This window comes from Saccopteryx leptura, chromosome 1 (assembly GCF_036850995.1).
Source record: "Saccopteryx leptura isolate mSacLep1 chromosome 1, mSacLep1_pri_phased_curated, whole genome shotgun sequence".
Lineage (NCBI taxonomy): Eukaryota > Metazoa > Chordata > Mammalia > Chiroptera > Emballonuridae > Saccopteryx > Saccopteryx leptura.
Genome location: NC_089503.1, coordinates 291,118,067 through 291,244,324, shown reverse-complemented (window position 1 = coordinate 291,244,324; position 126,258 = coordinate 291,118,067). Strand labels below are relative to the sequence as shown.

At 38.7% G+C, this 126,258-nt stretch overlaps 3 protein-coding genes, 1 non-coding gene and 3 pseudogenes across 8 annotated transcripts; 4 read left to right on the top strand and 3 right to left on the bottom strand.

The window, feature by feature from the left end:
- Nucleotides 1–36,714: 36,714 nt before the first annotated feature.
- On the bottom strand, nt 36,715–37,569 carry LOC136388374 (growth/differentiation factor 3 pseudogene; annotated as a pseudogene).
- Nucleotides 37,570–38,340: 771 nt separating this feature from the next.
- On the bottom strand, nt 38,341–38,448 carry LOC136390249 (U6 spliceosomal RNA). Its single transcript, XR_010748678.1, has one exon. It is a non-coding gene; the product is annotated as a U6 spliceosomal RNA (small nuclear RNA).
- A 9,180-nt stretch (nt 38,449–47,628) lies between these two features.
- Nucleotides 47,629–59,492, bottom strand: LOC136388373 (transmembrane protein 52B-like; the record flags this gene model as incomplete). Its single annotated transcript, XM_066360261.1, has 6 exons — nt 47,629–48,000; nt 48,223–48,404; nt 53,741–53,877; nt 54,665–55,186; nt 56,133–56,299; nt 59,440–59,492. Coding segments are annotated over 3 exons (687 nt in total), but the record flags the coding sequence as incomplete, so codon positions are not given.
- Nucleotides 59,493–59,506: 14 nt separating this feature from the next.
- Nucleotides 59,507–66,877, top strand: LOC136388371 (U6 snRNA-associated Sm-like protein LSm7 pseudogene; annotated as a pseudogene).
- Nucleotides 59,638–90,072, top strand: OLR1 (oxidized low density lipoprotein receptor 1). Of its 2 annotated transcripts, none has more exons than XM_066355860.1 (6): nt 59,638–59,686; nt 82,342–82,443; nt 84,475–84,720; nt 88,652–88,791; nt 89,094–89,209; nt 89,461–90,072. In XM_066355860.1, exons 2-6 carry the CDS (start codon nt 82,428–82,430, stop codon nt 89,603–89,605), a joined length of 663 nt encoding a protein of 220 aa, XP_066211957.1. In that variant the 5' UTR covers nt 59,638–59,686; nt 82,342–82,427; the 3' UTR covers nt 89,606–90,072. The 2 variants fall into 2 exon arrangements, with proteins under 2 accessions (XP_066211957.1, XP_066211946.1); XM_066355849.1 differs by lacking the exon at nt 59,638–59,686 and adding an exon at nt 79,162–79,267.
- LOC136389397 (pumilio homolog 3 pseudogene) lies at nt 71,946–74,043 on the top strand (annotated as a pseudogene).
- Nucleotides 90,073–104,070: 13,998 nt separating the features above from the next.
- On the top strand, nt 104,071–119,605 carry LOC136385040 (C-type lectin domain family 7 member A-like). 4 transcript variants are annotated; one of them, XM_066355808.1, is made up of 6 exons: nt 104,071–104,250; nt 105,763–105,861; nt 107,909–108,046; nt 109,204–109,355; nt 111,218–111,336; nt 118,431–119,605. In XM_066355808.1, the coding sequence occupies exons 1-6, from the start codon at nt 104,148–104,150 to the stop codon at nt 118,561–118,563; spliced, it is 744 nt and encodes a 247-aa protein (XP_066211905.1). In that variant the 5' UTR covers nt 104,071–104,147; the 3' UTR covers nt 118,564–119,605. The 4 variants fall into 4 exon arrangements, with proteins under 4 accessions (XP_066211905.1, XP_066211914.1, XP_066211922.1 ...); XM_066355817.1 differs by lacking the exon at nt 107,909–108,046; XM_066355825.1 differs by lacking the exon at nt 111,218–111,336.
- The last annotated feature ends 6,653 nt before the right edge of the window (nt 119,606–126,258 follow it).

Here is a 126,258-nt window from a genome sequence, read left to right as displayed (position 1 = left end):
AGGAGCATGCGAGAGTCTATCTCTTTGCCTCCCTGCTTCCCACTTCAGAAAATTTAAAAAAAGAAAAAAAAAAAAAAGAATGGCCAAAGGGCCTGATGACCAGGCAGTGATGCAGTGGATAGAGCATCAGACTGGGACACGGAGGACCCAAGTTTGAAACCCCAAGGTCGCCAGCTTGAGTGTGTGTTCATCTGGTTTGAGCAAAGCTCACCAGCTTGAGCCCAAGGTTGCTGGCTTGAGCAAGGGGTCACTCAGTCTGCTGTAGCCTCCACCCCTCCCGCCATCAAAGCACATGAGAAAGCAATCAATGAGCAACTAAGGCACTACAATGAAGAACTGATGCTTCTCATCTCTCTCTCTTCCTGTCTGACTGTCCTTATCTGTCCCTCTCTGTCTCTGTCACAAAAAATAATGAAAAAAGAAAAGGATGGCCAAAGGACTTGAATAGACAGTTCTCCAAAGAAATTGACAGATGGCTAACAACCACATAAAAAGATACTCAAGATAGCTCAGTGAGCATCATCCTGAAGCACAGAGCTTGTTGGTTTGATCCCTGATCATGGCACATACAGAAATAGATAGATGTTTCTGTATCTTTCTCTCTCTAAAATAAAAAAAAAATGCTTAACATCTTTAGTCGTTAGGGAAATGCAAATCAAAATCACAATGAGATACCTCTCAAATCTACTAAGATGGTCATAAACAAACAAAAATCAGTAATAACAATTGTTGGTGAGGATGTAGAGAAGCTGGAACATTCTTATACTGACTGTTAGAAATGTAAAACTGTGTAGTCATTAAGAAAAACAAATTGTTGGTTCCTCAAAAGTTAAACATAGAGATACTGTAAAACCCAGCAATTCCACTCCTAGCTATATTTCCAAGAGAATTAAAAACATACGTTCAAACAATAACTTGTACATAAATAGTCATAGCAGTATTATTTGTAATAGCCAAAAAGTGAAACACCCAAATGTCCATCAATTGATGAATGGATAAACACACGCAGTAGTATTTAATTTAGTCATAGAAAGAAATGAAGTATTGATAGATCTACAACATGAATAAAACTTGATATCATTGTGCTAAGGGAAAGAAGCCAGAAACAATGCCACATATTATATGTATGATTCCATTTATATGAAATGTCCAAAATAGGTAAACCCAGAGGCAAAAAGATTAGTGGTTACCAGGTCCTAGAGGGAGAAGGAAATGAAGTAACTATATAATGGGTATAGCTTTTTTGGGAGGATGATGAAAATGGTCAGGAATTCAATAGTGGTAACTATACTAAAAATCACTGAATTGTCATTTTTATCATGAATTTTCATCTTTTCCCAAGCTAGTGATATGCTTTTTAGTACTCATCCCAGTCAGCCACACGATCACATGAGTAAACAACCGAGAATCTACCGTGTACAGTATTTTGTCAGCATTTAAAAAATAATTGTGTTCTGCCTGGCCGGTGGTGGCTCAGTGGATAGAGCGCTGACCTAGAATATTGAGATTGCTGGTTTAAAAACCCTGGGCTTGCCCGGTCAAGGCACAGATGACAAACAAACAATGAACAACCAAAGTGAAGCAACTATGTGTTGATACTTCTCACTCTTTAGGCCTGACCCGTGGAGGCACCGTGGATAAAGCATCGACCATGGAATACTGAAATTGCCAGTCTGAAATCCTAGGCTGGCCCAGTCAAGGCACATACAAAAAGCAACTACTAGAAGTTGATGTTTTCCGCTCTGTCCCCCCACCCTATCTCTCTCTTCTCTCTAATATATATATATATATTTTTTTATATACATATATATGTGTGTTTTGAGCACACATATATATGTAGGCTAGGCTAAGTTATGATGTATGGTAAGTTAGGTGTATTAAAAGTATTTTTGACTTACGATAGTAAGGAGCATCTGCATTTTTGGTATTAAATTGGAAAATAACACAAAATTGGTACTATCTTAGTGAATAGTATGGCCATCCTTTCTGTTTACAAGACAGAAACCTAAAAATTACCCCCTGACCTCACCTTTGCCCCGATATTCAGTCTTATAGATGTTGTGTGCAGGACATTGTCTTGATTTATTTGCTTTACTCTATATCCACTACTAGAACCTGAGGTGGGAAAATAAAGTAGCTCTTGATAGTCAAAAGCTGGTCTCACAATCATAATAAAGCCATATTATTTTCCTGTTATACATATACAATTTTATATAATACCAACCTCAGACAAGATTACTTTAAAGTCATGATAAAACGAGAAAGCAAAGCTACTTCCTAAATTGTCTGAGCCACCATAAAACACTAAACACCGCCCTTTCTTGGCTAGAATGAGTAATTACCACTTCTTAGATTTATTGACACACTCATTCATAAACTTTCCCCCACTCCCTCAGAAAGCAAACCCCCATTTACTTAGATCTTCCCCCAAATCAACAAATCAAAGCCCAAATCCTATCACTGAATTTATAGTTATGTGAAGTGTCTCAGTAAGAGAAACACCCTCTAACTAAGACACCTGGTTCCTCATGTGTTCTCCCTTACTGTAAGAATAATGCAACCAACTTGTTCAACTACAAATGTGTTCTTCCTGGTCTTTGGCTGAAGGTTATTGACACCCCTTAGTTGGGCTCTTAATATCTCTTGCTTAATCTACAGTAATAGATATGTTGTTCACCATGTCTTGTTATATTTTATAGAGAACTATTCTATGGTGGTGATAATAATAATTGCTTTCTAGCCTGACCAGGTGGTGGCGCAGTGGATAGAGCGTTGGACTGGGATGCCGAGGACCCAGGTTCGAGACCTTGAGGTCGCCAGCTTGAGCGTGGGCTCATCTAGTTTGAGCAAAAAGCTTACAAGCTTGGACCCAAGGTCGCTGGCTCCAGCAAGGGGTTACTCAGTCTGCTGAAGGCCCGTGGTCAAGGCACATATGAGAAAGCAATCAATGAACAACTAAGGTGTCACAATGCGCAATGAGAAACTGATGATTGACTGCTCCTCATTTTTCCGTTCCTGTCTATCTGTCCCTTTCTGTCCCTCTCTCTGACTCTCTCTCTGTCTCTGTTAAAAAAAAAATTGCTTTCTAAAATATTTTATAAGCAATAGATATCTCATCTGTTAACCATTAATTCATTTTCCCTAATATTTGGTAGGTGCGTAACATTGTGACCAACAAGTCTAGACTTTGTAGAGATGTATTTATTCTACTTAAGATAATAGAATTTAATATCTAACATGGACTGGGAATTTAGGACAGTAATGTAGTTGCTTATCCATCGGAGATTCCAGACCAGAACACAGACTCTGATTACTACATAGTTCCAGCTGTATTCTGTTAGAGTAAGAATGGGGCCCTGGCCGGTTGGCTCAGCGGTGGAGCGTCGGCCTGGCGTGCGGGGGACCCGGGTTCGATTCCCGGCCAGAGCACATAGGAGAAGCGCCCATTTGCTTCTCCACCCCCCCCTCCTTCCTCTCTGTCTCTCTCTTCCCCTCCCGCAGCCAGGGCTCCATTGGAGCAGGGATGTCCCAGGCGCTGGGGATGGCTCCTTGGCCTCTGCCCCAGGCGCTGGAGTGGCTCTGGTCTCGGCAGAGCGACGCCCCAGAGGGGCAGAGCATCGCCCCCTGGTGGGCAGAGCGTTGCCCCTGGTGGGTGTGCCGGGTGGATCCCGGTCGGGCGCATGCGGGAGTCTGTCTGACTGTCTCTCCCCGTTTCCAGCTTCAGAAAAATACAAAAAAAAAAAAAAAAAAAGAATGGACCCGCAAGCCCTTTTATAAGGTTAATTTTTAAGAAAAGATTCCCACAAATCCTCAACAACTAAATTTTAGTTAGCAGATTTGGATAAGATGAAGTCTGGCACCCTCTACTATTTTGCAGCTAACTTCTTGATTGGATTCAATTAATCGCCTCTCTGATATGACTGTAGATTCTTTCCATAGCCTTGACTACAATAGACATTTTAAAGTCTGTAAGTTGAATTACAATGCAATTACAATGTAATTTGAGAAATTGTTATATGGCTTAATGATAAATCAGTGTTAACAGTAATGTTTTGAATTTCTAGAAGAAATAAATTATTGAGGATTGAATAAATCATGAAAGGATTGATAGAGGATGTTGAAATTTACCTGGACCTTGGACAGAATTTTAAATAAGTATGTTAATATGTTTCTAAAAATTCCTGTGGATAGAGTGATAAATGGCTCAATCATGAACTTTATGAATTTGGTACAAGCATTTTTAAGATTGATGATACCACTGTGATTAAATAGTAATCCCTGATACTTTTGGTGGGAGAGTAAATTAATATAGTATTTTCAATATACATAGTCTTTAACCTAGCAATTAGGAATCTAATCTGAAGAAATATCTCCTATGTATGTACCCATATATATATATAAGGATATTCATCCCAACATTACAGTAGGGAGAAACTGAAAGTCATACTCACTTATGCAGCAACTTAAAAAAGAATGATGTAACATACACACACACACACACACACACACACACACACACACACACACACAGAGAGAGAGAGAGAGAAAAATATCCAGCCCTGGCTGGGTAGCCCAGTTGGTTAGAGCGTCAAGCGTCATCCCAAAACACCAAGGTGGTGGGTTCCATCCCTAGTCAGGGCACACACAGGAAGCAAGCCATGAAAGAGCAACTAAGTGGAACAACAAATGAATGCTTCGCCTCCACCCCCACCCCGTCCTCTAAAAGCAATAAAAAATATCCAAAATGTATTGCTAAGAGAATAAAATTGTTTTAAAACTTTGCATAGCTTGATCTCATTTATGATTTAATGTGTATGAATTTCTATAGAAACATGAACTTTTATGTACATAGATGCTTAGCAAAAGGGCCAAAGAGATAAAATAAATTACTAGCAGTTCTTATCTCCAGAGAGAAAAATTGGATAGGAGAAGAAAAGTAAGTAAGAGGGAACTTTCATTTTTTTACTTCATATACTTATGTAAAAAAAAAGTATAACTTGTAAATTTTTAATAACTAAAATTTTAAAAAATATTATTTAAAACTTAGACCTTACTAGGAATTCGTTATTTTACATACTCCAATGTCTACTTACTAACCTATAGAGAGTATCGCACAACTCTTAGTCGAGAATATGTTAGTAAAATAAGTCTAGCAGAGAGCATGGCATAGATCTTTCCTTGAGTGTCTAAAAAACTTTTTTCATATTACCAATAATTTACTTTTTTCCTTTTTCCTTTTATATCAATGATTTATGAAACACTGCGAGGGTTGGGCAATCTGCAGGAAAGAGAGTCCAGCAGTCAGGGTTCCCCCAGAGAAAGAAACACCAGTAAGAGGTAGATTTTAAGGAATGGCTTACTCTATTGCAGGAGGTATCAAGACAAGTCCGAATGCTGCAGCGAAGAGCAGGCTGGAGGTCTTGGGCAGGAGTGCTTTCAGGTGAAGCTCCTCTGTGGAGAACGACCTCGGTCCTGTTCTTAAATCTTTTTAACTGATTGAATCAGGCCCACCCACATTATGTCGAATACTTACAGTCAACTGGACCTTAGAACGACAAAAAACCCAGAGCAACATCTAGATTATTCGTTTGATTGAATAACTGGGTCCTCGCCAAGGTGACACAGAAAACACAAGCACGGATCACAGGAAGGTAACATTTTTGAGTGCAGACTGTATGCTTGTCACGTGCTATTTGCTTTACATACTCAACCTTGCCCAGTCTCTACAGTTTAACCGGAGGTGGATGTAAACTTCAGTACCTCTGAATCTGAAGTCTGTCATTGTCTTTCTGTAGCTCATTTAGTTGCAGATAACAGACCAACTCAACCCACTCACATAGAGATTTACTTTATAGCCACATGTAGATAGTAACTGGAAAATTGAGATGGTTTTACTAAGTGACTGAGATGTTTCTAGTGACTGGCTACTTTTTCTGTTTCTTTCTCAGGGAACACATGGCCTCTGTCTCTCTTAGTGTCTCCCTTTCTCCCTAAAAATTCCCTTTGTTCACTTCCCTATTAGCTGACTCCCTCTGCTCACTCAGCTTCTGCGCCATAATATCTTAACAACAACAGTAACAAAAAATACCACCATGGCTGGCAAACTTGGTTGGTTAGAGTGTTGTCCAAAGTTGTTGGTTTGATCCCGGGTCAGGTTACATATAGAAACAGATTGATGTTTCTGTTTGCATGTCTCGCTCCCTTCCTCTCTCTCTAAAGCCAATAAATAAAGTTTAAAAAAATAACTTGCATAGAATAATCCATTATGGATGCTCTTATTACCTCTAGTCTTGTTAATCCAAATTCGGATGGACCCGAATTATGGAAGACAGAAGCAAGGTCCGTCGTTTACACATTAAAGCTTTATTGTCTAGCTTGGCCAAGCGGCGGGAACTCCGACAGAAATCTGACGGAGAGCGCGCCGGCCCTTTGTTCTACTTAGTTTTTATAGTTTTGTAAGTGGGAAGTACAGAAGCAAAAATTGCAATTAGGAGCCCCTTACCGCTATTGGTTATAGTCATATGTCCTTTAACATGATAGGACCACGTTCAATTTGCAAACCATACATCATTTTGGAGAGAACAAAATTTACAAGTCAACACAATGGTAGAAAGATATCTCTTTACATATTAAAAGGCCTTCCTATATTTTCTAGTGTTCATCCACCATCTCTCTGTCCAGAGTCAGATGTATTAACCACATGCATTTACATAAGAGAGGTAGTTTCCGTGGGGACAAATGCCCGCAAATGGCTCATTGCTATAAGAAAAGGTTTATTTTGGCTTTTCCCTTCCTGCACCTGGCTAGCCATTCACTCCTTTCCCCACAGGTGTGGTGGAATGTCAGGGAATCTATGCTTCCTTCCCTTTTCATTTACAATACAATGGCAAGAGCCATCCTAGTTATGCTAATCACACAGCACAGAGACTATTCTCACAATTTCTCTTAACCCAAATTAATAAAATGTTCACCAAGCCTCCTAAAATATTAATATTAATTCTGTAGCCTTTGGTACTTTACAACACCTGTGGGTGAAATGGCTCAGTGGCTCCTCAGTCTTTACTTTTTAAAGATTTTATTTATTAATTTTTTTTTTAGAGAGAGGAGAGAGAAGGAGAAAGGGAGGGGGAAGAGGGATAAGCATCAACTCATAGTTGCTCCTCTTGACCAGGCAAGCCTGGGTTTTCAAACTGGTGACCTCAGTGATCCAGGTCAATGCTTTATCAACTGCGCCACCACAGGTCAGGCAGCCTATTTTTTATTCGTGATTCTTATGGCTAATTGGCAATTTTTTAAAATTTCCCAAATAATGACAATTTAATTGGCCTAACTAATCTTTTGGACCATTCCAAATATGTAAGACCACGGTAGTATCAATGGGAATCAGTAGAAATAAGAGGCATGAAACAGTTACAGAGGCTAATTTGATGAGGTAGATAACTACACTGTTCACAAAAATTAGGGGATATTTTATTGCTTCATATTCATTTTGAAATATCCTCTAATTTTTGTGAGCAGCATAGAGATGAAGGTTGCAAAGGGAGAGTGAATGAAAAACTGTGGGTTTCTCCACTGACTAGAGCTTTGCTCCTTGATAATAGTTGTAGTTGTAAGAAACATTGCATCTGAGGCCCCTAGCTCTTACCCAGTGGCCTCAGTCCCTTTCCTAACTGGCTGTGTCTCTCCTCTTCCTGGTCCCATAGCCCTGTGACTTATATACATGTACCTAACAGCACTTAAACTCTGAACTCGGAGCCAAACCCCAGCTTGTGTTTTTCACCATCACTGAAGGACCCCTTTGGCTTGTTTTTCTTATCTGCCTTCTGAAGCCTAGTCTCACTGAATTATCTCAATTCTAATCTCTTGTTCTAGGCTTTCAATCTATAAGTCTATCCCTGAAATTGGCCTCTTGGTTTGCCTCTACTCAGCCCTTCAGTTTCTGGTAAAGGTTGATTTTAGTAGGAACAGAACTCTGTGAAACTCTGTGGAATCGAATTCTATTTTCTTATGGCTATAATTGGTCAGGCTGCCCATATCTCCCTCAAACAGAGAACGAGGAGTCAGTTGTGTCTGTATCACATATCTTTTAAGCTCCTACTATTTTGTTGAACACTGTGATAAGTGCTGTTCCTACAAAAGTAATGAGAAACAGTCTTTCCCCTTAAAAAACTCCTAGAGGAGGAAGAGACCAACAATTCACGATTACATGCAATTTGACGCAAGTATGCAGACGCATGCATGGAAGATGTAATTTTAATTAGCTTGAAGATTCCAGAAAGCTTTCTAGAGCAGGATAGCCATGAGCTTAATTTTTAAAAAAGTTTTAAATAACTTTTTCATTAAACTATTATGTACCTAGAGGAAAGTGCGTGAATCATGTATTACAGTTTGATAGTTTCTGTAAATAACATGACAAACACAGATAAAAAAAACCAACCCCCAAAACACTTGTATTCCATAAGCTCCTCTTTTGCCTCCTCCCAGTCCTCTTGTTTAAATTCAAAGAAGCGAGTAGTGAAAGCTGGTAAGGATACACTTGGCAGAGAGAACAGCCTGTCTGAAGACTGGGAGAGATAAAGAATTGCAAAAGACTTTAGGAGCATATGAATGGCGGTCAGGAGACTGGCTGGAGATTCACTGATCTGTGCCAATAGGCATGTGATTGTGGAAAACCCTGTATTGAGCAGAGGAGCTTAATTTTTAAACTGAAGACTACAGAGAATAACAGAAAGGATTTTTTTTTAAGGGCGAATAACTTATCCAATTCGCCTTTTAGAAACTTTCTGGCCCCAGTGTGGAGGATGGATTAGACTGAGACTGGAATGTTTCTGATGCTATTGAAGTTAGGCCAGGATGAAAGGGACGGAGGCTTGGAGGCAGGACTGGAGTCATGAGTGGGGGAAGGAGCTGGTGATTACTAGGCAGGAGTGTCTACCTTTGGCTAATTAGTCATGGAAGAGATTGTAGTTCCTGATAACTTCTCAGTTTTCACTTTGAAGAATAACTTGATGGGAATCCCATTACCAAGAGAGAAAATAGAAGAAGGGAAAAGAAATAGGGCAATAAAGATAATGAGTTAATTTGGGGACATGTTAAAGCAGGTAAATGGCTGTATGGGGGGTGGGCAAAAGGAGGTTTATGGTTGTAATACTAATAAATGATATAATAAGACAAGAATAAACTCTGTGTTCCATGTACTCACAACTGTAAACTTACTTTTGCTTATCCCTGTATATAGAAGTCTGAGTTAGAAAAAGTAGACTTGATAGTCATCAGCTTTATTTAGTAAATGAATCCATACATGTCTGAGGTTCTGAAGGCAGAAAGTGTATTGAATGAAAATGACAAAGCTGAGAAGCACAGACACGTCCAGGTGCGGGGAGGGAAAGAATCTACCACAATGAGTCTCGTAAGACAGTGGTCCCCAACCCCTGGGCCACGGACTGGTACCGGTCCGTGGGCCACTTGGTACCGGTCTGCAGAGAAAGAATAAATAACTTACATTATTTCCATTTTATTTACATTTAAGTCTGAACGATGTTTTATCGTTTTAAAAAATGACCAGATTCCCTCTGTTACATCGTCTAAGACTCACTCTTGACGCTTGTCTCGGTCACATGATACATTTATCCATCCCACCCTAAAGGCTGGTCCATGAAAATATTTTCTGACATTAAACTGGTCCGTGGCCGAAAAAAGGTTGAAGACCACTGTCGTAAGAGACATCCAGAGAAAACAGAGAGGGAAAAAAGGGAAACCAAAGGAGTAGCATAAATCAAGACAAAGAAGTAAGGATTTTTAGAAAGAGGGAGTGGTTCAGGTAAGATAATAAGGGTGTGCCTATGAGATACCACCTCACATCTGTTCGATTAGCTATTATTAGCAAGACAGGTAATAGCAAATGTTGGAGAGGCTGTGGAGAAAAGGGAACCCTCATCCACTGTTGGTGGGAATGTAAAGTAGTACAATCATTATGGAAGAAAGTATGGTGGTTCCTCAAAAAACTGAAAATAGAACTACCTTATGACCCAGCAATCCCTCTACTGGGTATATACCCCAAAACCTCAGAAACATTGATACGTGAAGACACATGTAGCCCCATGTTCATTGCAGCACTGTTCACAGTGGCCAGGACATGGAAACAACCAAAAAGCCCGTCAATAGATGACTGGATAAAGAAGATGTGGCACATATACACTATGGAATACTACTCAGCCATAAGAAATGATGACATCGGAACATTTACAGCAAAATGGTGGGATCTTGATAACATGATACGAAGCGAAATAAGTAAATCAGAAAAAACCAGGAACTGCATTATTCCATACGTAGTTGGGACATAAAAGTGAAACTAAGAGACATTGATAAGAGTGTGGTGGTTACGGGGGGGGGGGGGGGGGGGGGGAGGGGGGAATGGGAGAGGGAAAGGGGGAGGGGGAGGGGCACAAAGAAAACAAGATAGAAAGTGACAGAGGACAATCTGACTTTGGGTGAAGGGTATGCAACATAATTGAACGACAAGATAACCTGGACTTGTTATCTTTGAATATATGTATCCTGATTTATTGATGTCACCCCATTAAAAAAATAAAATTATTAAAAAAAAAAAATGACAATAGCCAACATAAAAAAAATAAATAAATAAGGGTGTACCTGATCTGTGCTGGCACAGGGGATAGAAGCATCGACCTGGAGTGCTGAGGTTGAAGGTTTGAAACCCCGGGGTCTCCTGGTCAAGGCATATATGAGAAGCAACTGTCAGCATGATGTTTCCTACTCCTCCCCCGTCCTTTCTCTATCACTTTTTTCCAAAATCAAAAAATAAAATCTTTTTTTTCTTTTTAAAGAAAGGTAGTAAGGGCTTCGATGGAATGGAGGGTGCTCTGGGTTGAAGAACAAATGGGTAGTAAAAGATTGAGGATGGGTAGCGACAATCAGAAATTATTCTTTTGTGAAGTTTGATTGTGTATGAGAGAGACAAAATTTGTACTGCTTTGATTTTCCCATTATTATCTGAATGTAATTCCTTTTGCTTGCCTGGGAGGCCACAAATAGTAAATATCTGCTGATTGCATGGAGGGCAGGACAGCGGTGTCTGTTCTGTGGTAGATCAGGTCTGCTGATGCCAGGGAATGATGCAGTCCACTAGTCACGAGTAAATTTGTCTGGTCTTACTGAGTGGAGGTGGTAAGATACTCATCAAAAGGTAAGAGTTGCTTGCCCTGGCCAGATAGCTTTGTTAATTAGAGCATCGTCCGGATATGCAGAAGCTGCTGGTTTGGTCCCTGGTCAGGGCACATACAGAAACAGATTGGTTGATGTTTTTTTCCCTCTCTATCCCTTCCTCTTTCTCTAAAATCAATTAATAAATTAAAAAAAATTAAAAAGTTAGGGGTTATGACAACTCATCATTCTTAAAAAATGTGAAGGTAGGCCCTGGCTGATTGGCTCAGTGGTAGAGTGTCGGCCTGGCGTGCAGAAGTCCAGGGTTCGATTCCCGGCCAGGGCACACAGGAGAAGCGCCCATCTGCTTCTCCACCCCTCCTCCTCTCCTTCCTCTCTGTCTCTCTCTTCCCCTCCCACAGCCGAGGCTCCATTGGAGCAAAGATGGCCTGAGCGCTGGGGATGGCTCCTTGGCCTCTGCCCCAGGCGCTAGAGTGGCGCTGGTTGCAACAGAGTGACGCCCCGGAGGGGCAGAGCATCACCTCCTGGTGGGCGTGCCGGGTGGATCCCCGTCGGGTGGATCCCGGTCGGGCGCATGCGGGAGTCTGTCTGACTGTCTCTCCCCATTCCCAGCTTCAGAAAAAAAAAAAAAAAAAAAAATGTGAAGGTAGATTAAGGACTTTAGCCAATTTGACAGACTGAGCTGTCCTAGGGCTTATGAAGTTTTCAGGGTTCTAAAAACATATCCAAGATCTAATTGAACACCTCTAAAATACCCAACTTTCCATTGCTAAATTTCTGCAAAATCAAAGTAAATAAATGTTTAATTAAATGTCAACAACACATAACATGCCAATTATCCAGTTGTAATTCAATTCATATATACACTTAATTTTACATATAAATATAAGCGTAAAGTTATTTATTTTGCATATAAATATAAGCATCACATGTCAAGAGACAACACAAGCTAGAGGTATTGACTGGTTTGCTTCCTGATATGTCTTGCCTACCTCCAGCCCAAATTGGAAGAATGCCTCTTTTCTTTCTTTCTATTTTTAAAAAATTTTATTTATTGATTTCAGTGAGAAGGGTGGGTAGAGAGAAAGAGACAGGGACATCAAGCTGTTTCTGTATGTGCCTTGACCAGGGATCGAACTGGCAACCTCTGCGCTTTGGGATATTGCTCTAACCAACTAAGCTATCCAGCCAGGGGTGGCTTGCTTTTCTTTCTTCCTTCCTCCCTCCCTCCCTCCCTCCCTCCCTCCCTTCCTTCCTTCCTTCCTTCTTTCCTTCCTTCCTTCCTTCCTTCCTCCCTTCCTCTTTCTTTTTCTCCCTTTCTCCCTCTCTTCCTCTCTCCCTTCCCTTCCCTTCCCTTCCCTTCCCTTCCCTTCCCTTCCCTTCCCTTCCCTTCCCTTCCCTCCCTCCCTCCCTCCCTCCCTCCCTCCCTCCCTCCCTTCCTTCCTTCCTTCCTTCCTTCCTTCCTTCCTTCCTTCCTTCCTTCCTTCCTTCCTCCCTTCCTCTTTCTTTTTCTCCCTTTCTCCCTCTCTTCCTCTCTCCCTCCTTCCCTTCCCTTCCCTTCCCTTCCCTTCCCTTCCCTTCCCTTCCCTTCCCTTCCCTTCCTTCCTTCCCTCCTTCCTTTTTCTTTTTTCTTTTTATTCATTTTAGAGAGGAGAGAAAAAGGGAGAGAGAGACAGAGAGGGAGAGAGAGACAGAGAGAGAAGGTGGGAAGGAGCTGGAAGCATCGACTCCCATATGTGCCTTGACCAGGCAAGCCCAGGGTTTCGAACTGGTGACCTCAGCATTTCCAGGTCGACGCTTTATCCACTGCACCACCACAGGTCAGGCTCTTTTTCTTTTTTTTTTAAGCTACTTAAGGTGATAGAGTTAATACTATAAACCCTTTACATTTCCAACAACTCCTCTCTATTCAAATATACCTTTCCTGGATCTTCTAGATCACAAACTGGCATTCAGCCACAATAAAAATGTAAAAAAAACACACCCCAAAATGTTAATGCTCAAGGAAGTACTGGTCTTTCTCTGACTCCTTGGCCATATCTAAAACTTGGTGCAGTGGTAAGGGCATGTGACCCAGTGACAGGTTCTGGGTACTTGCACTCCATAGCTGGGTGCACAAGGGTTGTACCTAGTTTCCACTCCATGCAAGTGTCTAAGAGAAGGGTGTCTGCTTTATTCCTGGCTCTGTAGCCCAGAACAACCCACTAATACATACATACACATGTTGGTATGCAAAGACAATCAGCAAATATTGACAATGCCTCCAAAATCTGAGAAGAGCAAGAATGTATTTCCTATTCATCTCAAAAATATATTCAGAATCCTGGCAGGAACAGATGGACAATTTTTATTTTTTTAAATTTTTATTTATTTATTTTTTTACAGGGAGAGAGAGAGAGAGAGAGAGAGAGAGAGAGAGAGAGAGAGAGAGAGAGAGTCAGAGACAGACAGGAATGGAGAGAGATGAGAAGAATCAATCATCAGTTTTTCATTGCGACACCTTAGTTATTCATTGATTGCTTTCTCCTATGTGCCTTGACCATGGGCCTTTGGGCCTTCAGTAGACCGAGTAACCACTTGCTTGAGCCAGCAACCTTGGGTCCAAGCTGGTGAGCTTTTTGCTCAAGCTAGATGAGCCCGCACTCAAGCTGGAGACCTTGGGGTCTCGAACCTGGGTCCTCTGCATCCCAGTCTGATGCTCTATCCATTGCGCCACCGCCTGGTCAGGCCAGATGGCACAATTTTACTATACATAAGGGTTTAAAGAACCAAAAAGAGACAGTGACGTGTCCTGGGGCTAGTAACAGCTCAGAAGCTGTTCCATTTCTTGGCCAAGAGGCCAGGGCAGCTGTAGTTTTCAGGATCTGGGATAGTTTGGGACAGAACTTGTCTGATGCCATGCATCATTGAGAAGTTAGGCACCAAGACTGGTAGCCTGATGTATAACAAGCTGTTTTAATCTTTGAACCATGAAATCTGCTCAGCACAAAGAACCGCCTTCCAGTGTTAATCAAATAAAATCTGCCTTTAGGGTTTTAAAGCTGCCATGGTCCATAAAGTTTAGTTTCTTTTTCTTTCTAATTTACATCCAATGGGGGTTTCATGTACTCTTTTTCATAGGTAAGATCTAAATTCAAAAATTGAGCCAAGAAAGATAAGGTATATTAAAATCAGTGAACTATAGAAGTTTGCAAAGGCTTCATAAAAACTGGTGAAGTTGAACTAGAATCTTACAAACACAAAAGCGGTATGTGATAGAATGACAAGATGACAACGAACCTGTGGTGATTATCTACTTGGAATACAAATATCTAGAATTTTTTTATCCTAAGAGGTTTTCAATGGCTATTTATTCCTAATGAAATGTTTTCACATTGATTTACACAAAGATGAAATTCAAAAGTATATACTACAAAGTATACACAGTATATACAGAAATTTATATAGCAATGAAAATGAGCTCAGAATTCCATCCTGTGTCCCAGGATGGCTCAGTTGTCCTATAATTTTAATTCATTCAAGTTACTGTGGATCTCTTTCTGGCACAGTGCCTGTGCTTTCACTCAGGCTTCTCTCGACCTTGACCTCACTTATTAAAGTTATTCAAGACGATCCAACGTATTTTTACATGCAAGATTGTGATTGTCTCTGATAATTTAAGAACCTCCGTTTGATAAACACTGTGTTGGCCAGTTTCAGTGAAGAAAAGTGACTGTCATTAGCACTAGAAACACAAACAGCATCCTTCTTATTAGATTGTAGACAGATAAAAATTCATATCCAGGTCTGCAGACTGGTGGATACATGTGTGTGTTCACTTGCTCTGAGTTCTGAGACAAGGAGTCTGTTGACTCAAGTTTGTTCCTCTGTCTTCAACTTTGTCTCTGACTCCTCTGGTGCTTGTTTAATTTTTAGTAACAATTTCATTAGGCAATGAAGCAGGGCTGTCCAGCACATAGAAAGCGTTCTGTCTTAGAAAATTCATTTTATTTTGTTTTACTTTTTAAAGATTTTATTTATTGATTTTAGAGAGGGGGAGGCAGGAAGTGAGAAGCATTAACTCATAGTGGCTTTACTTTAGTTGTTCACTGATTGCTTGTTATATGTGTCTTGACCAGACAAGCCCCGGTTCCAATTGGTAACCTTTGTGTTACAAGTTGATGGTCTATTCACTGCACCACCACAGGTTAGGCTCATTTTAACTTAAAGTGAAAGATGTATTTTTCATGATGAAAGAGCAGACATTTAAAAATATTAGATCAGAGTTTACCTAGCCTGTGGTGGCACAGTGGGTAAAGTGTTGACCTGGAATGCTGAGGTCACTGGTTCAAAACCCTGGGCTTGCCTGGTCAAAGCACATCTGAACAACTAAAGTGAGGCAACTATACGTTTATACTTCTTGCTTCCCCTTCCTCTCTCTGCAAAAATCAAAAAATAAAATTTAAAAAAAATATTAGATCAGAAAATAAGTAGCCATTAAGGCACTGATTCCAAGTTCAATGAAAGGACATTTGCTACATTAAGTAGCAGAATGAGGGTCAACAGCTTGCTTCCTCCAGGGAACGGGAAAATATCCTAAAAAGCTAGAAATACCAATTCGAAAGAATATATGCACCTCTACGTTCATTGCAGCATTATTTGTAATACTCAAGGTATTAACCTAACATAATGTCCTCAAGGTTCATTCAAGTTGTAACATATGATAAGATTTCCTTCCTTTTTTTTTTTTTTTCATTTTTCTGAAGCTGGAAACAGGGAGAGACAGTCAGACAGACTCCCGCATGCGCCCAACCGGGATCCACCCGGCACGCCCACCATGGGGCGACGCTCTGCCCACCAGGGGGTGATGCTCTGCCCATCCTGGGCGTCGCCATGTTGCGACCAGAGCCACTCTAGCGCCTGGGGCAGAGGCCGAGGAGCCATCCCCAGCGCCCGGGCCATCTTTGCTCCAGTGGAGCCTTGGCTGCAGGAGGGGAAGAGAGAGACAGAGAGGAAAGCGCAGCGGAGGGGTGGAGAAGCAAATGGGCGCTTCTCCTGTGTGCCCTGGCCGGGAATTGAACCCGGGTCCTCCGCATGCTAGGCTGACGCTCTACCGCTGAGCCAACCGGCCAGGGCAGATATCCTTCCTTTTTAAGGCTGAATAACATTCCATTGTATATATGAAAAGATGCTCAACTTTTCTAATCATTAAGGAAATATAAGTCAAAACCACAATGACCACTAAGATAGTTATAATAAAAAAAAAGACAATGAGGATATGGAACTATCATATATTGCTGGTACTAATATAAAATGGTGCAGTAACTCTATAAAATAGACAGTTCCTTAAAACATTAAACAGAGTTGACCATATGATTTGGAGATTCTAAGAGAACTGAAAACATATATTCACCCCAAAAGTTGTACATGAATATTTATAATAGCATTATTCTTAATAGCCAAAGGTGGCAACAATGCAAATGTTCATTAACTGCTGAATGGGTAAACAAGTTATCAAATATTCACACAAAAGAATATTATTCACTTATAAAAAATGTATGAAGTACTGATGCTTACCACAATGCAGATAAAACTTGAAAAAATTATCTTCAGTGAAACAGCCCAGCCATAAAAAGCCACATATTGTATGGTTTCATTTGTATGAAATTTCCAGAATAGGCAAATCCTTCTTTAATTTATTATTATTATTATTAAACTCAAGTTTTATTCATCATAAAATTCATACAACTCCTCATCACTATCAAAATTCCCATCCATTAACTTGTCCTCATCAGTGTCTGATGATGAATTGTTTTCAACAATGAGTGTGAGAACAAGCACAAAAAAAATGGGAAATGCACGTAAAAAAACTATAACCACTGTATAAGATGCACCCAGTTTTTAGACCCCAAATTTTTTGAAAAAGAGTGCCTTTTCTTTTTAAAATTTAATTTATTGTATGTTTACATAGATTCTAGTGTCGCCCCGATTGCATCCCCCCCTCCCCTGTATTCCCCTCAACATCTCCCTTGCCCCTCCTCCCAACAGCTCCCTGCCCCCTTCCCTTCAGGTTTAATTCAGTTCCTCAGTTCACATTATTCCTTGGATTCCTCAAGTGAGTGAAGTCATATGATATTTTTCTTTCTCTGCCTGGCTTATTTCACTTAACATAACTTCCAGGTCCATCCATGTTGTTGCAAAAGGTAATATTTCCTTCTTTTTCATGGCCCCATAGTATTCCATTGTATATATGTACCACTGTTTTTAATCCCCTCGTCCACTGATGGCACTTGGGCTGTTTTCAGATCTTGGCTATTGTGAACAATGCTGCCATAAACATGAGGGTGCTTTTCTTTTTTTCAATCAGTGATGTGGTGTTTTTGGGATATATTCCTAAAAGTGGGATGGCTGAGTCAAAAGGTGGTTTGATTTTTAATTTTTTGAGGAATCTCCATACTGTTTTCCACAGTGGCTGCACCAGTCTGCATTCCCACCAGCAGTGCAGGAGGGTTCCCTTTTCTCCACATCCTCACCAGTACTTATTCGGTGTTGTTTTCTTGATGAGCGCCATTCTGACTGGTGTGAGGTGATATCTCAATTGCGGTTTTAATTTGCATTTCTCTAATGATTAGTAATGTTGAACACTTTTTCATCTGTCTATTGGCCATCTGTATGTCCTCTTTGGAGAAGTGTCTATTCATTTCTTTTGCCCATTTTTTTTATTGGATTGTTTGTCTTCCTGGTGTTGAGTTTTACAAGTTCTTTATAAATTTTGGTTATTAACCCCTTATCAGACATTTGTTGAATATGTTCTCCCATTGTGTGGTTTGTCTTTTTATTCTGTTCTTATTGTCTTTAGCTGTGCAAAAGCTTTTAGTCTGATATAGTCCCATTTGTTTATCCTGTCTTATATTTCACTTGCTTGTGGAGATAAATCAGCAAATATATTGCTACGAGAGATGTTGGAGAGCTTACTGTCTATGTTTTCTTCTAAGATGCTTATGGTTTCATGACTTACATTTAAGTCTTTTATTCATTTTGAGTTTATTTTTGTGACTGGTGTAAGTTGGTCATCCAGTTTCATGTTTTTTCAGGTAGCTGTCCAATTTTCCCAACACTATTTGTTAAAGAGATTATTTTTACTCTATTGTATGCTCTTACTTCCTTTGTCAAATATCAATTGTCCATAAAGGTGTGGGTTTGTTTCTGGGTTCTCTGTTCTGTTCCATTGATTTTTTTTCTTTTTTTTTTTAATTTTATTTTATTTATTCATTTTTAGAGAGGAGAGAGAGGGAGAGAGAGAGACAGAGAGAGAAAAGGGGGAGGATCTGGAAGCATCAACTCCCATATGTGCCTTGACCAGGCAAGCCCAGGGTTTCGAACCAGCGACCTCAGCATTTTCAGGTCAATGCTTTATCCACTGTGCCACCACAGGTCAGTGTTCCATTGATTTTTATGCTTGTTCTTATGCTAGTACCAAGCTGTTTTGAGTGCAATGGTCTTGTAGTATAACTTGATATCAGGAAGTGTGATACCTGCCACTTTATTCTTCTTTTTCAAGATCACTGAGGCTATTCGTGTTATTATTTGGTTCCATATAAATTTTTGGCATATTTTTTTTTAACTTTTTTATTTTTTTTTATTATTTATTTATTTATTTATTTTTTAATAAATTTTTATTAATGTTAATGGGATGACATTAATAAATCAGGGTACATATATTCAAAGAAAACATGTCTAGGTTATCTTGTCATTAAATTATGTTGCATATCCCTCGCCCATAGTCAGATTGTCCTCCGTCACCCTCTATCTAGTTCTCTGTGCCCCTCCCCCTCCCCCTAACTCTCTCCCTCCCTCTCTCCTATGTCCTCCCTCCCCCCACCCCTGGTAACCACCACACTCTTGTCCATGTCTCTTAGTCTCGTTTTTATGTTCCACTAATGTATGGAATCATGTAGTTCTTGTTTTTTTCTGATTTACTTATTTCACTCCGTATAATGTTATCAAGATCCCACCATTTTGCTGTAAATGATCTGATGTCATCATTTCTTATGGCTGAGTAGTATTCCATAGTGTATATGTGCCACATCTTCTTTATCCAGTCTTCTATTGAAGGGCTTTTTGGTTGTTTCCATGTCTTGGCCACTGTGAACAGTGCTGCAATGAACATGGGGCTACATGTGTCTTCACGTATCAATGTTTCTGAGGTTTTGGGGTATATACCCAGTAGAGGGATTGCTGGGTCATAAGGTAGTTCTATTTGCAGTTTTTTGAGGAACCACCATACTTTCCTCCATAATGGTTGTACTACTTTACATTCCCACCAACAGTGGATGAGAGTTCCCTTTTCTCCACAGCCTCTCCAACATTTGCTATTACCCGTCTTGTTGATAATAGCTAATCTAACAGGGGTGAGGTGGTATCTCATTGTAGTTTTGATTTGCATTTCTCTAATAACTAATGAAGCTGAGCATCTTTTCATATATCTGTTGGCCATTTGTATTTCTTCCTGGGAGAAATGTCTGTTCATGTCCTCTTCCCATTTTTTTATTGGATTGTTTGTTTGTTTGTTGTTGAGTTTTATGAGTTCTTTGTAAATTTTGGATATTAGGCCCTTATCTGAGCTGTTGTTTGAAAATATCATTTCCCATTTAGTTGGCTGTCTGTTTATTTTGATATCAGTTTCTCTTGCTGAGCAAAAACTTTTTATTCTGATGTAGTCCCATTCATTTATCTTTGCCTTCACTTCTCTTGCCATTGGAGTCAAGTTCATAAAATGTTCTTTAAAACCCAGGTCCATTAGTTTAGTACCTATGTCTTCTTCTATGTACTTTATTGTTTCAGGTCTTATATTTAGGTCTTTGATCCATTTTGAATTAATTTTAGTACACGGGGACAGGCTGTAGTCGAGTTTCATTCTTTTGCATGTGGCTTTCCAGTTTTCCCAACACCATTTGTTGAAGAGGCTTTCTTTTCTCCATTGTGTGTTGTTGGCCCCTTTATCAAAGATTATTTGACCATATATATGTGGTTTTATTTCTGGGCTTTCTATTCTGTTCCATTGGTCTGAGTGTCTATTTTTCTGCCAATACCACGCTGTTTTGATTATCGTGGCTCTATAATATAGTTTAAAGTCAGGTATTGTAATGCCCCCAGCTTCATTCTTTTTCCTTAGGATTGCTTTGGCTATTCGGGGTTCTTTATAGTTCCATATAAATCTGATGATTTTTTGTTCCATTTCTTTAAAAAATGTCATAAGAATTTTGATGGGAATTGCATTAAATTTATATATTGCTTTGGGTAATATGGCCATTTTAATTATATTTATTCTTCCTATCCAAGAACAAGGAATATTTTTCCATCTCATTGTGTCTTTTTCTATTTCTCTTAATAATGCCTTGTAGTTTTCATTATATAGGTCCTTTACATTCTTTGTTATGTTTATTCCTAGGTATTTTATTTTTTTTGTTGCAATCGTGAAGGGGATTATTTTTTTGAGTTTGTTTTCTAATATTTCATTGTTGGCATATAGAAAGGCTATGGACTTTTGTATGTTAATTTTGTATCCTGCGACCTTACTGTATTGGTTTATTGTTTCTAATAATCTTTTTGTGGAGTCCTTCGGGTTTTCGATGTATAGGATCATATCATCAGCAAAAAGTGATACCTTTACTTCTTCTTTTCCGATATGGATGCCTTTTATTTCTTTGTCTTGTCTGATTGCTCTGGCCAGAACTTCTAGCACCACGTTAAATAAGAGTGGAGAGAGTGGACAACCCTGTCTTGTTCCTGATTTAAGGTGGAAAGTCCTCAGTTTTATGTCATTTAATATGATGTTGGCTGATGGTTTATCATATATGGCCTTTATCATGTTGAGATATTTTCCTTCTATACCCATTTTGTTGAGAGTCTTAAACATAAAATTGTGTTGTATTTTATCAAAAGCCTTTTCTGCATCTATTGATAAGATCATGTGGTTTTTGTTCTTTGTTTTGTTGATATGGTGTATTACGTTAACCGTTTTACGTATGTTGAACCATCCTTGAGATTCTGGGATGAATCCCACTTGATCATGATGTATTATTATTATTTTTTAATTTTATTTATTTATTTATTTATTTATTTATTTATTTATTTATTACAGAGACAGAGAGTGAGTCAGAGAGAGAGAGATAGACAGGGACAGACAGACAGGAACAGAGAGAGATGAGAAGCATCAATCATTAGTTTTTCATTGCGTGTTGCAACACCTTAGTTGTTCATTGATTGCTCTCTCACATGTGCCTTGACCACGGGCCTTCAGCAGACCGAGTAACCCCTTGCTGGAACCAGCGACCTTGGGTTCAAGCTGGTGAGCCTTGCCCAAACCAGAGGAGCCTGCACTCAAGCTGGTGACCTCAGGGTCTTGAACCCAGGTCCTTCCGTATCCCAGTCCAACGCTCTATCCACTGCGCCACTGCCTGGTCAGGCTGTATTATTTTTTTAATATGTTGTTGTATTCGGTTTGCCAGTATTTTGTTTAGTATTTTAGCATCTGTATTCATTAGAGATATTGGTCTGTAGTTTTCTTTCTTTGTGCCATCCTTGCCAGGTTTTGGTATGAGGGTTATGTTGGCCTCATAAAATGTGTTTGGAAGTATTGCTTCTTCTTCAATTTTTTGGAAGACTTTGAGTAGAATAGGAACCAATTCTTCTTTGAATTTTTGATAGAATTCATTAGTATAACCGTCTGGGCCTGGACTTTTATTTTTGGGGAGGTTTTTAATAGTTTTTTCTATTTCCTCCCTGCTGATTGGTCTGTTTAGGCTTTCTGCTTCTTCATGACTCAGTCTAGGAAGGTTGTATTGTTCTAGGAATTTATCCATTTCTTCTAGATTGTTGTATTTGGTGGCATATAGTTTTTCATAGTATTCTACAATAATTCTTTGTATATCTATGATGTCTGTGGTGATCTCTCCTCTTTCATTTTGGATTTTATTTATTTGAGTCCTGTGCCTTTTTTCCTTGGTGAGTCTTGCCAAGGGTTTGTCAATTTTGTTGATCTTTTCAAAGAACCAGCTCCTTGTTTTATTGATTTTTTCTATAGTTTTTCTGTTCTCTATTTCATTTATTTCTGCTCTGATTTTTATTATCTCCTTTCTTCGGCTGGTTTTGGGTTGTCTTTGTTCTTCTTTTTCTAGTTCCTTAAGGTGTGAAGTTAAGTGGTTTACTTGGGCTCTCTCTTGTTTGTTCATATAGGCCTGAAGTGATATGAACTTTCCTCTTATTACTGCTTTTGCTGCATCTCAGAGATTCTGATATGTCGTATTTTCATTTTCATTTGTCTGTATATATCTTTTGATCTCTGCACTTATTTCTTCTTTGACCCATTCATTTTTTAGAAGTATGTTGTTTAGTTTCCACATTTTTGTGGGTTTTTCCCCCTCTTTTTTGCAGTTGAATTCTAGTTTCAAGGCTTTATGATCAGAGAATATGCTTGGTACAATTTCAATTTTTCTAAATTTGCTGATATTGTCTTTGTGGCCCAACATATGGTCAATTCTTGAGAATGTTCCATGTACACTAGAGAAAAATGTATACTCTGTTGCTTTGGGATGAAGTGTCCTGTAGATGTCTATCATATCCAGGTGTTCTAGTATTTCGTTTAAGGCCACTATATCTTTATTGATTCTCTGTTTGGATGACCGATCTAGAGCCGTCAGCGGTGTATTGAGGTCTCCAAGTATGATTGTATTTTTGTTAGTTTTTGTTTTAAGGTCAATAAGTAGCTGTCTTATATATTTTGGTGCTCCTTGGTTTGGTGCATATATATTAAGGATTGTTATGTCTTCTTGATTCAACTTCCCCTTAATCATTATGAAATGACCATTTTTGTCTCTGAGTACTTTTTCTGTCTTGTAGTCAGCATTATTAGATATGAGTATTGCTACACCTGCTTTTTTTTGGGTGTTGTTTGCTTGGAGTATTGTTTTCCAGCCTTTCACTTTGAATTTGTTTTTATCCTTGTTGCTTAGATGTGTTTCTTGTAGGCAGCATATAGTTGGATTTTCTTTTTTAATCCATTCTGCTACTCTGTGTCTTTTTATTGGTAAGTTTAATCCACTTACATTTATAGTAATTATTGACACTTGTGGGTTCCCTATTGCCATTTTATAAATTGCTTTCTGTTAGTTTTGTATCTTGTTTGATTCTTCTCTTTTGTTTTTCTATCATTTGTTTTTGTTTGTTTGTATTCCATTCTTCTTTCCTCTGTTGCTACCTTTTTTAAGTCAAGTGTTTTTGTGGTGTTTTTTTCAAGGGTGGTTACCATTAAGTAATGAAAAGGGTACCTACCATATTCATTGTAGTACCCTATCTTATGAGTATTTCTGCGCTTCATCGTCCTTTGCTAATGTTAATCTCCATCCTCTCCCCCCTTTTTTTTCTTTTGTTGTCACAGTTTAAGTTTGGTTTTATTGTGTTCTTGGTGGAGCTGTTACTTGTGGTTTTGTTTTCTTTTGTTCTTTGAATCTGGTTGGAAAACCCCCTTTAGTATTTCCTGGAGTGGGGGCTTTCTGCTGATAAATTCTCTCATCTTTTCTGTATTTGTGAATGTTTTTATATCTCCTTCATACTTGAAGGATAGCTTTGATGGGTATAGTATTCTTGGCTGAAAGTTCCTCTCTTTCAGGGCTTTAAATATTGGGGTCCACTCTCTTCTAGCTTGTAGAGTTTCTGCTGAGAAATCTGATGATAATCTAATAGGCCTTCCTTTATATTCTTTTCCCTGGCTGCCTTGAGAATTTTTTCTTTGTCATTGGTTTGTGTCATCTTCATTATGATGTGCCTTGGAATAGGTTTGTTGGGGTTAAGAAAACTCGGTGTTCTGTTTGCTTCTTGAATTTGAGGCTTTAGTTCTTTCCACAGGCTTGGGAAGTTCTCGTCTATTATTTGTTTGAGTATATTCTCCATTCCATTTTCTTTCTCTTCTCCCTCTGATATACCTATTATTCTTATGTTATTTTTTCTGATGGAGTCAGACAATTCCTGTAGGGCTTTCTCATTTTTTATTATTTTTGAGTCTCTTTCTTCTTCTCTCTGTTGTGCCTCAAGTTGTTTGTCTTCTATTTCACTAATCCTATCTTCTATCTGGGCTGTTCTGTTAGCTAAGCTTGTTACCTTGTTTTTCAGCTCGTGAATTGAGTTTTTCATTTCTGTTTGATTTGTTTTTATAGTTTCAATTTCCTTGGTAATATATTCTTTGTGTTCGTTGAGTTCTTTTCTGATCTCCCTAAATTGCCTTTCTGTGTTTTCTTGTATATCTCTGAGTATTTTTAAGATTTCTATTTTAAATTCTCTGTCATTTAGCTCCAAGGCTTCCAATATGTTAAATCTTTTCTCCATAGATTTTTCCACATGTATTTGTGTTACCTCTCTATCTTTTGTATCCATAATATTCGATTTCCTCTTTCTTATTGGAATCTGAGGGTGGTCTTGTTGATAGCACTAATTAGAATTAATAAAGAGTAAAAAGTAAAAAAAAAAAAAAGGTAAAACACCCCACAAAAAAACCCAGTAATAATTTATTATTTCCCCCTTTTTTCTTTCTTCTCTTCCCCTCCTCTCCCCTCCTCAGGGAAATATCGTGATGACCTGTGAATTATATTATGCTAAATGGAAGAAAAACTGCCTATAACGGAGGGCCTGATTTGGGGTGAAGAGTTCAAGGGGCAAAAAAAGGGAGTAGGGACCTACTAAATGCAAAAAAAAAAAGGAGAAAATCTTAGACAAGCATAAGATGATTTGCTTGTAAGTGATGGTCGACTAAGAGATATAATGAGAAGGATAAGAGGGAACCAGAAAAAAGGGGAAAAAAAAGAATAATAAAGAAGAAAAAAAATAAAAATAAAAAGTAAAAATCTGTTGTAATAAGTGGAGTGAAGACTAAATATAATGGAGACCTTGGGTTGGGAGGAATGCTAGTGAGTTAAAAAGCAACGTAAAAAGTACCCAAAATGCCACAAAAATAAACAAACAAAAAAACCCCCAAAAACAAAAGCGAAAAAAAAACAAAAAACAAAAAAATCTTGAGTCCCAAATTAAATAATTTGTTCGTGATTGAGGATTAAATGGGAGGAAACGTAAAAGGAGAAAAGAAGAAACGAATAGAAAGGAAAAAATAGGAAAAAGAGAAAAATGAAGGAAGAAAAAGAAGAGAAAAAACAAAATAAAGCAAAACAAAAAAAACAAAAGGGGAGAGAGTGAGAGTTAAGTGTTTTGGAGTCTAACCTTAAAGGGGAGTGAGGATGAAGAAAAGAAATAAAATGTACCACTCATGGGTAGTGTAGTTCAAGAAAAGGGAAGCATAAGATGGGCAGAGAATAAACGGACCGAGGTGGAGGAAATAGAAATAATAATAATAAAGGCAATAAGATAGAAGAAACAAACAACAACAATGAAAAATTAGTGGAACAAGTTATAAAGTCTGTGGATTTTTCTTGATTTTGAGAGGTTAACTTCTTCCTTTTTCTTTTCTCTCCCTCGTCTTGGTCGGTGACTCTGTGCCCCAGGCTCTGTCCCTGTGTCACACTTAGGTAGGGATTTGCAGTTGATGGGATTCTATGGCAATGTCACATAATTGGCTTTAGTCTTGCTGGTAGTCAAGGCTTGTTAGCGTTTGCAGGGTCCAACAATGAGAGAGTTTGCTTTCCTGGAGTCTCTCTCCTAGTCTCCCCTTCCTGAATTAGCAGCCTGGTGATCCAGCTATAAGGCTGCTACAGCTTTTGCCTGGGGAGTAAGAGGCTCAAAGAGCTAGGAAATCCCCACTCTATCCCCACTCAGCGCAAGGCTTTGGGAAAGGCTCTGGCAGTCAGAGCCTCCAGCATAATCAGGCGGGGCTGGGAGTCAATTGTTGTCAAGGTGACTGTTCAGCGCCTAGCATTCAGTTGGACCACTCAACCCAGGCTTTCCACACTTTGTAGCCTGTTTTGGCTGGGAAGAAGAGGCACTAGTCTCTGCTTGCGACTAGTGTAGTATAGATCTTATTATCTGCCAAGTCCCTCTTGTTAGTGTTTATTCCTGAATATGGAGGCTCTGTCAATCAGAAGTTGCCCCCGCCCCTTTAGCGAGAGGCACTAAAAAATATCACGCCTCTTGTCTTGGATCGCTGAACTGAGAGAGATCTTATCAATTAGAGCCCCGTGGGTGCGCAAATTTCGTGGGTTAAGCTAATTTCAGTGATTGGATCCGCAGCTGTGCTCCAGAAAGTATTTCAGGCTGCCCGCGTGCCCCTCCCCCAACGCTTGATTGTTAGCTTGAATGGCTGGGTGAGGTGCCCCACCCACGCAGAGAATCTCCCAAGTAGGAAGACAGCCCCTCCGCTGGCGGCTGGGGTGCACCAGGTGTGCGGGATAATGGGGCACCCTGGGTGTGCGGGCCAGTGGGGCGCTCTGGGCTCGTGGGACACCCAGGGCACATGCGCGAATGGGGTGCTCCGGGCACCGGTGGCTGGGGACTCTCACTCATAGTGCACGGGCCGCTGGGGCCGCTGGCAGTGCTCACTCTGCGACCGGACCGCGGCACCCGGCGCGCGCCGGCAGCTGCTCGCCGCTCCCGAGTGTGGGCCGACTCACCACAGGCGCACTCCCTCCGCGGCTTGAATGAACGTCCCTGCGGTAGTTAGCTTCCTCTACACCCTCGTCTTTCAGATTCAGGTGATAACGGTCCTTTCACTTTCAGTTTGTGTGGAACTCCAGAATGCTCCGAGGATAAATTTTTCTGTTTCTAGTTGATAAATTTGTTGAGATTTTGGGGAGATTTGTCGGACGCACTGCTCACGGCGCCATTTCCGTGACATCACTCCCGGCATATTTTTTCTATATCTTTGAAGTATGCCATTGGTATTTTAATTGGTATTGCTTTGAATTTATAAATTGCTTTGGGTAGTATAGACATTTTAATGATGTTTATTCTTCGTATCCATGAACATGCTATATGCTTCCACTTGTTTGTATCTTCCTTGATTTCTTTTATCAATGTTTTGTAATTTTCCGAGTATAAGTCTTTAACCTCCTTGGTTAAATTTACTCGTAGGTACTTTATTTGTTTGTTGTTGCAATAGTGAAGAGAATTGTTTCCTTAATTTTTCTTTTTGACAGTTCATTGTTGGTATATAAAAATGTCTCTGATTTCTGTGTATTAATTTTATACCCTGCCACCTTGCTGTATTCATTTGTCAGGTCCAGTAGTTCTTTGACTGAGACTTTAGGGTTTTCTATATACAGTATCATATTATCTGCAAATAATGATAGTTTTATTTCTTCTTTTCCAATTTGGGTGCCTTTTATTTCTTCTTCTTGTCTGATTGCTGTGGCTAGGACTTCCAGTATTATGTTGAATAAGAATGGCGAAAGGGGGCACCTCTGTGTTGTTCCTGATCTTAGGAAGATTGCTTTTAATTTTTGCCCATTAATTATGATATTGGCTGTGGGTTTTTCATAGATGGCCTTTATCATGTTGAGATATGTTCCCTGTGTTCCCACTTTGCTGAGAGTTTTGATCATGAAAGGTTGCTGGATTTTATCAAATGCTTTTTCTGCATCTATTGAAATTATCATGTGGTTTTCTCCTTCCTTTTGTTTATGTGATGAATCACATTGATTGATTTACAAATATTGTACCATCCTTGCCTCCCCAGAATAAATTCCACTTGATCATGATGTATGATTTTTTTCATGTATTGCTGGATCCAGTTTGCAAATATTTTGTTGAGGATTTTAGCATCTAAATTCACCAGGGATATTGGCCTATAATTTTCTTTCTTTGTGTTGTCTTTGCCAGGTTTTGGAATCAGAATATGCTCGTCTCATAAAAGGAGCTTGGAAGTCTTCCTTCCTCTTGAAGTTTTTGGAAGAGCTTGAGAAGGATAGGAGTTAGTTTTTCTTTGCATCTTTGGTAGAATTTGCCAGTGAAGCCATCTGACTCAGGGCTTTTGTTTGTTGGGAGTTTTTTTGTTGTTGTTTTTTTTTAGAGAGAGAGAGTCAGAGAGAGGGATAGATAGGGACAGACAGACAGGAACGAAGAGAGATGAGAAGCATCAATCATTAGTTTTTTTGTTGTGACACCTTAGTTGTTCATTGACTGCTTTCTCATATGTGCCTTGACTGTGGGGCTACAGCAGATCGAGTAACCCCTTGCTCGAGCCAGCAACACTGGGTCCAAGCTGGTGAGCTTTGCTCAAACCAGATCAGCCCGCGCTCAAACTGGTGACCTCGGGGTCTTGAACCTGGGTCCTCCGCATCCCAGTCTGACACTCTATCCTCTGCGCCACTGCCTGGTCAAGCTGTTGGGAGTTTTTTTTTATTTTTATTTTTTATTAAATTTAATGCAGTGACATTGATAAATCAGGGTACATATGTTGAGAGAAAATATCTCTAGATTGTTTTGACATTTGATTGTGCTGTATACCCCTCCCCCAAAGTTAAATTGTCTTCTGTCACCTTCTATCTGGTTTTCTTTGTGCCCCTCCCCTCCCCTAACCCCTCTCTCCTTCTTCACCCCATCCCCCCTCCCCCAACCCCCTGCCCCTGTTGCCATCACATTCTTGTTCATGTCTCTGAGTCTCATTTTTATGTCCCTTCTATGTATGGATTCATCTTAGTTTTTTTTCTGATTTACTTATTTCACTCCGTATAATGTTGTCAAGGTCCATCCATGTTATTGTAAATGATCCGATGTCATCATTTCTTATGGCTGAGTAGTATTCCATAGTATATATGTACCAAAGCTTTTTAATCCACTCGTCCTTTGACGGACACTTGGGTTGTTTCCAGATCTTTGCTATTGTGAACAATGCTGCCACAAACATGCGGGTGCATTTCTCCTTTTCGAGCCGTTCTATGGTGTCCTTGGGGTATATTCCTAAAAGTGGGATAGCTGGGTCAAAAGGCAGTTCGATTTTCAGTTTTTTGAGGAATCTCCATACTGTTTTCCACAGTGGCTGCACCAGTCTGCATTCCCACCAGCAGTGCAGGAGGGTTCCCTTTTCTCCACATCCTCGCCAGCACTTATTCTGTGTTGTTTTGTTGATAAGCGCCATTCTGACTGGTGTGAGGTGTTGGGAGTTTTTTGATAACTGTTTTGATCTCATTTTTGGTAATTGGTCTGTTTAGGTTTTCTGATTCTTCCAGATTGATTTTTAAAAGATTATATGTTTCAAGGAATTTATCCGTTTCACCTAGGTTGTGCAATTTTTTGGCATACATTTCTTCATAGTATTTTTCTTACAATCCTTTGTATTTCTGTTGTGTCAGTTGTTATTTCGCCAACTCTCATTTCTAATTTTATTTATTTGAGTTCTCTCTCTTTTTTTCTTGATGAGTCTGGTTAAAGGTTCATTGATCTTGTTCACTCTTTCAGAGAACCAGCTCTTGGTTTCATTGATCCGCTATATCAGTGATTTTCAACCTTTTTTGAGTCACGGCACATTTTTTACATTTACAAAATCCTGGGGCACACCCCTACCAAAATGATACAAAATGACACTCTAACACAGTACATATTATACATATAGTTAATAATATAGTTTCTAAATGTATTTATACTCACTTAGTGTGAAACCTGGGCCTGTTTCGATAAACATAAAAAGGATATCCTGGCAGGAATGGCAGAAAGACACACATGAAGTTCTTCCTCAACCATTCTCAGTCTCTCTCTGTTTTTAGTTTTTATCACAGTCAAGCTTGAGAAGCTCAGCTCACATAGATATGTGGTTGAAAATGGGAGCAATGTCAAAATAGCTTTGTTGGCCAGAATGGGGAACTCCTTGGCAACAGATAACCAAAAACTGTCCAAAGGAAGATCAGCAAACTTTAGCTTTAAAGTTAGATAACATTCTGATGCATTGTGATGCATTGTAGATCACCCTCTGCGGGGGCCTCTTTTAAAAAGAAAAAGGTCAAATATCTATATGCACCATCAGGATAGATATAACCAGCTGAGGCTGAGGCTTCATCTAGTGGTGGCAACATTTACCTCCAGTCCTGACCAGGATTAGAAATTGGGACCATGGGGAGGAGTAGCAGCTTCAACTACTCGCTGCGGCCACACAATGACAAGTGTGCGGCAGCCCGAATGAGGACCTTTCTGGGTGTGGATGAGAGGCAGCCTACTATTGGTTCATCACTAGTGGTCGGGATGAATCCTAGAAGGTGATTGGTCAGTAAGTGTTCCCTGTGCCTCCACTCTTCCTGTTGCTGATAGCTGGAGGGATTTTGAGGGGAATGTTTATGTCCAGATAAATAGCCTCTGAGGGCCGTATCCAGCATGTGGGCCATAGTTTGGGGACCCATGTTTAATTTCTCCATGGCACACCTGACCATGTCTCATGGCACACTAATGTGCCGCGGCACATTGGTTGAAAAACACTGCTCTATATTGTTTCTTTAGCCTCTATGTCATTTATTTCCTCTCTGATCTTTTATTATTTCCTTCCTTCTACTACCTCTGGGCTTTACTCGCTGTTCTTTTTCTAGTTCTTTTAGATGCAGAGTTAGGTTGTTTATTCGAGCTTTTTCTAGCTTTTTAAGGTATGCCTGTAGTGCTATGAACTTCCCTCTCAGCACTGCTTTTGCTGTGTCCCATAAATTTTGAGTTGTATGCTTGTTATCATTCATTTCTAGAAAATTTTAAATTTCTTCTTTGATCTCATTGTTAACCCATTTGTTACTTAATATCATGCTATTTAGTTTCCATATGTTTGAGTATTTTTTAGTTTTTCTGTTGTGGTTGATTTCTAGTTTCATGCCACTGTGATCAGAAAAAATGCTTGATATGATTTCAATCTTTTTAAATTTGTTGAAACCACTTTTGTGCCCTAACATGTGGTCTATCCTAGAGAATGTAGAATGAGCACTTGAAAAGATTGTATATTCTGCTGCTTTAGGGTAAAAGGTTCTGAAGATATCTATTAAATCCAATTGATCTAGTGTGTCCTTTAAGTCTGCTGTTTCTTTGTTAATTATCTTTCTTGAGAATATATCTAGTGATGTTATTGGGGTATTGAAATCCCCTACTATTATAGTATTGCTATTGATCTTGCCCTTTATATCCATCAAAGTCTGCTTTATATATTTAGGTGGTCCTATATTATCGATAGGTGCATAGATATTTATAACGGTTATATTTTTCTGTTGGATTGCTCCCTTTATATTAAGTAGTGACCTTCTTTATCTCTTACTATAGCCTTTGTTTTAAAGTCCATTTTGTCTGATATAAGTATTGCTACTCCAGCTTTTTTTTTCATTTCTATTTTCATAAAATATTTTTTCCATCCTTTTACCTTTAGTCTATGTGTATCTTTTGTTTTGAGATGTTTCTTGAAGACAGCATATGTATGGGTCCTGTTTTTTATCCATGCAGCTACCTTATGTCTTATGATTAGATCATTTAATCCATTTACATTTAAGGTTATTATTGATATGTAGTTGTTTATTGCTATTTATTCTTTAAAACTATCTTCCTCTTTTACTATATTCTTTTCCCCCTTGGTTCTGTTTACAACAGGCCCCTTAACATTTCTTGCAGCATTAGTTTGGTTGTAATAAATTCCTTGAGTTTTTTTTTTTTTTTTTTTTTTTTGTCTGGGAAGCTTTTTATTTCTCCTTCAAATTTAAATGATGGCCTTGCTGGATAAAGTAGTCTTGGTTGTAGGCTCTTGTTCTGTATTATTCTGAATATTTCTTGCCATTCCCTTCTGACCTCAAGTGTTTCTGTTGAGAAGTCGGATGTCATCCTTATGGGGGTTCCTTTGTAGGTGATAGTCTTTTTTTCTCTAGCAGCTTTTAATATTTTCTCTTTATCTCTTAGCTTTGCTATTTTAATTATGATGTGTCTTGGTGTGGATTTCTTTGGGTTTCTCTTTAATGGAATTCTCTGTGCTTCTTGAACTTGTGTGACTTTTTCCTGCATCAATTTAGGGAAGTTTTCAGCTATGATTTGATTGAACATGGTTTCTATCTCTTGTTCTTTCTCTTCTTCTTCAGGAACCCCTGTGATGCAGATGTTATTTCTCTTCATGTTGTCACAGAGCTCTCTTAGTTTCCTCAGAGCTTTTGAGTCTCTTTTCTTTTTGCTAATCTGCTTCCATGCCTTTGTTTATCTTGTTCTCTAACTCGCTGATTTGATCCTTAGCTTCATCTATCCTGCTTTTAATTCCTTTCATTGTGGTCTTCATTTCTGATATTGTATTTATCATTTCAGACCGATGCTTTTATATTATTTCAATGTCCTTTTTTATATTTGCTATCTCTTTATTTAGGTGCTCATTATGTCCATTTATTGCTGTTCTAAGATCTTTGAGCATCCTAACAATTATTATTTTAAACTCTGCATCTGGTAATTTGTTTATATATGACTCATTCAAGTCTTTTTCTGGGGATTTCTCTTGATTCATTTGGGTTGCATTTCTCTGTCTTCTATTCTGTCTGTGTGTAAGAAGAGTGTGGCCAGAGGAGTCCAATGGCTGTGGCCTCTGTGTTCCCTTGGTGTGGTCTGTCTGCAGGCCAATACCTCCTCTGCTCCTGCCTTGGGCATTTTGGTATGGGTGTTGCTGGTGCTGGCCCACTGTGGCCATTGCTGTGGTTTCTGCCTCTCCTCCAAGGGTGAGGCTGTGTTTATGTGCCGGGGCTACAAGCCTCAGCCGGCCTCAGCCTTCACCCCTCCCCTTGGGTAGGGCTGTGCTCCACACTGGGGACACAAGCCCTAGCACCACAGATGGGGCTGCACATATATGCTTAGCTGGGTGTCTCTGCCTGTTCCCCGGCTTTTGCCCTGCCCCTGATGGTGGGGCTGTGCTTGCCACAGCTGCAAGACCCAGCTCCTGGGGTGTGTTGTGTACCCTTGCTCAGCCACAGCTCTCCACAGGTTATCAAGCTTTCGCCTTGCCCCTGTGGGAGGTCTTGCAGGTGGGACTGCTCTTGCTCACCTGGCCCCACAGCCAGGTGGGACTTCTTTCATGTGCCTCTTCTGTCCCAGCTGCATGGGACTGAACTTATGCTGGGAATCAATCGTGGCCGCCTGGCTTCCATCCCCGCTGATGGGACCACGCTTCCAAGTGCCGCCATTGCCTGCCCTCCAGGGAGCCCTCAGCAGTGTGGGTGGGGCAATGCAGCTCAGACCCTAACACTCCATACTATAGTCCTGAATGCTCCCTCCTTCTAAGCGACTCTGCTCTGAGTGCCACTGGAGAGCTTATTTGGCTGGTGTCCTGCTTCCCTTTGTGGGTATTGCTGTTTCCAGGGGAAATATTCACTTTAGATTTGGGGAGTGACTCAACCCAGGGGTTAGGGTGGCTGTCCCTCAAATTGTTTCTCTCTGTGCCTCTTAGATTACTCTCTCTTCCTGCTACTCCAGTCCTCTCATCTCTCCCTGTCCCCCAAGTCTTGGGTGAGTGGTTGTGAGAGAGGTTTTCTGTGCGGTCCCTTTAAGAAGAGGACCTGAGAAATCTCTGGGCCTGAGAAATCTGTCTCTTTCTCACAAACAGTATCCTGGCTTGTTTTGCAGCTAGATACTGTCCATATGCCTCTTCTAGTCTCTGGTGCTGCAGGCTGGGGCTTTGGTCCTAGGGCCCAGGACCCTCCCCTCTGTGGTAAACACTCTTCCTGCCATGCGAGTTCCTCTGGGCTGCCGTTCACACCTGGGAGCTGGGCATCCCTCTCCGCGTTTCCACTTTTCCTACCAGTCTCAGTGTGGTTTCTTTAGTATTCCTTGGCTAAAGAGTCCTCTTAGTTTAGTCCAAAGTTGGTTTTTCCAGATGATGGTTCTTAAAATTAAGTTGTAATCCTCTTTGGTTCTGGGAGGTGAAAGTTGGTACGTCTGCCTACTCCATCGCCATCTTGCTGCCTCCTTCTTTAATTTAGATGGAGTCACTCTATCCTTTCATTTTTCATTTGCATTCTGTTTATAACTGTGGTAGTTATATATATTTTTCTTTTCAAAATAAATAGCTATTACTAGAATCTATGTAAACATAATAAATTAAAATTAAAAGAAAAAAAAATATAGCTATTCATTCAATTATTTTTGTTCCAGGAGACTTTGGACAATTTTTCTTCTAAGAGCCTAAACACCTCCCCTCATATGAATCACTGAAAAATGGTTATTACATGTGGGGGGTGTTAAGAAGAAAAAATAATAAATTGTGGCTAAAACAATCATTACCAAGTAAATTTCTCTAAGATCTGGATGCATCTTTCTCAGAAAGATAGATTTAACATTATTCCAACATAGCAAAGATAATGGTTGCAAAATTTGTGATAAATTTCTGTCTAGAAATAAACTTACCAGTTGTTAAAGGAAACAACTAAACAAATACACACAAAAAGTATAGAAGATTCTCTGCCCATTAAGTCCACTTAAAATTAGGAAAAGTATTTATGATTTCATGTATCATTGCCCATCTTTTCTGCCCCCCCAAAAAGTGATAAAAGAGAAAGATCTTGCCCTTTCCTATTAAAGCAGATTCCTTTTATTGGTCAAACACTCCTTACAAACCAAGATTTAGATCTTAAACACATGCTCCAAGTATTTCACTCACAAGCAAAACACAGAAACCTTGTTTTTTTAATTGAATATTTTTGGTGACATTAATAAAATTATATAGGTTTCAGAAGTACAATTCTATAACACATCATCTGTATATTGTATTTTGTGTTTAGCACCCCAAGCCAAATTTCCTTCCATCACCGTTATCCCCCCTTTACTCTCTACCACCTCCCTCCACCCACCTTTCCCTCTAATAATCACCATACTGTTTTCTATGAGGTTTTTTTCGTTTTGCTTAATCCCTTCATGTCTTTTACCTTTTGTGATAATAGTTGAAGTGTTTAATACTGTTTTGAGTAGAGCCTGGCCTGTGGTGGTACAGCAGAAAGAGCACCAACTTAGAACACTGGGATCATGGGTTCAAAACCCTGGGCTTGCCTGGACAAGGCACAGCTAGAGTGAAGGAACTACTTCTTGTCACCCGTGCCCTTCTCTCTCTGTAAAATCAATAAGTAAAATCTTTAAAAAAATATTGTTTTGAGTAGAAAATAAAGTGGTGAAAAAACAACCCTTGTCCTTATATTTGTGGCTGACTTCTTTTTTTTTTTTTTTTTAGCAATTGAGAGAGAAAGAGACAGACAGGAAAGAAGAGAAATGAGAAGCATCAACTCATAGTTGCAGCTCCTTAGTTGTTCATTGATTGCTTTCTCATATGTGCCTTGACTGGGGGGCTACAGCAGAGCCAGTGACCCCTTGTTCAAGCCAGCGACCTTGGGCTCAAGCTGGTGAACCTGTGCTCAAGCTGGCATTTTGGGGGTTTCAAACCTGGGTCTTCTGGGCCCTGGCCGGTTGGCTCAGCGGTAGAGCGTCGGCCTAGCGTGCGGAGGACCCGGGTTCGATTCCCGGCCAGGGCACATAGGAGAAGCGCCCATTTGCTTCTCCACCCCTCCGCCGCGCTTTCCTCTCTGTCTCTCTCTTCCCCTCCCGCAGCCAAGGCTCCATTGGAGCAAAGATGGCCCGGGCGCTGGGCATGGCTCTGTGGCCTCTGCCTCAGGCGCTAGAGTGGCTCTGGTCGCAATATGGCGACGCCCAGGATGGGCAGAGCATCGCCCCCTGGTGGGCAGAGCGTCGCCCCCTGGTGGGCGTGCCGGGTGGATCCAGGTCGGGCGCATGCGGGAGTCTGTCTGACTGTCTATCCCCGTTTCCAGCTTCAGAAAAATGAAAAAAAAAAAAAAAAAAAAAAAAAACAAAAAAAAAAAAATCAAACCTGGGTCTTCTGTGTCCCAGGCTGAAGCTCTATCCACTGTGCCACTGACTAGTCAGGCTAAAGTTTTATATTTGGAAGTCCATGTGAATTTTGCATTTTGCCCCATAATACATGCATGTTTGTTTTAATATCAATATAGTTTATATTAATTATAGAAAAGTTTATACTTTTAAAAAACAATTTATAAGTTATTTTTTATTGATTTTAGAGAGAAGAGAGAGAGAATAAAATAGCAATTTGTTGTCCCACTTATTTATGCACTCTTTGGTTGATTTTTATATGTGCCCTGACCTGGGATCAAACCTGCAAACTTGGCACATCGAGATGAGCTCTAACCAACTGAGTTATCTGGCCAGGGCTCAGTTTATACTTTGAACTCTGTAATTCCATGTCTAACATTTTTCTAAGAAGATATGAACAAAGTCATACCACTATTTCACCATAAAAATTATAAACATAATGCACAGTGATAAACATTTTCTTAAGTAAAATACATATCTAAATAATCATACATAATATAGCCATTAAATTAACTATGTAGATATTGGTGACTTAAAAAAATTCTATAATCATTCAGGCTCTGTGTGTGTGTGTGTGTGTGTGTGTGTGTGTGTATAATGTGGGACATCATCAATCACAATGGATTTTCCAGAAAGACAAATTGTAAGTATAAACATTGATATTTCAGATCCAACAGGTCATAAACCAGATAGTTTTATTAAAATATTTACCCTAAGAACACTCTGATTCCTATTTCTGACAGCCTACCCACACCCACATTCATCAACTACCATATCTTTACAATGTCGCAGAATGACATTGTCGTCATTGTCCTGGTACAGCATGGAAATAGGGGACAGCTTGGTGGGAACTCAGACAGCCTGAGGGGTCGCTGGGTCAGCTGCATGCATCAGTGCTTGCATGAAAGCATAATTGGAGCTGTTGAAGGAAGTGGTCAGTGAGAAAGGACAATCTCCATGGCAGTAATTTGCCATGAACCCTTCAGGGCGATCATCCATTTGTGCCAGCCCACGTCCCTGAAGTTGATAAATAGCTGGTGATGATGGCAGAGGGTGTTGCAAGAAGCATTAGAGGCAGAGATGGCTGCCCTCCTTTTTCAGGAAGAATGGTGGCACTGCTCAGGGTTGAGGGTCACCACCAGCAGGGAAGCATGAAGAGAACATGTCAGTCCGGCACAGGTGTCCTCAAGCTGAAAATTCACCCCAGAGTCTCTGTGTCCTTTGACCAGTATGCCTAGGAGCAAACCTAAGTTCTTCTGAGGGTTATTATTTCATTCTTTTGCCACATTCAGTAGGTTGAAGTGAAGGACATTTTGGGGCCATGGTACTGACTGCAATACAAACATTTTACCTGGCTTAGGAATGGATTGGCCCCATATCTGAGGCTTGTGAACCAGGGACAGAGCCAATTCCAGTTCTGGTCCCAGGTTTTAGTAAGTGTTGGGCCCCAGCTCCAGACCCAGCTGGGCCATTGTTAAACTGCTCCTTGTCTTTAACTGCAGACAGGTTGAAGTAGAGGACCTTCTGTAGGCAAGAGGAGGCTTGGGGAGGGTTCTTGGAGTAAAGAAGGAAACCTAGATGGAACAGAGAGATGTACATGTCACTATCATATATTTTACTTTATGTCCACCTATAACATAAATGTCAAATGTTATATGTATATCACATATGCAAAGTAAGGGCAAAAAATAATCAGTTATACTCAAACCCTATTATTTGGGAGATTTATTTTTTTACTCCTCCTTTTTTAACTAATTATTTTTTTTAGAAAACTTTTTACTTATTAATTTTTGAGAGAGAGAAAGGTGGCAGGGTGGGGCTGAGGAGAGAAACATCAATTTGCTGCTCCACCAATTCATACATTCACTGGTTGACTCTTGTATGTGCCCTGACTGGGTGGATTGGGACAATGCTCCAATCAACTGAGCTAACTGGCCAGGGCCTGATTCATTTTTAACTATAGTTGACATAGAATATATTAATTTCAGGTGCACAATATAGTTATTAGACATTTATACCTTATGAAGTGATCACCATAAGTCTAGACCCATCAGGAATCACACATAGTTATTATAATATTATTGACTATATTACTTATGCTGTACATTACATTCTCAGGACTAATTTTTTTAAAGATTTTATTTATTGATTTTAGAGAGAGGAGAGAGAAAGAAGAGAAAGGCCAGGGGAAGGAGCAGGAAGCATCAACTTGTAGTTGCTTCTTCTATGTGCCTTGACCAGGTAAGCCCTGGGTTTCAAACCACCAACCTCAGCATTCCAGGTTGACACTTTATCCACTGCGCCACCACAGCTCAGGCTCCCAGGACTTTTAAATTTTATAACTAGCAGTTTGTACTTCCTAATGCCCTTAAAAATGTGGAATGCTTCTCAAATTTACATGTCATTCTTACAGAGGGGCCATGCTAATCTTCTCTGTGTCATTTCAATTTTTAGTATACATGCTAACAAAGTAAGCACAAGGCCAGAGGTTCTTATCCTCACATGTGCAAATCCCCATGGGGTCCTGTATGGTTCATGATAATAGATGGAAAAAAGAATTACATCATCATTTTTACTAAACTCTAAATAAAATTTAGCATTTCTTTCAATTTTGAAAATAGTCAACAAATCCTCAAAATATTACCAGGGCCTATGACACTATTACCAATAGAAAACATAGATATGTTCAGACATTAAGTTGTTGCAAATATCTTAAAATAACACAAACACTACTTTGAAGTATGGTAGTTAGAATCCCTTCTATAGGTCCTATTATTTGTTACATTAATAAAGCATCATAGCCTGACTTGTGGTGGTGCAGTGGATAAAGCATCGACCTGGAACGCTGAGATCCCCGGTTCGAAACCCTGGGCTTGCCCAGTCAAGGCACATATGGGAGTTGATGCTTCCTGCTCCTCCCCCTCCTCTCTCCCCCATTCTCTAAAATGAATAAATAAAATCTTTAAAATAAAATAAAGCATCATATATGTTATTATATACACATTTTTAATTTTATTTATTTATTTTAGAGAGAGGAGACAGAGAAAGAGAGAGAGAGAGAGAGAAGGGGGAGGAGCAAGAAGCATCAACTCCCATATGTGCCTTGACCAGACAAGCCTGGGGTTTTGAACTGGTGACCTCAGCATTCCAGGTTGACGCTTTATCCACTGCGCTACCGCAGGTCAGGCCCACATTTGTTTTAAAAACATTTTTATATTGGGGTGGTGAACACACAATATGGTATACTAATGATGTATTATAGAATTGTACACCTGAAACCTATATAATTTATTAATTAATGTCACCCCAATAAATTCAATTAATAAATATTTTTATAAATGTATTCCAATATTTATTAAAAATATTTTTTAGATTTTATTTATTCATTTTAGAGAAGAGGGAGAGAGAGAGAGAGAGAGACAGAGAAAAGAGGAGGAGAAGCAGGAAGCATCAACTCTCATATGTGCTTTGACCAGGCAAGCCCAGAGTTTTGAACCGGCAACCTCAGCATTCCAGGTCAACGTTTTATCCACTGTGCCACCACAGGTCAGGCTGTATTCAATATTTAATTGATCTCTTTTGAAATTCTAAATATTTTATTTGAGATATGTAAACCATTGTTCTGAGAAGGAATCCATTGGTTTCAACTGAACTGCTAAAGGGACCCATGGCAAAAAATGTTTAAGAATCCCTTAGGGCCTGGCCTGTGGTGGAGCAGTGAATAGATCATAGACCTGGAATGCTGAGGTCACCATTTCTAAACCCTGGGCTTGCCAGGTCAAGGCACATATGACAAGCAACCAATGAACAACTAAAGTGAAGCAACTATGAGTTGATACTTCTTGTTCTCTTCCCCTCCTATGTAAAATTAATAAATAAAATCTTAAAAAAAAATGTCCTAGGCTCAGGTGTTGCTGTATAAAATCTAACCACTTAGAATAATTTCAAAACAAAGTCCTGTCATTTAGCTAAGATTGGCCCTCCAGAAATTCTTTATGATTTATCTTTAATTAATTTTTATCTAAAGTCCACATTTGTCAATGTCAGCAGTGTCTAATCCTATATGTCTGAAGACTTTGTCTTCCATATCACTGAATATTGAGGTGCAATATGATTCTTCCATTTTTCCTTATGGTCCCCCTTCTCTGTATCTTTTGAAGTTGTAGAAGTATTTTTCCAGGGAAGGGTGTAGGGGGAAGGGTCTAAAAAGGGACAAATATAAGGTAACAGAAGGTGATTTAACTTTGGGTGAAGGGTATACAACATAATCAACAGTTCAATTGCTATGGAAATGTTTACCTGAAACCTATGTACTTTTATTGATCAATGTCACCCTGTTAAGTTTAATTTTCTAAATAATAAAATAAAAAGTATCTTTCCTATTTTCAAAGCTAACTTCTCTGCCTGGATTTTCTTTTTTCTTTTTTTAAATAAATAAATTAATTTATTTTACTGAGGAGGGAGAGAGAGAGAAGCAGGAGAGAAGCAGGAAGCATCATCTCCCATATGTGCCTTGATGGGGCAAGCCTGGAGCTTTGAACTGGCGACCTCAGCGTTCCAGGTTTATCCACTGTGCCACCACAAGTCAGGCTCTGCCTGGATTTTCAAACCTCACATAATCCTCAAGGAAAAGGCCTGACAGAGTATACTTTTACCTTTATTATTATTATTATTTTACTTTTTTTGCATCATCTACTTCTCCCTCCTCTCAAATAACATTTTTGGTCTGATGCCAGCATTTTATTTGGTTGAGTGGCTCCACCTTAAGTAAGGATATTCTAAGGTCATTCAGTTTTTGTGGAAAAATTACAACAGAAATCAAATATTCTAACCATCCCACCATAATGCCTCTTCACTCTCCAGTCTCATTTAAAAATAGCAAAATTGGCTCTGGCCAGCTGGCTCAATAGATAGAGCATCTGCCTGGTGTTTGGACTTCCTGGGTTCGATCCCCAGTCAGGGTACACATGAGAAGCGACCATCTGATTCTCTTCCTCTCGTCTCCCTCTTCACTCTCTCTTCCCCTCTTGCAGCCAGTGTTCAGTGGGTTCAAGCATTGACACCAGGCACTGAGGATAGCTCGGTTGGTCTGAGCACTGGCCCTAGATAGACAAAGGTTGTTGGATGGATCCCTATTGAGGTGCATGTGGGAATCTGTTTCTCTATCTCCCCTCCTTTCACTTAAAAAATAAAAGTTAAAAAGCATTTAAAATTATTCAATTTTCTCAAGTTCAATATGTCATCTCTTCCTTTCTCTTCATTGACCATCGTTTTTTCCCATTGGCCATTTTTGTTCACTGACCATTGTTTTTCATTGACCAGCTTTTAAAAAGACCAGTCTGTGTTTGCTGTCTCTACTTCTCACTCATACCCTTCGGCTTTTCCCAACACTTTTACCCTTACCGACTCCACTGAAACATCTTTAAAGGTTGTTAACTGTTAGATGCAGGGGTGTTTTCATAATACTTATCCTCTTCAACCTCTCTGAACAGTTAGTTGATCTTCCCTGTTTATGGCTCTAATTCTAATATATATATTGGTCTCTCTTTTTACACATATCACTAAATCACATTCCATAAGCATGAAAAAACAAAACAAAAAAACAACCCCCAAAATTCAACAGCCAGATGAAAAAGGTGGAAATACTTGAAAAAATAAAAAGAAAAAAAAATTATATATTCAAAAGTCACCATTAAAAAATTAATAACACAAAGAACAATAATACTTGTAATATAAATGATGAATTAGAACTCATGACTATAAAGAGCTTTTTTAATGATTAAAAGACAATACAAATTGTTAAGAAAAATAAAGCCTGATCTGTGGTGGCTCAGTGGATAAAGTGTTTACCTGGAACACTGAGGTTGTTGGTTCGAAACCCTGGGCTTGCCTGGCCAAGGCACCTATGGGAGTTGATGCTTCCCGTTCCTCCCCCTTTTCTCTCTTTTTCTCTCTCAGTCTCTTTCTCTAAAAATGAATAAATAAAATCTTTAAAAAAATTTTAAAAAAGAAAATAATCTCCTTTAAAAGAAAAATGAAAAATCCTCAATAGAAAAAGGAGTTTAATTTCTATATAGGCAACTATGGAAAAAGATAAAAATAAATGATTCATTATTCATTTCAAAAGGCATCATCTGCCTTGGCTGTATAGCTCAGTTGGTTAGGGCATTGTCCCAATATGCCAAGGTTTCAGGTTCAATCCCTGGTCAGGGAACATGCAAGAATCAACCAATGAATGCATAAATAAGTGGAAGAATAAATTGATCTCTCTCTCTCCCTTCTTTTCTCTTTAAAAAAGAAATTAATCTATAAAAATTAAAAAACAAGAAGGCATCATTTCATCTTATTAAAAATTAAAATTAAAACAATGAGATTATGTTTTACTCTTAGATTAACAAAAATTAAAAGCTAAAAGTGTTGTTACCTAGTGGGCATAAAGTGTGGCATGGATAGATACGTTGTTATGTATTAGGCTGAAATAGTACAGCCTGACCAGGCAGTAGTGCAGTGGATAGAGCATTGATCTGGGATACTGAGGACTCAGGTGGTTAAAAACCCCAAGGTCACCAGCTTGAGTGTGAGCTCACCAGCTTGAGAGTGGGGTCTCTGGCTTGAGCGTGGGGTCATAGACATGACCCCATGGTCGCTGGCTTGAGCCCAAAGGTCACTGGTTTGAGCCCAGGGTTGCTGGCTTGATCAAGGGGTCACTCACTCTGCTGTAGCCCCCTCCCCCATCAAGGCACATATGAGAAAGCAATCAATGAACAACTAAAAAATCATGACAAAGAATTTATGCTTCTCATCTCTCTCCCTTTCTGTCTGTCTTTCTGTCCCTCTCTATCTCTCCCTATCTTTCTCTCTCTCACACTAAAAAAAAAAAAAAGAATGAAATAGTACAATGAAATATTTTTGCTACACAGCAATGAGAATGAACTGCAAATACACACAGCATGGATCAATCTCACAAATACAACATTGAGTGAAAGAAACCAGACACAAAAAAAGGATAGAATCCACATTTCCATTTAAATAAAATTTAAAAACAGGTAAAACAAAAATGTAATGTTAGATGTCAGGATAGAAATTATCCTTGTAGAGGAATTGTAATTAACCAGATGAATCCATGGAAGATCCCTTGGGGTGCTAATCATATTCTATTTCTTGATCTGGATGTGGGTTTTCTCTGAAAATTCATTGAGCTGATCTTCATGATTAAAGCATTTTTCTGATTGGATGTTATACTTAAGGTGACCAATCATCCTCCTTTAGGGAGAACAGTCTTCCTTTTGTAAGTTATGTTGTCATTCAAAAAGTGTTCTATATGTCCTCCTTTTTGATATTGGAAGACTAATCTGTAAATTAAATGTCCATATTCAATAGATGAAGAGTTGATCCATTGTATGTGATATGACATATTTGTATTTGACATGACAATTTGTCAAGGATCAGTACAGTGCGGCAAGATGCGATTATGAGACGCATGCGCTCTGCACGGGAGACCTTGAGAATGCTTGTGATATACCGAACATGCAAATGGCTTTGTGTACTTCTTACTGAAACACTACATGACATATACGACATTGCAGACTCACGATTATTTCTTTCTCAGTGAATATTAAATCATAGATAGGTTAGCACAATTTATGTTTTATTAATTCATTATTTATTTAATAATTTCCAAATATGTATAATTTTATTTACAAGTATTTTCCCAAAATTTGAGTTTTAGAGTAGAAATCTAACCTCAAACCATATCTATTAATAATGCATTTTGATTAAATAGTTGCATAAAACAGACACTTTTAAATTAGAAAATGGTAAATACACCCGAATATCACTCCAAATTAGTGGTTTTGTTTGATATTTAGTTTTACTAAATGAGTACTTTTTTCTTACAATTATTATTAAAAATTAATACACATGTAAGCATCATTACAATATAAAATATTACAAATGTTTTTATTATGCATTTATCATATTATAGTGTATTATTGTTGTAAGGTTGGCAGATAATGGGGAAAGCTCAGGCCCGGGAACTTTGGCTAGGACCGCCCACAACCAAGCCCATCAAAAGAAACTTTCCAGGAACCCTCTGGAAAAAAGTGACCGTCTGCCAGCCAGTGAGATTTTACCATGTCATATTAGCTCGACTACCCTAGGGACCCTTTAAATACATGGGTCACCACTTGCGACTTCCTTGGCCTCCATCTTTCTTTGGGGCCAGGGAACCTCGTTGGGCAGGATGCGCATTCTGTACTCAATAAAGCCTTTTATTATTCCACACTTCATGGCTCTGGCCCCCTTCCTTTTTACTCAGCGGGGAAAATTACCTTACAATTGTTGCAGTGAGTAAAATGTTTCTTTTATTTACAATATTTTCTTCAATTTATTTCTGTCTCTTTTTTATTGTAAAAATGTTGGTCACCTTATTATACTACAGCAAGGCCCTATTTTTAAAAAGATTGCTATCAATTGTGGAGATGTGAGAATTCTCTTATACTAATGGTGGGCTAAAAATTTTGAGGGATGTTTGCTATATATTGAAAGTATAAAAGTACCTGTTTCTTTTTAAAAAAATTTTTTTTGTGTGCCAGAGACAGAGAGAGTGAGAGAGAGGGACAGACAGAGACAGACAGACAGCAGGAAGGGAGATGAGAAGCATCAATTCTTCCTTGAGGCACCTTAGTTGTTCATTGATTGATTTCTCTCATATGTGTCTTGACCATGGGGCTACAGCAGATCATGTGACCCCTTGCTTGAGTCAGTGACCTTGGGCTCAAGCTGGTGAGCTTTGCACAAACCAGATGAGCCCACACTCCAGCTGGCAACCCCGGGGTCTCAAACTGGGTCTTCCGCATCTCACTCTGACACTCTATCTATTGCACCACCACCTGGTCAGGCTGTACCTGTTTCTTGATCCAACAATCCTATTCTCAGAATTTATCCTAGGGAAATAATAGAAAAAGTGCATACACACACACACACACACACACACACACAAATGGATGTAAAACTGCATTATTTATTATATGTTTGTTGGGCAAATGAGTTTGTAAAATATGTATTTTTTTAGTTTGCTCACTTATTGTTAAAAAATGGCACTGGGCAGCCACATGTATTGTATGCCTGCTTTCAGAGCAAGGCAGATTGCATTCCTGCTTGGGATAGACCATTGTTTTGCTAATGTTTGCTGGAGGAGGGGTCTTTGTGGCCTAGGCAGTTTTACAGGGAGAGCAGAGAGAATGCAGAGTGCTGAAGAAGAAACCAAGTTTTTCATGAGAGAAAAGGGATGCAGATATGGAACCAGAGCTGAGGGGCTTTGGGAGCTTTGCTGAGACTGTGGGGGCCTTTGATTCTAGGAGGAACTGGAGAAGATTCTCCTGGTTGTGGAACCAGAGAATGACTCAGGGCTTTGGAGCCCTGAATGAAAGGAAAGTGTTTTTCCTGTGTGTTTGCTCATCTGTAGGTGTGAGGCTTTAATAAAGGAATGGCCCACCATTTTTTGGCTCCACTGTTTCTTTACCATCTGTTCAAATTCAATGAGAACCTGTATGGCCATGACAGCGGTGGCCACATCCCCTTTTCAATCTTTTGTTTCAAATTCCTAATATTTTATCTCAACTTTTGACATTAGAATTCTACAACACTTGCATTCCATGAGATCAAGTGCTGCTTCTTAGGGCCAATAAATAAAATAAAAGCTAACTGAAATAGAAAGACATTCAAATGATATAGTTAGCTTATGAAATGATGAAATGAGGATGACGACAGAGAAAAGACAGAGATTTGGAGACACTAGGACAATTGGGATTATGGAAACCATATTCTGGGGCAGTTAAGCATTATCCTGCCCTGTTGTCCTGGCAGAGGGAATTGGGGGTTGATACCAGGGCTGAGGCCCTGTCAGCATTTCTGAGGAGCACAGAGGCTGCTGAAAGAAGACAAAGTAAATAAGAACTTCACTGCTCACAAAAATTAGGGGATATTTAATAGCTTCATATTCATTTTGAAATATCCCCTAAATTTTGTAAGCAGTATATTAGGCTGAACTGCACCATGTGGACATCATTTGTCCCTCTCAAATCAGATACCCTCTCTAACAAGTGAACAATGAGCTTGTCAATGTAAGAAACGTTCAACCCAAGAGAATTTTTTTAAAGAGTTTATATGATGTGCCCTGGCCAGGTAGCTCAGTTAGTTAGAGCCTTGTTCCAAAGTTCAGAGGTTGCCAGTTCAATCCCTAGTCAGGGCACATACAGGATTAGATTGATGTTTCCCTCTCTAAAATAAAAAGTTTACAGTATAGGGAATATAGTCAATAATATTGTAATAACTAATTAGGGGGTCAAGTGGTTACTGGAAAGATGGGGGAACACTTTGCAAAGTATATGATTGTCTAGTCACTGTGCTATACACCTGAAAGCAACACAAAATAATACTGAAAACAGACTGTAATTAAAAAAATTTTTTTTTGAGAGAGATGAAAAGCATCAACTAGTAGTTGCGCCACTTTAGTTGTTCATTGATTGCTCTTCATATGTACTTTTACCAAGGGGCTCAAGCCAGCGACTTTGGGATCATGTCGATGATCCTACACTCAAGCCAGTGACCTTGCTCTTAAGCTGATGAGCCTGCACTCAAGCCAGCAACCTCAGGGTTTTGAACTTGGAACCCAGCATCCCAGGTCAACGCTCTATCCATTATATCACCATTTTTCAGGCTGTAATTTTAAGTTTTTTAAATAAATTAACTTAAAATGGTAAAATAAAAAGTTTATTTGAGCCAAACTGACACTGTATGTCAGAAAGCAAGCTCTCGAATGCTCCAGAGAATAACAGTTTTGCAGCTTCTTTCATTCCTTTGAAATAAGGAGGGAACCTAAGGAAGATGACATGGAGGTGGGAGAAAGCAAGGTGGGGACTAGATTACAACATACTTAATATTATGTGTTCTCTAGAGGGTTAATACCTCTTTGAGGGTATTTCAAAAGGGATGTTAATTTAGATGCACAAGAATAATAGGCAGGGCTGGCTTAAAACCTTTCACTAAAGAAGTTATATAGATGGGTTCATGACTACCCACCACGACATGCCCAGTTAGCAATTTATGATTACCCCTGTTTTCATCACCTGGCTGAACTGGGGGTCACTCTCTAAAAGAAAAGCCAGTACAGAAGTGAGAATAACAACAGGCATAAAGGCACATGGCATTCCTTTGGTCCCTGGGCTGGATTCCCAGAGCCACTTCCGCAGAGCCCCAACACCATTACTGTCCCTTTTGTGGAGCCCTATAAATAACTGAAGAAACAAGTCTTTCCTGAAACCTCATGCTTAAGCTGACCAGGGAGTGCTGACACTATTTGCTACTCTGTTCTGATAAACCTAATTGACTCGTCAACCAGCTAGTGTTTGGCTCCAGCCAGCTTTACTCAAACCGCTACCTGGGGAAACTGTCACCCACACTTCCCTCTTCCCATCAGAATCCTGTCCAGCAGCTGCTCTCCACCCGGCTGTCCTCTTGTAAAGTCGTTGTTAAATGTTTCCACTAAGCTATTAAATAATTCATAATAGAGGCGAGATTCCACCCTTAGAAGTAGAGTCTTCATTGTGGAATTCCAAGAACCGGGGTGGATTCCCAGAAAGAACGTCAACTGTGGAGGGATGCAAAGCGATCAGCGGCGCCGCGGGGAGTGGCGTCCGTGTGCGGCAGCTCTGGCCCCAGCCTGCGCCCAGACGAGGCACCCTACTGCTCGCCCTAGCCTGCCTGGGTTCCATCGTCCGGCCCTCACGGAGGATGGCCTGGGCAGCCTGGGAGAAACGTCCTGCTGGAACAGCACCAGGCGCAGCAGACAGCGCGCCCCAAGGGCACCCAGGGAGTGGGATGGGCCCGCAGGGGCTGAGGGACTCAACCCCCCCCCCCCCCCCCCCCCCCCCCCCCCCGCCGGACCACCCGGCCAGACGCTGTGGAGGGGATTTAAGTGATTCATTAACCTAGCTTCTGGGAGAATGTTCCAGAACAGCCGCTCTCCCCCTTCTCTTACCAGCAGTGGTTCTCAACCTTTCTAATGCCGTGACCCCGCAATACAGTTCCTCATGTTGCGGTGACCCCAAACCAAAAAATAATTTTGGTGGCTACTTCATAACTGTAATTTTGCTACAGTTATGATTCGGAATGTAAATACCTGATATGCAGTATGTATTTTCCGATGGCTTTAGGCGACCCCGCTGGGGTCGCGACCCACAGGTTGAGAACCGCTGCTTACCAGGCTTCACCTCTCTTTGAAATCCTTTTCACTACCTAACCCTGTATTTTGGATCGATGATTAGTTATCTGTTCCCACTACAATGTATGCTCCTTGGTTTTTGCCTGCGGCTCTCTTCACCTGACCTGAAGCCAGCCAGGTATAGTGAAGATTTGTGATCCAGAGAAGGCACCTGGAGGGAAAGGTGGATAAGTCAGTTGTAGGGCCAGTAGTGGCAGCCACCATCACAGCCCTCTGGCCCATGCAGGTTCGCATTTGATTCAGACAGACAGTAATGAAACAACAGAGCCAAGAATTGGTGGACCATTACCTTTAATCCTAGCTTGCACCCAGTGGGAAAACACTTCCCTTTCCATTCAAGGCTCCCAAAGCCACTGACTTATCCGAGATTCCTAGAATTAAAGGTTTGTACCTCACCAGCCTTATTCACCTCTGTTCCTCATCTCCCTCTCTCTGCACAAACTCTGCACAAACTGGCTTCTCCTTCAGCACTCCACCATCTTGGCTGCTTCTCTTCTCTTCCATGTGGCCTTTCTCTGCTCTCCTCCAGCATGGGCTCCCCTGCCCCATTTTATAGTGTAGAAATCAAAACCTTTAATCCAATATACAAACAAGGAAGTCTCTGATATAAAGTCACTTATCTGAGGCATAATGGGATTCCTCATGAGAACGCATCCCCCCCCCTCCCCCCATGCAACAGTCAAGGGTGTGGGGAAAAGCTTAGTTTTTTGTGTGTGTGTGTGTGTTTTTTTTTTTTTTTTGCATTTTTCTGAAGCTGGAAACGGGGAGAGACAGTCAGACAGACTCCCGCACGCCCACCAGGGGTGACGCTCTGCCCACCAGGGGGCGATGCTCTGCCCCTTCGGGGCGTCGCTCTGCCACGACCAGAGCCACTCTAGCGCCTGGGGCAGAGGCCAAGGAGCCATCCCCAGCGCCCGGGCCATCTTCGCTCCAATGGAGCCCTGGTTGCGGGAGGGGAAGAGAGAGACAGAGAGGAAGGAGGGGGGAGGGTGGAGAAGCAAATGGACGCTTCTCCTATGTGCCCTGGCCAGGAATCGAACCCGGGTCCCCCGCACGCCAGGCCGTCGCTCTACCGCTGAGCCAACCGGCCAGGGCGAAAGCTTAGTTTTAAAACTAAGCCTTAGGCTATAAGGATCCTGCCTGCTTACAGCCTGTCCCCTAAACCTAATGCAAACTGTAAGTGAGCAAACACATACATCATATTTGCAAACTTATTTGACCCACATCAGTGGCTTTGGGAGCTCTGAATGGAAAGGGAAGTATTTTCCCACTGTTTATATTTCTTGCCTGCTGGGTGCGAGCTAGGATTAAAGCTAATGGCCCACCAGTTCTTGGCTACATTGTTTAATAACCGTCTGTCCGAATTAAATGTGAACCTGCACGGGCCAGGCGGCTCTGATGGTGGCCATGGCTAAGCTTTACATTTGGCGTAGTCTGTGGCAGGGTTTGATGCAGATCGGAATGGAGCTACCACCACATTTGAGTGGTGGAGTAGAGGACTGGCTGCTGTTATGGTTCCTCATGGCTGTCCTTTTGGGGGCCATAGTCTGGCTGACTTTTATAGCCAAGCGTGAGGAAACCAAGAGCTCTGTGGAAGAGGCTGCCCAGGACCTGCAAACTGAGCAGTAGAAGGAGCTGGAGCAAGTGTGGGAGAAAGAGATGCCGACCCTGGAGCTGGAGCAAATACAGGAGGAAACTGACCAGGTTCGCGAGATTCTCTTGGAAATGGAGTAGCCGCTAGACAAAGAATCACAGGTTCATGAGTTGCAGATTGCTCTGGATGTTGTGGAGAGCCAGCAGTGGTGGGAGGCCGGGGCTGAGGCCGGGACCAGGACTGCAAGGCCAATGGAGCAGAAGGCAGTGGCCCGGGGCTCAAGCCTGGCAGCAGGAGCTGATGTTTCCAGTTCCTCTTTGGAGGATGAGGAGAATCGGGCTGGAGTTGCAATCTGCAGTCTCCAGAAGATGAGAGCCCAGCAGCAAGGAGTACCTGCTATGCCCCTAGCAGGTCTGTGATTTTGGGACATAGGGATGGGTGCCATTATGCTCTCCGGAGCAGAGATGGAAATGCTGATTGCCATTGCCATGTGCTCCTCCTTGGGACAGGGTAAGACCTGCCAGGAAAGCAGAGATGAAGGGGGTGGCTGAGGCCTCATGTGCGTGGACTGATTTCCTGGACTATGACTGGAGCAGGCACTGGCTCCGTTGTTGGATGGACTTACGGATTTTGGACAATGAGAAGTTCCCTGATGGGGGTAGGGGGCAGCTTCTGTGGAGGCCCTTCACTTGCCCTGGGAAGCTTTTCATATGGCTAGAAAGAAGTCCGAGGATATTTTGCGCTTTTGGCAAAATGCTCAGAGACTGGTGAAGTGTATCTTTGTAATTGTTAAAATTGTATGGTTTGTCATGTTGTAATTTGTGTAATGCAGTGGTAGTAAACCTGGTCCCTACTGCCCACCAGTGGGTGTTCTAGCTTTCATGGTGATGGTAGCAGAGCAACCAAAGTATAAATAAAAAGATAGATTTAACTATAGTAAGTTGTTTTATAAAAATTTATTCTGCCAAACTTAGTGAAAATCCGACATAAAGTACTTGGTAAGTAATTATTATTATATGCTTTAACTTGCTATAACTCTGCTTTATAAATTTTATAAAGTAAAGTTACTTCCCTACTTTATAAATCACCATTACTGTGGAACCGGTGGGCGGTTAGAAAATTTTACTACTAACAGAGATACAAAAGTGGGTGGTAGGTATAAAAAGGTTGACTACCCCTGGTGTAATGTGCTTAATTTCCTGGTGCAGGAATACCTGTGCTTTAGATTGTGAAGCGAGCAAAAGGGGTGGAATGTTGGTCAAATATGTTTGTAAATATGATATATATGTTTGCTCGCTTATAGTTTGCATTAGGTGTGGGGACGGGCTGTAAGCAGGCAGGGTAGTTATAGCCTAAGGCTTAGTTTTAAGACTAAGCTTTTTCCACACCCTTGACTGATTGCATGATGTGGGGTGGTGCACTCTCATGAGGAATTCCATTATGCCTCAGATAAGTGATTTAGTATCAGAGACTTCTTTACTTGTATATTGGATTAAAGGTTTTGATTTCTACACTATGAAATAGGGGCAGACCAGGAGCTTGTTCTCTCCTGATTCCTGAGATTAGTATTAGAGGAGAGAGCAGAGAAAGGTCATGTGGAGGAGAGGAGAAGTAGCCAAGATGGTGGAGTGCTGAGGGAGAAGCCAGTTTGTGCAGAGTTTATGCAGAGAGAAGGAGATGGGAAATAGAGGTGAATAAGGCTGGTGAGGTAGAAACATTTGATTCTAGGAAACTCTGATAAGTCAGTAGCTTTGTGAGCACTGAATGAGTGGGTTTTGGAGCCCAGTGTGTGTTTTACTTGCCTGCCGGGTGCAAGCTAGGATTAAAGCTAATGGCCCACCAGTTCTTGGCTCCATTGTTTCATTACCATCTGTCCTAACCAAATCTGAACCTGCACGGGCCCGGTGGCTGTGATGGTGGCTGTGGCTACTGGCCATACAATCTGGATTTCCCTTGTGGTCAAGAAGGGGGTTACCTGGTATGTCTATGTCTTCCTAGAAATTTCCTCTTATAGTCATCTGGGAATACTCGGGTGCAAGGTTGGGTATACTGTATGGCCAGTAGCCAGGGCCGCCAACACAGCCGCCCGGCCCATGCAGGTTCGCATTGGATTCAGACAGTCGGTAAAGAAACAGCGGAGCCAAAAACTGATGGGCCATAGTCTTTAATTCTAGCTTGCACCCAGTGGGCAAGTAAAAAACTACACACTGGGCTACAAAACCCACTCACATTCAGTGCTCACAAAGCCACTGACTTATCCGAGTTTCCTAGAATCAAAGGTTTCTAGCTCACCAGCCTTATTCTCCTCAGTTCCCCATCTCCTTCCTTATCCCAGATACAAACTCTACACAAACTGGCATCTCACTCAGCACTCCGCCATCTTGGCTGCTTTTCCTGGCCTCCTCCACGTGGCCTCCTTCCGCTGCTGGCTCTACTCTCTCTGCTCTCTCATGCTAATCTCAGGAACCAAGAGGGCAAACTCCCGTTCTGCCCCCATTTTATATTGTAGCTTCACAACCTCTAATCCAATATACAAAATAGGGAAGTCTCTACTACAGAGTCACCTTCTGAGGCATGATTGGATTGTACCACCCCACATCAAAAAGGGTGGGAAAGGCTTAATCCCAAAACCAAGCCCCAGGCTACAAGGATTCTCAACACACATTAATATCACCTGGGCAACGGCCCCACATGGGCAGCGCCACTTTAACAAAGTGAGCATAATGTATTTTATCTGCCCAACATATACTCTTTGGTGAGTCCTTGGAGGTCCAGTCACAGCTGTAGCTCTTCCTAAGTCTTTAGATCTGGACAGAATGGTGCCATTCAGGGCTTTCAAATTGTTTCAAGTAAGTCTGAAAACAACTTCAGCCCAGTTAGAGCTGACTTCTAATAAATGATTGTTGGAACTAACCCAGAAATTAAATTTCTATCTCCTTTTAGCCTGGTAGGGAGAACTCAAGAGTTTAAATTTTAGCTTGAGTAATGGTGGCTTTGGTTATGGTTAGTAGGCATAATGGTTAATGCAAATAAAAGCTTTGTTTCAGAAATTAATTGGGATTCCTGAACAGACCTACATGGCTTAACAGACCTGTGAACGATCCACATTTGTCAGGCATATAGGATTTACCAAGATCTTCAAGCAGCCCACCTTTGTGCCCCAGGGACCTGTAAGCAAAGCCTTTGTACTCCAAGGACAGAATGCTTCTCCCTCTGACTATAATTCAGTTAACTTTCACTATGATCTGATTAGTTCTTCCTAAAAATTCAAAAACCCTTACCTAACCTTTTCTTCCCTTTAAAAAAAGGTTGGTTGGGGATAGGGCTTTGAGATGATTTGGGACCCTAACTTCTATCTCCCCAGATTGCCAGCCATCTGAATAAACACTCATAAAAATTCAATCCCTGTCTTTCCTTTTTTGGATGAATCAGTGACAGGCAGCACAAACTGCTTTTTTCCAGTTTCCAGACTATCAAATAAATCTATCTGCCAGCTCACTTCAAGATAAAGGAACAGCCCTGGCTGGATAGCATAGTTGGGTGGAGTGTCTTCCCAATTGGGTTTGATCCCCAGTTAGGACATATGCAGAAACAGATCCATTATTTCTGTCTCTCTCTCTCTTTAAAACAAATCAATAGAAAAATTTTAAGTTATTTGTATCTACTCTATAAAAAGTGCCAAATAGTTCTAGCTTTGTTAAGACAAGCACTGTGCCAGCAGCTGTCTTCTGTTGCCCTCCCCATTTTCCTTTCTTCCAGAAGCAGTATTCATCTCTGCATTTCAAAACAGCAAGTTTACAATACATTTTTATGTTTATTTTTTTATATTAAGCCTTATTATTGACTTCCAACACAGAGATTTAGCTTTTTTCTCTCCCTTATCACATACTCACACTTTTCCAATCCCATCATCCTTCTAATATGGTTATTTTCATTTTAGGTAGATCAATATTTCTGGTAAAGAATATTGAATGAAGAATTGGAATCCATCTTTTCCACTAAATGAGGTTTAGATGGCATCCTAAATATTCTGAAAGTTAAAACAACAACAAAGGTTCTGTTTGTCTATCTTTACTGACTCTAAGGATATTTATAAAATATCCTTATTTATATATCCCACCCTATTTATAAAACTGAACTTTTTATCAATGTGAAGAGTATTCTATCTGAGGAGACTCTTTCTATGTTGAAGGCAGCTGCTTTTTGTATGGCAGTAGCCACGGCCACCATCACAGCTGCCTGGCCCATGCATGTTCGCATTTGATTCAGACAGATGGTAATGAAACAATGGAGCCAAGAAGTGGTGGGCCATCATCTTTATCCTAGCTTGTACCCAGTGGGCAAGAAATATACACAGTGGGCCCTGACCGGTTGGCTCAGTGGTAGAGTGTCGGCCTGGCATGTGGGAGTCCTGGGTTCAATTCCCTGCCAGGGCACACAGGAGAAGTGCCCATCTGCTTCTCCACCCCTCCCCCTCTCCTTCCTCTCTGTCTCTCTCTTCCCCTCACGCAGCCAAGGCTCCATTGGAGCAAAGTTTGCCCGGGCGCTGAGGATGGCTCTGTGGCCTCTGCCTTAGGTGCCAGAATGGCTCTGATTGCGGTAGAGCATCGCCCCCTGGTGGGCGTGCCGGGTGGATCTCGGTTGGGTGCATGCGGGAGTCTGTCTGACTGCCTCCCGGTTTCCAACCTCGGAAAAATACCAAAAAAAAAAAAAATACAGTGGGAAAACACTTCCCTTTTCATTCAGAGCTCCCACAACCACTGACTTATCCGAGTTTTCCTAGGATAAAAGGTTTGTACCTCACCAGCCTTATTCACCTCTGTTCCCCATCTCCTTCTCTCTGTACAAACTCTGCACAAACTCCCTTCTCCTTCACTCCGCCATGTTGGCTGCTTCTCCTCTCCTCCACATGGCCTTTTTCTGCTCTCCTCCAGCATGGGCTCCTCCTAGAACATAATCATTCTTCCCTGGAACAACGTGATCTCTTTTAAAACCTTCTGGTGTGAAAGCCCTCCCCCAACACACATTAATATAATCACACCTATCCCAAGAAGAAGGGCAACTAATATTATCACCTGGGTGATGGGCTTCCACATGGGCAGCGCCATCTTTAACAAAGTGAGCATAATATATTTTATCTGCCCAGCACTTTTCTTCTGGCACTGGGGGTAGGTCAGGTGCTTTCTGCCCACACCTTGCGACAGTGAAGCTGCTCATGTGAACAGCTTCCTCATATCCTGGGAGTGTGTCCACGGAGGAGGGCAGCTGGCCCAGGGAGCTGTGGGAGTGGGCCACCACCAGGATTCTCCGCACCGCAGGACCGAACACTGACTGCAGGGCTGGTAGCACAAGGGAAGAAGGAATAGAGCTAAGGTAAATGTGACATCTTCAGAAATCACCCTTACAACACACTGAATTTCCCTTTACTTTTGCCAAGCATCCAACTCATTGTCAGCTCTCTGCCACCAATGTTATGAAAATCCTGTGAACGTTGTTTAGAAACCAACTTCACTTTCTGCTAAAAGACCCTGTCTTCTGTGGTATCCACAAATAAAGTAAATTGTGGTCCCGTATCTCACCTTGTTAGATTTAGAGCCCTTTAGACCAACCCACTGATGTTGTAAACTCCTTAGAAATATTTACTTCTGCCTTATTTATCTTTTCTTAAAATAATTATGAGAACTGGAAGGTAAGAAAGGTGAACAACAGCACACCACATTGTTCTCTTTACAAAATAAATATCACCATATTTTCCCACCTGCTGTTCTGCCTGGTATTTACTCTTCAATTTTAGAAAAGAATATAATCTAGAAAAGAGAACAGAAGAAAATAAAATGTCTTAGGATCATCAAAGGGATGCTGGGGCATGTACTCAGTGTATCAACACTTGGAGAATAAAGAACTGAAAGCGCAAATGACAAATTTCTCTAAATATATGAAAACTGTAGATAAAAATATATATTTTTAAAAATTCCAAGACATTTTTGAAAAAAGGGAATGCTTAGAGCTTAAAATAATTTTATTAAAATAACTACTTATGAACTGGGCAATTCTGCTTAAAAAGAACATTACAGCATTGCCCTCAACATTTTATCTCTTCCCTCACCCCATCATCAGTCAAGGGCAGTAGTTGTGAATACAGCGTTCAGGAGAGCCCGGTCACTTCATCTTCAGACTTCTCTGTGATTAAAACCAGTCTGAGTTCTTAATCTTTAACATCCAATTCGTGTTTTTATACTGCTATAAAATCCTAATCGTTTGTTTAAATGTGGGTAGTGTACTCACAAGTGATCGTGCTCTGGAGAGTGCTATCATGATCAAAAGCGATGACTGTCACTTCATAGGGTGGCCGGCCCTCATCTTCCCGGTTTTGCCGGCGACTCAGACAGCAGCAGAAGCACACAGACGTCAGGCCACACAGGAGAAGCAGCGCATCGATTACTACCAGCAACCTGCAAGGAGCCCAGAGGGCAGCCAGAGCTCTGGGGTCCGCTGGCATTCCCAACTCTGGCGTAATCAGCCTTCCGTGTCTGCATTTTGATTCTTGTGTGAATATTTTATAGAGTAATTATAAGATTTTAATTTTAAGGCTTTCACTTTACATAGATACTTCCTTGTTTTGTCAGCTAGACTAAGTCAGTTGATTACAAAAGTTACCAAGAAATTCAATGTGGTTTGGAGGGGTTGCTTTTCACTTTCCTGAAGTAATCTCTATAGGCTATTTCTAGAGCTGATCTCAGAATGTGCACAGTAATCTGTTGATGTTGGCCTAGATGGTCTTGAAATAGGAAATCCTGGCTTGTTGCCACATAAGGTAAAGAAACCTCACTCCATGTGATGCCAGGTAAGTAGGCTGGCTGTCTAACACACTTTTCCTGCTGTCAAATATTTTAAAACTAAAATCCCTTAAAAAGCTCCTCTGAGAAAAATAAAGTCCCCTTTAAATGTCTTTGTGGGCATTGTAGTTGAAATTTACCATATATTCCAGAGATGTACCTAATCTGTCCTCAGGCAACTATGAATAAAGAATACTTTTTTTTTGCAAGAAGAATATAGTCAATGACTGCTATGATTCAAGAATGAGAACAGTAAGTTACAACAATTACAATACCTTGTTATAATAAGAGCTTATCAGGTTATATTGACTTCAACACAACCAGCTGAATCTACTATGTAATAGGATACCTTAAATAGTTTTATACTATAGATGGCTTTGTATAAATTATTTTGAAAATCATTATAAGATAGACTAAAGTTATGATAACGAAATAGTGTTAATAGAAAATGTAACCATGACCATTGTAAACAATTACTATGAGAATTACCAAGAAAGAACTTTCAGTGCACAAAGAATAAGTTTGAAAATGAATGTAAAAGTTAAGGTTTTTATATATTTGAGGTCAATAAAATTTAAACATAAAAAACTTCAATTATAAGCATGCAAACAACACAACAAAGTTTGTAATTTGTTTTACAAGTTGTTGCAAAAGGAGCCACCATAACCATAAAAGCTCTCACCATAAAAAGGGCCCTAAATTTTCAGATCCAGATTCAAAATCGGTATACGTAACAGCTGAAGTCAAACAAAACAGGAGGACAATGTAGAAACCAACTTTATCATGATGTCAGCTAATTAAATATTCTGAATTAACTAAGACTGTTGTAATGTAGCCAGCGAGTTCCACAAAGACACCAAGTCCAGATGAATTTTTGAGGAGTTTATTAATTAGCCAGCTAGCTACAAGGGGGCACAATCCCCAATCATGTAGGGCCTCATACAATTCTGAGCCTGTTTTTATACAAAATCAAGTACTGGTTGGGGTGGGTAAGGATGGGCTTGCGATCCCTTTGTCTAGAGGTATAGTTACTCTCATGACTTTAGGGTGAGTCTGAGTATAGGAATTCTTGATTAAGATACATAAGCATTGTTTTCTAAGGTCTTCAGATAAGTTCTATCTTCTTTGCTCTGTGTGGCAAGTGGCCCCAAGCACCCTTTCGTAGAAGCCTAGGAATCAGCTAAACTCTGACTAGATGACCCAGTTGTACTTATAAGCCAGGAAGCTCCTGCATTCTTTCCTTTCTCCACAGAAAGGAGGGGGTAAAAGGCCTGACTTTTCCTCTTTAAAATGGTGTTGCTAATACTAAGTTTTACAGTTCTTTGGCACCTATCACAAGACAATTATACATTTCCTCTATTGGGATAAAAAAAATAGATTACAGGAAAGAAGGAATATGGGATAAGTTCAGAAGTTGGAAGAAGAAGGGAAAAATGTTTGTTTGTCTTTAAAGATGAGTAAATTTAATAATACTTTCTGATATTTTGTTCTATTGAAATCCATGGAATGGGCCCTGGCCAGTTGCTCAGTGGCTAAAGCATCGACCTGGTTTATGGATGTCCTGGGTTTGATTCCCTGTCAGGGCACATAGGGGAAGCAGCCATCTGCTTTTCCACTCTCTCCCCCTCTCCCACTTCCTCTCCTGCAGACAGTGGCTCAGTTGGTTCGAGTGTGGCCCTGGGTACTGAGGATGGCTCCATTGGAGTGCATCAGGCTCATGCACTATATATAGCTCTGTATGAAAGCATCGGCCCTAGATGGTGGATCTTGGTCTGGGTACATGCGGGAGTCTGCCTCACTATCTCCCTTCCTCTCTCCTTAAAGAAAAAAAAGAAGAAAAAAAAAATCCATTGAACTGCACTCTATAGCCTCTCTTTGGTTGCGCAGTTGTGGAACACACAGTGGGCCTTTTCACTGCACCACGAACCCTCCAGGTTTTCTCACATTTCCTATTTATTCAAAGTATCTTCTATTTCTACAACATTACCATCCTGATCCCATTAAAAATGTCTCTTCCTGTGGTGATGCCTGAAACCTCAGAGAGAGTGTGCCAGTAACCAAGGCCATCACCATTCCCCTTGGGTGTAACATACTTGGCTATGGGGAAACTCTTCCCATCTAAATTTGTGTTTTCCTTCAGCCTGAGCAAGTTTTCTGTGTAAACTGTCCATGCTTTTTTTTTTTTTTTTTTTTTTTAACTCATTTACCTCCAAGAGGAATGAATATTTATCTTTTTTATCTTTATGTGCTCTGTACTTACATAAGAACTATTTGTGACAGGTTAGATTAAGGGGAAATTATCTCAAAGTAATACCTACATAAAGCCTGCAATAAATATTAAGATGCCTTAGAAAATTAAAAATGCTCTTTCAAATCTGTAATAGTTATGCACCTTTGGAAATCACCCAAATATATCTGCCTGTGACTAAGGCATTGAGTCCAGTCTGTCTTGATGAGCCACTGAAAAACAAAAGTGAGAAAGTCTACTGCAAATGTCTATAACTGCAAACATTGAGATGAAGTCTGCTGCTTTGTTGGCTTTGGAAAAATGCTGTCAGCAGTGTTATTCTGAGTATTTAGGATGACACAAATGTATGTCTTTATTTTGGAATAACCCATTTGTGAGATAAGTGGGTTGATGCCCATTTAAGTAGAAAGAAGGGAAGTTACAGACACTGATGACATCTTGACCTTGTTTTGTGTGTTGTTGTCTGTCTGCCTCTCCTTCTTCCCTGTTTGGACTCTCAGATACTTACTGTTCAGAACTGACACAGTTCTCCTCGCATCTTGCCTGAGGGAGCTGCAGGAAGGAGAAAAATAGTCTCAGACAGGGAAGTTGTCTGATCTGCTCTGCCCAGAAGCCTATCAGTCACCCATTGTGACTGTGTTATGTTAGATCAGTTGGTGAGAGCAGGGTATTTAGGAGGACAAGGTCATCCGGTCAGCCATGGTTAGGACTGCTTGTTTTCATCTAGCCCATGTTTATTCATTACGACACTTGAGGTAGGAGAACTTAAAAGAGCAAATATCTAATCTTTCTTTCTTTCTATCTTTCTTTCTTTCTTTCTTTCTTTCTTTCTTTCTTTCTTTCTTTCTTTCTCTCTCTCTCTCTCTCTCTCTCTCTCTCTCTCTCTTTCTCTCTTTTTCCTTCCTTCTTTTTTTTGGGGGGGGATGGCTTAGCATTACTGCCTTTGTGAACGAGAGGCAACATTTATATGAATTTGTCCTAGAAATTGCCTGATTTTCCCCTCACAACGTTGTTACTGTCTTTCTAATTCCTTTCCACAGCAAACTGAATTCCGCCGCACTGCCCTTTCCATGTCCTTGGCACACCAATAACTAAGGTGACCAATTGTCCTCCTTTAGGGAGGACAGTCCTTCTTTTGTAAGTTCCACCCTCCTTTGAAAAGTGTCCTTCCTACATGTCCTCCTTTTTGATATTGGAAGACTGTTGGTCAAATAAGTTTGTAAATATGATATATATGTTTGCTCGCTGTAAAGCCAGTATCCATGGCCACCATCACAACAGCCTGGCCCATGCAGGTTCGCATTGGAATCGGACAGATGGTAATGAAACAACAGAGCCAAAAACTGGTGGGCCATTATCTTTAATCCTAGCTTGTACCTGGCGGGCAAGTAAAAACACACAGTGGGCTCCAAAACCCACTCATTCAGTGCTCACAAAGCCACTGACTTATCCGAGTTCTCCTAGAATCAGAGGTTTCTAGCTCACCAGACTTATTCACCTCTGTTCCTCATCTCCTTCCTTCTCCCTTCACAAACTCTGCACTAACTGACTTTTCCTTCAACACTCTGCCATCTTGGCTGCTTTTCCTGGCCTCCTCCATGTGACCTTTCTCTGTTCTCCTCTCTGCTCTCTCCTCTAAGGCTAATTTCAGGAACCGAGAGAGAAGCTCCTGGTCTGCCCCCATTTTATAGTGTAGAAATCAAAACCTTTTATCCAATATATAAAATAGGAAAGTCTCTGATACAAAGTCCACCCCACATCAAAAAGGGTGGGAAAGGCTTAGTCCTAAAACCAAGCCCCAGGCTACAAGGATCCTGTCTGCCCACAGCCTGCCCCCAACACACATTAATGTAATTACTCCCATTCCAAACATAAGGGCAACTAATATCATCACCTGGGAGACAGTCTTCCATGTGGGCAGTGCCATCTTTAACAAAGTAAGCATAATATTTTATCTGCCCAACACTTGCTTATAGTTTGCATTAGGTGTGGAGGACAGGCTGTAAGCAGGCAGGGTCATTATAGCCTAAGGCTTAGTCTTAAGACTAAGCCTTTCCCACCCTAAGTGACTTTGTATCAGAGACTTCCTTGCTTGTATATTGGAATAAAGGTTTTGATTTCTATACTATAAAGGGGAGCAGAGAACAGCCACATGGAGGAGAGGAGAGGCAGCCAACATGGCGGAGTGCTGAAGAAGAAGCCAGTTTGTGCAGAATTTGAGCAGAGAGAAGGAGATGGGAAACAGAAGTGAATAAGGCTGGTGAGGTAGAAACCTTTGATTCTAGGAAACTCGGATAAGTCAGTGGCTTTGGGAGCCCTGAATGGAAAGGGAAGTGTTTTCCCACTGTGTGTATTTCTTGCCCACTGGGTGCAAGCTAGGATTAAAGCTAATGGCCCACCAGTTCTTGGCTCCGTTGTTTCATTACCATCTGTCAGAATCAAATGTGAACCTGCATGGGCCAGGTGGCTGTGATGGTGGCCATGGGTACTGGCTTTACAAAGACTAATCTGTAAATGTCCGTATTTGATGGATGCAGAGTCGATCCATTGCATGTGATGTGATGTATTTGTATCTAAATGAGTACTTTTTTCTTATAATTATTATTAAAAATTGATAGGCATATAAGCATAATTACAATAGAAAATATACAAATGTTTATTATGCATTTATCATATTATAGTGTATTATTGTGCTGAATAAAATGTTTCTTTTATTTACGATATTGTTTTCTTCAATTTATTTTTGTCCTCCTTTTCATTGTAAAAAAGTTGGTCACCTTACAATAACTCACATACAAGAGAAGGTGGGAGAAAGTTATTTATTGAATAGCTTCTATATGCCAGTCAAATGGCTGAGTGTAAAGCCAGGAGCCAGGGCCAGGGCTACCAACACAGCTGCCGCCCGGCCCATGCAGGTTCGCATTGGATTCAGACAGTCGGTAAAGAAGCAGCGGAGCCAAAAACTGATGGGCCATAGTCTTTAATTCTAGCTTGCACCCGGCGGGCAAGTAAAAATACACACTGGGCTCCAAAACCCACACAAATTCAGTGCTCACAAAGCTACTGACTTATCCGAGTTTCCTAGAATCAAAGGTTTCTAGCTCACCAGCCTTATTCTCCTCAGTTCCCCATCTCCTTCCTTATCCCAGATACAAACTCTACACAAACTGGCATCTCACTCAGCACTCCGTCATCTTGGCTGCTTCTCCTGGCCACATGACCTCTTTCTGCTCTCTGCTCTGCTCCCTCTGCTCTCTCATGCTTGTCATCCCAGGAACCAAGAGGGCAAGCTCCCACTCTGTCCCCATTTTATAGTTGTAAAGCCAGCAGCCAGGGCCAGGGCCACTATCACAGCCGCCTGGCCCATGCAGGTTCGCATTGGATTCGGACAGTCGGTAAAGAAACAGCGGAGCCAAAAGCTGATGGGCCATAGCCTTTAATCCTAGTTTGCACCCGGCGGGCAAGTAAAAATACACACTGGGCTCCAAAACCCAATCACATTCAGTGCTCACAAAGCTACTGATTTATCCGAGTTTCCTAGAATCAAAGGTTTCTAGCTCACCAGACTTATTCTCCTCAGTTCCCCATCTCCTTCCTTCTCCAGCGTCAAACTGCACAAACTGGCATCTCACTCAGCACTCCGCCATCTTGGCTGCTTTTCCTGGCCTCCTCCACGTGGCCTCCTCCTGCTGCTGGCTCTATTCTCTCTGCTCTCTCATGCTAATCTCAGGAACCAAGCGCCAAACTCCCGCTCCGTTCCCATTTTATAGTGTAGAAATCCAAAACCCTTAATCCAATATACATAATAGGGAAGTCTCTAATACAAAGTCACTTCTCTGAGGCATGATAGGATTGTACCACCTTACACCAAAAAGGGTAGGAAAGGCTTAATCCCAAAACCAAGCCCCAGGCTACAAGGATTCTGCCTGCCTTTAGCCCACCCCAACACACATTAATACCACCTGGGCAACGGCCTCTTTAACAAAGTGAGCATAATACATTTTATCTGCCCAACAATAGTGTAGAAATCCAAACTCTTAATCCAATATACAAAACAGGGAAGTCTCTAATACAAAGTCACTTCTCTGAGGCATGATTGGATTGTACCGCCCTACATCAAAAAGGGTGGGAAAGGCTTAATCCCAAAACCAAGCCCCAGGCTACAAGGATTCTCAACACACATTAATATCACCTGGGGGACGGCCTCACGTGGGCACAGCCATTCTCAACAAAGTGAGCATAATACATTTTATCTGCCCAACCCTGAGAATTTTTACTATTTCATAACATTTCATCACAATAACCATACAGGTGGGTGTATTTAACCTTATTTTAAATAGATAAGGAACTAGGCATATGGGTTTAAGTAACATGACCAACTCCACACACACCTCTTGGTTTGGCCATAATTCAAATGAAACTCAATATATATAATGAATTAATAGAACCAGGGACAAATCTGCTCCAACAACTCCTTGACATTATTATCAAGTCCCTTCAACTCTTCGTATAGGAAACCTTCCAATCCTTCTACTTTATATTTCAGTTGACTTTCTCCTTCTAAAACCTCTATGTAAACATTTTTCCAGAAACTTTCTTTTTTTCAATAACTTGAAAGACTTGCTATTTCAGGAAATCAACAATGAAGACCACAGAGGTCCTCTAAAAAGGAACAGAGATTTATACTTACTGGGATTTTATGGGTGAGGGGACACACATATACTCACGTTTCAAAAAAGGATTTTAGAAAAGGACTAAAAGCTGTTTTCTGCTAATAACACTTGAGAAACTCCTAGTTTGGTTTTAATGTAAAATAGTTGGCCACTAAGAATACAAAGTGTGTTTCTTCCATCCAGCCTTGGTACATTGTTTCATTTTCTCCACTAAAGGCCAGAAACTCCTCAAGTATTCAGCAGATAAAATGCCTCTTTCAGGCCTGTTGCAAAGAGAACAGAAAATAGGAAAGAAAGGGAGGGAAAGTCAAGGAAGAGAAGAGGAAGCAAAAAGAAATTCAAGAAAAACAAAACTAAATGAATTCTCAGACATTAACTTATAGGAAGTGAAACAGCCCACTCCCTGCAAAGAGCCAGTTTCTCCATTTGCTCTCCTTCGTAATAGATCTCATAGCTGTGTAAACTTCCCTTTGACAGTTTTTCCAGAATCCTTCAGTCAAGTGACTTCTTTCTCAGCCAATGAAATCTCAGGGGCTTCTGAATTTTAATGGGGAGAATTAAAAGATCCAAAATATTTTTAAAGAATTTTCCCTCTTTTAAGCTTATTTCTGGTTTGGAGAAGCCTATAAACTTTAAGAATTGTATCAAGGCTGATGTGGAAAACTCTGTTTAGGAAAATTACATAGCCAGTTTAGATAATTTACTTGGAAATTTGAGGGATAGGGGATAAGAGGCTAAAAGAAGTACATCTATATCCATAAGTTGCATTTCTAAATTGCCATAGTTATCCTCCTTGTATCTATGGTTGCTCTAATTTCTGTCCCATTTCACTGCTGGTGTCATTCTTAACATCTGCACTATGTCACCCTATAACACTGAGGAAACATTCTAGTTATTGATGTCCCACCACCCCCTTGGTTCCATATAATGTCTTTTCCCCTTGTTAGATTCAGGGAGTACTGACATGCTGGGGCTGCCAAGAGTGTACAAGGTCCCTGTGACACTGAGAACAAAGAGTTCAGCAACATCCTGCATTGAGTCAGAGACCCTTATCAGAAGTTTATGTTTGAAATTCTCCACTGAGTAATATCCCCCCCTGTAACTGCGCACGACCTCCCTAGCCAATGACTAACAGCCACATCAGCTTCTGTATGATGGTTGCTCATCCTAGACAGCCACCCTATAAAAAGGAGCCATTTTAGAAGCTCGGAGCTGCAGTCCCTGTGCAGGTTTGGGGGGCTGCAGTCCCTGCGCAGTTTGTTGGCTGCGCAGGTTTGGTTGGCTGCAGTGCTCCAGTCTCTTCGGAGGCATGGGTTGCCTGCAGTCCCTGCGCAGGTTTGGGGGGGCTGCAGTGTGCCCCCGTGTGGGTTAGCTGCAGTCCCTGTGCAGGTTTGGGGGGCTGCAGTCCCTGTGCAGGTTTGGGGGCTGCAGTCCCTGTGCAGGTTGGGGGGGCTGCAGTACCTGCGCAGTTTGTTGGCTGCGCAGGTTTGGTTGGCTGCAGTCTCTGTGCAGGTTTGGGAGGATGCAGTGTTCCCTTGTGTGGGTTACCTGTATCCCTGTGCAGGTCTGCAATAAAACGTATAAAATTCACTTTGTGTCTGCTGTAGCCTGTCTCCTAGGATGTAACACCCCTCATTCATTTTCTCCCAGGTTCTTCTGAGAGTTGATATATCTGAGAAACAAAAACAAAAGCTTTATTGCTTTATTTTCACAACTTATCTGGATGAACCAGGGCAAAGGCCAACAGACATATACACCAGGGCAAAGGCCAACACGGTGTGGGCTCTCACTCCCATTGGGCCCCTGCCTGGTTCTCCGGGATCGGGCACTGAGTGTCCGTTACCTCCTTTCCATGTTCTGTGCCTTGTCTGACTTCTTGACCTAGAGATCTTAGGAGAACAACTTTTCTTAGCAATAGGTCACTGTTTCTTTTTCTCTCTTGTTCTCTTCTTATTCTCCTGGGCTTTTATATTCTGTGGCCTTTCCCTTCCCTTTCATCTTGGCTTCTTTCTCTACCCTATTCCTATTTCTGGCTTTAGGGTCTCCATATTTCCTTTCCTTTGTCTTTTCTTTCCTTCTACTATTAATTCTTTCTATATGTCTTTAAATTTTTCTCACTGCCCTCAAAAGGCAGACGATCGAAGTGGGCACATCAGTTCTCTGAATTAGGTACTTTTCTAGGCAGTGATGAGCAACTTGACTTAAAGGAGGATCAAAGGCAGACAGCTCTTCTCCATCTGAAAACAAGTGATATTCCTGGTTCTTCACCACAACACACCAGGGTGACTATTGAAGGTTGAAAGTCACCCTGACAAGTGCCATTCACTCGCCCTCCACGTGATTAGCTCTCCTCTTGCACTTTAAAACCCTCCCTTCCCTATGTTGTTAATCAACTCTCCTGGTTTTGAGTCATTTAATCCTAACCGTGGAGTAAGACTGAGAGGTTGCCATAAGAACCGGAAAGCCATCCTATCTTTGGAGAAAGCAGATTTGGAGATTAGAATTTCTGGGTCTTGTCCCTGAAATCCCCCTCCACTCTGACTTAAGTTTCCATTGAAACAAATAAGTGAGAAAGACATATAACTTTTTAAAAACTGGTTCCCATGATACCTCTCTCTCTCAAATAAAATCTAAGGTAAGAATAAAAATAAGCAGATATGGAAAAGACAGAATATTTAAAAAGAAACATCTAAAGGAAAAAATAAATGTCATTTAAATGATATATACTTAAGTTGGTAATCTTTTACTTAATACAAATTATTCCATAAGAAAATTAGATATTAGCTTATAGAGATATACCTACCTTATAAGAACTGAATAAAACTCTACCCCAAATCCTTTCTAATTCTGAGAGTCTAATTTTATTGATGGGTTTTTAAGGGGAATTGTTGAGTGGGATTGAGTTTAAGAGCTCTTTCACAGCATAACAATTGAAATAAAAATGGAGAATATGGGCAAGGCAAGATGGTAGACAGAGAAGAAGAAGAAGGAGAGCATCTTGGACCTCTCCAAGTACACAGACAAGACGATCTGCGTGAAGTTTCAGGGAGGCCATGAAGCCAGTGGAATCCTGACAGGGTTTGATTCGCTTCTCAACCTTGTGCTTGATGGCACCATCGAATACATGAGAGATCCTGATAACCTATACAAGCTCAGAGAGGACACCGCAGGCTGGGCCGGGTGGTGTGAAGGGTCACCTCCATGGCGCTCATCTGCCCTCAGGATGGCAGGGAGGCCGTCCCCAATCCATTCATCCAGCAGCAGAAGGCTTAGCAGGCAGGGAAGGCCCAGACAGAGATGCTCTCAGACTTGGAGCTGTTCCTCCTGCCTTACGTACTGCCCGCAGAAATGAAACTTTCCCTTTTGTATAGGTTATTCTTTGTATTGCAAACCTCTCATTAAAAAAAAAAAAGCAAATGGAGAATATAAATTTTATTTTTGTCTTAGCTAAGAAAATCAAACAGTAAAAAAAAGTCCAGTATGACACTGATGATTCAAAAGCAGTCAGTTCCAAAACTAAATAAACAGTACCTTTAAAAAAAATAAGTAAAGAAGTTGGTGTTAGGATGAACAGTATTTCCCAAATTTCAGCAGAAAGCTTATCAAGGCTGGAGGAATTTTACAGGGAAAGGATAGCAGAACTCTCATACAGGCCCCTCACTGAGTTATTATGTTGTTTCTTCAGTCCTTAATTTTCCCATTCATGAAATAAGAGTGAACCATCCACTTGACCTGTCTTAGATATTATTATAATGAGAAAATACAATCAGAGACAAGAAAGCATTTTGATTGTCATATTTCCTGCCATAAACATGGTTCACGTCATACAACCTTCCTTTCTCTTTCTCTTGTCAGAAAGGTAGTGTTGTGTCATGGCCAAGCATCCAGCTAGGTCTCCTGGAATTAAATACTTCCGTTGTCATTTGCTAGCTGTGTTACCTTGGGCAAGTTATTACATCTCTCTGTTGGTTCAGTTTCATTCTACATAAAAAGGGATGATAACAATGATGCTGTTTCTTCATAGACTTATAGAGATTATATAAGTTAATGTATATGAATGCATCAAAGTGTCCTGATATAACAAGCATTTTGTATTAACTACAATAATCTTGAGTTCATTCAGTTTTACCAATGACCTTCACCTTCGTGGATAACTGATGTCCTCCATGCTTCTCATTGTTACCATGACCATGTTTCACCTTTTCTGACATTTCGGTTCATGAATGGTTTCTCTTGTTCTCCTGGCCATATGCTCCCAATCACGCCAGCTTTCACCTGCATGAACAGGTCTGCTAGTTAATATGACTGTTTTTCCTCCCAGAGCACTTTGCTGCCATGTGATTGCCCTACAGCTTCCTAACAGGTTTGAGCAAAATAGTATTCTGTTAATGACTTGCTAGCTACTTTTCTTTCTTAGAATTACTATTGCCACTTTTTTTCTCACTAGATTATTCCCTAGAGAAATAAAGCTTTGTGTTTATCCTAATGAAAGTGATTATGCCTTGTGGCAATTTTAACATTGAGCTCAGCCCCATATGAGAGGAAAGAGGATTCAGGAGGAAGGACTAAGGTACACAGTGGAAGGGCAGGTAGCTGATGGAAAGGGGACTGATCTCATTCCAATTATCCACAGTCTTGTATAATTAAGAGACTGTGTATAATTAAGCTTGTGAATCATTAGCTTATACAGAGGTTGTTAAGGACTTGGAGTGGAACCAATGGAGAGCACATGTACTCAGGTCTATTTATCTGCACTTCAGGGAATTGTTATACAATAGCTGTAACAAGCGGGGCTAAATAATTATGTATTTCTGGTTCCTTTGACTATTCTCCTTTTGACCTAACCTAAATCAGATGACCAGATACCCTTCTTCTCTGTGCTTCAGTGAATTAGGGGCCAGGATTATTATTACTTTGAAGCACCAAACATGAATTATAAAAAGCTAAGCAGTGAGCAATAGCCCTGTTTTCAAAAATGAATAATATGACAAAAGAACCCAGTTTCATCTCACAGCCACTCCAGTAGGAAGCGTCTCTATGAGATGAACCTAGGTGGCAGCCTGAGTATTGAGGGGCAGCCTCAGAGGCATTGAGAGTCAGTGATAAGGTTAAATTTAAGGAAGTTTAACAAAATAAGAGAATGAAGTTTATCACAGAATTACTAGTTTTATGAGTCATGTAACACCTTACTACCAAGCATATGAACAGAAATGTAAAACAGCATTCATTATCTCACACTGTCTGTGGATCAAAAAGGTGGGCACACAAGTGTCTGTCAGTGGACGAGTGGATTAAAAAGCTTTGGTACATATATACTATGGAATACTACTCAGCCATAAGAAATGATGACATCGGATCATTTACTACAACATGGATGAACCTTGATAACATTATACTGAGCAAAATAAGTAAATCAGAAAAAACTAAGAACTATATGATTCCATACATAGGTAGGACATAAAAATGAGACTCAGAGGAGGGGGGAGGAGAGGGAGGGGGTTAGGGGAGGGGAGGGGCACAAAGAAAACCAGTTAGAAGGTGACAGAAGACAACTGGACTTTGGGTGATGGGAATGCAGCATAATCAAATGTCAGAATAACCTAGAGATGTTTTCTCTGAACATATGTATCCTAATTTATCAATGTCACCCCATTAAAATTAATAAAAAAAAACACCAAAAAAAAAAAAAAGTGGGCACAGCTTAGGTGGGTCCTCTGCCTAGGGTGTCACAAGGCTGCCACCAAAGGGTCTGCTGGGTTGTGTTCTCATATGAAAGCTCAGCTTGGGAGGAATACACTTCCAAGGTCCTCTGGAAAATTCATTTCTTTGTGGTAGTGGGATTCATGTAAGTGTGTTTCTTAAGATTCAGGCAGAGAAGGAAAAGAGGGAGAAAAACTTTAGCAAGTTTGGCACTTGATCTTATGTAATCAATATACATGATGACATACATTCTGTCACCTTTGTCACACTCCAAGCCACAAATCTTCCCCACATTCAAGGTGAGGAGATTACACAAAGGCATGAACATCAGGAGGCAGGGATGATAAGAATCACTTAAAGTCTGCCAAGTTCTCTAGCTATCTGCCACACAGGGATTATAGAAATATCCGTCTGGATCTTTAATAACAGGAGAAACCCAAATGTCCATCAGTGGTCATGTATACAATGTAATATTATTTAGCCTTAAAAAAGAAGAAAGTTATTACACATTGCTACAACTTGGATGAACCTTGAAGACATTATGCTAAGAGAAATAAGTCATATACAACAGGACAAATATCCTGTGCTTCCACTTATTTGAGGTACCTTGAGTAGCAAATTCATTGACAGAGAACAGAATGGGGGTTTCCAGGAGCTGGGAGGAAGAAGGAATGGAAAGTGGTATTAGTCAGGGTCCTCCAGAGAAACAGAAGCAGTAGAATGTGGATATTGAGAAAGAGATTGCTGATAAGAAATTGGCTCATGCAGCTATAGAGGCTGGCAAATCTAACTGTGTAGTGTGGACTGAAAGGCTCCAGACCCAGGACGCCAGAGATCTAGTTCCAATCCAAAGTCTGTCTGCTGGAGAGATTTTCTTATTTACAGAAAGGTCAGCCTTTTTGTTCCATTTAGGCTTTCAACTGATTGAATGAGGCATGAAAGGCAGAAACTGTGGGCCTAACAGAAAACAGGAGGCTAGTGTGTTGCAAAAGGAAAATTTATTTTAAAGTGCCTGAGTGCAGGCAGACTGAGACCAGCAAAGGGTGTCAGCTAGAGGGAGGGATAGGGCAGGGTTTATATGGATTAGTCAAAGGGCCTAGATCAAAGGCAGCTGACATTGCTGTATTGACTCAATGGTCCCTTATCAGCATTCACCTGCAAGGGAGGTTTGAGACGGATTACTGAGTAAGCAAGTCTTTCCTCCTTCAGGCCTGCATTGTTCTTAAGATGGTGGCTGAGTAGCCATTTTATCGATCAGCTCAGTAACATTATGGAGGGAGATATGCTTTACTCTAGTGATTAAAATATTAATTGCACCCCCAAAACACCTTTTAAAAAACACTCAGAAGAACGTTTGACCAAATATCTTGGTACCCGTTGCCCAGACAAGTTAACATATAAAAATAATCATCACAATAGTTGGTATTTAATGAGGCCAGAGCTTCAGTTGAAGAAGATAAAACAGTTCTGAAGATGAAGTGTGCTGATGGTTGCCCAATAATATGAATATACTTAATGCCACTGAACTGTATACCTAAAAATGGTTAAAACGGTAAACGTTTTGTTATGTAAGTTTTACCACAAAGAGAGGAACTGCTGGTTTTTATCAAGCTCGAATAGGGAAGAGGCTGTACTGAGGAGCCAGATCACCCAGGAGACAATGACTGATCTAACTTTCAAACTCTCCATGCTGTGGCTCCTCAAAATGGGCTTCTAGCTTGAGCAAAGTCAAGAAAAAAAAATGTGAGAGTGACCCTGGTGTGGGTGTTCTCTAACTCACTCTGCACTTCTAAAGTCTGCTATGGAGTGGCTAGTTTCTATCTTGGTGATTTGAAAAGTCTCTTACTGAATTATTTTAAGAAATGTTCATACTGAATTTAACTGGCATAACTCAAAAAACTGTAAGCTGAGTTCTTGTCTGGTGTCTGATAAAAAAGATCTATTCAGCAAACCACTTAAACTTTTTGAGCCTCAGTTCTATTTCCTCAAAATAAAAGACTTGAGATAGAGTTTTGTAAAATTTCTTTGTGTGAAGCAAGTAGCCACGGACACCATCACAGCCACCAGGCCCATGCAGGTTCGCATTTGATTCGAACAGACGATAATGAAAAAATGGAGCCAAGAACTGGTGGGCCATTAGCTTTAATCCTAGCTTGCACCCAGCGGGCAAGAAATACACACAGTGGGAAAACATTTCCCTTTCCATTCAGGGCTCCCAAAGCCACTGACTTATTCGAGTTTTCCTAGGATTAAAGGTTTGTACTTCACCAGCCTTATTCACCTCTGTTCCCCATCTCCTTCTTTCTGTGCAAACTCTGCACAAACTGGCTTCTCCTTCAGCACTCCACCATCTTGGCTACTTCTCTTCTCCTCCACGTGGCCTTTTTCTGCTCTCCTGCAATGCTTGTTTCAGGAACCTAGCGAGAGAGCAAGCCCTAGACTGCTCCATTTTATAATGTAGAAATCCAAACCTTTAAGTCAATCTACAAATAAGAAAGTCTCTGATACAAAGCCACTGATCTGAGGCACAAATGGGATTCCTCATAAGAGTGCACCACCCCTATCATGCAACAGTCAAGGGTATGAGGAAAAGTTTAGTGTTGAGAAGATCTTAGTATTAAAAGGGTGGGGCTTTCTTCTCTGTGGGCCACACGTGTGCGAGTTGCTATGATGGAAGTCAAAGTAAAAAAGAAATTAACAGGAAAAGGTACAAAGACATCACAAGAGAAAAACAGATTTTATAAAAACAACGATTATGGTTCTTCAAAGACCTTCCCAAGAAAAGTTGTTAAGGATAGTGGACCTAAAATCACATCTAAGAACTTTCAGAAAAATGCCACAAAACCTGGGAAAAAAAGTGTAAAGCAGTTCAAGAACAAGCAGCAAGGGGATAAAATATCAAATTCCAGTAGGAAAATAAATTCAACAAGAAGAGAAAATTCCAGTCAGACAGTAAAAGTGATGAATCAGCAGCTAAGAAACCCAAATGGGATGATTTCAAAAAGAAGAAGAAAGAACTGAAGCAAAGCAGACAACTCAGTGATAGAACCAACTATGACATTGTTGTTTGGGCAAAGCAGATTTGGGAGATCTTAAGAAGAAAAGACTGTGACAAAGAAAAAAGAGTGAAGTTGATGAGTGATTTGCAGATTCAAGGAAAAATGAAAACTATTGCATTTGCACATGATTCGACTCGTGTGATCCAGTGTTACATTCAGTATGGCAATGAAGAACAGAGAAAGCAGGCCTTCGAAGAACTGCGAGATGATTTGGTTGAATTAAGTAAAGCTAAATAATCCAGAAATGTTGTTAAGAAATTTCTTATGTATGGGAGTAAACCACAGATTGCAGAGATAATAAGAAGTTTTAAAGGCCACGTGAGAAAGATGCTCAGACACGCGGAGGCATCGGCCATTGTGGAGTACGCGTCTTACAATGAGAGAGCCATTTTGGAGCAGAGGAACATGTTGACAGAGGAGCTCTATGGGAACACGTTTCAGCTTTACAAGTCAGCAGATCACCCAACTCTGGACAAAGTACTAGAGGTACAGCCAGAAAAACTAGAGCTTATCATGGATGAAATTAAACAGATTCTAACACCAATGGCCCAAAAGGAAGCTGTGATTAACTCATTGGTTCATAAAGTATTCTTGGACTTTTTTACCTATGCACCCCCAAAGCTAAGATCAGAAATGATCGAAGCCATCCGTGAAGTGGAGGTGTACCTGGCACAGACACCTGATGGCGGCAGAGTGGCCAATGTTCTGCCTGTGGCACGGGATGCCCAAGGACAAGAAAGTGATTGTGAAAACACTGAAGACTTATGTCGAAAAGGTGGCTAATGGCCAGTACTCTCATTTGGTTTTACTGGCAGCAGTTGATTGTATTGATGATACGAAGCTTATGAAGCAAATAATCATATCAGAAATTATTAGTTCCTTACCTAACATAGTAAATGACAAATATGGAAGGAAGATCCTGTTGTATCTCCTAAGCCCCAGAGACGCTGTACATACAGTACGAGAAATCATTGAAGTTCTGCAGAAAGGAGACGGAAAGGCACACAGTAAGAAAGATACAGAGACCCGTCGCCGCGAGCTCCTGGAACCCATCTCTCCAGCTTTGTTAAGCTACCTGCAAGGGCATGCGCGAGAGGTGGTGCTGGATAAGTCTGCGTGCGTGCTGGTGTCTGACATTCTGGGAGCTGCCATTGGAGACGTTCAGCCTGCCATGAATGCCATCGCCAGCTTGGCAGCAGCAGAACTATATCCTGGTGGCAAGGGTGGGGAGCTTCACATTGCAGAACATCTTGCAGGACATCTTGTTCTGAAGTGGTTAATAGAGCAAGATAAAAAGATGAAAGAAAACGGAAGAGAAGGCTGTTTTGCAAAAACACCCATAGAGCATGTTGGCATGAAGAACCTGAAATCCTGGGCTAGTGTAAATCGAGGTACCATTATTCTTTCTAGCCTTCTCCAGAGTTCTGATCAAGAAGTTGCAGACAAAGTCAAAGCTGGACTGAAAAGCCTGATTCCCAGATTGAAAACAAACAAAAACACCAGCAAAGGAATAGAAATGCTGCTTGAAAAACTGTCTGCATAGATGGAAGCAGTTAACAAGATGGAATCATTTTTTCTCTTCTGATCTGCCTTCCCAGCGTGGGAAAGAGGGCGAGGGGCCCAGCCGACTGATACTTGTGTACGCTGTATATGTTTCTTCTTTGTATAAGAATTTATTTATAAAAGGCTTTTTAAAATACTCTTTTAAAAAAAAAGGATGGGAAAGGCTTAGTCTTAAAACTAAGCTTTAGGCTACAACGACCCTGCTTGCTTACAGCCTGTCTCCCACACCCAATGCAAACTATAAGCGAGCAAACATATACATCATATTTGAAAACTTATTTGACCCGCACTTTTTATATTAAAAATTCAGCTTATGCTGACTATGTGTTTATGGTTAAGAATCTCATATAATTACTGTTCACTCTTTGCAGAATATTACACTATTTGTATGATGTTTTAGTGTGGTGAGAAAGAATAAATTTTCTTTTATTTTAAAAAATATTTATTGTAAAGCCAGTAGCCATGGACACCATCATAGCCACCTGGCCTATGCAGGTTTGCATTTGATTTGGACAGATGTTAATGAAACAATGAAGCCAAGAACTGGTGGGCTATTACCTTTAATCCTAGCTTGTACCCGGCAGGTGAGAAATACACACAGTGGGAAAATACTTCCCTTTCTACTCAGGGCTCCCAAAGCCACTGACTTATTCGAGTTTCCTAGAATCAAAGTTTTCTACCTCACCAGCCTTATTTACTTCTGTTCTCCATTTCTTTCTCTCTGCACAAACTGGCTTCTCCTTCAGCACTCCACCATCTTGGCTGCCTCTCCTCTCCATGGCCTTTTTCTGCTCTCCTCTCTAATGCTAATCTCAGGAACTGAGAGAGAGCAAGCTCCCAGTCTGCCCCATTTTATAGTGTAGAAGTCAAAACCTTTAATCCAATATACAAACAAAGAAGTCTCTGATACAAAGTCACTTAGGGTGGGAAAGGCTTATTCTTAAAACTAAGCCTTAGGGTAAAAGAACCCTGCCTGCTTACAGCCTGTCCCCCACACCCAATGCAAACTATAAACACGCAAACCTATATATCATATTTACAAACTTATTTGACCAACACTTATTTATTGATTTTACAGAGATAAAGGGAAAGAGAGAGAAAGAAAGAGAGAAAGAAACATCAATTTATTGTTCCACTTATTTATGCATTTATTGGTTGATTCTTGTATGTTCCCTGATTGAAGATCGAAACCTCAACGTTGGTGCATCAGGACAATATTTTAACCAACTGAGCGACCCAGCCAGGGCCTGAGTTTTCCTGATAGAAAGAGATCCATTCTTACTTTTAAAGGGGTTTTAACTTAGTTGGTGAAGTGGAATAACATTAGTGGAACTGAAATTCAATACATGTACTCTTAGATATACAAAATGAGGGGAGAAAAGAAATTGGTAATGCTAATTCTACCTGTAGACAGTGAAAGGATTTTTTAGAGAAAATAATAAATTGTATTTGAAGGGAGTACAGGATTTGGAGAGCTGATCACCAGGTCCTGTACTGCTTAGTGAGCTTCCCATGAGTGTTGACCCAAAAGAAAATGGATGCTTATGCTCTCTTGGGTTTGTTAGTAAAATGTGGAGGTGAATATCAGAGGTTTGAGAGATCTAGCTCAATCTTAGACCTCCTCTCAAGAATATAGTTCTTTCTGGTGCTGTATTTATATTTGGGTTTTTAAACTACAGCTAGTGCTCGACTTACGACCATGATTGGTTCCGACAGACTGGTTGTACACGATTTGGTCGTAAGTTGAGTAGGCTATATGTACAGTACTGTGAAATGATATTATAAAAATCTTTAAGTCATATTTTATAATTTTCTTTCATTATTGTTATATATCATAATTTTCTTTGTTCATTTTATGCCATTTGTATCATCTCTACACCATTTTGTTTCTTATTTTTACATTTATCAGGTTTAAGTAAAACACTGCATTACCAGTACAATTCATTTAATATTTGCAAAGACAATTTCCTCTTGGTAGTCATCTTGGGAGGGGTTTGATGAAAAATATCCAAGAAACAAAACACAAATTGCTGTACCGAGTCTGGGTTAACAGTTGAAATGGTGCATGCGGAGATGGTAGTGCTGCCATAAGCTGGTCCGCACTGTCGTATGCCTACCTGGGCAATGCTTGTGCTGCCAGATGTGGAGCAGTCATGGCTAGTGATTGTGGTCATAAGTTGCATAGGTTGTAAGTTGATCAATATTTGTATGTAGTCACATACATCCTTCCAAAGCACTTCTTCCCAGGACAACTCATAAAGAGTTGAGTGAAATTCTTGACTTTCCTCAAGGTTGAGTGAAATATTGAAACTAAGACAGACAGATAAACTGTCCAAGCACTTCAGAGCCATCTAATAAATCACAAAATCTTATCTTCCCTAACTAAGGACACTTAAGAATGAATAGTTTATACTTCTCCTCCCCAACCAGAGGGTAAATAGTTTAAATCACCCTACTTAGGGAGATAGAGAACAGAAATCCAATTAGTGCCAATGGTGGCAACCACACCCAAGGATGGATAAAATCAAGGGAATAAATTTCTTTTTGGCACATCAGCATAAAACTAATGAATATTCTAATGAGTTGCTCCCTTCAGACCTCCCTTAGAATTTCTGCCATTGGAAAACAGATAGAAACCTTAAAACAAAGGACTTGGCGCATATCTCTGTCTCTGGAGCATGCTCAAACCTTCCCCCCCTTTTTACCCACACAGCCTAGCTGGCCTACTTCTGCTAACTCTGCCACTTCCTAAATAAACTTTGATTATTATTTGAGTTCCTTGGCTCTGCGTACTTTCTTGGCTGAGTTCAAGTACCAAGATCTTTTTTTTTTTAAATTTTATATATTTATTTATTTTTTACAGAGACAGAGAGTCAGAGAGAGGGACAGACAGACAGGAACGGAGAGAGATGAGAAGCATCAATCATTAGTTTTTCGTTGTGCGTTGCAATACCTTAGTTGTTCATTGACTGCTTTCTCATATGTGCCTTGACCGCGGGCTTTCAGCAGACCAAGTAACCCCCTGCTGGGGCCAGCGACCCTGGGCTCAAGCTGGTGGGCTTTTTGCTCAAACCAGATAAACCCGCGCTCAAGCTCAGGGTCTCAAACCTGGGTCCTCCGCATCCCAGTCCGACGCTCCATCCACTGCGCCACCACCTGGTCAGGCCAAGTACCAAGATCTTATTGCTGGTAATATCTGGTGCTATTTCTCCACTAACACTATATCGCTCACAAGAAATGTATCATGTCTAGTCTGACCAGGCAGTGGCACAGTGGATAGAGCGTCGGACTGGGACACGTAGGACCCAAGTTCGAGGCCCCAAGGTCGCCAGCTTTTGAGCACGGCCTCAGCTGGTTTGAACAAGGCTCACGAGCTTGGGCCCAAGGTCGCTGGCTTAAGCAAGGGGTTACTCGGTCTGCTGTAGTTCCCCATCAGGGCACATATGAGAGAGCAATCAATGAACAACTAAGGTGCCACAACAAAGAATTGATGTTTCTCATCTCTCCCTTCCTGTCTGTCTGTCCCTATCTGTCCTTCTCTCTGACTCTCTCTGTCTCTGTCACACACAAAAAATGTCATGTCTATTTCATTAACAAGTATACTTATATGCCTCATTTTAATCTATTAGAATATTGATGAAATACAGAAAAACTGAGCTACTTTAGGAAATGACAGTGTCTTTTTCATTGTGATATAATTTCAGCATTTATTAATTTATTATTAAAAACAATTTCCTGAGATTCTGTTTATGTGAAAGTCACCATAGTGAATATAGAAATGAATCCAATCTTGCTTTCCAGCATGTTCCTTCAAGGGGAGTGGGATCAGGTTTGAGTGATAAAAATAAGAAACATTGATTTGTTACAAGCTGATTTGACTAGAACATATTTACTATATGCTGAGCTTTAGTGTGTGTGTGTGTGAACTGTGTCATAGAGTAAAACTTTACATGGCAGATAAACTGTTACTAATTTGGTTTCAGATAATCTGCACACAAAAAGCCTGGTGAGGCTGGGGAAAGGGAGGAAAAGGAAATTCTAATGAGACTGTTAGTATGGGTAATTTTCTTTAATAGTTTCCTAGATATTTTATTTATTTATATATTTTTCTCCAATGTTCTTTTATGTGCCCTTTTCCTTTTATTTTTTTTCTGATATAATTTAAAGTAAATCTCAGATACCATATCACTTTTCACATAAATGCTACAGAAGATTTCTCAGAGACAATTAAAAAAAAAAAGCATATATAGCTACAAAGAAATATTTCTTTTATAGTTAAAAAGCTGTAAAGGAAAAACAGGTAAAAATTTTGTCTGTAAATGCATATAGGCATCCTTATGGGGTATCCATTGAAAAGTCTTTGACTGTCAAGTCAGGCATGTATAAAATGAAATTCTCTGACAGGCAATTCAACTGTATCAGACATTACTACTACTAGTACTAATAAAAACTATTATTTATTACATTCTTATCATGTTTGAAGTTTAAAGCTTAGCATTTTCACCCAATATCTCATTTGAATCCCAATAACATGTCTCAGTTTATGGACAAAGGCAGAGTTTCAGACTGTTAAGTAATTCCCCAACATTAAAGATCAAAAGATTAGCAAAGGAAATATTGGAAGCTAGCTCCATCTGGCTCCAGAGTTTATTCTGTTGCTATGCTATACTGTCACTATATGAATAGTACCCCCAATAAAGTTCTAAAATTACCCAGCTCTTCATGGCTGAAATTAAGAGTCATATGTGATTAATCCCAGAATTCCTCAGTTTATTGCCAATTAAAAAAGTCAAAATTCAAAAATGAAAATGTGTGACTTACAAAAGACACAGATGAAGATAGTTTGCTACAGTGAAATAAACAAGCAAACATAGACATGGAAGTCAAACAACCTGTCTAAATACACACTTTCCCACAAATATGGTGTATCTTACTCATTTGAGTTTCCGTTTCCTTATCTAAAGAGTGGCTACAAATTCCCCTCTTCTAATGCTCATGGAAAATGCAGTTTTTCCTTTCATAAATTACTTAGTGAAATATCCTGAAATACTATCAGAAACACCACTTTCCCCATCTTCAATAGAAATAACCCTAAGAATTTGCATCAGCAAATATGAAGCAAAGCTTCTCCTTCCTCCTACCAATGATTGAGTCATTCTACTAGATAGTAGTAGCTATTTAAATACTCCAGCAAAAGTGCACACATTTTTACTTTGTAGAAGTGCTTGACTGCTTCACTTTCTCATTCTTGGAATAAATTTGGATGTGACTTTTGATGACCTCAGGAGCAAGACTATGAATGATCAGCCTAATCAGAAGACAAATGGAGAGACAGCTAAAGGTACTAGGAGTGAGTGAATGTGTACAGGGACAGGATTTTAGGATTAGTTTAAAACTGTAAATTAACTGAATATAGAATTAGAGAGCTACATTAATTGACTATAGAGTGAATATCATTTACATAAAAGAGAAGCAAGTTAGATACAATGGAGAAGATGATAAAGATGGTGATGATGATGATGATGAATGAACTGACTTGGTTTGCATGATGATGTAGTAGACAATACTGATAACTAACTTATTAAACATTTACTATGTTCCATGCTAGTTGCTTTACATGCATTATTACTCTGAATCTTTACTCCTTGAGATTAAGACTATTATTATCTTCCTTTTACAGAGGACAAGTTGGGAAGCAGGTTTCACTGAATAACCCAGTTTTATATAGCTAGTAAATAGTAGATCTAAGGCTATTCTTATTTACCCAGAATCCAGTTCATCAGGTAGTTCAAAAAAACATTGAATTTACTCAGTGTATACAATAGTAATTTTTATAATAGTCCTTGAGTCATTGCTAAAGCTAGATATATTTCAGGAATTATCAAAAGCAAATAAAATAATATTCAGTATGGTTTAGGACAAATTACCATATTGTTCCATGTATAAGATGTACCTTTTTTCAAAAAATTTGGGGTCTAAAAATTGGGTGCGTCTTATGCAATGGTTGTAGATTTTTTTACTTTCATTTCCCGCTTTTTTGCTCTTGTTTTTGCACTCATTGTTGAAGACAGTGATTCATCATCAGACACAGATGAGGATAAGCTAATAGATGGGAGTTTTGACAGTGATGAGGAGTAGTATGAATTTTATGTGAATAAAACTTGAGTTCAGCCTGACCTGTGGTGGTGCAGTGGATAAAGCGTTGACCTGGAATGCTAAGGTTGTTGGTTCAAAACCATGCACTTGTCTGGTCAAGGCACATATGAGAGTTGATGCTTCCTGCTCCTCCCCCCTTTCTCTCTCTCTCTCTCTCTCTCTCTCTCTCTCTCTCTCCTCTCTAAAAAATGAATAAAAAAATAAAAATAATAAAAAATTTTTGAAAAAACCCTGAGTTCAATAACTATATAATACATTTTTTTCAAATTTCAGGCCCCAAAATTAAGATGCATCTTAATGAGAGTATCTTACATGGGAAATACAGTATGTTTTATTTTATACCACTGCTTTAAAAAATTATAATTTGTTTGATATATACAGTAAGTTAACTTACTTAAGTAAAAATTAATTCATAATCCCAAATCTACAATCAAGATAAATTGCTTTTTATCTTATATCCATTTTGAGAGAAAGAAACAAAATATAAAGAAAGGAAGGTATGCAAATGATATCTTTCAAATTTGGATAAAAAATTTCAGGTCATGTTTTCACAATAAACAAAATAGAAATTTCTCTCAATAGTGAAAATAAGTGTAAACATAAAATAATTTAACATTTGAGTTGTTGAACTTAACTTGATATAAAAACAGTACTGGCATTTATAGGAAACCTATAAGTCAATAGTAAGTCATTTGCCCATTCATTCATTCATTCATTCATTCTTCATGTAGTAAATCCTGAGTGCTAGACTATTATTACAATTAGGAAGTAAATTCTTTTCTTAGAACTGGTTTATATCAGTCACCTACTACACAAGATTTGATTGCTGTCTAATTTGAAAATTACTAGAGGGGGTAGGTGTTGAATGAATGGTCTCTATCTGCTAAGAAAACAAGACAAAGAGTGGAGAAAATGGAAACGTGCACCTTCCCTGAACTGATGTGGATCCTGTGACTTCTAAAAATTCAGAAGTTTCATTACTCAAGAATGTTGGACATAATTGATTACCAATAGAATGTACCTTTATTAGAATAGATACTGACCAACGGAAATATTGGTTGAAAGATTTACAAAGATATCTGTCCCTGAGGGAAGGATTAGGCAATTATTTGCACAAGACACAACTATCTTCTCTTTTTTTCTGTTAACTTGCCACACACACTCTAAGAATTAATAACTTTGAATCAGTGAATGAACCATGTTCTTTCCTGTCAAAATTTCTGTTTTGTAAAAGAGCCTAACAAAGTGCCTTTGGCACATGAGAACTCTGTGAACGTATTTGACCATTGATTGCTTTAGATCATTACATGTTCACACTGGATATTTTGTGATGTAATGTTCCAAATCATGTAGCTACTGACAACTGAATTAAAGACCTATGTTGGAGTCTAGTCTGTGTGATCTTAACAAGTCACTAAAACTTTTACTTTCCTCATTTGCATGTATAGGATAACATTATCAGTGCCTTATTTGTTTATCTCACAAGATGAGGAATCCACATACACTATATGAGATGTTTTCCTGTTGAACCAAAATATCTGTGCTTTTTTAGTAGTAGAGCACATAATTGGTATACATATATGAGTTACATAATTTATTTCCTTTTATATTAATGGTGAATTTTCTTATAATAACAGAGCCACAGCTGGTGTAAGTATAGAACAGTGAATATGAAGTTTCATTTCTAGTTTTCTTTGCTCAATAATCCCAGTTCCAAGATATAATTTTAATAGAATAAAAGCTGAATAACCCAAAATTATGTTGTAATTCTTTGAGACAATATCAGTTAATTAGCTGACTAAAGCTTATTTGCTTGACATCAGATATTCATTTATGGTATGTTACTTAAAAAACATACACTCTGTGTATGTGTGTGTGTGTGTACACATGCATAAACTTGATCTATATTAAAACCATCAAACTCTGCCCTGTGGGTAAATTTGATCCAATCAAGATGGACTGAGAATTTCTTAAAGAGTCATTGTCAGGGAAGGAGAATCAGATACTTAGAGTAAAATATCTGGTATCGAATCCCAGATCTTCAATTGTGTCTTTTGCGTGACAGTGAGTAAATTACTTAAATTCTTTAGTTGTCCAGATTTTTCATCTGTAATGATGGACAATGAATTATTTGCAGAATTGTTGGGAGAACTAGAAGTAAGTAATGCAAAGTACCAGGTATAAACAAGATCCAAAGAATTGGTTGATTACTTGCCTTCATCTTTTTTGTCTTTCTGATTCTATCCTCTATCACTCTAGGTATTTATTTTCTTTCATGTCGGTGGTGGTGCCCTGTGGCTGTGACTCTAGGGATCCTTTGTCTGAGTTTTCTGGTGACCATCATAATGCTGACAATGCAATGTAAGTGCTGACACAGGAAAAGGATTGCAGGGAAAAAGTGAGAGTTTATAAACATGGTTTGTAAATTGGGTTCAGAATACCTATACATAATCTTGATTTAGATACATTTCAAGCAAACTGTTTTTAAAATGAGTGGGAAGATAAAGAGGTATATTGTGTAATTCTGACAAATTGATGGAGGTGTATAATGAAGATTAGGAATGGTAGGTTTTTGTTTTGATTAGTTTTCAAAACTGTATGGATAGAGCCTACATAAATCTTAAAAAAATGAGGAAGAAAATAGTTTGAAGTTAATTATCCACAAGATCATCTTAAGCAAAAGAAACCTCATTTAGCTCATTCTTCATTGTGGCACCTTAGTTGTTCATTGATTGCTTTCTCATATGTGCTATGACTGGAGGGAGGAGGGGCTCAAGTTGAGCCAGTGACCCCTGGGCTTCAAGCCAGCAACCTTTGGGCTCAAGCCAGTGACCATAGGGTCATGTCTTTGATCCCACATTCAAACTAGTGACCTCATGCTCAAGTTGGTGAGCCTGCACTCAAGCCAGCAACTTCAGGGGCTTGAACTTGGGTCCTCAGTGTTTCAGGTCCACACTCTGTCTACTGCATCACTGTCTGGTCAGGCCATATGGTGTTTTAATAGAGATGCTTAGATACCAAATTAAAGTTAAAAACAAGAAACAAAGTTTTTTCCCCTCCTAATTGATTTGAGAGAGGAAGGGAGAGATAAAGGGGAAGGGAGAGAAACAAAGAGACAGAGAGAAAAGCATCAACTCCTTGATCCACTTAGTTGTTCCTTTAGTTGTGCACTCATTGGCTGTTTCTCATGTGTGCCCTGCCCCAGGACTGAACCCACAACCTTGACATGGGAGAGGAGGGGAATGATGCTTTAGCCATTGAATTACCTGGCCAGGACCCAGAAACAGAGTTTTAATAAATAAAACATGTTAAACAAAACATACTTCAAATTTGTAGTATGGGCATTGAGGAAAGAGATTGCTCAGAGGGAAAGAAGTGAAAAGAAGGATAAAGTGAGCAAAAAGAAAAGAAAATGATGCCCATTATCCACCTAATCTGCCCGTGCATTTAGGTTGAAGATCTGAGTTATTTTGGCTATCTAGACCCAGGTTATTAAGACCTGTAAGTGCTACTTGGTTTTCAATTGTTGCTTAAAGTCACAAGTCATTCATCTTTTTCAATCAATCGACACTGCGGCCTTTCTTTCCTGAAGGTTGGGAGAAGTGCCCTTAACTAGTGGTGGTGATTGGAAGAGTATTTCTTTGAGGCTTTGGTCACTTTATAGCAAGGTCAGACCTGGCCTTCAAGGCAAGGAGACCGCTCTGTACTGAAACATCAAACTTTTAGAACTGAGATATTTAATCCTTAACATTTGTTGTCTGCTTGATTTCACAATCTTCATTTCATCTCCACCCTTCCTAAAATGTGCTGTGGCAAAAAAAAAAAAAAAAATGTTTGCGCCTCTTGTGATGCAGCAACTTAAAATAATTCTGTAGAAGGTTGTCTCCAAAAAGGGATTAGTATCATAATTCTTAACTAAAATAAGGAAGTCTAAAAAAGTACAGAGAGATGACAGAGAAATGAAGACACAAATACAGTAAATCACTAAGGACATTCTCACTAATAGTGGTTGAGTCTGGTTGGTGACTGTCTTTAGATTGTCTGTATTTTATTTATGTCACTTATACTTATCTTGGGATTGCTTTTAACTTGTGTGTAACTCTCAATAACAAATGAAACCTTGATAATTTGTTTAAATCACAAGTGTCTCTGAAAAGTCCTGATCTTTAAAAAAATATTGTACAGGAATTTCAAAAAAACTTTTCAATCCCTATTTTTTTTTTTTTTTTAGCAAATATGAGTTATTTTCTAAGTGATTAAAATGTTGTCAAAGTAAATTATTTGATTCAGTTTATTTATTTATTTTTATTGCATTCATTTGGTTGGCATTGATTTGCAAAGGGAACTGTTATTGGAGATTGGAAATGAAGTCCTAATTCAGCTACAATTTAGTATCCCAGGTGTCTGATCTTCTAAAGCAACAACAAGCAAACCTTACTCACCAGGAACATACCCTGGAGGGACAGATTTTAGCCCAGAAACAGGAGAAAGAAGCTTCCCAAGAATTACAGAGGGAACTCAAAGAAATGATTGTTACCCTTGCCCAGAAGCTAGAAGAGAAATCCAGAAAACAAAAGGAACTGCAACACCAGAACCTGAGTCTCCAAGAAGCTCTGAAGAAAGCTGCAAATTTTTCAGGTATGGGGGAAGAAGGGGTTAAGAGAGGTCTTGGAAACTCCTCTAATTAATCTTAACTTTTTTGGGGGAAAGTTTCTAGGCAAAAAATTGGCATATTGATATGTGTTTCATTATTTACATAATGGTATATCATTATTTCATAATATTGTACACCACAAGTTCTCTATTTCTGTCATCCTCACCCTTTTCTCTGCCAAATTCTTGAGAATTGTTTCAACTCAGCACACTTCTGGTGGATTTAAGTTTCCCTTCTTCGTAAATCTTTTTAAAATTGTAGTTTTTAAGGTTTTTCTAGAAGAACCTTTCTACCCTTACCCCTTGCCACTGATTCTTATCTCTTTCAATTTTCATCATTGATTTATTTTTCTAAATAGTCTCCTTTATCCCTGGAACCTCTACATTAGTTTCATTCTATGGTACTATTATATTTCCTAACATGTGCTATATCAATTTAAATTGAATCATTAAAGATGGGCGGCTTGGAAATGTTTGGTAGATACCTCAAATGAGACAAAAGTATGAGGAGCCTATGAAGTCAGTTTATATGAGAATAATTTAAGTTATTTCAGCTGTGTAATCAACTCAGGACTCTAGGAGGCAGGTAGAATGGTAGCATCTATTAGAAGAAGATGATAATGTGGACTCTGAGGTTTATTACAGAAATTATCTGATTTATTTAGTCTTTCCATAGTGTGTAATTAAGTCAGGAATGTGCTTTTAATCATAAAAAGAGTTAGAGAGTTTGAGATGAAGTGTGCTTTGAGGTGTATAAATGAGCCCTACTCTAAGCATTAATAACTAACTACCACTAATACACAGAGAAAGCTCCAGTTTCTTGCTTGTACAGTTCAGTTAATCTCAACTATGTCATCTTTGAATAAATATTGTACAATAACAGTTCATCAATAACCACAGCTCCCTTTATTTTTATACATAAAAAATTGAAACCCAGATAAGTTAAATGATAATAATAATGATAAATTGTTTTGTATAAAGGTTTGCAGTTTATAAATCCCTTTAACATTTACAAAGTTATTTCAACTTTCAAACTAAGCAGAAATTTTTAGAGAAACTAATCTCTTTAAGGAGGTAGTTGTCAAGGAAATAAAAGAATGGCCCATCTCAAAGAAAGCTTAAAAGAAGAGGGCTCGTATATCAAGGATCCAAGTGTTTAGTTACATACTGGCCAAAGGTTTATTTCACAGGTGGAGCTGTAAAAACATTTTTGTTTTTATCAGTTGCATGAAATTAAATTTATGTCAGGACCATGCAGAACCATCTTTCAGAGGTGCCAGACATGGATAAACTGATTAAAAATAAGAAGCGGTATGTCTTTTACAAGTAGATAAACATGCTCTATTCCTTGACAATGTCAGATAAAGGCTGATCAGCAATTTCACCGAATACAGTACTGCTTTTCATCAAGGAGATCTGAGAAGATTCTCAAAACACGAATAACAAAATACCACATGGGCAAGAGTGCCAGTTTTCTCAAGTTTGAGACAAGTTTTACCTTTCTTGCTACTAAGTCTGTGGTCTTCTCTGTATATATGAAGAGGGAGGGACTCGGAGACATTACCACACATGCTTTGCTTGAGATCATTCAGCTAGAAAGATTCAGGGTCTTTGTTGTAAGAGACTTTACATTAGCCCCGGAATTAGCGGTGGTTGTCATCCCTTAGTGTACAAAATTATCACCCAAGTGGCTTCTTTACAATGGCAGGTTTATCCCAAGATTATGGATCAAATGTCTTGAGGGGCACCAAGACATATTTCTTCAACTGATTCCAATTTGTAAGTTTGACAGATGAGGTAAAGTGGGGATTAACTCTGCAGACGTTAGAGTCAGACCACCTAGGTTTCCATTTCCGTTTTCTCTCTCTGCTAGGTGAAGAAAATGAGTGGAATCTACGTCACAGAGCTGTTATGAGGATTAGATGAGTTGATATATGTAAAGTACTGCCAATAGTGTTTGTTAAATAAAAATAACTAATACATAATAATTATACAATCATTAAATAAATAATAATGAAAATAAACACAAGTGGTTCGCATACCACATTTTGAGATACGTCTTTCACACCCTGTCATAACTTGGAAAACCTGCTTAGAAAAGCAATGCCACAAAACCAGTGCAGGAGCAGGCAAATGTAGGTTAACAATAATAATAAGTAACATAATAATTGATGCATAAATAATAATATAAGCATAAAACTGTGTTTCATGTACTCACCACTGTAAACCTACTTTTGGCAACCACTGCATATTCTTTCCTTTTAAATGAAATAATGGGACTAGGCAGATTCAGAAGTAAAAACCTGCTTTTGTTGCTTTCATTCTGGTCTTTTCATGCCCTTCCTCATTCTCTTTCTTCTTCTATAGTTTAGTGCCCTCTTACCTTTTCCCTCTGTGATAAAGCCTACTCTTATAAAATTATCTAATGGTTTTATGCCACAAGGAAAATACAAATTAAAATGTTGCCTTTTGCAAGGATTTTAGTTTTCATTTTTGCTCATAGCATAGACCCGAGGAGTCTGTTTCTTATGAAAGAGATTCCAAGTGCTGCTAACCCAGAGGGGAGATGAGGAGGAAGTGGAGGAAGAGGGAAAGGAAGATCTGGGGGTTCTTTAAAACATCCACAAACATATAGACATTGCCATATTCTGCCTATTGCCTAAACCTCAGTGGATTTTTTGGACCCCGTGAGGTTTTTGCAAGTAAAAACTACCTATTTTATGAAATCTCACTGAAATTAAGTGAGATTTTGTATCAATTTACTGTTTTCCCTGTAATGTCTCTCTGTGCCACGTATGCAACATTAACTGTCTTAGTAACTACACTTAAAAATGAAAAAGAAACAAACAAAATTAATTTTAGTAACATACTTAATTTAAATGAATATATTTGAAATAGTTTTCAACACTAATCTACATAACAATTTTTAATTGGATATTTGACATTCTTTTTTCATATAAAAATTTCAAAATCATGGATGTTCTTTACACTTAATTAATGTGTGTTATTAGCACATCTTAATGCAGACTAGCCACAATGTAATTATTGAAGAGCCACATATAGGCTACTGTACATACAACATACATCATACATTAGAAGGCATGGTATTTTCCTGGCCAGTTGGCTCAGCAGTAGAGCACTGCCTGGGATGTGGAAGTCCAGGGTTTGTTTCCTGGTCAGGGAACACAGGAGAAGTGACCATCTACTTCTTCCTACCTACCTCTCCTCTTCCTCTCCCACAGCCATGGCTTGAATGGATTGAGCAAGTTGGCCCTGGGTGCTAAGGATGGCTCTGGGCACTGAGGATGGCTCCATGGCATCACCTCAGGTGCTAAAAATAGCTTGGTTGCTGAGCAACAGAGCAATGGCCCCTGATGGGTTGAGCATCACCCAGTAGAGGACTTGCCAGGTGGATCCTGGTTGGGCACATATGAAAGTTTGTCTCTCTGTCTCCCGACTCCCACTTTATATATATATATATATATATATATAAAAAAGGCATGATATTTAAGCTTAAATCCATTATCCAAAGACTTAAAGTTTTAAAATATAGTAGCATACCTTTTAAATAGCAGAATGGCTATAAAGTATTCATTGTCCCAACTCTCACTTCCATTATTCCAAACCTAACTTAAAGAAAAAAAATCAGATTCTAAAATTAGATCCCAGCCCAACTTTTGTTTTTAACAGTCTTGCTTTCTAACTTAGTTTACTAAAATCAGAATGCCGTTTCTTTTACTCCATAAAATGTAGAAATAAATACTCTATGGCCATTGATTATTTGCAGAGTCTGGCTATAATTCCAGTTAAGAAGAGGTGGTATGCATGTGAGAATTCTGAAGGGAGACTTAATTTAAGAATTATAAATATGTTTACTCAGGAATAACCCTCTGATTAGATATTCCACACTTCTTAGGTCCTTGTCCCCAAGACTGGCTCTGGCATGAAGAACACTGTTACTTATTTTCCTCTGGCTCATTTAATTGGGAAAAAAGCCAGGAGAACTGCTTGTCTTTGGATGCCCAGATGCTGACAATTAATAGCACGCATGACCTGGTAAGTTATTATGAATGTGTGTTGGGCTGGTATATTGGTTTAGAGGGAAATAAATCAGGTCTAGGCTTTGTGTGGAGGAGCCCTTGTCTGAGAGTCACAATACCTGTTTACTAGCCCAGCCTAGCCACGGATTCATACATGATCTCTGATAGACAGGTTATGGAGTATCGCTAGGTTTCAGTAGACATGTCAGTGAAACCATCAAGAAGATGTCAAAGATCTCTTTTGGTGCTTCCGTTCTGTAAATCTGTAAAACAACCACACTGACTTAACATCAACTCAAGAAATGTTGCTCCCCACAGGAATTCATCAAACAAGCGAGTGTCCATTCCAATTTCCCATTCTGGACAGGGCTGTCTCAGAGGAAACCAAGCGACTCATGGCTCTGGGAGGATGGTTCTCCTTTGATGCCCCACGTGTAAGTTTCCTATTCTTTGCTGAACCTCGTAAAGTTACTTCAACATTCCACCCAATGTGCTTTCCTGCCAGAGAGAAGCTTGGAGAATTCTGAGGGTCTCCTTCCTCACCGCTCACACTTCACACAGGGACCTGGCTTTCCCTGGAGTTTTCCTTCCCACAAGTTATTACTGATTTGAAACTTTGAGACAAGGCTAAATTCGTGACACAAGGTGGCAGTAATTTACTTTTCTTGTTTGTCTCCACCTACAGGTTTAGACTCCAGGGAGCTGTTTCCCAGAAATACCCTTCAGGCACCTGTGCATATATGCAAAGGGGAGCTGTTTTTGTGGACAACTGCATTTTAATTGCATACAGTATATGTCAGAAGAAGGCGACTTTGTTGAGAGCACAGTGAATTTGAAGGCTCTGGGGGAAAAAAATGAGTCAACCTTTGAATTCTCTTCTGAAATTTAAGCTATGCTTCCTCATTTGGATGCACACTGTGAGAGAACAGATACTAGCTGACTGTAGAGCTCCTTGGCAGAAAGTGGGGCTTCAGCTGCCTGAAATCTTTATATCAACAGTTTTGATTCTATCTCTGTCTACATTTGTTCACCTAGCTTCTATGAAGCCTCCCAGCCAGCCTTTGGTCCCCTTCCCCTTTTTTATTTTGAAGTTTTGCTTCTCTTCAAGCCTTGGCAACCCTCTCTCCCTAATGCTTTCTCCTCTCATCCTCCTAAAACTGCATAGAAGATAGAACAGGAAAGAGTTGCCCAACTAAAGATAGATAGCAAAAAGGAAGCATGTGAGAAACGGAACACATGAAGAAATAGGACAGCAGAAAGGTCATACTGGAATCAAGAAACTCATGTACGTTCTCAATGTTAAAAGCTGCCACTTGTTGCAGGCTTTGAAATGGTGACCTCTCTCCAGCGCGCTCTCTTTCTCTCTCTCTCTCTCTCTCTCTCTCTCTCTCTCTCTCTCTCTCTCACACACACACACACACACACACACACACACACACACACACACACACACACACCATATCCTCACATTTTGGGGCAATTGGAATGCCCCAAGAAGTAATTAGAAATTGGATGGTTTTTTCTGTGACAATTAAGTAGCAGTTTCTAAGTAAGTTATTTCTTCATTTTTTTCTCTACCAAAGGACAGCTTAAAACCTTTAATTCTTCCAAACAGTTCTACATTCCTTCATAGGTTAGCCTTTCCATCTTGTTACAGATAACCTAGTACCCATCTTATTAAAAAACAAAATAAACAAACAAACTTTCTATCATCCCCCAAACGACAAATATTTTCTTTTATTAACAGATTTATAGTAAAATGAATATATTTAAGGTACACAATCAATAAGTATTTACATATGCAAACATGTGTCCTTGAAATCATCACCAGAATCAGGATAGTGAGGCTATCCATTATCCCCCAAAGTTTCATCATGCTCCTCCCTGGACAACTGTCTGCTTTCAGTTTGCATTTTGTAGTATTTTACATGTATGAAATTGTACAATAAACCCTGTTTTCTTTTTGTCTAGCTTCTTTCACTTAGCATAACTAGCAAGATTCATTTATCTTGTTGTTTGTATCAATTTTTCATTCCTGTTAAATGTTGAGTATTATTCTTTTGTGTGGATCGACCACAATTTGTTTATCCATTTACCTGTTGATACCTTTTGGGTTCTTGAAAAGAACTATTACAAATAAAGCTGCTATGAACATTTGTGTACAAGTCTTTGTATGAACATAAGGTTTCTCTTCTCATGAGTAGATATGTAGGAGTGTAATGTGTGAATCATTTAGTGGGTGTATGTTTAGCTACTTAAGAAACTGCCACACTTTTTCCAAAGTTGTACCATTTTGTATTCCAACCAGTATCATACAAATGTTGCAAGGCCAAATGTATATATGACATTAGATACAGGAATAGAACCTTACAACAATATACTTCTATTCCTTTTTTCTCAGCTTTCATGCTAATGTTGCCATACATTTGATATTTATATATGTTATAGGCACCAAAATATATAGTTATTATTTTTACTTAAACAGTGAATAATCTTTTAAAGATACATATTTAAATAATAAGAAAAAATTGCACAACCATTTAGTTATCATTTCTGGTCCTCTTTATCATTTTTCTAGACACAAAATAACTTTATGTGACATCTTAATTTTTTTAAAAAACTTTATCATTTCATGTAGTAAACATCTGTTTGTGAAGTATTCTTTTTGTTTTTTATTTTTACCAAATCTGAAAATATTTATAATATTGAGTTATTTAAAAAAAAATAATTTTCTTGTCCTCTCCCTCTCCCACTGTCCCCACCCCACATACTGTTAAGGGACTCCAATTACATATATGTTATGTTACAAGAAGTTATCCCACAGCACTCTAATGCTTCTTGCTTTCCTCATTCTTACCTCCCTCCTTCCCTTTGTTCTTTTCCTTTTAAAATTATTTTCTCTCTGCATTTTATTTTGGTTAGTTTTTATTGTTATATCTTTAAGTCCATTAATCTGTTCTGTAGACTTCTAGTCTATCATTAATATCATACAGTGTAGTTTTATCTCACAATTTTTAGATTTTATCTCTTTAGAAATTTGCTTTTTAAAAAATTCATGTCTCTATGTAGCTTTTTAAATATATGACTATATTAAGAATATATTAACCATTTTAATGTTCATGTCTTTTAATTCTAACCTATGAATTGATGTTATTTTTTTACCTCATGATCTCATCTTCCCCAGGATCATGTTTTCTGACTTTTTGCATGGCTGCTAACCTTTGGTTGATATTAAGACATGGTTAATTTTACCTAGGTCCATGCTAGATATTTCTGTGTTTCTATAAATGTACCTAAGTTTTATTGTGAGATATATTTAAGCTACATAGAAACAGTGTAATATTTCTGGTGATTGTTTCTATGATTGCTAGGCAGTATCAAGAAGTTCTCAGTCTTGAATTAATTATTCTCTATTATGAAGGGAAGATTTCTGAGTGTTCTATCCAATGCTCCATAAGCTATGGTCTTTTCCAGCCTTGCGGTGGGGAAAAGACACTGTTCTCTACCCTGTGTATACCTTGGGTATTATTTCCTTTATTCCTTTTGTATGGGTCTTTCTCCAATCCCTCACAATGATGCTCTGATTAGTAACTTACTGGTTACTCATGGAAGACCCTCTGAAGATCTCCGGGTTCTCTCTCTGTGCAGCTCATGTCTCTGTTGTATTCTCCTCTGAACTCTTGCTGCCTTTATCTTTCTTAATTCAGGTGTTTTCCAGTATCTTTCTCAGTTCCCCTTTCCTGTGTGTGTCCTTCTGTAAATATGGTAATTTGGGCAATCATAAAGCTCACCTTTTTTGTTCTCTATCTCTCATGGATCATTGTGTATGTGTTTTGTTTTTTTTCATATACAGTGGGTTTTAAAAATCATTCTTAGTTTATGTATCTTGTCTGTTTTTGTTTGTTTGGTTGAATCATGTTGGAATGCAAATCCACCCTTTGTTACTCCATCTTGGTTCTAAACAAAACACCAGAGGAAGGATTTTATAGTTGGGTACTGTTGGGCAGATAAAATATATTATGTTCACTTTATTAAAGATGGTGCTGCCCACATGGAAGCCTGTTGCCCAGGTGATATTAGTTGCCCTTCTTGCTTTGAATGGGCATGATTATATTAATGTGTGTTGGGGGCAGGCTGTGAGCAGGCAGGATCCTTGTAGTCTGAAGCTTGGTTTTAGGACTAAGCCTTTCCCACCCTTTTTGATGTGGGGTGGTACAATCCCATCATGCTTCAGATAAGTGACTTTGTATTAGAGACTTCCCTATTTGTATATTGGATTAAAGGTCTGGATTTCTACACTATAAAGTGGGGCAGACCGGGAGCTTGCTCTCTCTCAGGTTCCTGAGATTAACATTAGAGAGCAGAGCAGAGAAAGGCCATGTGGAAGAGGCCAGGAGAAGCAGCCAAGATGGCGGAGTGCTGAAGGAAAAGCCAGTTTGTGCAGAGTTTATGCAGGGAGAAGGAAGGAGTTGGGGAACAGAGGTGAATAAGTCTGGTGAGCTAGAAACCTTTGATTCTAGAAAACTCGGATCAGTCAGTGGCTTTGTGAGTGCTGAATGAGTGGGTTTTGGAGCCCAATGTGTGTTTTTACTTGTCCGCTGGGTGCAAGCTAAGATTAAAGATAATGGCCCACCAGTTTGTGGCTCTGTTGTTTCATTACCATTTGTCCGAATCCAATGTGAACCTGCATGGGTCAGGCTGCTGTGATGGTGGCTGTGTATACTGGCTTTACAGGTACTTAAGTTTCTCTTTCTGTTGGAACTTATGATATCTCTGAACAAAAACATGTTGAGCTGAAAATATCCCCAGAAAAAGTTCTAGTCCAAGACTACAAGATGAATTTTTTTCTCAGTGTCTGATATTGTTGCTATTTCAAAGTTGATGACAGAGCTATTTTCTTTAGTCAAGCTGACAGTGACTATGAGTCATTGTCCAATCGCCCTTCCTATTTCTGTCTCCAGTTTTTACAGATATTAGTGTCTTGTCATCACAAACCTTAAGTTCAAAGGCAATTTCCCTAATCTGATCTATCATGGAGATCTTTTTCTCTCTCCTCTCCCCTTAGTTTGTATGAGACTTGTTGATCTCACCCACATAAATGTTCTTATCCTTTTTATTGTTTAAATCAAGTCTACAACTAAAGCTTTGGGGCTTCAAACTATTTATGTATGCCCTGAAAGCTAAGACTGGTTTTCATATTTTTTTAAGTGTTATTTTAAAAAACATGTAGCAGATAGTGCAAGTTATTCACAGTCTAAAATATTCACTCTCTCATCCTTTGCAGGAAAATTTTGCTGACCCCAATGTAAATAACTTATTGTTTATGCTATGTTTATTTCTTATTGAAGAAATGTGCAAGGATTCTGAATTTGGACTGCCCGAGTTCAAATCTCACTCTATTACTTAATTTCTGCTATCTAAGTCAAGTTACTTACCATCTTATTACCTTGATATTCTTAATTAAATGATAGGAATAACACTGGTAAGTTATAGATCCTTATAGCTTACCTACTAGTTCATAAATATTTGAGGATTTAATGGGGGTATTGTTTATATAAGGTCTACCGGAAAGTTCTGTCCATTTCTATCACAACAAGTTTCGACACATAAGCATGTGTGCCTCTCTATTTTTATCACTTAATGTATACATACTGACTTAGCAAATTAACTAAAACAAAGTTGATTCACATTAGTCTTATGTGTGAAGCGATAGTGTACCCATGGCTACTGATAAAGTTCATTTACGCCACTGTATTGTATATGAATTTCAACAAGGAAGAAATGCTACAGAAGCATGTAGAAATTTATTGAAAGTGTTTGGTGAAGGTACAGTTTCTGATAGGACATGCAGAAGATGGTTCAAAAAATTCGAAACAGGTGATTTCGACCTTTCTGATAAGCCACGTTCTGGGCGACCATCTTTTTTTTTTGTATTTTTCTGAAGCTGGAAACGGGGAGAGACAGTCAGACAGACTCCCGCATGCGCCCGACCGGGATCCACCTGGCACGCCCACCAGGGGCGACGCTCTGCCCCTTTGGGGCGTCGCTCTGCCACGACCAGAGCCACTCTAGCGCCTGAGGCAGAGGCCAAGGAGCCATCCCCAGTGCGCAGGCCATCCTTGCTCCAATGGAGCCTTGGCTGCGGGAGGGGAAGAGAGAGACAGAGAGGAAGGAGAGGGGGAGGGGTGGAGAAGCAAATTGGCACTTCTCCTATGTGCCCTGGCCAGGAATCGAACCCGGGTCCCCCGCATGCCAGGCAGACGCTCTACCGCTGAGCCAACCGGCCAGGGCCCATCTTTGATTGATGACGATGTTGTTAAAACCATGTTGGAGCAAGATCCTTTTCTGACAACATCGGAGATTGCAGAAAGGCTTAATTCAGCTCAGCAAACCATTTCGGACCATATTCGGAAGATAGGATTGATGTGGAAATATATTATTTAATAAAGTTTATTGATGGTAAGAAAAATTTGTATTTTGTTTTATTCCAAAAATGGACAGAACTTTCCAGTAGACCTTATAGAATATTTCAAATAGTTCCTAGTATTTGGTAAGTGTTCAAAAAAAATGTTAGTTATGTATGCCATTAGTTTATTTCTTTCCTGTCTTTATAAGGTCCTCCAAATGTTTCTGTTTTTTATGTTTCATTAATATAGTTTTTTTTTTTAAATGGAATTTATTAGGGTGACATTGGTTCACAAAACTATGCAGGTGTCAAGTGTAAAACTCAACAAAACATCATCTGCACACTGTATCATGCACTCACTGCCCAAAACACCGCCTCTTCCCATCCTCACTTATCTCCTCTTTGCCCACCTCCACCCCACCCACCCGCCTTCCACTCTGGCTGTCACCACACTGTTGTCTGTGTCAACGATGACAAGGAAAAGGATTTAAGCATAAATGTGTGTGTGTGTGCATGCGTATTCTAACAGTCATATACCTCAGCTCTTTTCTGGTTCTTTTACTTTGTTATGAGTACAATTGATAGAAAACTAGTAATTCTACTCTTCAAGAATGAAAAATCCAATTATAATATAAATAAGTTCAATAAAACATCCTATGGAACTAACTGCAGGAACCTACCTCAATAGATTCAGAAACATTAAATCATCTGCCTTTGCTAAGCTCTTTTCTGAGATATGCTTAGATAGCCCTAAAATTTTTATTTATTTACAACAAACCCCAAAATTTTTAAAAAATTAAATAAACAACTTTTCTAAATAGTGTGTCCATCTTACCATGTGTGTTATATTTTGAAAATGACATAGGATGAAGTGGTGTTTTTCTGAAAACAGACACCTAAAAGTTTTATCCATAGAGAGACCAAGACAAGGCCATGTTTCAAGGCTTTAAAAACAGGACAACAATCTTGCTTTGGGGCGATGTTACAGAATACAAATAGAAACCCTTAGTGATGTGGCACAGTGAGAACCCCCAGGCCTTCAGGTATATTAATAAACACACACTGCCCGTGTGCTATAGAAGCAATAGGAAGTCATGATGACTCAGCTCTTTTTCCAAGATGCTTTCTTGAATTGCTATGTCAGTGAAATGAGAAAAACATACCTTTCAAGATTAAGCTTATTGTTGATAATATTTCTGAAATTCTCTTTTTATTGGTGATCTTTATCTCAATATCAAAGTGGTTTTTTTTTTTTCTCTTCAAATATCATCTCTTTGATCTAAGTAACAAATGAAGGAGTTATAGCAACTTTTATGGCCTGTTACCTGAGGAGGACCTTTGCCCAGGCTGTTGCTGCTACTGAGAAGGACACAGACGACACCGATGCAATTCTGGAAAGATTTCAACATGTATGAACACGTCAGGAAACTTGCATGGGTTTGGGTGATGCCCTCAAGATTTGTGTGAATGACATCTGGAAAAAGACCTCAAGAGGTTCCACCATGACTTCAAAGAATTTGCCAAAAATGAGGAAGTTGCAAAAATCAGCAGGTTTGAGATTGAAGTAGCAAACAACTTAACCTGGGTGTGGATGAGGATGACATTATGGAGCTCCTAGACATAGATTCTGAGAAACTGTCTAATGAGGAGTTGTTGGAATTGGAACAAGAATGCATAGCTGAAGAGGCAAGAGATAAGGAAACTGCAAGATAAGACTTCCCTCAAAGAAAAAAAAAATTACAGGGAAGGGTTTAATGCAGGGGTCCCTAAACTCCGGTCCGCGGGTTGCATGTGGCTCCCTGAGGCCATTTATCCGGCCCCCACCGCACTTCTGGAAGGGGCACCTCTTTCACTGGTGGTCAGTGAGAGGAGCACATTGACCATCTCATTAGCCAAAAGCAGGCCCATAGTTCCCATTGAAATACTGGTCAGTTTGTTGATTTAAATTTACTTGTTCTTTATTGTATTTACTCCTGTTTTATTTTATTTTATTTTTTACTTTAAAATAAGATATGTGCAGTGTGCATAGGGATTTGTTCATAGTTTTTTTTATAGTCCGGCCCTCCAACGGTCTGAGGGACAGTGAACTGGCCCCCTGTGTAAAAAGTTTGGAGACCCCTGGTTTAATAAATGCTTTTGCAGTTCTCAATAAGTTCCTTAAAGTCCCTGGCCAGGGGCTCAGTGGATAGAGTGTCAACCAGTGTATGGACATCCTAGGTTTGATTCCCAGTCAGGGCACACAGGAGAAGAGACCATCTGCTTCTCCACCCCTCCCTCTCTCCCTTCTCTCCCAGACAGTGGATCAGTTGGTTGAACATGACCCCAGGTGCTGAACATAGCTCCTTTGGAGTACATCAACCTCAAGAGCTAAATATAGCTTGGCCCTCGAGCATAGGCCCCAGATGGGGTTTGCCAGGTGGATTCTGGTCAGGGCACATGTGGGTGTGTGTTTCACTATCGCTCCTCCTCTCACCTAATAAATAAATTAAAAAAAATAAATAAGCTTCTTAAAAAAATTTTGGACATGAACTCCAACACCAAAAAGTTTCCATTATTAGAGAGAAATGTTTCTGGTGCATTATCTGCTTACTAGTGAATCTATGACTATAAAAACAAAACAAAACAGACAAACCCAAAACAAGCAAACCACCATGGACATTATCTTTATTTTTTTATTTTTTGGACATTATCTTTAAAAAGAATGACACCTCTTCATGAAAAGCCTCAGGCAGGTCCTTCAGTAGGTATTCCAGAAGGCATTATCATAGAAGACACAGCTCCAAGTGTGCTATTTATTGCACCAGAAGACTTTCCAGTGGGATAAGATGTGGAAGTAGAAGACAGTGATATTGATGATCCTGATGCTGTGTAAGCCTAAGCTTATTTGTATGTTTGTGTTTTCATTTTAAAAAAAAGTTAAAAAGTATAAAACTTTAAAAAATGAATAGAAAAAAGCTTAAAGAATAAAAATACAAAGAAAAAAATAAGTTTGTATAGCTATACAATGTATATTTTAAGTTAAGTGTTATCACAAAAGCCAAAAAGTTAAAAAAAATGCAAACATTTGTACAGTGGCCCTGGCCTGGCTCCTTAGTGGACAGAGCATCATTCTGAAGCACTTAGGTCACAGATTCAATCCCAGGGCACGTGCCACATATGAGAAGCAACCATTGAGGCCACAATTAAATGTAACAAGTTAGTGAAACAAGTTGATGCTTCTCTCTCTCTCTCTTTCCTGATTCCCCTTTCTCTACCTCCCTCTCTCTTAATCTCACAGCAATGGAAAAAAAATTATTTTAAGTTTCTACAGTAAAAATTTACAGCAAGCTAAAGTTGATTTATTACTGAAGAAATAAAAATAATTTAAATAAATATAGTGTAGCCTAAGTTTATAGTGTTTATATAAGTTCTACAGGAATGTACAGTAATGTCCTCGATCTTTGCATTCACTCCCCACTCACTCGCTAACTCACCCTGAGCAACTTTCTAGTCCCACAAGCTTCATTCATGGTACGTGCCCTAAACAGGTGTAACTTTTTTCAATCTTTTTAATAGTATTTTTGCTGTACCTTTTCTAGGTTTAGGTAAGTTTAGATACACAGATGCTTAACATTGTGTTAAAATTGCCTACAGTATTTAGTACAGTAACACACTGTAGAGGATTATAACAATAGGAGCAATAGGCTATATCATTTAGCCTATGTGTATAGTAGGCTAGAATATCTGGGTCTGTGCAAGTGCACTCTATGATATTCACATGACAAAGTCACTTAACAAATCATTTCTCAAAAAATATCACCATAGTTAATTGACACATTACTGTACATACTTTAGTAACTTAAGTACCAAAATAATTGTGTCAAGTTATTTTATTTTATTTTTTTACAGAGTCAGAGGGAGGGATAGACAGGGACAGACAGACAGGAACAGAGAGATGAGAAGCATCAATCATTAGTTTTTCATTGTGCGTTGCGACACCTTAGCTGTTCATTGATTGCTTTCTCATATGTGCCTTGACCGCGGGCCTTCAGCAGACCGAGTAACCCATTGCTCGAGCCAGGGACCTTGGGTCCAAGCTGGTGAACTTTGCTCAAGCCAGATGAGCCCGCACTCAAGCTAGCGACCTCAGGGTCTCGAACCTGGGTCCTCTGCATCCCAGTCCGACGCTCTATCCACTGCGCCACCACCTGGTCAGGCATGTGTCAAGTTATTTTAGTTTACGTTGACAAAAAGATTGTATTAGAAATATTTCTCATTTTTTTTGGGTTCATTTATACATTTAACAACTTCTTATCAAATGCCTTCCTTCTTCAGTGCTAACAAGGTAGATTGTAATGAATATATGTAAAGCCTGTTATGGTACTTACAGTCTAGTGTGGAGAAAAAAAATTAAATTAAAATAACTATATATGGACTATTTTATTCATCTATTAAAACATATAAGTGCTTATATAGATGCTGGGAATTAGTAGTGAGCAAGACAAGTTCCTGCCCTCTGGTATTTACAATATGGTGACAGAAATGAAAAATAAAATAAATACATGTGGTCATTATTGAAGAAATCCAATGGCTGCTAACAATAGAAAATAACTCCAACCAACCTTTATTCCTTAGAGGTGAAAAAATAAAGATACCTTTAAGCAGAGTAAAAACCACAGTTTTACTGAGTCAGGTCCAGCCTTCAGAGATTCTTAAAATTTACTGCAAGTGAATGAAACAGATTAACTTCTTCCAGCTTGCCTTAAAATGTCTAATATGAAGCAGCAGATGGCGCCATAACCTCATTCATTCCTACCTGATTTTGCTAAATCTTTTTGATCAGTTGATACCGATTTAGATCACACACCACAGGGAATCTATCTTAATCTTTACACTGGGGAACAATTATTTTTTCATTTTCTATTGCATGAGGTTTTAGAACTGTTTCTATATATTTCTGCATTGCTGATTCCAAATCTGAAATCCGTTTTTTGGTGCATGCTCTAGTTCAGGGGTTGGGTACCTATGGCTCGCGAGCCAGATGTGGCTCTTTTGATGGCTGCATCTGGCTCACAGACAAATCTTTAATAAAAAAATAATAACGTTAAAAATATAAAACATTCTCATGTGTTACAATCCATTCATTTCCTACCGCTCATGTTCATAGTTGTGGGTGGCTGGAGCCAATCACAGCTCTCCTCCGGGGCAACATCAAATTTTTATTGGATAATAATGTACACGGTCGTATGGCTCTCATGGAATTACATTTTAAAATATGTGGCGTTCATGGCTCTCTCAACCAAAAAGGTTCCTGAACCCTGCTTTATAGGAAAGAGAAGGTATTCCAAGGAGAGTTCAGCAGGCAATGAAGTGGTAGTGGTAAACTGTATGTAGAAAAAAAAATTTTTTTAAGGTTAAATGTTAGTCTGCTTTTTATTATCACCATGTGTCAGCAATACTAAACAATGTCAGTGATAAAATATTCCCTGAAAATATTTTTTTGTTAGCCAAAGCTTTAAGCCATTATTATATTTATTGTTAAGTTTTAAAGCAATATGTTTATTTGTCTCCAAAGTCAATTCTTGTTACTCATCATGGTAGTTAAGTTCTATGTAGTCAGAGAAAACACTGAACTATTATTGCTTAAGGAGAAAATACAAAGTTGGGCTCCTTATGAGCATCTGATCATATTTTTTGTCAACAGATTAGCATACAAACTTGTTTTATTTATGTTTCTCTTCAAAGACACCTTAGTTAATATATATTGTTGATTCATTAACATTGAACTCATGGCCAATAGCACTGTAACTAATGCCTGAATTAATGCCTGGGTTAAGGAAGAAATAAAACTCACTTATATACTGGCACTTGCATCCCCTACCATTTTGATATGTATTGGTGAGAACTACAAAACTCTTGGCATTTGAGAGCTTCCCCCCCCATGCTACACTAAGAGACTTGTTGGCAAAGGCTAGCATGGCATCTACCAGTTTAAGGTCATTCTCCTACTGAGACAGCATTAAGGATGTGAGCTCAGGATGGAAAAATACCAGGAAGTCAAGTTGAGAGCAGGTGATTAAAAGCAGCTCGGAATAAACTGATAGTAAAAATGTCACCACCCTCCACTACCTCCTCAAAACATACAGGTAGCTGATTTTATCTTCCTTCTCACTGCCTGCTCAACCTACTGACACGCATGTGCAGTTGATCAAGATTTGATTGCTTCATGGCCTTCCTTGGGGTGGCAGCACTGATCAACACCACCATTTTGCCATACTGTAGCACAGGTCCTATGATAGTTGCCAAGCTACTCCACAGAGGAAGGAAGTCATTCCACCTTGACATGAAAAATTCTACTCTCAAACTCTTCACAAGCCCACCTTTGTAAAAAGCCTGCCATTTGGTACAAGCCTGCTATGTCCCTAGCTTATAAAAGCAGCCAGCACCCAAGCCAGTTGAGAGGACATTCCTTTTCTCTGGGCTATCTCCCCTGTGCTTTAGCATAAGCTTGACAAAATCTATTTGGAAATTTCTCTGGGGTTTCCTCTCAATTTGTACCTTGGAGATCCCAAGAACCCCAACACTGGCAACACTACAATGACCCAGCCTTCACTGACGATGCTACAGAGCTGCCTAAGAAAGCTCAGTGCTTCCAGGAGAATTTACTGTTTATTTCAGTCAAAATTTAATGATAGGCCCCTGATTCCACTCTTAGAGCAGTTATTTTAGAAAAGCTTGCAATTATAAATCCTTTCTCTGCACTTTGAGAGATATAAATCTACCACCTCAAAATTTCTTCAAAGAGCCTTAGAAACACCTCTTCGAATGCAAACATTCAGGACATTAGGGAGGTAACACTTGCTTTCCCAGTCCCTGTGAAACAGGATAAGGGTGTGTAACTTCAGTGGAAGCACCACCAGCTTCAACAGGCTCTAGTGACTTCTGTCTTAAGGACAGAAGAAGTTTGTTTTTTATCTAGATAAGCATAATTTACAAATCCAGATGGCCTAGCCACAGGGATTAATTCCCTCTAATGTCTCTCAGTGCCTTTTTCTTAGCACACATCAGCTTTGAAGAAGTCTCTAGCCTTTTGTTTTGAGGAAGCTGAGTTCAGTTCAAGCTGGGTCTTTGCCATTGTAAAAGCGTTACTGAAGGAAATCTGTCTTCATTGCTCCAATGTCATTCATATGCCTCCTTCTTTCTGCTTGTTTCAAAGTCTTGAAAATGGGTTGGGTAACTCTTTAGTTTCCAGCAATGATAAGTGGGTTTTTTTTTGTTTATTTATTTGTTTTACAATGGAAATAGAGAAATAAAGATCAAATATTTAGCATAATATTTCAGTCTCAGGATTCTCCATAATGTATGAAATGGTGGAGGAAGCAATGTAGCAAAACAGAAAAGATCATAAACTTTGCTACAAGAATAGATTTTGGTTGATTTCTTGCTTCAATGTTTGTTGGGCAGATAAAATGTATTATGCTCACTTTGTTAAAGAGGCTGTTGCCCAGGTGATATTAATGTGTGTTGGGGTGGGCTAAAGGCAGGCAGAATCCTTGTAGCCTGGGGCTTGGTTTTGGGATTAAGCCTTTCCTACCCTTTTTGGTGTAAGGTGGTACAATCCTATCATACCTCAGAGAAGTGACTTTGTATTAGAGACTTCCCTATTATGAATATTGGATTAAGGGTTTGGATTTCTACACTATAAAATGGGAACGGAGCGGGAGTTTGGCCCTTGGTTCCTGAGGTTAGCCTGAGAGAGCAGAGAGAATAGAGCCAGCAGCGGGAGGAGGCCACGTGGAGAAGGCCAGGAAAAGCAGCCAAGATGGCGGAGTGCTGAGTGAGATGCCAGTTTGTACAGAGTTTGTATCTGGGATAAGGAAGGAGATGGGGAACTGAGGAGAATAAGGCTGGTGAGCTAGAAACCTTTGATTCTAGGAAACTCGGATAAGTCAGTAGCTTTGTGAGCACTGAATGTGACTGGGTTTTGGAGCCCAGTGTGTATTTTTACTTGCCCGCCGGGTGCAAGCTAGATTAAAGACTATGGCCCACCAGTTTTTGGCTCCGCTGTTTCTTTGCCGACTGTCCGAATCCAATGCGGACCTGCATGGGCTGGGCTGCTGTGATAGTGGCCCTGGCCGTGGCTTCTGGCTTTACAATGTTTATATTAGCTTCTTAAATCTGATCAAGGAACTAAAATTTCTGTGTTTTATATTTTTTATTTAAAAACAGGAAATATACCTACCACCCAGACTTGTTGGAAAATCAAGATTGAATAAGAACACATGTTCCCTGGTTAATCCCTAGCTCATAGTAATTGTTCAATAAATAATTATTATTTTATATTATTAATCTCTGACAAATCCTAAATAAATTTGTTTAATCTCTGTGTTGTTACAACAATGTACCTCTTTATGGTATCTTTCATTTACCTATCTATAGGTTTCCTCTCTGTGACAAAGAGTTTCTTCATTTATCCTATATTCCCAGCTCCTGCCATTTGAAAAGGTGGGCATTCAATCAATGTTTAGTGAATACATGAATAAGTGAATAAGCACGTACATGAATAAATGAATTAATGTATAGTAAAACAAAATAATGATAAACTTAAGATTCCCAATTTTTTTAACAGTTTATATAAGCCAAGTCAATTATGTCAAATTTATTTGTGAGAATAATAAAAGCATCATAAGACATTAATCTTCTCATTTTTTTTTAATTTTTGGTCTGAAATAAAGACCTATTAGACTGCTTTATAATTTTCTTGAGTCATTCTCAGAAACAGGATCTAAAGGTATAAATGGGAACTTACATCATAGTTTTCATTTCCTGCTTTTGGATAACTGGTTGAACTACTTAAACTCAACTTGCTAAAGTCTAATAAATGCATATCTCATATGACTTCACTCAGAGATCCTCTTTTGTCCACAAGCAGTTGTCTTAGAAGGAAAGAGATCTCAAATGTGTCAACTGAAGAGCTCAGTAGAACAATGGAATACCGTTCTGAGGTACAAAATTTGGATGAAGATGGATATACTCAATTAGACTTTAGCTCTCGAGGCATCACCAGGAGACCTGTGCCCTCAGAGAAAGGTATTTTTTTCTTTCTGCCTTCAAAATTTTCATTCTCATCAATTAAAACACTTAAGTGGAGGAAATTTATAGACCTGTGATTTGTTGGGGTTTTATTAATATATTTTTAAGTGTTTTCTGAAGTCACTGAAGATAAGTTGAATGCACTAAGACTTATCTCATGGCAACCATTCACTGATGAATTATTAGTATTTAAATTACGATGGTGACAGAAAACATGGTATCTGTTCTATAGAAATAGGTCAGCTCTGAGGAACTAGTAATAAGTATAATGAATTGTAAAAATGGAAGGATTTCAATAAAAGTGACTTGTTTGTTTGATAGAAGTAAATTATAGAATACAGTTCAGGGAAACTTAAAGAAGTGTATACATAAACCACATCAGGATATTGGAAATAAGAAAGAAAAGAATAAAAAGATGAAAGTTAGGTGAGAAATGAAAACAAACATGACTTCGTAGTAAAGGCCAAAGGGAAGTCAGAAGATATAGGATTCAGAATCCTGAATCTGATTATTTTTTGGTGTGTGTGTGTGTGTGTGTAGTAAGAGCTTGATTTAGATTTTTTTTTTTAAACAACAGGAGTTCTTTGTATACCAATGAAGAAAAATATATGTGTTAAATGAAAAGGTCCTATTAGTAAGACATGAGTCTTAAACAAAATGTAAAAGAACTAAAATATGGAGAGGAGAGTTAAAAGATCTCCCTCTTCCTAGAACAATCAATTTAGTCTCTACTATAACCCTAGTTCTCTTATTTGACAACTCTCTGAAATGCTCTTACTGCTTATGCTCAAAGACTAAACTATGTTCTTGGCATGATGATGTTAACATAAAATGAGGTTCTTGTTATCAACATAGAGATTATTCACAGGTTTTGACATCAGAATTTGTTCTCTTTCATTTTCTAGTTGCTCACATTGCACAATTATTTTGCTCTCTGTACTTACACAATTCTTTTCTTGGGCAACATGTTGGGGAAGAGTGGAAAGACTGGATGATGCAAGAAGTAGGGAGGCATGTGTGTGTTTATATATAAGTGCAGACAAACAGTGAGTTACCTGTAATCTGCTAGTAGTCTCTTAACTAGATGCTTTTTTATGTGTTAGCTCATTTAATTCTCACAATAATCGTTTGATTTTTCATTAAGAGGAATGAAAAACAAAGGAAGTAATTTGCCAAAAGTCATACAATATCTACTTAAAAAGGGAAGATCACCCTTAGTAAATCAGTGTTATTTCCCCTACATTAAACTGTCTCTTCTAAGAATTAGTGGGATTTCAGGAATCCTGGTAATGTCCTATAGACATCAATGTGGAACTGAAATTAAAAGTGCATAGTTATCCAGGCACAGTGCTCAAATTATAGTTCCAGAACGTGAAAAGGTATACTAGATTAGATGGGTATCAGTGATTAATAGTTCACTTTAGAATTTGCCAGATTTTGATTATCTGTAGAATTGAAGTGCTCCACAATCCATCATTATTCAATCCCTGCTCCCTCTGGCTCCACCAGGACCTTGTGCTGCATCTCCTTCTTGGCGTTCCATTGCTGTGACTTTGGGAATCCTATGCTTCATAATACTTGCGATAACTGTAGTCCTGGGTACGCTGGGTGAGTATTGTTGGGGAAGATGAACAACAATAGAAGATTTAACAAGCATTTATAATGTTCCAGATACTCTCTTAAGAGCTTGACATGCATAATCTAATTTAATCTGTATATTAACCCTATTGAATTCTCACTTTATTTATAAGGGAGGTAAGAGATGGAGGATATTTTACTTTAATATCACAAACCACTTAGTGGTAGAACCATAAATAGCAATTTAGGCAATCTGTCTAAAAAACTCATAATCTGAACTACATTGCTCTATTCTTTCTTGAATAGCTGGTTCCAAAGCTGTGGAATTACCAGGATAAATGAATATAAGAAAACCAGTGGAGGTGGAGAAGAAAGTAGAAAATGATGCTATCATTCTAATAAAATAAATTCCTTAATGAGACTATGTCTCATGATTTAAGAAAAATGTATTATAATTTATCTTTAATCTAAACTCTGTTAGATAATACCAGAAATTACCTGAGGCACTTATTAAGTAGATATTTTATAATGACTGAATAAATGTTCTTAGATTATATATCTCATGCATTCTATTGTCAATAAAGTATTATTTTGCCTTCAGAGAGTCTTTATTAGATTCCTTTATTATTCAGATGTTTATTGAGTATAGTATGTTGCAGGTACTTACTTGGCAGATTCTCAAGAAAATTTCATTTTTAACATACAGAAGAAAGAGAAGATTTATTACTATTTTAAATCTATCATGGCTCCAATTGACTTTATTCTATTTGCTTCTTGCTGTCTTCTTCCTCTTCTTCTTTTTTTTTTTGTGACAGAGACAAAGAGAGTCGGAGAAAGGGACAGATAGGGACAGACAGACAGGAAGGGAGAAAGATGAGAAACATCAATTCTTCATTGTGGTTCCTTAGTTGTCCATTGATTGATTTCTCATATGTGTCTTGATCGGGGGGCTACAGCAGACTGAGTGGCCCTTTGCTCGAGCCAGTGACCTTGGGCTCAAGCTGGTAAGCCTTGCTGAAACCCAATGAGCCCATGCTCAAGCTGGCGACCTCGGGGTCTCGAACCCGGGTCCTCCACATCCCAGTCCGACACTCTATCCACTGCACCACCGCCTGGTCAGGCTTCTTTCTTCTTAATACTTTCTTCCTTCCTTTCTTTCTTTCTTTCTTTCTTTCTTTCTTTCTTTCTTTCTTTCTTTCTTTCTTTCTTTCTTTCTTTCTTTTCCTTCCTTCCTTCCTTCCTTCCTTCCTTCCTTCCTTCCTTCCTTCCTTCCTTCCTTCCTTCCTTCCTTCCTTCCTTCTTTCTTCTTTCTTCTCTCTTTTATTTTCTTTACTATAACACCTTCAGGGAAGTTATCTCTTTTTCTCCACTTGTTTAATATATCTATCATCTATTTTATCTATTTTTCTATCATCTACCTATCTTTACCTCTCCATCAGCAATGTATTATCTCTTTATTATTACTCAAAAATCTATCTCTTTTTATTATTTAGTCCCTTCTCTTTTTATACTCCCTCCCACTGGCAATCATCAGTCTGTTCTCTGTATCAAATGTGTTTTTGTTTGTTTATTTCATTCTTTAGATTCCATACATAAGTGAAATTGCATGGTATTTGTCTTTCTCTCTCTGACTTATTTCACTCAGCATAATTTTTAAGATTTTAAGATTTTTAAAAAGATGTTTTCCATTGACTTCCATTGTTTCATTTAGTTGTGTACTCACTGATTGTTTCTTGTACATGCCCTGACTGGGGGTTAAACTTGTGACCTCTGGCTTTCCAGGTCCACACTCTATCCATCTAGCCACCCAGCCTGGGCCAGATTTCATTTTTTTTATAGCCGAGTAATATTTCATTGTATATATGTACCAAAACATTTTTAATCCACTTGTCTACTGTTACCTGGGTTGCTTCCATATCTTAGCTATTGTAAATAACACTGCAGTGGACACAGGAGTGCATAGAGTCTTTTAAATTAGTCTTTGTTTAAATTATAAACAAAATATGGGTTTTGGAATTTTAATTTTCAAGCAGTAGAATGACCTTTTTGTCACTAACATTGTTGTCAATATCTGAAGGTATTTGGCGATTCAATTCAGGAAGCAACCCATTGAAGAATGACAATTTTTCATCAAGAAATAGAAAGAACCACAGTCATCCCACACATTCATCTTTAGAAGAGAATATGGCTCCTACCAAGGCTATCACAACCACAGGCAAGGGCAGAATTAAAAAACTAATGGAATTCTTGATTCAAGAGGGTTAATTATTGATGTTATGGCCTGAGGTGGGAGGGTGTGAAGAGAGTGCTTTTACATGCAGTGATTGTGCATTCAAAGAAAGCACGCATCAGTATTACTTCAGTTGAATAAGCCCCTGTCATATATATAATGAAGTAATATCAATAATACCCCATGCACTTGGCTGAACAGTTCTCAGTTGGATTATTTTTTTTAAATCAGTAACTAACTTAGCCCTGTCTATGTGTTTAGGCTTATAGGACACTGTACAATAGGAAATATGTTCTCTGCCCTTAGGCAACTGACATTTTAAAGTGAAATAAGAATAAGAAATAGCACATCAGAAAGGAAGAAAGGAAAAGATAAAGGAAAGAAAGAAAAATGATAATACTTAAGAGGCTAAATTACACACATGTACAAGAGATAGATCTAATAGATATGTTCCTGAAAACTCTAGTTAAATTTGTTTTTCTTTAATCATGCAATTTCACTGATATTACTACAACTTTATATATACTTGATCTTCTAATTGCATTATAATTGAACATGACAGCATTCTGACTTCAATTTTCCATCTCTGGACTCATACTCCCTTCATGGGTAATGTTTATAATATATGCTTTTCTTTTTAATTAGTTAATTAAAAAAATTAGTTAATTTAAAAAATTATTATCAAGTAGCTAATAATACAGGAAAAGAAATACTCTGTAATTTGAATAATTCTTATATTTTTCTCATTTTGAAAATTGCCTTCTAAAATGAATTTCACACCTGTAAAGTAAGTTAACACAAAATTACTGTATATTTCAATGATTGATTTTGAGTTGATGTATTTCAAGTGTTAAGAAGAAGGGAGCTCTGGGCTGAATTTGAAGGAATGATAGACAAGAAGGAAAGGAAGCATGACTGTCTAAAACACTTTTATAGTTAATTTATTTTTTAATTTTAAATGAATGAGGACATCTTAACGTGGGTTCTTTTGTAAAGCCATATTCTTATAGTGTGAATTAAAAATGAAATATTTGAATGGCAATTCATTAATTATTTATTGTATCCTCAGGATGGATGGTACTTGTACTGGAAAAGTAAAATGGTATGATATGAACCACATTGTATTTATCTTTTATTTTTAGGAGTTCTTTCCGGCTCCTGTCCCCATAACTGGATTAAACATGAGAATAGCTGTTATCTATTGAGCACATCCTTAAGTTCCTGGAATGGAAGTAAAAAACAATGCTCTCAACTGGGCTCTAATCTCCTGAAGATAGATAGTTCAAAAGAGCTGGTAAGTGTAGATTTCAGTTCTAATCCTTTGTGGTCTATATTGAGCAGAAAAATAGAGGTAGATTCCAGGTAATGATAATCTTCCCTAAGAAAATATAATTTTTAATATTCTTCATAATTATAACATGCATTAAGTGGGTAATGTTTATAATATATATTTTTCTTTTTAATTAGTTAATATAAGAAAATAAGCACATTGTATTTTAAAACAAACCCTTTTAAATACACTGCAAGTTTGCATGACTGTAATAATCAGACCACAAATCATTTCCGTGAGTTTGGATTTCAATTTTTAAATTTGGTGATAAACCATTCTTCCTCATTGTCATTATGAAGAAAAATAGCAGCAATGACAATATACATTTATAAATCATTTACTTTTTACAGATACTGGAAAAGGCAAAAAAGTTTAAAAAGTAAACTTGATATTAAAATGCTTATATAATTTGTAAGAAAAAAGAAGCAACAGCTATTTAAAATGAAATATTTGGTATCAGCAACTAATATGATAGGAAGTCAGAGAGAAGTCTCTGTGGACATAAAACATTTTACAGAGAAGATGGGACTTATAACGCATCATGAATGAAGGCTAGACTTAGATGGGCTATAAGAAAGATTAATATATATCTAAACAATTTATAATTCCTTCATTAATTTTCATTATTATCAATTTTTTTGTTTCTGTTTTGTGTTACCCAACAGTTGTAGTTTACATGAGAATTAATGGAAGTATATGTAGGGGAAAGAAAAAGAAAGGGACGGGAAGTCTGCCTTTTAGACTTTATTGTATTTGCCCCTATATGTGCTATATTTGTCAACAATTCAAATATCATCTGAGAAGCATTTCTTTGTATTCTATTTTTTATTTTAGCGAGAGAGGGAGAGAGAGATAAAGAGATAAGAAGCATCAAGTTGTAGTTGCAGCAATTCAGTCATTCATTGATTGCTTCTCATATATGCCTTGACCCCCGGGCTCCAACTGAGCCAGCGACCCCCTGCTCAAGCCAATGACCTTGGGCTCAAGCTGGTGACCATGCGGTCATGTCGATGACCCCACATTCAAGCCAGTGACCTGGCACTCAAGCTGGTGAGCCTGTGCTCAAGCTGGTGACCTCAAAGTTTCAAACCTGTGACCTCAGCATCTCAGATCTATGTTCTATCCACTGTGCCAATACCAGTTAGGCTCTGAGAAGCATTTCTTGTCAAAGGTTTTATACACTGCTCACAAAAATTAGATCAGGGACTGTGCAGATACTCCAGTCCTTTCAGTCTTTTGTATAGTGCATTTTCACTAATGAAATAAAAGTTGGTTTTATAACTCATTTGCATAATTGAACAACTTTCTTTGACTTATTATTTGCTTTTCTGATGTTCCTGTTTAATAAAAAAAATCAAATGCTTTTTTTTATTGCTTCATATTTATTTTGAAATATCCCCTAATTTTTGTGAGCAGTATAAATTTATATTTTCCATTTGAGGAAAAATAATGATCATCATTCATGAAAATTACTTAGGAGACTTGTCCTTAGATTTGGTCAGGTAGATTGAATGGAGGTAGTACAATTTTGACATTATGGATATATTCTTCATAGAAAATTAAACAATAATGACTGTAAAGAAATGAAATATGCTTTTTGTGACATATTGAATGTCATTTTGAATGTCAGTGACATTCAAAAAAAGTTGTCACTTCTCATGAGGTTGATGCCAATGTAGGTATGCATCCTTCACGAAGGTCATTCAACTTGTCTCTTTCTCAATGTCTATAAGAGTCTTTTTTTGTTTCTTCTCTGTCTTTACCTCTCTATCATCTATTTATCTCTCTCTCTCCTTTTGATGGTATTTATATTTGTTTCCCTACAGGAATTTATAATACAGCAACTGTCTTCCCAACCTCATCATTCATTTTGGATAGGGCTCTCTCGCCCTCACACTAATGGGTATTGGTCCTGGGAGGATGGCTCAATATTCTCTTCTGACTTGTAAGTATCTAGAGAGACAATGACTTATACCCTTTTTCAAAAAGGGAAGAGTATGTCAAGCAGTTAAAAATATGATTTGTTGATCATCTTTAAGAAAGACGAAGAGAACCATGAATAATGATAAAGAGAAAGAAACAGTGAGCCAGGAAAATAAGAAAAGAAGAGGGTAGGAGAGAACTTGATGTTCAAAAAAAGCTGAGTAACCATTTAGTGCTATCAACACAAGTGTTCCCTCAGCTTTCTCACCAGAAGAGTATCTGCCATCTGTTTAAAGTTGTTCAGTAAGAAACAGTCACTGTTGGTTAGTGTAAAACTGAGGTTATGAGCATGGGCTTTGGAGTCATGTTTTAGCTTTAATCAACGACTTGCACTCACGTGTGAAATCAGATAAATTGCTTAGTCTATTGGATACCTTCTCTCTTCATCTGTAAATAATAATAAAAATAGTAACTACCTCTCAGAATTTTTAAATAAAGGAAGGAAAAGTCAAATCAGTTAGCATAGTGTCTTGCGCATAGCATACATGTAATACATACTATTATCATTAATTTTAAAAGCAACTGCATTTTATATTTTATAAAGTTCTTTTCAACATATTTCAGCCATGACCAGGTAGCTTAGTTGGTTAGAGCATTGTCCCTATACTCCAAAGTCTCAGGTTCGTTCCCTGGTCAGGGCACATATAAGAATGAATAGATTTCACACTTGATTACAAATTCTTCTTCATTGTGTATGTATTAATCAGGGTTCTCCAGAGAAATAGAATCAATAGATCTATATGGACCTATATAGATCTTCTCTGGAGATCCCTAATGCACATACAATGAGAAAGAATTCATATATGGAGATCTATTAGGAGGAATTGACCCATACAATTATGGAGAAGAAGTCCCATGATAAGCCTCCTGAAAGCTTGAGATCCAAGAAAGCCTGTGCAAGTATAAAGGGCTGAGAATGAAGGGAACTGATGGTGGAAAACCTGGTGGTAGGGCAGGAAATAATGGGCTGAGCTGAGCTGTCTTAGTTCACAGAGTGAAACAGGAGAAAAGGGAGGGGTTCTTCCATCCTTTTTGTTCTACACTGCTCACAAAAATTAGGGAATATTTTATAGCTTCATATTCATTTTGAAATATCCTCTATTTTTTTGTGAGCAGTATATTTAGGCTCTCAGTGGATTGGATGATGACCACACATATTGGAGAAAGCAGTCTACTCTCCACTGATTCAAACACTAATTTCATCCAGAATTACTCTCATCAACACTCAGAAACAATGATTTAATATGAGTATGGCCAGTCAAGCTGACACATAAAATTAATCATCACAAAATGTTGAAATCTTCCTCACTGCCAGTCATCATTTTATTATTAATATCTGCAGAATATAAAATTATATTTCCCTTTTAAGTTTCTATTATTGGGGGTGTGTATATGTATGTATATAACTGTTTCTCCCCCACCATCCCCCAATCAATCTCAGTGGGTTTGTTTTCCAATTTAATTAGTCTTTTAGAGAAAAAAGTTTTGACTTTTTTGGTTCTTTCTCTCCTCTCCCTATGTCTTTTAAATTCTTCTTTCATTATTTTCAATTATCATCTTTATTACTTTTTTCTACCCATTTTCTTTGTTTTGAATTTGCTTTTCTGTCTCTAACATTTTTTATAAATGTTTAACTCCTGTGATTCAACCTTTCTTTTTCTCAAATCATTTAAGGTTATAATTTTAATGTATTTTTATTGTCATTCAGTTTGAAATACTTATTTTTCATTATGATTTGTTCTCTGACTTATGAGTTACTTCAAAATGTATTTCTTAATTTATTTCTATCTGTGTATTTATAGTTATCTTTTTGTTTTAAGTTTCAGCTTAATTCCATTGTGGTCAGAAAACATACTCAGAGTGATGGAAGTTCTCTGATTTTTCTTTGCTTCTGCTTCCCATACTTAGAGAATTATATTAAAATCTTCCATTGCAATTCTACTTACAATTCTGCAAACATTTTAATTGATGTGAAGCCATATTATTAGATGTATATAGACTTAGACATATAGATTTATGAAGTCAGTTCATCTAGATAGTCCCACATATTTGTGGTTTTCATTGCTTCTTATTCCTTTCTGCCTGTCCTAACTTCCATTTTAAGTAATTTTTCTTAGACTTAAAGAATACTCATTAGTATTTCTTTTAGAGTTGAAATTTTACAGTTGAATTCTGTATCTAAAACTTTTATTTCAACTTTTATAAAAAATATTTTCTTTGAGTATAAAGTTAGACATTTGTAGCTTTTTCCTTCTCAGTTACTCAAAGATATGTGTTCTATTTTTTTTATTATTGCTTGTAAAGGTCAACTATTTGGAAGTAATGAATGTTTTAAATCTGATGTCTCTTTTCAGATTTGGAAAATACGCAGGTATATACTTGCTTCAAATGATTTTCCTTCCCTATCTTTCTTCCCTTCTTCTTGGATCCCAGATACATATATTGTAGAACCATTCACAATTATTTTATGTCTTCCTTGCTTTTTTCTGTATGATTGACCTTTTTTGTTTTAATCTATTTATTTACTGCTAATATATTTTTCAGTTCATTACTTTTTTTATCTGTTGCTATTCTGCTGTTAAAAATATCCTTCAAGTTTTAAGTTTTGTTTAGTAAAATTTTCAGTTCTGTAATTATACTTTAGTTCTTTCTAGAAGCTACCCTGTCACTATTTATAATTTTTAGCTTTCTTTCGTAATTTGCAATACTGTCCTTTTATTCCAAAGATACAGAGTATAGTTGTTTGACGTTGTGTTTGATAATTCTGTTTTATACTCATGTGTGTCTGTTTCTACTATATTTTTTTCTGTTTTTCATTCATGTTGATTTATTGTTATATATGATGATTATTTTTTATAGTGTGCTTAACATTATATCTTAAATGTTTGTAGAATTAATCTGAAGTTTACACAATGGCTTTTCATGTTCTCTGGCAGGCACCACTGGGTAAGACTAGGACAAACTACTAATTAAGATCACATTTTGATTTTAATACCATTTTACTATTTTACCTTCCACTAGCACAAGCACAGTAAATTTATTAACAAACAGCTTGACAAAATATATATATCTTACATTTCTATAACCTTTTTTTGTCTTAAGTTTTCTTTTGCTGTTTTAACATCTGACCAATGGACTCTTTCTCTTTTTTTGTTACATAGAGTGAAAAACTTTTTATTTTTTATTCTGACATTCAATATTATTTCCTATTAGTTACAGCATAGTGGTTAGTTAGACATTTATATACTTTGTGAAGTGATCCTGCCAATAGTTCTAGTACCCACTTAGCACCATACATAATTATTATAATATTATTGACTACCAATTTATACTTTATAATTTCTTCACCTTTTTTACCCAGGCCTTCAGTACTCCTCTCATCTGGCAACCGTCAGTCTGTTCTCTGTGTTTATGAGCCTATTTCTGTTTTGTTTGTTTATTTTGTTCTTTAGATTACACATATAAGTGAAATTATATGGTATTTCTCCTTCTCAGTCTGACTTATTTTACTTATCATAATACCCTCAAGATCTACCCATGTTGTCACAAATTGTAAGATTTTCTTCTTCTTCTTTTTTGTGTCTGAGTAATATTCCATTGTATATATGTATCACTCCTTCATGCTTAGTCATCCATTGATGATGACACTTAGATTGCTTCCAAATCTTGGCTATTGTAAATAACACTGCAATGCACATGGGGGTGGATATATTTTTTTGAATTAGTGTTTTGAAATTCTTCAGAGAAATACCCTGAAGTAGAATTGCTGGGTGATAATATATTTCTGTTTTTATTTTTTTAAGGAAGCTTCATACTTTTTTCCATAGTGGTGGCACCAATTTGCATTCCCACCAACAATGTGCAAAGGTTCCCTTTCTCCTATATCCTCACCAACACTTGTTATTTGTTGATTATTAATGATAGCAATTTTGACAGGTGTGAGGTGATATTTCATGGTGGTTTTAATTTGCATTTCTTTGATGGTTAGTGATTAGCCATCTGTATTTCCTCTTTGGAGAAATTTGTATTCAGGTTTCTGCTGAATACAATTTTTTAATTATATTGTTTGGATTTTAAAAAAAATTATTTTTAAATTATATAAAGTATTTATGAATTTTGGCTGTAAACCCCTTATCAGATGTATCATGGGCAAATATCTTCTCTCATTTTGTAGGTGTAGGCTTGATGCTAGATGAAGCCCTTCCCCATTCTCAGCCACAGGGCACAGTATCTTGACCTCAGGACATGAGATAAAGAGTAGTAAAAATGTTTCTAAGGTTTTACTAAGAGCAATAGAACTGAGACACCAGATATGTAACAAGGAGGGACACACAGGGCAGTGTATACCCTTCCCTTTACCCCCTGCTTACCTTTCACTTGCATGTTGACAGAAACTAGAATAGCTAACTAGGGCTTAGTTATTTAACCACAAGCCCACCCAGCAGGGTGCTGAACTTTTACTAACTGGCTGCTATCAGTGCTGCCTCTGTATGGAAGTAATAGAAAGTATGTCTGCTCCATCTGGTCCTCCTTGTGGTTTCTTTGAGATCCCACAACATCATCAGATTCATATTCTGGGTCTGGACCTCCTGTGTTCAGTAGGTTATCTTCTTGTTTTCTTGATGGTTTCCTTTGATGTACAAAAACTTGTTTAGTTTAAGGTAGTCCCATTTGTTTATTTTTTATTTTTCTCCCTTGCCTGTCTAGATATATGAGAAATACCATGCCCTTTCGGAAATCACAAGAGTGGGACCATATTAATATTTTGATATGTTTCTATGCCTTGGCTGTAATTTAATCTAGTTTTGTCCATATATAAAAACAAACAAACAAACAAACAAACAAGCAAAAAGTTCTTGGATATCAAGGAAAGTTTTAGAGAACTTTTGGTGAGAATTCTCCCTAAAACCTGGATTAAAATTGTTTCATGCCCTTGTCCTAGTCTTTTTTTACAAAAGAATTTTCTCTATCCTCCAAGCTCAGGGCCAAGAAGAGATAGATATACAAGATGAAGAATATCAGACTATAGCTTTTACTCCAAGACTCAGTGATGGTTTTTGAGCTTAACTAACACTGCTCCTTCACGAGACTGAAAAGTGAATAGAGCAGAGCCGTGCTTCCACTTATACATAGTAGTTATTGAAATTGTCTGACATTGTATTCTAATACAATTCTGCCTTCAGGATACATTGAATTATATAGGAATTTTTGCCTTTTTTTTTTTTTAAAGAGAGACAGAGAGACAGGACCACTGAGCTGTTCCTATATGTGTCCCGACCAGAAATCAAACCAGCAACTTCTGCACTATGGGACAATGCTCCAACCAAGTGCACTATCTGGCCAGGACTTGCCCTTTTTTTAAAAAACCTTTGATATCTCAGATTCTTCATTTAGTTCTAGATCCCTTTCAGCAATAACTCTTTTACTTGTTCCACTCACTAGTATATCTAATAATGATTCCACTAACTTGTTATTCTATTTCATAAATATACTTCTAAGTGAGTTTGAAAGATATGCAAAGAACTGTTGTTCATAGAATATTAAGTGGGGATTTTTTTTTTGTCAGAAACTCTATTTAATTTTTTTTTTTTTTTTTCATTTTTTCTGAAGCTGGAAACAGGGAGAGACAGTCAGACAGACTCCCGCATGCGCCCGACCGGGATCCACCCAGCACGCCCACCATGGGGCGACGCTCTGCCCACCAGGGGGCAATGCTCTGCCCATCCTGGGCGTCGCCATGTTGCGACCAGAGCCACTCTAGCGCCTGGGGCAGAGGCCACAGAGCCATCCCCAGCGCCCGGGCCATCTTTGCTCCAATGGAGCCTTGGCTGCGGGAGGGGAAGAGAGAGACAGAGAGGAAAGCACGGCGGAGGGGTGGAGAAGCAAATGGGCGCTTCTCCTGTGTGCCCTGGCCGGAATTGAACCCGGGTCCTCCGCACGCTAGGCCGACGCTCTACCGCTGAGCCAACCGGCCAGGGCAGAAACTCTATTTAATTTTTATGCAACTAGTAGTATTTCTTAAAAACATAAGCAACCTAAGTGCTCATCAGTAATTAAAGGGATAAAAAAATTGTGGTACATTTACACAATGGAATACTACTCAGCCATAAAAAAGAAGGAAATCTTAACCTTTTTGACTACAAGGATGGACCTGGAGAGTTTCACTTATAGTGAAACAAGCCAGTCAAAGAAAGACAAGTACCATGTCATTTCATATATATCTAAAATCTAATGAACAAAAAAACTAACAAAATAAAAACAGACTCATAGATACAGAGAACAGACTGACAGTTGTCAGAGGGGAGGAGGGTTTGGGGCTGGTTAAAACATTAAAGGGATTAAGCAAAAAAGAAAGAAAGAAAGAAAAAGAAAGAAAGTAAGAAAGAAAGAAAGAAAGAAAGAAAGAAAGAAAGAAAGAAAGAAAGAAGAGAGAAAGAAAGAAAGGAAAAAGCAGACGCAGACGATAATATGGTGCTTGCCAGAAAGAGAAGGAGGTGGGAGAGGTAGAAGAGGGAAAAAAGAGGATACATGGTAGCAGAGCCTGACCTGTGGTGGCACAGTGGATAAAGCATCAACCTGGAAACGCTGAGGTTGCTGGTTCAAAACCCTGGGCTCGCCTGGTCAAGGCACATATGGGAGTTGATGCTTCCTGCTCCTCCCCCCTTCTCTCTCTCTCTCTCTCTCTCTCTCTCTCTCCCCTCTCTATAACAAATAAATAAAATCTAAAAAAAAAAAAAGTAGCAGAAAGAGATTTGACTTGATGCAATATATAGATTATGTGTTACAGAGTTGTGCACTTGAAGCATGTATGGTTTTGTTAACCAATGTCATTCTAAGAAATTCAATTTAAAAAGTCTTCAGCCTTGGTAATGCCTTAATAATGAAGGATATATACTATTACCACTTGAGAACTAATACAATCTAAATTCAAGTCTTTTTTTTCCAATAATGTAGACATGTCAGAAACTTTTGTTTACTAATTTCCTCACTGATTTATTTCAGCATTGTGTATCCTTTATGTTTGTTCTAATTACCTTATTTTATTTCTTTTAACAGGTTTCAAATAAAAACCACAATGCCCCAGAAAGCCTCACCTCACAACTGTGTATGGATTCATATGTCAATATTTTATGACCAGCTTTGCAATGTACCCTCATACAGTATTTGTGAAAAGAAGTCATCTATATAATGATGGGGTGTTGCCATGGGAGGAGCAAGAGAAGTATATAAGGTAGTAAGGAGGGTAGAAAGAAAAACAAGAAAGGTATTTGAGGTAAAGATAAATGTTAAAAATATCAAAAGAGTTCAGCCAACTTTACCTTTAGCTGAGAAATAGGATAGAAAGACTGTGATTTCTGCACAGTCTTGTAATTAATTTGATTGGTAATTCAGTATTATATTCTAATTAACAGAGACCTAGAAATGGAGTCAGGGCAGCAGAATTTGAATTTTTATTCTATGACCAACTTGGCATTAACCACAATTCCTTGGTGTTTCAAGGAGATCTTAATTTCTGTCTCTGCCAGAGTCATTTTTGTCCTTAGAAAGTACCACAGGAGTACACACGGTGTGTTTTCGTGATGTTCCTCCACTTTGAGCATCAGACACAGGGAAAAGTCACATATAATTCTGAGTAGTTAAATGAAGAAATAAAAAATAGCTTCACTATAATCAGAGCTATTTTATTTTTTTATTCAACAATATGGTCATAATTGTGATCAAAAGCACCATAAAAAACAGCAACTCCATCTTTTTTTCCTTAATTAAATAGCCCAGAAAAAAGTTCTTCCACATCTATAATAAGATCTATAATGTGAAACTGTAGGAAAACTCTTAAGAGAGAGCTTTTTCCTTTTTTGTTGTTGTCTAGTCACTTTTTTAAATTCAAATTTTTAATTACAGTTGGCATTCAATATTATTTTTTATTAGTTTCAGGAGGGCAGCATAGTGATTAGATATTTTTATACTTTACGAAGGAATCCCACCAATAATTTCAGTTACCCACTTGACACCATACAAATAGTTATTACAATATTATTGACTATATTCCCTCTGCTTTACTTAACAACTATCAGACTGTTTTGTAATAATCAATTTGTACTTATGAATCCTTCACCTTTTTCACCCAGCCCGTCAACACCCCTCCCACCTGGCAATGTAAGCCAGTTTCTGTTATGTTTGTTTGCTTATTTTGTTCTTTAGATTACAAATATAAATGAAATTATGTGGTATTTGGCTTTCTCTGTCTGACTTATTTCACTTATCACAATACCCTCAAGATCCATCTATGTTGTTGTAAATTATAAGATTTTATATTTTTATGGCCAAATAATATTCATTGTATATATGTACTGCTTCTTCACCCAATCATATATTGATAGCACTTAGGTTGTTTCCATATTTTGGCTATTGTAAATAATGTTGCAGCCTGACCAGGTGGTGGCGCAGTGGATAGAGCGTCGGACTGGGATGCAGAGGACCCAGGTTCGAGACCCTGAGGTCGCCAGCTTGAGTGCGGGCTCATCTGATTTGAGCAAAAAAAGTCCACCAGCTTGAACCCAAGGTCGCTGGCTCCAGCAAGGGGTTACTTGGTCTGCTGAAGGCCCGTGGTCAAGGCACATATGAGAAAGCAATCAATGAACAACTAAGGTGTTGCAACACGCAATGAAAAACTAATGATTGATGCTTCTCATCTCTCTTCGTTCCTGTCTATCTGTCCCTGTCTATCCCTCTCTCTGACTCGCTCTCTGTCTCTGTAAAAAAAAAAAAAAAAAAAAAAAAAAATGTTGCAATATTCATAAGGGTGCACATAACTTTTTGAATTAATGCATTGGACTTTTTTGAATAAATACCCTACAGTAGAATTGTTGGGTCATAAGAAAGTTCTATTTTTAATTTTTGGAGGATCCTTTGTACTGTCTTCTATAGTGGCTGCACCATCAACAGAGTACAAAGTTTCCTTTTCTTCATCCTCGCCAACATGTTGTTTGTTGATTACTGATGATAGCCATTCTGATAGGTGTGATATGATAATTTTAATTTGTGATATGATAATTTTAATTTGTATTTCTCTGGTTGTTAGTGATTTTGAGCATCTTTTCAGATGTCTATTAGCCATCTGTATGTCTTCTTTGGAGAAATTTGTATTCAGGTCTTATGCCCAATTTTTACTGTATTGTTTACTTTTTGTTGTTAAATTGTTTAAGTTTTTAAAATAAATTTTGGATATTAACCCTTTCTCAGGTGTATCATTAGAAAATAACTTCCAATTTGCAAGTTGTCTTTTCATTTTCTTGATTTTTTTTTTCTGTGCATACCATTTTGGGTTTGATGTAGTCTCATTTATTTATTCTCTTTTGTTTCCCTTGCTTGCGGAGATATATCAGAAAGTATATTACTAAAAGTAATGTTAGACAGTTTATTATTTTTTTCTAGAAATTTTATGGTTTGGAGGCTTACATTTAAATATTTAATCCATTTAGAGTTTATTCTTTTATATGTTATAAGAATGTGATCTAGTGCCTGACTGGGCGGTGGTGCAGTGGATAGAGCGTCGGACTGGGATGCGGAAGTCCCAGGTTCGAGACCTTGAGGTCATTAGCTTGAGTGAGGGCTCATCTGGTTTGAGCAAAAGCTCACCAGCTTGGACCCAAGGTCGCTGGCTCAAGCAAGGGGTTACTCGATCTGCTGAAGGCCCGCGGTCAAGGCACGTATGAGAAGGCAATCAAAGAACAATTAAAGTGTTGCAATGTGCAATGAAAAACTAATGATTGATGCTTCTTATCTCTCCATTCCTGTCTATACCTCTCTCTGTCTCTGTAAAAAAAAAAAAAAAAAAAAAAAAGAATGTGATCTAGTTTCATGTATTGTCCAATTTTCTCAACATTATTTACTGAATAAACTGTCTCTACTCCATTGCATATTTTGATCCTTTGTCATACATTAATCGATCACATAAGCACAGGTTTATTTCTGGGTTCTCTATTTAGTTCCATTACTTTCTGTGGCTGTTTTTATGCCAGTATTATGCTGTTTTGATTACTTGGAATTGTAGTATAGTTTGCTATCAGGCAGGGTAATATTTACAACTTTCTTTTCTTTCTCAAGATTTCCTTGGCTATTCAGGATGTATTATGATTTCATATAAATTTTAAAATTATTTCTTCTAGTTTTGTGAAAAATTCCTTGGCATTTTGATAGAGGTTGAACTAAATCTATAGATTGCTTTGGGTAGTAAGGGCATTTTAATAATTTTAATTCTTCTTAGCTGTGAGTATGGTACATGCTTCCATTTATTTGTATCTTTAATTTTTTTCTTCAATGTCTTGTAATTTTCTGAATTTAGTTCTTTTATCTTCTTGGTTAAATTCACTGTTAAGTATTTTTTGATGCAATTATAAATAAAATTATTTTAATAATTTCTCTGATAGTTTGCTATTGGTGTAGAAAAGTGCAATCAATTTCTGAATATTAACTTTGTATCCTGCTATTTTACTGAATTCATTCATTAGTTATAATAGTTTTTTAATAGAATCTTAGAATTCTCTACTTATAATATTGTCATCGCAAATAATGACAGTTTTACTTCTTTTCCAATTTGGATGCCTTTTGTTAATGAATTATTATTTATTATTAATTTTTTTCTTTGATTGCCTTGACTAGGACTTTCAATATTATGTTCATTAAAAGTGGTGAAAGTGGACACCCTATCTTGTTCTCGATCTTAAGAAAATCACTTTTAGCTTTTCCCCGTTAAGTATGATGTTAACTATGGTTTTGTTATATATGGCCTTTATTATGTTGGGGTATTTTTTTTTCTATTTCCACTTTGCTAAGAGTTTTTATCTCAGTGGATGCTAGATTTTGTCAAATGCTTTTCTTCATTTATGACTATGATCATATGATATTTATTCTTCATTTTGTTTATGTGGTGTATCACATTAATTGATTTGCAGATATTGAACCAACTTTGTATCTCAGGAATAAATCCCACTTAGACATGGTGTATGATCTTTTTAATATATTGCTGAATGCAGTTTGCTAATATCTTTTGAGGAATTTTGCATCTATGCTTACCAAAAATATTGGCCAAAATTTTATTTTTTTATAAAATCTTGGTCTGGTTTTGGGATCAGAGTAGTTGTGGCTCCATAAAATGAGGCTGGGAGCCTTCCCTTTTAAAAAAATTTTTTTTGAAATAATTTGAGACAGGTAGATATTAATTCTTCTTTGAATGTTTGGTAAAATTTACCTGTGAAATGATCTAGTCCAGGACATTTGTTTGTTGGAACTTTTTTGATTACTGATTTGATTTTGTTGCTAATGACTCATCTGTTCAGATTTTCTGTTTCTTCTTGATTCAGTTTTGGAAGATTGTTTGTTTCTAGAAATGTATTCATTGCATCCAGTTTGTTGGCATATAATTGTTTGCAGTATTATTTTACAATTCTTTGATTTCTGTGGTGTCTATTGCCACTTCTCTTTCATTTCTGATTTTATTTATTTGGGTCTTATCTTCTCTTTTCTTAATGAGTCTGGTTAAAAGTTTATCAATTTCTTTTATTTTTTAAAAGAATGAGCTTTGATCCTTTTTATATTTTTAGACTCTATTTTACTTATTTACACTCTGATACTTAATAGTCTTTGCTTCTCACTTTTTTTCTTTTTTTGGGGGGGCTGGTTCCTTTAGGTGTAAGGTTAAATTTTTTGAGATTTTTCTTGTTTCTTGAGGTTGTCTTTCATTTTTTCATAGATTTTTGGGTCATTGTATTTTTATTTTTATTTGTCTCAAGATATCTTTTGATTTCTATCTTGATATAACCAATTCATAGTTTAGTAGCATGCTACTTAGCCTCCATGTGTTTGTTTAGTTTTCTGGTTTTTTTTCCTTGTAATTGATTTCTAGTTTCATACCATTGTGGCCAGAGAAAATGCATGATATAATTTCAGTTTTCTTAAATTTATTGATATTGTTTTGTGGCCTAACATGTGGTCTATCTTGGAAATTAAATATATGTGCATTTAAAAATGTATATTCTGAGTGGTAGAGCGTCAGCCCGGCATGTGGAAGTCTCGGGTTCGATTCTTAGCCAGGGCACACAGGAGAAGTGCCCATCTGCTTCTCCACCCTTCTCCCTCTCTTTTCTCCCTGTCTTTCTCTTCCCCTCCGCAGCCAAAGCTCCATTGGAGCAAAGTTGGCCCGGGCGCCGAGGATGGCTCCATGGCCTCCACCTCAGGTTCTAGAATGGCTCTGGTTGCAATGGAGCAATGTTCCAGATGGGCAGAGCATCGCCCCCTGGTGGGAATGCCAGGTGGATCTTGGTTGGGCACATGTGGGAGTCTGTCTGCCCCCCCACTTCTCACTTCAAAAAAATATGAAAAAAAAGTGTATTCTGTTGTTTTGGGGTGAAATGATCTAAAAATATCAATTAAATCTAATTAGTCTAGTATGCCATTTAAGGTCACAGTTTCCTTGCTGATTTTCTATCTGCAAAATTTATCCATTGACGTCAATGGAGTTAAAATCTCCTGCTATGAATGTACTACTGTAGATCTCTCCTTTGATGTCCATCAATATTTGCTTTATATTTTAAATGCGCTTATGCTGAATGTATAAGTGTTTCCAAGGTTTATATCCTTTTGTTGGACTGATATTTTTATTATTATAAAATGTCCTGCTTTGTCTCTTATTATACTTTTTTTAAGTTTATTTTTTAAAGTATAATTTCTTTTATACTGAGGAAACAGGAAGGGGGAGTGAGATGGGGAGGAGAGAGATCAACAAGAAACATCAACTTGTAGTTGAAGCACTTTAGTTGTTTATTGATTGCTTCCCAAATGTGCCTTGATGTGGGGAGGGGGACTCAAGCCTAGCCATTGACCTCTTGCTCAAGCCAGCAACCTTGGACTCAAGCCAGCAACCTTAGGCTTCAAGCCAGCGATCTTGGGTTCAAGCCAGTGACCTTTGGGTTTAAGTCAGCAACTTGGAATCATGTTGATGACTTCACCACTAAGACCAATGAACCTGTGCTCTAGCTGGCAGGGTCACGCACAAGCCAATGAGCTCATACTCAAGCCTGTAATCTTGGGGTTTTGAACCTAGGCGCTCAATGTCTCTGGCCCACGCTCAATCCACTGCACCATCACTGGTCAGGTTATATTTTATTTTTCCATTATGTGTATTGCTACTCCAGTTTTTTGTTGTTGTTTTCTTTTGTATAAAATATCATTTTTCCATTTCTTTGCTTTGAGTCTGTGTAGGTCTTTCAATCTAAAAATGGGTCTTTTGTAGACAGCATATACAAGGGTCTTGTTTTCTTATCTATTCAATTACCTCCAGGCGTCCCCAAACTACGGCCCGCGGGCCGCATGAGGCCCCCCTGAGGCCATTTATCTGGCCCTCGCCGCACTTCCTGTATGGGCACCTCTTTCACTGGTGGTCAGTGAGAGAAGCACTGTATGTGGCGGCCCTCCAATGGTCCGAGGGACAGTGAACTGGCCCCCTGTGTAAAAAGTTTGGGGACCCCTGCTGGAACATATATTCTGTTTCCATTTACAGTGATTATTGATAAGTACATAGTTATTGTTATTCTTTTATCCACATTTATATATTTTTTCTTTTTCTTTTTCTTCTGAAAGAAGTGCCTTTAACATTTCTTCTAATACAGGCTTGGTGGTGATAAACTTCTTTCAGTTTTTATTGTCTGTAAATGCTTTAACTCTCTTTTGACTTTAAATGCTAGTCCTGCTGGGTAAAGTAGTAATGGCTGTAAGTCCTTACTTTTCATCACTTTGACTATTTTGTGCCAACTCCTTCTGGCCTACAAAGTTTTTGAGAAGTTAGCTGACAGTATTAGGGACACTCCCTTATAGATAAATAACTGTCTTTCTCTTGCTGTGCTTAAGACATTTTTCTTTGACTTTAACCTTTGGCATTTTAATTATGATGTGTCTTGGTGTGCACATCTTTGGGTTAATCTTGTTTAGAGTTCATTGTGCTTCTTGAACATGTGTGTTCTTTTCTTTTGCTCGGATAAAGAAATTTTTAGTCATTTCTTTTTTTTTTCGAATAGTTTCTCAATTCCTTGCTCTCTCTTTTCTCCTTGTGGTATCCCTATGATGCAAATGTTGGTATGTTTGATGTTGTCTCAGAGGTTCCTTAAACTATCATCATTAAAAAAACATATTTTTTATTGTTTTTGTTGCTCTGACTGAATATTTTCTGCTACCTGTCTTTCAAATTGCTAAGTCAATCCTCTGCTTCATCTAATCTTGATTTTTTTTTGTATTCTTTATTGTAGTTATTGTATTCTTCATTTCTGTCTGGTTCTTTTTTATAGTTTCTATGTCCTTTTTAGTATTTACTATCTCTTTTTTGAAGTTCTCATTAAGTTCATTGAGCAGCCTTATAACCAGTGTTTTGAATTCTCTATCAGAAAATTACTTTCAGATTTGTTTTGTTGTTTTATTTGAACATGCTTCTTTGTCTACTAAATTTGGTTTCAACTATGTGTTTCTATGTATTAGTTAGATCTGCTAAGTCTCTCAGTCTTGGAACCATGGCCTCATGTAGTGGATGTCCTGTTTTGTCCAGTGGTGCAGACTACCTGGTCACCTGAGCTGGGAGCTTCAGAAGAGTACCCTGTATGGATTGTGTGTGCCCTCTTGCTGTAGTTGAGCCTTGATTCATGATGGCATATCAGTGGATAGGATTGATCTTCAGGCTGACTGGCTGTGAGTATTGGCCATGACCACAGTGTACAAGCTGCTATGAGGGTGGGGGTGACCCTACAGAGCAGGATTTGCCTCTGCAAGATCTGTTGTCTTCGTAGACCGCCCTTTTATTATTTATTTATTTATTTATTTATTTATTTATTTATTTATT

Excerpts from the sequence above, each read along its gene's own strand:
- OLR1 (XM_066355849.1), top strand. The coding sequence starts at position 79,222 with ATGAATGATCAGCCTAATCAGAAGACAAATGGAGAGACAGCTAAAG. Across the intron at positions 79,268-82,341 it reads AAATGGAGAGACAGCTAAAG|GTATTTATTTTCTTTCATGT; the intron begins GTACTAGGAGTG and ends CTATCACTCTAG. Across the intron at positions 82,444-84,474 it reads CATAATGCTGACAATGCAAT|TATCCCAGGTGTCTGATCTT; the intron begins GTAAGTGCTGAC and ends GCTACAATTTAG.
- LOC136385040 (XM_066355808.1), top strand. The coding sequence starts at position 104,148 with ATGGAATACCGTTCTGAGGTACAAAATTTGGATGAAGATGGATATACT. Across the intron at positions 108,047-109,203 it reads CAAGGCTATCACAACCACAG|GAGTTCTTTCCGGCTCCTGT; the intron begins GCAAGGGCAGAA and ends TTTTATTTTTAG. Across the intron at positions 109,356-111,217 it reads TAGATAGTTCAAAAGAGCTG|GAATTTATAATACAGCAACT; the intron begins GTAAGTGTAGAT and ends GTTTCCCTACAG.